Source organism: Salarias fasciatus, chromosome 13 (genome assembly GCF_902148845.1).
Source record: "Salarias fasciatus chromosome 13, fSalaFa1.1, whole genome shotgun sequence".
Lineage (NCBI taxonomy): Eukaryota > Metazoa > Chordata > Actinopteri > Blenniiformes > Blenniidae > Salarias > Salarias fasciatus.
This window is the reverse complement of record NC_043757.1, coordinates 21142656-21281341: the sequence shown is the minus strand read 5'-3', so window position 1 is coordinate 21281341 and position 138686 is coordinate 21142656. Positions and strand designations below refer to the sequence as shown.

At 42.3% G+C, this 138686-nt stretch overlaps 3 protein-coding genes across 3 annotated transcripts in view; 2 read left to right on the top strand and 1 right to left on the bottom strand.

Annotated features, from left to right (window-relative positions):
* The window catches only part of LOC115399361 (deleted in malignant brain tumors 1 protein-like), a 4995-nt gene extending 1008 nt beyond the window's left edge, over nucleotides 1-3987 (top strand). The window contains exons 4-5 of the mRNA XM_030106684.1: nucleotides 1594-1838; nucleotides 3557-3987. Coding sequence (XP_029962544.1) covers nucleotides 1594-1838; nucleotides 3557-3987 — 676 coding nt within the window. The remainder of the gene's footprint in view (nucleotides 1-1593; nucleotides 1839-3556) is intronic.
* Nucleotides 3988-23277: 19290 nt separating this feature from the next.
* Nucleotides 23278-97770, top strand: LOC115399360 (deleted in malignant brain tumors 1 protein-like). The gene is made up of 7 exons (XM_030106683.1): nucleotides 23278-23362; nucleotides 23748-23923; nucleotides 46292-46296; nucleotides 92782-93007; nucleotides 93089-93249; nucleotides 96644-96888; nucleotides 97724-97770. The coding sequence occupies exons 1-7, from the start codon at nucleotides 23278-23280 to the stop codon at nucleotides 97768-97770; spliced, it is 945 nt and encodes a 314-aa protein (XP_029962543.1).
* Nucleotides 97771-134930: 37160 nt separating this feature from the next.
* Nucleotides 134931-138686, bottom strand: part of ikzf5 (IKAROS family zinc finger 5) — a 4255-nt gene continuing 499 nt past the window's right edge. Inside the window, exons 2-4 of the mRNA XM_030106953.1 lie at nucleotides 138552-138686; nucleotides 136775-136948; nucleotides 134931-136695 (exon numbers count right to left, since the gene is read on the bottom strand). The exon at nucleotides 138552-138686 is cut by the window's right edge and continues 32 nt beyond it. Of these exons, the coding sequence (XP_029962813.1) occupies nucleotides 135731-136695; nucleotides 136775-136948; nucleotides 138552-138684 (1272 nt within the window). The 5' untranslated portion in view covers nucleotides 138685-138686 and the 3' untranslated portion in view covers nucleotides 134931-135730. The remainder of the gene's footprint in view (nucleotides 136696-136774; nucleotides 136949-138551) is intronic.

The following is a 138686-nucleotide window of genomic DNA, read 5'->3' as shown; positions in this document are numbered from 1 at the left end:
GATAGCCATCCATCCATCCATTTTGAACTGCTTATCCAGGACTGAGTAATGAGTTGTGAGTTTTGGACTGGCTGCAGGCTAAGCAGGGATGCTCAGACTTCCCTGTACCCTGTGTATATGTGAAAGGCTCAAAGATCGTTGATCAGTGATCAGCATCTTCATTCAGTTTCATCAGTGTCATATTCATATCTGTAAAACCATTAGTGTTTTTTTTTAATTTGCGAATTTATGAATAATAGTCAAAAATTCATTTGTTTGCATGCTCTCAAGAAAAATATCGTTTCCATTTCCTGGTTTAATTCCACTATCAATATTTGATTTGGCATATTTTGTGATAAAATTGGATCAACATTCACAAAGTAATTATTAAATTCATTTACAATTTCCTCTTTTCCATATATTTGATTTCAACTTGCCTTTTTGTAAGAATGTATTTATTATCCCCCTCGTGTTTTTTGCACTGTCTTGATTTTCATCTAATAATTTGGTGTAGTATCCTTTTTATCTTCTGATGATTGGTACAAGTTTATTTTTTATTTCTTTTAGACCAAACCTCAGCTTCTTTTGTTCTCAATTTGAGAAACAATCTATAGAGACATTTTTTTCCAAGAATTTTTCAGACTCTTTGTGATCCGTGGATTGTTGATGGCAATTTTCTCTCCATGATGACTAATTTTGGTTATTTTACAATTATTGTCATTGATGAATGTTGTCACAAAAGTATTGTAGGCATTATTTAAATCATTTGTATACATACACGTCTCAGTTTTGTCTTTTCAGATCTTCTCTGAAGGTCTTACTTGATTTATCCCTAATTGGACAGTCCTCTTGCACAATATTGAAACACAATTTTTCATACATTATGAATAGTGAGACGGTCACTCACATCTGTCATGAAGATACCACCAATTATGCCACCATGTATGTTTGTATATTTATTATCAACTGTAGTAGCACTATGAGTGGTGATCCTGGTTGGTTTGGTTATCATGGGATATAAACCTGCAGTTTCCATTTACTTCTTGAAGTCATTTGTTGTTGCAGTTTCACCTCAATCTATATTGAAGTCAGCACACGGAATTATTGATTTTTTACGTAATATTCCCAAACATTTCAGTGATGCAGTGATCCTGTCTCTAAGCAAGTCGACACCATGAGCCCAGATTAACAGATTAATATATTTTTATCCACTTCATTAAAGATCTCTATTGGAAGCAATTCCATTAAGTCAGTTACAGTTACAGTTTTCTGTTCAGTTGCTTTCCATTTTAGATGTTTATCGACATAAAAGGTGATACCCTCTCCCCTTTTCCTAATCCTGTTTAAGTAAAACACATTGTCGCCATCAATCTGTACTTCATTTGTCTGTATTGGCAGAATAATTGCTGATACTTAACAAAAAAATGGTCTTTACCGAGCTTTTTTTTTTTGACCAATGCTTCATTTTTTAACATAGATATTTCACTTATATAGTTGGTAGTATCTAAAGCTATGACATACAAATCATCCAATTTTGTTGGTTTGGGAACAATCACAAAAGCTGAAAAACATGTGTGCCTTCCAGTAATGTTGAATTTTTATCTGTGTCTGCAGATGCACAGCAGACAACACCTACTACGCTTATTATTCTGGCAGTCGGGACTATGCTCGATTCAGAGTGAAGACCTTCCAGTTTCTGCGGGCATCGGAGTCAGTGTATCTCCAGTGCAAGGTCCTGGTGTGTCAAGCGTCTGACTACAACTCCCGCTGCCGCCGTGGCTGCACCAGGCGTAGAGCCCGAGACCTCGGCTCAGGTCATGACAGCCAGACTCTGGTTCTGGGTCCGATTAAACTCAAAGGTTTGTATGCATTTCAACTATGTTAGGGAAAAATATTGGCTTTTCTCTGTGAATAAACCTCCCTTTCCCATCCAGTTAATGCATTAATTTCACCCATTCTGAATGTCACCCACTCTGAAGCCAATAGCATTACTTGCCAATAATATATTGAAAAGGTTAAATTTGTATATTTTTTGAACGACAATAAGTAATGTGACATACATTCTCAATGAATGCAGATGGCTAACGCATCCTAATTTTCATGAGGGAACTACACAACCTGCAAAAAAAACTTTTATTTGAAAATCATCACAATAATGAATGAAATATCTGATTCCACTATTGGCCAGTTCTAACATCATGGGTTTTACTACAATGAAAAACAATTGTTACATTATTGACCATTACTACATTATTGGTTGTCAATCCTTTTGCAGCAACGAGATCCTATTCATGTCTCCCACTTTCTCTCCACTGCCTGACCAAAGGAAAGAAGCCTTTTCACACATGTATTATTTATTGATCGACCCACTGAAATCAGAGCGTAGTTCGATTTTTGTCTCGAAAAGACCTGGTTTTATTTAAGTTTTAATGAGCAGTGTACATTTTACGCGTATTATATTCAATAATACTGTTTTTCTCAATAAAATCACCAATGTATTGTCATAAATATAAGATATTTGTGAATATATCTTAAAATCTATATCACGGTGTGGGGTGGAAGGACCCAAGCACAGGCAGCACAGGTTGACTTGAAACTCCTTTATTTTCCTAAACCAAGAAGAACACAGGAACGAGCAGAGCTGGCGCAGGCATGGTACATGGACAGAACACGCAAACAGACCCACAAAGAGCTGACGAGAACAAGCAAGGAGACAGGGCTTAAGTAGGGGGGAACACAGGGGCCACACATTAGGGCGATAACGAGGCAGGTGACCAGGCAGGAGAACAAGAGGAGCAGATGGGAACAGGTGAGAGCAAGCACAAAAACAAAACTGGCCCTAAGCGCCCCCATCTTTCTGCAGTGGTACAGGGTATGACGATCAAAAATTAATGAGTGGCAACAATTTTGAGCAGTACTATCCATGTAACAAGTAAAAGTCCAGGCTGAGTATGCATCCGGGTTCAAAGTGTATCTTTGCTGTTTTACATCCAAATGTGATGCCTGAGAGAAAAACAGTATTCTGTCTGACAATAAAACAATTTCTTATGATCTCTTTTCAGAGTCAAAGAAGGAGGAAGAAGGAACTGGCAAGCAGGACCAGGCCTGACAACCTCCTGCACTCATCTTTTCTCTTTTCATCCATTATAAACCATAATCACACTTTATAATTTCTTCTTGATTAAAAGCATCATCAAAAGAAAGTCTGTGTTTATGTACTTTATGTCAAACCCCTCAATAATCAAACCCCTCTCATCAACACAATTTGTGTTTTTGAAGGTAAAAAATGAGAAGACAAAAACACAAGCCACCATTTAGCTGGAAAATAAACCACTATACTTTTAAATTAATTCAAATAATCCATTTCAGAATATAATGATTTTCCCTCCAAGAGGGAAGGAGTGATCCCCAGAAGGCTTCAACATTCACCATTACCTATGAACCTATGACACACTGGGAGAATATAAAGCAGTCAGGATTCCGTGTACCCATTTTTAGTCAGTGTGGTCACAAAGAGTTGATCCTAGTTGCTGTCACCATTCATTTAATATCAATACCACCATTGACAGTGTTACAGCATGGAAAGAGATAAACACATACCCTCATCAGAAGCCATGCTTGAATAAGAAGGTGTGGTTCCTGCTGAAGGCCTGCAACACCACCTTCAGATCTGGTGATGCAGAGGCCTGTAGCACTTCCAGGGCAAACCTGAGGAGGGGCATCATCAATGCTAAGCTCTGCAACAAGCTGGAGGTAGAGGAATGCTTCTGCAACCCTGAACCCAGATGCATGTGGCAGGGCATCCAGGTCATCAGTGACGACAAACCCAGCAACTCCACCCCGTTAAACACAGATGTCTCCTTCCTGAATGAGCTCACTGACTTTTATGCTCACTTTGTTAGAGACAACATGAAGACATCGACCACAACCAGACCCCCTGCTGACTATCAGCCCCTCTCACTCAACTCCACAGATACCGCTCTCATATCTGTGTCCATACTGCTCTGAGCTGGGCCAACGTCTGAGAGGCTGCTGGCCCTGACGTCTTCCCCGGGTGTGTGTTCAGAGCATGTGTGGAGCAGCTCACAAGAGGTTATAGGGACATTTTCAACTTGTCCCTTGCTCAAGGAGCTGTGCCAGAATGCCTCAAATTTATCTCCATTGATCCAATACTGAAACACTCCAGCCCAATGTGCCTGAAAGACGACCGTGCTGTAAGTGTTACCGACACCAGACCGAGGGGAATCTGGACCGGCAGCAAGCGGCACACAGGCTGGAGAGCGCTGTGTAGCCAGTATATGACGATTTTAAGTGTGTTTCCCAGGCCACAGCTCGTTTATTCTGAGCTGCAAACGTAATCAACATTCACATTCATAGTCCAGGCGCTTATAACAACAGAAAAAAAAAAAGACTTCTTCCAATAAAATAACATAAAATCTCAAAATTTCAACAGAAAGTGCAACAACTTCATCAACATATCCTTTAGAAAAGCAAATAAACAGTTGATCTCAAATAAATTAAAATCATTACACCAAATTATTACATTGCTTCACAGAATCATCAAACGAAAACTACCTACAGACCCTCTTTTAGCCTTGCATGTATGGCAGGACACACTTAATGATGGAAGGAAACAAAATGGCGGTGCGCACAAGGAAAACGTGGGGGAAAACACTCAACAAAACCATTCTTCTGACTGAATATGAACATTTATACAGGATATAAAACATATATACAACACCTTGATTAATCTGTCACTTAAAGCTCGGGTAGGCGATGTTGTCCAAAAGCACTTTTTGTCATACTGAGTGAAATGCTCCTTGCCCCCTGGGAGAAGTCAATACATTCTGTGGACGGAAAAAGGTGCGGAAAAAACCTGACAACTGTAGCAGCCAAAGAACTGTAAAAACTCAGACCAATCGTAAGGGGCGGACCGCTCTAAAGAAACCAATCAGATGTCGTGCTCTGCTGTCTGAACAGCCCCGTCTGCTCCGCTCTGTGTGTGTGTGTGTGTGTGTGTGTGTGTGTGTGTGTGTGTGTGTGTGTGTGTGTGTGTGTGTGTGTGTGTGTGAGCGCGCGGCGCAGATCGGCTCACAAGACCGCCTCTCGGTAATTACGTCGTGCAACAAAGTATCATAGTACTGTGTATAAAGCGCTGGTCAATTTACGTTTATGTGCTATGAGAAACAGTGAACCCCGGACATTTCCTTGAATTTAAAAAACCAAGCACTGATTGGAGAAGGAGGAGCTTAGGGGGGATGGCTTGAGGTGTGCGACTTTCAAATATTGCAGGCTCTTCAACATCGTCTACCCTAGCTTTAATACACAAAAATCATAGTTCACACATCCCATTACATCTCGTCTAACATCACAAAGGTGGTCCCCCTCTGGTCTTCCCAAAAAGAACACTTCAAACCTACAGCTATTACAAAACTCAGCCACCGTGCTGACGAGGGCCAGGGGGCGGGCCCACATTACACCGGTTTTACAGTCGCTGCATTGGCTCCCTGTCCGCTTCAGGATCAATTTTAAAGTTCTCTTATCAGTTTTTAAATGTCTTAACAGCCTTGCACCTTCTTATTTAGCTGATCTGTTTTAACCGTATCGACCCTCGTGGGCCCTGAGGTCCTCTGGCAGCGGCCTATTGTGTGTTCCCAAAGCTAGAACCAAAACCCATGGTAAGGCGGCTTTTAGCCACTACGGCCCCCGCCTGTGGAACAGCCTGATGGAGAACCTCAGGACCGCAGAGACTGTTGATAGTTTTAAAGGGAGGTTAAAAACACACCTTTTTAATCTGGCTTTTAATTGACCTTTTATAGTTCTTATCTCCATCATTTTTATTTTTGGTCATTTTAATTTTTAATATACTTATCCTATTTATTCGTTCTACTTTTACCATGTACTTTTAATTTATTTTACTTTTCTATTTTATAATCTTATCTTACTTATTTTTATTAGCTTTGTATCATGTGTTTTTATGTTTTTAGCTGCTGAACTCCAGTGTTTCCTGAGGGGGTTTCCTTCACACCAGGAGTTGGTCCTGGTCTTCCACTGGGGTTACTGCGCTCGAGTCCTCTGGTCCTGGCTGGCCTGGGGGTCTCCATACCTTGGTGTGCGGGGTCCCCTTGGTCTGACGGGGTCGGGGGTCGAGCGCTGGGGCCCCAGTATTAATGACCTTCGCCTTCTCCTGGTGTGGACGGCCCCATTAGTAGTGTTTTCTCATGATGCTTAGTGCCATGCCATGTCTCCTCTGCCTTGCTATGGGCAAAAATTGGGTGTATGTCTGTGTGTGCGTGCATGTGTGCATGCGTGTGTGCATGCGTGTGTGTGTGTGTGTGTGTGTGTGTGTGTGTGTGTGTGTGTGTGTGTGTGTGTGTGTGTGTGTGTGTGTGGTGTATACTTACTGATGGTCCGGTTTTTATTCTTTTGTTTTTATGACTGCTTTTTTACTGTTCAGCACTTGTTGTTTTTATTATCATGAAAAGTGCCATACAAATAAAGTTTGATGTGATTTGATGATCATGTTCTGGGAAGTGAACAAACAGTTTTCAAATGTTCAAACACTGGCTATCAACAAACGACGTCTGACAAGCGTGACAAGTGTACTCTTACGTGAAACAATAAGTACAAAAAAAAAAAAATCCTTCGTGTTCACACCTGATTCAACAGGGCAGGATACACTGGATTTTCTCACCAGCACGAGAAACATACTGAGGAAAAATGTGTTACAATCCTGGATTTATCTTCTGCAAACATTGCTGCATCAATATTTAATGGTAGTAATGACTCAGTCAAGAAAAGGTTCAACTCACACTTGACATTTTGTAACACCGATGAAGACAAACAGGTTTTTCACTTTGCTTCGTTGAGTTTCCTGCAGGGATTTCTTTCTGCTTTGTCCCCACATTATTTTGATTGGGTTTGTGGATGCTTGAACGGTTGGAAAAATTGTGAAAAAAAGTGACAATGTCAGACAGAGTAAATGTGACCAACTTACAGATCATCTCAAAAGTTGGCAGAAGTAGAGTTTTAAAATTATTGAAGATCCCATCCATCCATCCATCCATCAGTTTTCAACCACTCATCCGGGACCGGGTCACGGGAGCAGCAGTCTGAGCAGGGATGCCCAGACTTCCCTGTCCCCAGACACTTCCTCCAGCTCTTCCGGGTGGATCTCAATGCATTCCCAGGCCAGGGGAGAGACAGTCTCTCCAGTGTGTCCCAGGTGTTCCCCAGGCCCTCCTCCCAGCAGGACATGTCCAGAACAACGATTCGTCCAGGAGTCATCCAAAACAGATGCCCAAGCCACCTCAGCTGGCTATTCTCAATGTGACTCCCAGACCCTGGAGCACCCCCCAACATGGATCTATGAGGAACGAAGTGCAGCTGAACGTCTTCTCCAAATCCACAAAAAACATGTGGAAAGTTTTGTCAAACTCCTACGAACCCTCAAGGACAATATGGAGGGTATAACGCTGGTTCAGTGTTTCAGGACGAAAACTGCATTGTTCCTCCTGGATCTGAGGTTCAACTACTGGTCGAATCCTCTCCTGTTCGATGGAATACACTTCATAGAGAGTGGACTTGGTTCTCTCCAGACAGGTCACTGGGGCATCACAAATGTAAAGCATTCTGTGACCTCTTCACTGAACATTCACTGTTACAACTGGGTGTCCAGTACTAACACTAAATCTTAACCCTGACTTTTTTGTAATCTGAGCCGTGAGACCACATAACGCTTAAATATACTGAAGTATTAAATTCAACCATGATTCAAACAAGTTAAAATTCACAGGTCTAACTGTGGGTCTAAAATATCTGTAGTTTTACTCAATCGCTATCTTTTTCATGCAGTGCAATACAAATCCATGACTGAAATGAGATGAGTCAATCTCAGTCCAATGTTGTTTAAAACTGAAAATACTGCCACTGTATCATCTCCACAGTTTTGAACAAGTAAACATATTTCATACACTGATGTGTTGTTGTAGTTTCAATTATTAGGGACACTCAACACCATCACAGTGAATCATGTTGACATTTCAATAAATGTCATGTCCGTCTCAATCACTCCATGCATATCCAGAAAAAACTGGGTTTTAAATTTTGAGACTAAATAACAGTATTACTTATCAAAAACTTTAAACAACGAAAACCAGTTTTCTTTTTAAAAGTGATTTAACAGAATGTGAACATTTGCTATGAACAGCATAATGATATTTCAATTTAAGGATTATGATGACATGATTACATATTGTAAGTGAATGTGAAAATTGCATGTTGCACACTTTAACAGAAACTTCAATGCAGTATTCAATGTGTGCTGAACCAGAGAACGCTATAGTGTATTGTTAAGATCTGTAGCTTATGACAGTATGAAATGTCATTTATTACGGTGACACAAGTGTTCCTTTCTCATGCCCAGTGATTACTTAGAGGTGTATCATTGACATCTGTTGACATGGATGTCTTTACTGATGCCATAACAAGGAGTTAAATTTTGCTGTGCGAGTATAAAAGCTGTGAGGTCCAAGACCTGGAGCAGGTTGGAAGGAGCAGAGACTCATCATGCAGACTCTCCTGTTTCTTTGCAGTGTGCTCATCGCACATGGAGTGCAAGGTATTGTCCCCTCGTTTCTCACTGTTGCCACTGTCTCTTGTTACTGTTGGTTTGCTTGGTTTCCATCCTCAATACCAGTCATATTTTTGGATATTTAGCTGCAACATGAGCCAGGAAGCATTGAATTAGCGTTTAATTCTGGGTTTTCTCCCATCCATATTTAGTCTTTATGAAAAGGTGTTTCACATGTATCCTCCAACCTTCTTTTGTCATGTTTGTCACCATCACGCATGTGGCTGGAGTGTAGTTTTCACTGTGTATGTTTGTTTCAACCAGTGTCTGACTGAAGGAGATTATATAGTGAAAATATAAGATGGTATGCTGTCATGAGGAACAACTTGTAAGTGAAAAAAGTCCAACTTTGCAGTGGGAAAGATATATATGTATACTATCAATTTGGAAACTTCCCAGTGAGAAACTGGGAAGTTTTGGAGAGCTCCAGAGTAAAGTAATGTGATGTCAGTCAACATAAAAGCAAATGAGCGAAATTGCATATTTGGAAGAACAAACCAAGTCGCAGTTAATTTAAATAATAAGCTCCACCTAATAATAATATCTGACCAGCTATAAAAATTAACGGTAAGTATTTCTGTGTATGAAGAAATTCTGAGATTAACATTGACTTGACAAGCACAATTTTAGTGTGAAGTCATTCACAAATTGAAAAAGTAATTATCTTTGTCTTTTCTTTCTTTTCCTGTCAATGGTCCACAGCTTACTTCACAACAGGTATGTGATTTCTTTCACTAACAATATATGAAAAACTAAAACATGTCCATAATACCATGTCACATATTGGGGTGGACTTTGGCAAAAAATCAGGCCTGGCATTTGTGGCCCCTCCAGCCCACAACATGGTCAGTTGACTCCATCAAGCACTGATTTCTGAAACGCAAGGATGAAAACTGGCAGAAAAGTTGGATTTTACTCCATGTTTGTTACTGAAACTGTTATGGGTTGCACTGGCATACTGGAGTGCAGTACTTTGAAAAACGTTTGTAATAATTTATCTCCATTTATAAAAGTGAATGGAAAGGACAGCATCATCAGAAACTGAACTCAACTCAACACGTGTTCGACACGTGCCTACATGCAGAAACAGCATTTTTGTTTTCAACCAGAATGCCTGTAGAATTTCTGTCTCTCTCAGCTAACTTTGCTCATTAGATATTTAGACTACGTGGAAAAAAACATTCTTATGGTCTTACTTTTACTTATAAATGAAATGGAATGAAATTCTAATTAAAATCCTTCTGGAGAAAAATCCCTTACATTATTACCTCCTGCTTCAAGTGAAAGTCCACTTTAGAAAATAGTTTGATCCTGGATTTATAATCCTTTATTATCTGAACCTGAAAAGTGGAGATTACAAACACATTTATCGGGTGGTGTCTCTCTCTGCAGCCGTGAGAGTCTAAAGACTGTCGAGCGCCCTCGACCATGACACAGACAAACTGCCTGCCGGTCTTTTCCATTGTTTCTCCACTTCAACTTAAAGCCCCGGTCACACCGCCCGAACTTTGCCGGAGCGTCCCTGGAGCAGTGAAAAAAATCCATCACCGCTCGTAACCGTTCACCACCGTTCACCACCGTTCACCACCGTTTAACAGAAGTTGGCCTCCGTTAAAGCAACGCCGTAAACGCTCGGCCACCGCTGATGTTACACCCCCTCCAAAGGCTGCAACGATCAGCCAGACCATCATACATTTTTTAGTGTTTTTGTGCAGGAGCACAACAGCAGGTTGTTTTTCTGTAATGTATTAGAAATTAACATAAAAAAACAAAATATTAAGTCAAGAGGATCAGCAAACCTTTTAATGCCTCATGTCTGCTGCATTAATGCCTCAAATCAGGTTGTAAAATTTATTTGACTTTTTTCAGTGGGAATTTGCGCAGCGTCACCTCTCACACTCCGTGCACTCTTTCCTTGATAAACACGCACACACACACACACCAACACACACAAAACAGTTGTATTATTAACCGTCAATAATAATCAAGAACATATTAAAATTTGTAAAATAAGTCTCCCCGGCTGCGCACCAGGACGGACACCTTCCCACACGGTCCGTCCTCACCCTGCTCATTTGATTCTGGGACTGCAGGCTCGACAGGACAAAGGTATTTATTCAGAAAATATGTTCGTTCTCAAATTAATTTTTGGAAACGAAAAACATTTGGTTTGCTGTACTTTGATGGAGGATATAATATTTTACCCAAATCTGTAACTGGCACATCTGGAGACGCTGCAGTGCTCCAACTACCGCGTTCACTGTTGTGTAGAGATTTATTACATTAGTTTATTTATTTTTTTCACACCATTTTATGTTATTATTATTTAGTTGTAAACTGACTGTAGCCTACAGTAATTCTCTATACCTGGAGGTGACGCGTGAGCGCTTCATGCGCCACTGCAGGTTCTGCCTGGACTGTCCGACACGTCTCCGCCATCGGATTCCCCCTCACTGACCTCCTGTATCATTGCTAAAGCTTCTGTTATGCCTCTTTTTATTGTCTTTTTTTTTTTTTTTTTTTTTTTTTTGGGGGGGGGGATTTGGTTGATATTTTTGGCCGATTGTCTGCTGTCAGAGCTAGCCCCCTGTTCAGATGCGCGCATATGAACCACAACAAATCAATAGCAGAAAAAAAGCAAAGCGAAGTGCCTCTTCTTTATCTTTTGGATGTATAAATGCTTTGTAATATTATGTGTGTCATTGTTAGGACCTTATTTGCTTCAGAAACCTTATTTGCTTCAGAAAAAACATACAAGACACATATTTAGGAAAAGTCAAAGAATTAGAGGACAGGGGAATTATTTTAACAGATTTATTTGAATTATAAAAACCCAACCGGTCTCTCAGACCGTCTTGGCTGTTCTGGTGTTAACAACTGTGAAAAAAAATATTGTTTTATATATATTACTTCAACCTTTTTCATTTATTATTCCATTCCACTGTTCCACCAACCCCGTGTCCGCTCGTAAAACGCTTCCCACCGCTCCACCGACGTTTGTGCAACGTTTAATCGCCGCCCGGGCAGCGCAGCGAAGCAGCGGTGGTCCAGCGTCCTAGATTGCGTTGGCCTGGCGAACCCGAGCGTCCACGAACTTGCGTCTAGCGGTGCCAAACTTGGACTGGGCGTTGGTGGAGCGGGGGTGAATGTTTCCGGGGCGGAAAAATCAACGCTCCTCACCGCTCTGAATATTTTGTGCAGCTCAAAACTTTCAGAGCGGTGGGAGGGCCCCTCCGGTAACATCAGCGGTGGCCGAGCGTACACGGCGTTCCTTTAATGGAGGCCAACTTCTGTTAAACGGTGGTGAACGGTTACGAGCGGTGATGGATTTTTTTCACCGCTCCAGGGACGTTCCAGCAAAGTTCGGGCGGTGTGACCGGGCCCTAAGTTTGGAAATTCAGGCGACACATGACAACATTTTTGAAACATTTGAGGCTCTGCTTCATCTGCTTCTGATGACTGCTCCTCACTGTACTGTGGCCATCACAGAGCCGGTTGCTTTTATTGGACTGCAATGTATCATGGGAGGGCCACCAACTGAATAGTTCTGGTTTATTTCGTAATACATTAAACGAAGTGTTGAGGCAGAAGTCATCATTGATCAGCCCTCTCTAGACACTGGCCCACTGGGACAGAACCTGCTATGCCGGATGGCCAGTCCACCCTGTTGTGTCTGTATAATTTCATCGAATGACATTCCTGTGTCTCTCAGCTCAGCCCTCCTGTCGTTACAACTGTGGCTCCAACATGGGAAGCTGCTCCTGCAGAAGCAACTGTCAATACTATGGGAACTGCTGCCATGACTATTCCTGTAAGTAGTCAAAGCTCAGCAGAGGAGCCGCAGCACACTACAACCACAACATCTGCTGAAAATATTAATATTTCTGGTAATTCACTGAATTTCACCAATGTGATATTATCACACAGGCGAGCCCAGTGATGAAGATAATTTAGGGATTTTCACCTGAATTTCACTTTGGAAAATAAAATTTAAAATTCACAGAAGGATTTCCCCTCTCTATTTCAACATCACACAGCAAACAACCTGTGAGGCAAAGGAGTGAAGAAATCAGCCCATCCAACAAATAAAACTTAAAGTACAGAAAGAGTGTAATTGTTGTGAGATTTGGTTTACCTGTCTCCAGCCACACTTTCTTGATTTGGACAAATATTTTCAAAGTTCCAGGAGTAGGAAACATCTTTGCATGCCATTTTCTCTACTAACAGAATTCCATAGAAAATTGAGAGTCTGCAACATCCAGGTAGAGAAACAATACAGGATTGAACCAGAACATTTTGACCACACTCCCTTGTCTTGTTCAAGAGACACAATGTCAACATTTTGACCTCAACGTTGATACTAGCTGCAGGGAAAACTAAGTTCAATCAAGCTGAGACAACTAGAGGACTGGGACAGAGTCTCATTTGCTCTTGTGGGATATTCCTGGTTTGTGGTGGTCAGTATGTATCAAAGCTGGTTAAAGGAAGGAGAAGTGACAGAGCTATGATGGTTGAAGCCCACTGATGTGTGGGCTGTGAACAGGGCCGGCGCGGGCTTCTCAGGCACCCTGGGCAAGCCTGACGCCCCAGGGTAGTGTCGCGGAGAGTCGCGCCGCGAGAGTTGTTGAGCGAGGGGGTGGGGGGATCGCCGAAAGTTGTCGAGGGGCGCGAGCAAGCGATCCAAGCACAAACAGCCGTCACAGCAGCGCAACTTGGGCGGTGCGCCTCACAGCCACATCAAGCGCCCCCCTATGGCTTGGCGCCCTGGGCAAGTGCCCCGGATGCCCAGCCTATTCGCCGGCCCTGACTGTGAAGGCTGGTCTGTGTCAAACAGCTGCAGAAGTAAATGCTGTTTCTCACAGAAAGAATTCAGAATATACAGTATATTCCAGTTTGTTGCACATTGGAAGCAAAGAGGATTCCACACGACATCAAGCAACTGGTCATTAATTTGTTGCAATTTTGACTCTTTCATTGTCCTGAAACAGAAAACTCATCCATCAAAATATGGATAATGAATGAAAAAGGTGCCAGCTCACCAAGGGTCAACAGAGAGAGACAGTTAAACACAGTCATATTCACACCTCGATGCAATTCAGAGTCACCATCAATTAACTGTATTGCATTTTGAAGAAAACCAGAAAAGCCAGAGAAGTCCAGACTGACAGATGCGAAATATTTTACTTCAGTCCAAACATGAAGATGTTTCAGAGTTTTCATTTATCTTTTATGATTTTCTTTTAGCCTACTGCTTCTACTTAACCAGTCCACCCACCACCACAGGTATGGATGTCTCAACAACCAACAGCTTTGTTTACACTGCTGTGTCATGTGTTATATTAAAAACCTGAAATGTCTTTCAGCTCAGCCCTCCTGTCGTTACAACTGTGGCAGACACATGGGAAGCTGTTCCTGCTCAAGCTCCTGTCAATACTATGGAAACTGCTGCCATGACTATTATCGTAAGGAGTCTGACCCGAAGCTCAGCAGAGGAGCCGCAGCACACTACAACCACAGCACCTGCTGAAAATATATACAGCATATACCCGTTTTGCAATTCAGCAAATTGCCCAACTCCAATATTATCACCCAGTAGCGATGAAGACATTTTCATGGATTGTTACTTGAATGTCACTTCAGAAAAAATATGAGAAAATTCACAAAAGGATTTCCCCTCTATTTTGGTGTGAAGGCTGGTCTCTGTCAAACTCCTAAATATTAGGGATGTGCGATACCACTTTTTTTCAGACCGATACCAAGTATGAGTACTTCGTCTTCAGTACTCACCGATACCGATACTCGCATACCAATACTTTATATACATAAAATTTAAAATAATGCAATGACAGATTATTTTTGAAAATGAATTTTATTTCTAATAAAAGGCAGCCCAGCCACTGTTTAAGTCCAAAATAATAGTCTGAAAAATAAAACAAACAACTCTGAGTTTACACTTATTTAAATGAAATTAAGTGCAAGATAAAACAATTTCTCGGAATTTTAAGTTTTTTTTAAATGAACTGAATTACAAGACGTAAACAAACAACTTTAAGTTATACACTTTTTAAAATTAACTTATTTTAACGGTTTTTAAATGAAATTAAGTGCAAGATAAAACAGTTTTCTCTGAGTTTTACACTTTACATAAACTAAGGTTTTTAAATGTACTAATTTTAAAGGTGCTGTAGGCAGGATTTTGCTAGTCAAAGCTAATTTTTCTGTCTTTTCTTTGGATTAAATGTTAGAGTATCCATTGATAATCCTTTAGGAGTGTAGCATAACTGCACTACCGCGAGGGTGCAGCGTTTCCATCTGTCTCTGTTCTGAGCTGAAAATGAATCGCGACAGCTCCAGGTATCTTTGACCAAACAGAAGAGCCCCTGAGGCTCTAACCGTGATTGGTCGAGGGGCGTTTGTCGCACGTTCTTGTGGGAGGGGCTTAACTTGCATAAAGGTGTTATGTCAGAGAAAACAGGACAGGATTGGCTGTGCTGGGTTTCAAATCGCCATCTTAGATGGGTCAAATCGCCATCTTGCTTAGGTAACCCTAACCAAGATGGCGGAGATGCTGAATCCTGCCTGCAGCACCTTTAATGATTTTTTTTTTTATGAACTAAAGTCAAAGACAGAACAACCCGAGTTTAAAGAGTTGCTCGTGTTATTTGTGCTGCTCTCGGATCTCTGCTCTTCAGTTTCTCGGTCTTCTGCAGAATTTGCCGTTGAGTTGCTGCCGGAGTTTTCTTTTTTTCCAGCACAACAGCGTCAGACTCTCGTCCACAAGCTTCGCCCTGAGGTGTTTAAACAAATTACTAGTGGTAAATGAACAACATCACGCACCTCCTTAAGCAATTTTATCATTGCAGACTTTGCATTCTGCAAAGCTCGACTCGTTTTCATTTATATAAAAGAATTTCCACACCAGCGAAGTTTTGGTGAGACGAGCAGCCATTCTGGATTCATCCTGTTGTCTCTGCTCTGGATGTGACTCTTGGAGAAGTCAGCCCGCTGCAGTGTAGCGCCCCGCGCCTGTCAGCGACTCCCAGAGAGGAGCTTCTTCCTCTTTCATGTTTGTCGGCAGCTTGCATCCCATTTGGTTGCACTACCGCCAACTGCTGGTGAGGAGGGCTTACTACGTGTGGGGTTTTCTTGCCGTGAGTATCGGCGGCTGGCATCGGCAGGCTTCCCGAGTACCTGATACTTTGAAATAAGGCCAGTATCAGCTCGATACCGATACCTGGTATTGGTACTCGCACATCCCTACTAAATATACATGTTGCTTGGATAGTTAAAGGAAACCAAGAGAAGTTTGCACAGATAGATAGCATGTATAGCTTCAAACATTAAGATGTGTGTTTTCATTTATTTGTTATCCTTGTCTTTTAGCTTACTGCTTCTACTTAACCAGTCCACCCACCACCACAGGTATGGATGTCTCAACAACCAACAGCTTTGTTTACACTGCTGTGTCATGTGTTATATTAAAAACCTGAAATGTCTTTCAGCTCAGCCCTCCTGTCATTACAACTGTGGCAGACACATGGGAAGCTGTTCCTGCTCAAGCTCCTGTCAATACTATGGAAACTGCTGCCATGACTATTATCGTAAGGAGTCTGACCCGAAGCTCAGCAGAGGAGCCGCAGCACACTACAACCACAGCACCTGCTGAAAATATATACAGCATATACCCGTTTTGCAATTCAGCAAATTGCCCAACTCCAATATTATCACCCAGTAGTGATGAAGACATTTTCATGGATTGTTACTTGAATGTCACTTCAGAAAAAATATGAAAAAATTCACAAAAGGATTTCCCCTCTATTTTGGTGTGAAGGCTGGTCTCTGTCAAACTCCTAAATATACATGTTGCTTGGATAGTTAAAGGAAACCAAGAGAAGTTTACACAGATAGATGGCATATATAGTGTCAAACATTAAGATGTGTGTTTTCATTTATTTGTTATCCTTGTCTTTTAGCTTACTGCTTCTACTTAACCAGTCCACCCACCACAGGTATAGATGTCTCAACAACCAACAGCTTTGTTTACACTGCTGTGTAATGTGTTCGATTAAAAACCTGAAATGTCTTTCAGCTCAGCCCTCCTGTCGCTACAGCTGTGGCTCCAACATGGGAAGCTGCTCCTGCTCGAGCTCCTGTCAATACAATGGAAACTGCTGCCATGACTATTACTGTAAGTAGTCTGGTCCAAAGCTCAGCAGAAGAGCCGCAGCACACAGAATATACAGTGAATCATAGTTTGTTGCACATGGGAAGCAAAGAGGGTCCAAACTGATGTCAAGCAACTGGTTAATAATTTGTTGGAATTTTGACTCTTTCATTATCCTCCTAAAACAGAAAACTCATCCATCAGAATGTGGATAATCCATGAAAAAGGTGGCAGCACACCAAGGGTCAACAGAGAGAGACAGTTACACACAGTCATCTTCACACCTCAATGCTATTCAGAGTCACCAACTAACTAAACATAAATGCTGTTTTGGATGTTGAAGGAAACCAGAAAAGCCAGAGAAGTCCACACTTACAGTTCCGAAAATGTTCTGCTCCGGTCCACACATGAAGATGTTTGAAGATGAGTTTGCATTTGTCTGTTATGCTTCTCTTTTAGCCTACTGCTACTACCACATAACCACTCCAGTACCAGTCCCCACTACAGGTATGGATTTCTCAACAGCCAACAGCTTTGTTGACACTGCTGTGTATTCTGTTCGAATAAAAACTTGAAATGTCTTTCAGCTCAGCCTTCCTGTCGTTACAACTGTGGCTCCAACATGGGAAGCTGCTCCTGCTCGAGCTCCTGTCAATACAATCTAAACTGCTGCCATGACTATTACTGTAAGTAGTCTGACCCGAAGCTTAGCAGAGGAGCCGCAGCACAAAGCATATACCGTATGTCCCAGTTTGTTGCACATTGGAAGCAAAGGGGGTCCCAACTGATATCAAGCAACTGGTCAACAATTTGTTGGAATTTTGACTCTTTCATTATCGTCCTAAAACAGAAAACTCATCCATCAATATATAGATAACTCATGGAAAAGGTGCCAGCAGACCGAGGGTCAACAGAGAGAGACAGTTCCACACAGTCATATTCACACCTCGATGCAATTCAGAGTCACCAACTAACTAAATAGAAATGTTGTTTTGGATGTTGAAGGAAACCAGGAAAAGTGCAAGAAGTCCACAATGACAGTTCCGAAATTTTTCTGCTCCGGTCCACACATGAAGATGTTTGAAGATGAGTTTGCATTTGTCTGTTATGCTTTTCTTTTAGCCTACTGCTACTACCACACAACCACTCCAGCACCAGTCACAGGTAAGGATTTCTCAACAACTTTGTTTACACTGCTGCGTAACCTGTATAATAAAAATTTGAAATGTCTTTAAGCTCAGCCCTCCTGTCGTTACAACTGTGGCTCCAACATGGGAAGCTGCTCCTGCTCGAGCTCCTGTCAATACAATGGAAACTGCTGCCATGATTATTACTGTAAGTAGTCTGGTCCAAAGCTCAGCAGAAGAGCCGCAGCACACAGAATATACAGTGAATCATAGTTTGTTGCACGTGGGAAGCAAAGAGGGTCCCAACTGATGTCAAGCAATTGGTCAATAATTTGTTGGAATTTTGACTCTTTCATTATCCTCCTAAAACAGAAAACTCATCCATCAGAATGTGGATAATCCATGAAAAAGGTGGCAGCACACCAAGGGTCAACAGAGAGAGACAGTTACACACAGTCATCTTCACACCTCAATGCTATTCAGAGTCACAAACTAACTAAACATAAATGCTGTTTTGGATGTTGAAGGAAACCAGAAAAGCCAGAGAAGTCCACACTTACAGTTCCGAAAATGTTCTGCTCCGGTCCACACATGAAGATGTTTGAAGATGAGTTTGCATTTGTCTGTTATGCTTCTCTTTTAGCCTACTGCTACTACCACATAACCACTCCAGCACCAGTCCCCACTACAGGTATGGATTTCTGGACAGCCAACAGCTTTGTTGACACTGCTGTGTATTCTGTTCGAATGAAAACTTGAAATGACTTTCAGCTCAGCCTTCCTGTCGTTACAACTGTGGCTACAACATGGGAAGCTGTTCCTGCTCGAGCTCCTGTCAATACAATGGAAACTGCTGCCATGACTATTACTGTAAGTAGTCTGACCCGAAGCTCAGCAGAGGAGCCGCAGCACACAGTATATACCGTATGTCCCAGTTTGTTGCACACTGGAAGCAAAGAGGGTCCCAACTGATATCAAGCAACTGGTCAATAATTTGTTGGAATTTTGACTCTTTCATTATCGTCCTAAAACAGAAAACTCATCCATCAATTATTGGATAATCTATGGTAAAGGTGCCAGCACACCGAGGGTCAACAGAGAGAGACAGTTACACACAGTCATATTCACACCTCGATGCTATTCAGAGTCACCAACTAACTAAACATGAATGTTGTTTTGGATGTTGAAGGAAACCAGGAAAAGCGCAAGAAGTCCACAATGACAGTTCCGAAAATGTTCTGCTCCGGTCCACACATGAAGATGTTTGAAGATGAGTTTGCATTTGTCTGTTATGCTTTTCTTTTAGCCTACTGCTACTACCACATAACCACTCCACCACCAGTCACCACCACAGGTATGGATTTCTCAACAACTTTGTTTACACTGCTGCGTAATCTGTTAGAATAAAAACTTGAAATGTCTTTCAGCTCAGCCTTCCTGTCGTTACAACTGTGGCTCCAACATGGGAAGCTGCTCCTGCTCGAGCTCCTGTCAATACAATGGAAACTGCTGCCATGACTATTACTGTAAGTAGTCTGACCCGAAGCTCAGCAGAGGAGCCGCAGCACACAGTATATACCGTATATCCCAGTTTGTTGCACATTGGAAGCAAAGAGGGTCCCAACTGATATCAAGCAACTGGTCAATAATTTGTTGGAATTTTGACTCTTTCATTATCATCCTAAAACAGAAAACTCATCCATCAATTATATAGATAATCTATGTAAAAGGTGCCAGCAGCACCGAGGGTCAACAGAGAGAGACAGTTCCACACAGTCATATTCACACCTCGATGCAATTCAGAGTCACCAACTAACTAAACAGAAATGTTGTTTTGGATGTTGAAGGAAACCAGGAAAAGTGCAAGAAGTCCACAATGACAGTTCCGAAATTTTTCTGCTCCGGTCCACACATGAAGATGTTTGAAGATGAGTTTGCATTTGTCTGTTATGCTTTTCTTTTAGCCTACTGCTACTACCACATAACCACTCCAGCACCAGTCACAGGTAAGGATTTCTCAACAACTTTGTTTACACTGCTGCGTAACCTGTATAATAAAAATTTGAAATGTCTTTAAGCTCAGCCCTCCTGTCGTTACAACTGTGGCTCCAACATGGGAAGCTGCTCCTGCTCGAGCTCCTGTCAATACAATGGAAACTGCTGCCATGATTATTACTGTAAGTAGTCTGGTCCAAAGCTCATCAGAGGAGCTGTAGCACACTACAATCACAGCATCTGCTGAAAATATATACAGCATATACCTGTTTTGCAATTCAGCAAATTACCCCACTCTGATATTATCACCCAGTAGTGATGAAGACATTTTCATGAATTTTTACTTGACTGTCACTTCAGAAACAAATATGAGAAAATTCACAAAAGGATTTCCCCTCTCTATTTTGGTGTGAAGGCTGGGGTCTATTTCACCAAGCTGGTTTTAAGAAAACTCTGTGTTCAATAACCCGGAAATGAGGGAAACTCTGAGATTTCCATTACACAAAGGCAGAGAACTCAAACCAGAGACAGAGGAGTAACTCCAGCCTGTTCCACTCGGAGAGGTATCTTAAACTGTTGGTCAGTTACCGCAGTAACACACTCCGTGACTCTAACCTGGTCGGAGAGCAGGTTCTTCTCAGTCAACCCTGAAATTTCTCTCTGGCTCCGCCCCCTTTCAGCCACACGCGCTGATCCATTTCCTCATTCATTAAGTCAGCTGGCGAGTTTTTGTGTAGCTGTCAAAATTTCATGTCCTTTTATCAGTGATCGTGTAGATGAAGGAGCGGCATTACTGCAGCGTGAACTGAATATTCGTCAGGAGATTATTTACAGACCGCGCATGGATGTTTTGGCGTTTCTGGACAGTTATCTTTTTGAATGGTACCGCTTCACGTCTCAATCCATACGCTGCATTTCACAATCTTTTTCGTCCATATTTTGCAACATAACCAAACATAGTTGCGCACTCACATCCCAGCAGATATTGTGTTTTGCGCTGCGGTTCTTCGCAAATGGGAGTTTTTTATATAACACTGGAGATGCAGAGCACTGAGGAGTTTAAATCACCACCATCATTACACCACAGCAAATAAAAGACATGACACACATTTCATTTTGTCTTCTTATTCAAAAAAATAAATAAATAAATAAAGGGTTTAGTTCATGTTCCAATAGTGAACATAATTCACCTGTGATCACGAACCCACCTGCAACTTGTGCTCCAGTATCTCAATTTCTAATTTCATCTCCTTCATCTGGAGGTCCAGATACTGCTGTTCTTTAAGGGGTTTCTCTATCTTGTTAAGTAAGTGGTTTTGTAAATTTCTTTGACTGGTAACTGGGAATACATAGAGGACATTAAATTATACAGCTGCACATGAATTGAATGAAATGAACCTCTGGTGTTTACTGAACATCCATCTCACAGTGTTGATCTGTGATGTGGAAGTTGAGGGACCATCCTGCTGCTGACCAGCCATGATCTGTTAAAAAGGATGACAATGTAGAATATTTCAGTGTCGGCTAAATGTCAAGTTCTATGTTCCACAGGAGTATTCAGAATTTTAATGGGAAGAGAACAATCAGTAACGTACCTCTGTGACTTTCTGGATCCTCTGTGAGGGCAGCAGACACAGTTTCATCCTCGTCATCCTCGATAAATGACATCTTTCAGTATATTTGCGTATATTTTTCCATACTAACATTTGGCAAAAATATTGTGAGTATTTCCTACTGACAGTTTCAAGGTTGGTTGTAGCAATGAAGGGGCTCCAGCAGGCAGATAGAACCTTCACAATCTGGGCCAAAAGAAGAAAAGGACATGAAAGACAAAATAAAACATTTCTATCAATAACATTTTTTAAATATTATACTCAAATATTAAATAATATTAGATTAAATAGGATTAATTCTTTAACATAACATGATATAGATTTGTGACATAAAACAACTGCACAGTCCATCAGTCACTTAGTATTTATGCTACTTTACAATGTAAAACATGCTTAAAATGATGCACCTCAATGAGATAATGCCGAGGTCTTACCTGTTTGAACAATGTTTTAATGTTTCATCTTTAGCTGCTGCCATGTGCACTTCATCCCTGTGGGATTACAACTAAATGAAATACCTTAATTGGTGACCATTCAAACAGTTTCCCTGTAATAATATTTAATATTCACTAATATTCTGATATAAAGGACTACATTCAAACTTACGCATTGACACTGGCAGCAATTCTCTGCCGCGGCATCTCCCTCTCTTTCACTGCTGCAGCTGTGTTGCTTTTTTTTTTTTTTTTCAAAAAATGTGTTCCAGCTTCCATATGTCGCTCTCCGCTTTTCTGTTGCCATGGTGACTCGTCGAATCGGTGCTCCATTAATGCTGACTTTTTGTAGTTGTCGTGCACGTGCTAAACTCCAGGTGAAACTACTTGAATTTGAGTAATCCAACTCAAATCAGCTGTTGTGTAACCGAAAACCCAGCGTTTTCCCTTTCAGAGTAGATCAAACCAGAGTTCAGGATTTCCCTCAGAGTTTTTTCAACCGGCTTGGTGAAATAGACCCCTGGTCTCTGTCAAACTCCTAAATATACATGTTACTTGGATAGTTAAAGGAAACCAAGAGAAGTTCACACAGATAGATGACATGTATTTAGTTTCAAACATTAATATGAGTGTTTTCATTGATCTGTTATGCTTTTCTTTTAGCTTACTGCTACAGTACAACCACTCAACCACCTACAGGTATGGAAGTCTCGACAACCATCACTTTGTTTACACTGCTGTGTATTGTGTTAGATTAAAAATCTGAAATGTCTCTCGTCTGACTACAACGGCGGGTTAGAGTTGGAGCTGTGTGTTTCTCACCCCAACCCTTTCTTTAGTTTGTCTCTTTACATTAACATCTCTTCCATCTCCAGCGGGGCCATGTGGAGGCTCTCTGTTTGGCTCAGGCACCTTCTCCAGCCCAAACCATCCCAACCACTACCATAATAATGCATACTGTACCTGGACGATCAGAGCGGCATACAACCAAAGAGTCTTTCTGGCATTCACATACATGGAGTGAGTAAGGAAATCTGCTACAATCCGCAAAAACCTGTCACTGAAAGGTTGAAAACTTCTGCAATTACAGCACGAAGAGCTGTTTTCAACCTGTGTAAAAACAACACTGACAATAACAGAATCAAAGCCACAATAGAAAGAGTTGTCACTGGTATTAACGAATGCCTTTTAACTGTCTTTTACTAGGCTGGAATATGGGTGTGGCTGTGCGTGTGACTACATTAACGTTTATGATGGGTCGGCCTATTCTTCCAATTTGGTGGGAAAAATTTGCAACAATACTCTGACCTCATTCTACTCAACTTCCACCTACATGACAGTGGTGTTCAGGAGTGACAGCTCTGTGATCGCCCGAGGATTCAAAGCTGAATTCATGAGCTCTTTGAAACCAAGCTCAGGTACATCTGGAGTTAACAGTCTCTCTAATAAGTATTTTAATTCTAAGTATGACGAATGTTTAGCAGAATGTTTCACACAACATATTGAAAACTACAAGTTTTCTGTTCTCCAACTGTAAGATTCTATGTTAGTTTTTTGAGATTTCAAAAAATCTGACTCCAATAGTTAAACCAGACAGTATCAGTCAGACCATTAGAATAGCTGTGTTTTTAAGCTGTAATCGAGTGCCTCCCAATACTTTTTTCACAAAGAGGCAACCAGATTGCTTCTTGAAATTATTGCTGGCTCATTATTTGGTCTTCCAAACCTTTCCAGAAAAGCAAAATATACTATCAGACTGAATCAAGCTGCTGTGGTTATATTGTGAATTTCATTCAATGACAGGTCAAGTGAGCTGCACCTCAGACACAATGAACATTGTGATTGAGAGAAGTTACCTGAACTCTTTGGGCTACAGCAGTCACGACCTGTACCTGAACGACGAGCAATGCAGACCCCAAATCACCTCATACCAGGTGATCTTCAGTTTCCCCATTGGGAGCTGTGGAAATGTCAGACAGGTAAGCAACCTATTATGTTCCATATTGTGACATTTTTCATTTTACATGCAGATGTTTATTCTCCAATGTCTTCCTCACTGAACAGATTAGCAGTGACAGAGTTGTGTACACCAATGGTCTCCGTAGCTCCAACAGCAGCTCTGGAGAGATCACACGTCACGCTGTCTTGAAGCTGAACGTCACCTGCATCATGGATCAGGACTCATTGTCTGAAAATGTGTTTGTGATCCAAAATCCTGGAAACAGCTCTATAATAGGCACAGGCAAATTCAACACAACCATGACATTCTACACATCCAGTAATTTCTACTACCCGGTATGTTTGGGCGGATTCGTCCTCTGCCATTTTATTGTCTTGTCCACACATGACGCTGATGTTTTTCCTTCACTCTTTCAGGTGACTGAATTCCCTTATGAGGTCGAACTCAACGAGTACATCTATGTCAAAGTAGATCTGAAGTCGAGTGACAACAGCTTGGTCATCTTTCTCGATACCTGTGTGGCTTCTCCATCGCCCCATGATTTCCAAACCAGAGCTTACTACTTGGTTCGCAATGGGTGAGAATAATGAGGTTTTAAAGCTCTCCACATCAGTGTTTATGAAGTAACTTGATTGTGTCACTTAAAGATACTCTTTTCATTCATTCATTCATTCATTCATTCATTCATTCACTCACTCATTCATTACTTATTTTACTCTTTTTTAACTTAAATGCATTGTGCAAGCATACAACAAATATTTGAATGAAAGGGGGCAAAAAGAAGTAAAAAGAAACTTATGATGTCCACCCCTTATCAACACAGATTGATTACATAATCAGTACCATTTTCGTTTAAATTGCACAGTTCATGTCAAAGCACAAGACAATGGGCTATATGCACAGCTCCATTACTTCCTGAAGTTCAGACAGCACCTTTATTTCCTGTGTTTTAATGATAGGATCAACTGATTAATCCAGGTGTGTCTGTCCTCAGTAAATGGCCAGACACACCTGGATTAATCAGTTAATCCTATCATGAAAGACAGGAAATAAAGGTGCTGTCTGAAATTCAGGAAGTAATAGAGCTGTGCATATAGCCCATTTACAAAATATATCATGACATTTTTCTGTTACACATTTTTCTGTTGTATGTTTTTCAATAATGAAGCCTTTACACTTTTCTTGAAAATATAAATAGACTTTGAACTTTCATTTTTGCGATCAAGGTTGTTCCATAGGTTGACTCCCTTGATTGAAATACATCATTTCTCTGGTTTTGTTTTGAACCCAGATGTTGAAAAAAAAAAAAAAAAAATTCCAGAAATCATTTCAATTTCATTTTTAAAAAAGCGGAAGAACTTTGGCTATTATCAAGCAATTAGGAACTACTCCAGTGCAGTGTTCACCCGCATAATACTTCAGACTGCTCTGTTTATTCTACACTCCTGCGCGGGGGATACGGCAGCTGCACAGAGACACAAGCTCAAGCCTGAACAAGTGTGCAAAAAGCTCGCTGCGCCTCCCCTGACGCCCTCTGGCACCCCCCAGGGGAGCCTCACACTTTGAAAACCGCTGATTTAAATCATTTGTGTACACTTTGTCCCAGTTTTGTCTTTTCAGGTCTTCTCTGAAGGTATTACTCGATTTATCCCTCATAATAATTGGACAGTCCTCTTGCACAATATTGAAACACAATTTTTCATACATTATAAATACAGTGAGATGGACACTCACATCTGTCATGAAGATACCACCAATTATCTCACCATGTATGTTTGTATATTTATTATCAACTGTCGTGGCACTATGAGTGGTGATCCTGATTGGTTTGGTTATCATAGACCTGCAGTTTCCATTTACTTCTTGGAATTATTCGTTGCTGCAGTTTTACCTCGATCTATATTCAAGTCAACAGACAGAATTAGTGATTGGTTCATATTCCCAAACATTCCAATGATCCTGTCTGAAAACAAGTCGACACCACGAGGCCCAGGCCGTCTACACACACAACAGATTAATTTTTATCCAGTTAATTGAAGAAGGTGGAGGAAATCCAAGTTGACCATACACTACTACGTCAACAACTCAAATTTACAATAATGCAGTTAAACAGGCCCAAACTTCCCACTTCTCTCAACTCATTTCAGATAATAAAGACAACCCCTGGTTCCTCTTCTCCACCTTCAACATTTTAACTGGCACTAATTTTAATAAAGCTTTTAAAGCTCCGACAGACACTCTCTGTGAAGACTTTGCAGACCACTTCAGAACTAAAATCATGGACATCAGGTCCAGTCTTTCACCTCAACAAGTTTTATCGGTGAGCACAGCTGAACCGTTGTGCATGCCTGAGGAAACACTGGACAGTTTGAGGACTCTTGGTCAAGTTTTCTTCCAAGTAAAATCTACAACCTGCCTTCTAGATCCCATCCCCACACCACTCTTAAAATCATTTTATAGATTCCTTGAGGAACAGATTTGAAATATCATGAATTGCTCTCTTCAGACGGGTGTCTTCCCCACTGCCTTTAAATGGCGGTGGTGAAGCCCCTTCTGAAGAAAAGAGCAATTTAAACTCTAATGTTCTTAATAATTACAGAACTGTATCCAACTTACCATTTTTAAGTAAAGTTTTCGAAAGACTGGTTTTTAACCAAGTCAATGACTTTTTAATGACAAATAACATTTTAGAAAGACATCAGTCTGGTTTTAGAGTGAACCACAGAACCGAGACGGCCCTTTCAAAGATTTTAAATGACATCAGATGGAATTTAGACAATAAAAAACTCACAGTGTTGGTTCTACTGGACCTGAGTGCTGCTTTTGATACAGTAGACCACAACATTTTAATGAATAGACTGAGTCACCTGGTGGGCCTCTCTGGTACTGTTCTTAACTGGTTCAGTTCTAATCTCACAGATCGATGTTTTTATGTAAGTTTGGATACTTGTTCCTCAAGAACCCATGAAATTAGGTGTGGGGTTCCCCAAGGTTCAATTTTAGATCCCACACTTTTTAGCCTCTACATGCCTCCACTTGGGGACGTCATCAGGAGACACGGCATCAGTTTCCATAGTTACGCTGATGATACTCAGCTGTACATCGCCTGGTCTCCTGGTGACTCGGGGCCAATAGAAACCCTTTTTAACTGTATTTCAGACATCAAGTCATGGATGGCAGTGAATTTCCTACAGCTCAACCAGGACAACACTGAGGTTTCAGTTATTGGTCCCGAAGGCCAGAGAGAGAAACTTTTACCAAAATTACTAGATTAGAAACCTGCACAATCAATTAAAAACCTGGTCGTGACTTTTGACTCTGAGCTAAATTTTATTCCACACATTAAAAGTATAAGTAAGATTGGATTTATCATTTGCAGAATATATCCAGAGTCTGCCCGTTTCTCTCTCAGGCCAGTACAGAGGTGCTCATGCAGCTTTTATCTCCTGTCGATTAGATTACTGTAACGCCTTGCTCTCTGGTCTTCCCAAAAACAGTATTTCAAATCTACAATTATTACAAAACTCAGCCGCACGCATGCTGATGGGGACCAGGGGGCGGGCCCACATTACACCGGTTTTACAGTCGCTGCATTGGCTCCCTGTCCGCTTCAGGATCGATTTTAAAGTTCTCTTATCAGTTTTTAAATGTCTTAACAGCCTTCCGCCTTCTTATTTAGCTGACCTGTTTCAACCGTATTGACCCTCGTGGGCCCTGAGGTCCTCTGGCAGCGGCCTATTGTGTGTTCCTAAAGCCAGAACCAAGACTCATGACGAGGCGGCCTTTAGCCACTACGGCCCCCGCCTGTGGAACAGCCTGCCAGAGGACCTCAGGACCGCAGAGACTGTTGATATTTTTAAACGGAGGTTAAAAACACATCTATTTAATCAGGCTTTTAAATGACCTTTAATAGTCCTCTTATTTAGATCATTATTTATATAATTTTATTATGTACTTCTAACTTATACTACTTTTTCACTCTATAATCGTGTCTTACTTTATAGCATATCCTCTTAAAGCTAGGGTTGGCGATCTGAATGAGATACATTTTTTTAAATACTGGTTAAAATGATCTTTATGACCCGATGGGAAGCAATTCATAGCGTGTTTTTAAAGTAGTTTGGAAAATATCCACTACCTACAGCAGGAGTAAAACGGGAAAAACAGCAACCAATAGTCTTGCCGGGACACCTTTTTTTTAAACCAATCAAATCCCTTCGCCGTTCGACCTCCCCCCTGCGCGTACATGTCAATGGCGTGCACTGACCCTGGTTCAGTAGAAGGACGGAGCGTCGTTGCAGAATGGCGGGGAAGAATGTTTGGGGGTTTACTTACCGTTGAGTGAGCCATAACATGGCGTAGTACAAATAAAGAAAAACGAAGAAACGAAGCGCTGAGGACAGATTACGCCAGGAACGCACTGGACGCGGAAGCGCTGCATGCACCGCGCGCGCTGCGAACGTCTCCGCGTCTCCGCTCCCAACGGGAGCTCCTCCAATGGGGTGGGAGCTGGGCAGAACTAGGTGGAACCTTGGGGAGATGCTACATTCGTGCTATATGCTAGTTTTCCAAGATCGCCGACCCTAGCTTTAAGTTTTTAGCTGTTTTACTCCAGTGTTTTCTGAGGGGGGTCCTTCACACCGAGAGTTGGTTCCGGTCCTCTGCTGGGGTTACTTTGCTCCGGTCCTCTGGTCCCATCTGGGATGGGGGTCTCCACACCTTAGTGGGCGGATTCCCTTCGTCTGGTGGGGTTGGGGATCAGGCGCTGGAGCCCCAGTATTAATGACCTTTGACTTTTCGTGGTGTGGGCGCCCCCACTGGTGATGTTTCCCATGACGCTCAGTGCCAGGCCATGTCTCCTCTGTTGTGCGTATGTGCGTAACAAAATGGCAGTGTGTGTGTGTGTGTGTGTGTGTGTGTGTGTGTGTGTGTGTGTGTGTGTGTGTGTGTGTGTGTGTGTTGCATATTGATTGATGGTGCGGTTTTTGTTCTTTTTTTGCTTTTATGACTGTTTTTACTGTTCAGCCCTTTGCGTTGTTTTTCTGAATATAAAAAGTGCTTTCACAAATAAAGACTGGTTAAAGATTGATCTCTATTGCAATTCCATTGTATCAATTCCATGGTATCAAAAACTATGACATATACATATGGCATATGAAATATAAATATTTAAATTTTGTTGGTTTGGGAACAATTACAAAAGCTGAAAAACATGTCTGCCTTCCAGTAATGTTGCATTTTTATCTCCGTCTCCAGATGCACAGCAGACAGCACCTACTACGCTTATACCTCTGGCACTCAGAAGTATGCTCGATTCAGAGTGAAGACCTTCCAGTTTCTGCGGGCATCTGAGTCAGTGTATCTCCAGTGCAAGGTCCTGGTGTGTCAAGCGTCTGACTACAACTCCCGCTGCCGCCGTGGCTGCATCACACGTCGAGCCCGAGACCTCGGCTCACGTCATGACAGCCAGACTCTGGTTCTGGGTCCGATTAAACTCAAAGGTTTGTATGCATTTCAGCTATATTGTGGAAAATTATTGGCTTTTCTCTGTGGATAAACCTCCCATTCCTGTCCAGTTAATGCAATAATTTTACCCATTCTGAATGTCACATAACAATAAGTAATGCGACATACATTCTCAATGAATACAGATGGGTATCTCATCCTAATTTTCACAAGGGAGTTCCACAACCTTCCAAAAAAACTTATTTGAAAATCATCAAAATAATGGATCAAATATCTGATTGCACTATTGGCCAGTTCTAACATTACGGGTTTTATTACATTGAAAACATTGAATTTGTAACATCGCTGACCATAATGAGAGCCTATTCATGTCTCCCACTTTCTCTCCACTGCCTCACCAATGGAAAGAAGTCTTTTCACTCAATCAAATGTATTTATTGATCGACCCACTAAAATCAGAGCGAAGTTCGATGGTTGTTTCGAAAAGACCTGGTTTTATTGAAGTGTGAATGAGCGGTGTAAATTGTATATGTAATATATTCAATCTTACTGTTTTTGTCAACAAAATCACTGAAGTATTGCCATAAATATAAGATATTTGTGAATATATTTTAAAATCTAAAATTAATGAGTGGCAACAATTCTGAGCAGTACTTTCCAGGTATATTACAGGTAGAAGTCCAGGCTGAGTATGAATCTGGGTTCAAAGTGTATGTTTGCTGTTTACATCCAATGTGATGCCTGATGGAAAAACAGTATCCTGTCTGACAATAAAACAATTTCTTATGATCTCTTTTCAGAGTCGAAGAAGGAGGAAGAAGGAACTGGCAAGCAGGACCAGGCCTGACAACCTCCTGCACTCATCTTTTCTCTTTTCATCCATTATAAACCATAATCACACTTTATCATTTATTCTTGATTAAAACCTGCTGTACTCATCTTTTCTCTTTTCGTCCATTATAAACCATAATCACACTTTATCATTTATTCTTGATTAAAAGCATCATCAAAAGACAGTCTGTGTTTGTGTGCTTTATGTCAAACCCCTCAATAATCAAACCCCTCTTATCAACACAACTTGTGTTTTTGATGGTCAAAAAGCAGAGGTGGAGCGTGGGTCTCAGTGCAGAGGGGGCGGAGCATTCTCGATGGGCCCTTATATGATAGCAATTTTACCATTCAAACAATCCCTCATCAAACAACACAGCAATGCTCACTTTTATTGAGCCAAGCAAACCTCTATGCCTCAGAAAGCAAAATAAAGTCACAAACCAGTTCACAAACTTGTTCTGAAGAGCAAATACACATACGCACGCACGCACGCACGCACGCACACACACAAACACACAAACAGCACACACACACAAATGCAGCGTGACAGCTGTCAATCTCCGAGCGTCCGCTGTCCATGGTGCTGAAAACTTAGACAAAGAGTCACGGGCTAAATCTGAACCATCTTTGATACAGCTTAAATATAAAATGAACACAGCTGGTCTAAAATTAGACAATCTATTCAGATAGATATAGACACAGCTATCTATATCTTTTGGAATTCATGTATATTAGAAAAAAAAAATAAACTCGGAGGTCTCTTATAGTTGAGAGCAACACAAGGCACATTCAAACAGGCAGGTGTTTAAGACCACAGCATTCCGATAAAGATAATATTTTTGAAGGCTTCACTGACTCACCAGTGGCTCCAATGTTAGGTTGTGGGTAGTACCGCTAGCGGCTAGCATAGTGTTTAGCTGTTTAACTTCCCTCCAAAGAGTTCAGATCAAGTGCAAAGAAAAAACTCGTTCATGCCGCACAGCCAATCAGCGCTGGCTTACAGCTCTGATGCATTCATGGACAGTCGTAATGTAAGAATTGGCAAATGGGAGCCCACAATCATATGCGTATACACTCTGCACATTTTATTATAATAATTTATTTCCGATTAAATGTGAACACATCACATGAAACGGGGCCCTATGACCTTGTGGGCCCTGGGGCGACCACCCCCTTGCCCCCACTCTGGCTCCGCAACAGTCAAAAAGTCAAAGACAATAACACAAGCCACCGTTCAGTTGGAAAACGAAACACTATACTTTTAAATTAGTTCAAACAATCCATTTCGCAATATAATGATTTTCCACCCTAGAAGGAGGAAGTGATCCACAGAAGGTTTCAACATTCACCATTACCAATGAACCTACGACACACTGGGAGAACATAAAGCAGCCAGTACACCGTGAACCCATTTTAGTCAATGTGGTCACAAAGAGTTGATCCTAGTTGCAGTCACCATTATTTTAATATCAAAACCACTACTGACAGTGTTACAGCATGGAAACAGATAAACACATACCCTCATCAGAAGCCATGCATGAATAAGAAGGTGTGGTTCCTGCTGAAGGCCTGCAACACCACCTTCAGATCTGGTGATGCACAGGCCTATAGCACTTCCAGGGCAAACCTGAGGAGGGGCATCATCAATGCTAAGCCTTGCAACAAGCTGGAGGTGGAGGAATGCTTCTGCAACCCTGACCCCAGATGCATGTGGCAGGGCATCCAGGTCATCAGTGACGACAAACCTAGCATCTCCACCCCGTTAAACACAGATGTCTCCTTCCTGAATGAGCTCACTGACTTTTATGCTCATTTTGATAGAGAAAACAAGGAGATATTGACCACAACCAGACCCCCTGCTGACCACCAGCCCCTCTCACTCACCTCCACAGATGTCTGTACCAATCTAAACTAGGTCAGAGCCAGAAAGTGTCGTGGAATTTTATTTAAAAAAGTGTCCTAGGCCAGTCAAGATGCAAAAAACCCCACAAACATATATTCCAGAAAAAATGTAAAATCCTCAATTATATCCACTCTTGGTTCTTGAAGTCTTCAATCGTAGTTCTCCTCGAAAAAATCAGGCAGAGTCAGAGTCAGAATGCAAAAGGAGGACTTTATTCCCAAAAAACCCTCCTGGCAGCCAGGTTGACCAAAAGAACTGACGCGCCGATTGCTCCCCGCTCCATCTATTTATACTATTTCTTGGGAGTTCGTCAACTCTCCATGGACTCTTCGTCAAGACACAATTGTTCCCCCCTCCCTACAAAGGTCATGGTCCGTGACCCCTTGGGAGGCCCTCTCAGCCTCCATCAATTCTCCATCAAGTCTCCATCAAGTCTTCCCAAATGCCAGGTGTTGTGCAACAGATCATAGTGTCACATTTCTTGTCCAATGAGCCTCATTTGCACCAGAGGGAGACAGAGAGACAATTGACCTAAAGTCTTGACTTTAGAAAAACAAACTGTCCAGCTGCCAAGAGGCTGCCGTAAAAATGAAAAATGGCAGACTGGCGAACAGAAAAAGGATACATGTCTTTTCTACGCCTGTGTCTACTAGCATACTATAACTAACAGAGACATGCATTATATGAACAATAGTAAATAACATAATATAATAAGCATGATGTAAAGAATATTATAAAATTATTCTACATTTCCCCCCTGTGAGACTAACAAGTCTCATACTACACCACTACAACTAATCAACAACTTATTCATAGCAAACATAAGCATTTGTCTGTAAGCGTATAACGGCAGTATTTGACTGCGGCACATCTTGCACCTTTTCAAAAAGGTTATGTAGTTTCAGCACACACGTATGAATATACTAAATCATCTACATAAAATGATTAATAACATGATACACATTCCCATAAATGATCAATACTAAGATTATATGACTAACTTCATACAGAGATTATAATACTAACGTTTAACCATCCTCTATCAATCAATCTCCTGAGTGAACTTTCCCAACAGAGGGATACAAGCAGCAGTACACTACTCAGCGAAGCTTGGGGTATTATTGGGTGCAGCGGGAACCGCTTCCTGCTGCCAGCGGAAATGCTGAAGAGCAAATCATCTTTTGCGAGTGGCGAGTATTGATGCACACAGTTACGTGGTGTATCTTCCAACACCTGACCATCTTTCATCATCTCTCGTACATCATTCAAAGGCATGGTGGCAAGGTCCTTCCAAGTATAAACACAAACTTTCAGAAACCAGGATCCTACACGAGCATTAGTGTCGCTGTCGCTGACGTCGCTGCCGTCGCTGCCGTCAGATGATATTGGGTCATAGGTTGGGGAGAGAGGTGTCTCCCTGGCTTCTCAGGGGTTCGGGGACCCGTGTGTATTGTCGGCGATCCTTGCTCCTGCGATGGAGCACATCCCTGCATCGTCATAAAGGGAGGGGAGGTGAGGAGAGGGTCTCAGGAACTGGTGACATAGGTTGGGAGGGCATGCTGGTAGTAGGTCCTCGGAGGCTGATAGCGGCATGGAGGTGGAGCCCAGTACACGCCGGTGGACTCTCGTGGACGAAGTCTGCTGGGTTCTGGTTGTAGATCCCCAATCGTCAGTTGCCATGGGGCAGGCTCCAGCTGGAAGACACTGTCCGACGTCCTCTCCCCTGTTTGGTCTCGAGTCATCGATGGTATGTTGTCCAACAGGAGTGCATTCCCGTCAATACTGCTCTCCACCATGATTTTCCCTATAAAGACAAATAACCCATTAAGCATTCTTCTATGGTATCCACCATAGGCACATTGTTACCTTTTTCATTTTTTTTTCCATAAACATTTTCTTCTTTGTTTCCCATACTACCCCTATCTGGAGTTCTCCAGAAGTAGCTAGCACTCCACCTACTGTGGGGTGAGGTAGCATAGCAACTTTATGGTCGCAACAACCTATTGGTTGTATTAAACTTTCTCATAACCTATATCTTAATGGTCCTTCACCTGACTCTAAATCTCCAGAGCCTACTTGTTTCTAACTTAGTTGAATCCTCACTGAATCACTCCTTTGCCTACTTGGTAACAAACCTCTACTCCTAGTTTCTTTGCTGCTTTGTTTGGAGATCAGTCTTTAAGATCTTATTTCTGTCTCGCTGCGCCTAATCTGCAGGGGAGGCGTCATCTTTTCCCTTCCTGTGGCTGCCTCTTCCCTGCGTGGAGGCATTACCTTCCCCTTCCAGCTCAGGTGGTGTCTGCTGATGCTTTGAGGGCGGTCTGTCAGCCCTGCAGCAGCAGTTTCAATAGAAACAAACAGTCTTACCCTCGATGTCCTGTGCAGTGCAACTTGCTCAGGACAACTTTGAATGGACCTCCTCGTCTCAGTTGGTTCCATTCCCTCTGAAACCTTTTATGTATACCCCCTCTCCAGATCGCACTCATTCTAGAGATGGTGTGATTTCAGCCTTTCCATCTTCTTTAGCCCCTTTTACCTGTTGAAAAATCACCTTACAAATACAGGACAATTGTTGAACATAACTTCTCCAGCTGTTCACAAGATAGACCTTCATAAAGTCCCTTCAAAAAAGGTATAGGCATGGGTCTCCCTATACATATTTCATGCAGTGTCAGATGGGTTAGTCTGTTAGTTTAGTTAGTTTGACAACACTTAGCAAAACATTCTTAGACATCTTAGTTTGTTCTCTCTGTTCGCTATGAACTTAATTCCCTTAGATTTCAAAATTCCATTTGCTCATTCAACTGTTCCCTGCAACTGTTGGTTATATACATCCAAACTTCTGCTGGATCCCAAGTATTTCATAATACGTTTTATTACCTCCACCACAAAGTGGGATCCATTGTCTGAACTACATGTGTCAAGAAACTAAACCTTGGGAAAATCTCTCTACACAAAACTTTGCTACAGATCCACTGTCTGGTGCTCAGGTTGGTACTGCTTCCACCCATCTGCTGAAACGACATATTACCACAAGAATATATCGCATGTATCCAATTCTTTGAGTCATATCTACAAAATCTATCATCAGATGACGAAATGGACCGTCTGGTGGAGGAATATGCGCAATAGGTGCCGAAAAAGATTTCCTTGTATTATACTGAGCACATACTTCACATTCATGCAGCACTCGATCGACTGTGGGTGCCAGAAATGGTGACCACCAAACATCTCTTAAGCGTCTTAACACTTCCCCCCTTGCGCAATGGTCCTGACCATGCGCATTCCTAATAGCACAACGTAGCAGAGACAGTGGCAAGACAAAATGTCCAGTACAACTCCTCCACAAACCCCGCTGCGGCCCATCCAGGGTGTTCATGGCCGCACCCCGTTTAAGCCACACCGTTTTTTCCTGTGGGACTGCCTTTTCCTGTGCTGCTATAAGAGAAGACAGAGTAGTCAAGGGTTCACAATCAGCTGCAAACAGTATGGGGCACATACTTACCCCAGCTGCCTTTTTTCCTCTTCATCAGCTAACTGATTACCTTTAGCTATTAAGTTGTTTGGCTTTTGATGGGCAGGGCATTCAATCACTGTAACTGCCATTGAAAGTAACATTACTTGTAAGAGTTTGGCAATTTCATCTGCATGGGTGTCCTAAAAGCCTTTATTTCTGCCAATTGGGCAGAGCGTAGTTTTCTCAATTTAGTACTTTATAATTCCCAAAAAGGTGCCATCTGGCTTTAGTTCAATTATGGCAAAACCCACATGGTTGTCCATGGCATCCTTAAAACAAGATCCATCCATAATTAAAGTCACATCAGCTGTTATTGGTTGGTTATATAAATCATCACATTCCCACATAAAGTTGTCTGTTTCTTGTTTACAGTCATATTGGATACCCTCATCAGGAGTTACCATTTTAGTGGCAGCATTCACCGCGGCGCACCGCTGGATTGTGAGCTCAGGAGCATCAAGAATAACTTCATTCCCTAGAACTGGTGTCGACTGCAGGTCCTTTTTCACGTTTAATTGGTCTGCAGCTTTTTCAGTGCACGTAATGGAGTGTTTTTTTCTTTCTTTTCTTTTTCCAGCATAGTCAGTTATCCATGGATGGTTATATCCAGTCATCTCCAGAAAGGAAAGCATTTGTCCTACTGTTTGTGGCTGCGGAGCTCGAGTTACCACCTCTATCTGATGGAACTATGTTCCTCTTTCCTGTGTCATCTACATACTGCATTACTCTGCTTGCAACATCTATATGCTGTAAGTCTTAGGCGAGTATTCTATTTAATACTGATGGACTTTCTACATAACCTTGTGGAAGTCTGGTATACGTATATTGTTGCTTCCTATATGTAAAAGCTAAAAGATACTGTGACTCCTTATCTATCGGCACACTGAAAAATGCAGAACAAAGGTCTATTACCGTATACCATTTAGTATCTGGTGGAACATTTGATAACAACGTATGTGGATCAGGGACGACAGTAGTCTCAGCATCGACAATGGCATTGACAGCTCTTAAATCATGAACCAACCTATCATCTGTAGAATTGTTTTTTTTTTCTTGATTGGAAGATTAGTGTGTTATATTAACTTTTTGTTTTAACTAGCACTCCCATTTCTACTAATCCTATTCATGGTTGGTTCAATGCCTTTGATTGCATGTTGCTTCAATGGGTACCAATTTCTGTATGGCAGTCAATGGGTTTTACTGATTTGACCCTGTCCCCATCAGCCTTATGTCTTGACCATACTTCCAGTGACACTTGTTGGAGAATTAGCTCTTCGTCTTCTTCGAGAGTTGACTGAAGTTCTCCATCTGTCAGATCCAGTAGATCAGGGTTGTTGGTTTTTTTCCCCATCTGGTTGTTGGCACATCATAGTGCTTGATTCTTCCATTTTCTTGTTGGAGAAATCCACATACCCCATCTGGTATGCACATTAAGTTGGCTTGTAGTTGGCATAAAATTGTTGGCTCCATCTATCTTGAAAGATCATGGGGTTTTTATGCCATCGGTGTTCAGTCAGGTCTACAGCGTCAGGCATAGCTGTAGAGGCCTATACAAGATCCACAGATCCTCCTGCAGCCACTGCAAATGAACTCATTGCAGCGTGGTTGGAATGTCATCTGTCTCCACTGTCTGCAGAGTCTCTTCTTCTCCAGCAGGCGTCTCTCCTCTGCCTGGCAGCTGGCTGTGTAGCCCCCCTTCTTATCCCTCTTCTTGGAATTTGATAGGTGGGTGGAGCCATTAGGAGCTGTGGGCCTGGTGGGTGTCAGCTGTCTCCGCCCCCTGTCCAGCCAAATCCATTGCAGCATTCTTTGCTCTTGATTTACTGTCACAACTTGCTTGCTCTATTCTCCAAGTTCCATTGCTGTCCATTTGTTTGTCAGTTCTTTACTCAGATCTTCTTCTCTTCTGTTGCTGAAATCTTCATCTTCATAATGCTTGATCTTTGATGCCATTTCATCACAACATTTCTCATCAAAGACTCCTAGTGGCCATTTTGCCCCTTTGGGAGTTCAGTTGTTCTATTTTCTTATACATTTTAGAATTTCTTTTTCAAATTTTGGGTGCTGTCATATTAGTACCTGTTCCTCCCGTTGTCTCTTGATCCATTTTAAATCCCTTGACTCTTTCCACACAGCTTCTGTATCTGTGGGGATAGTTTATATTAGTACAATACATTATTTATTTATTTATTTTTTTAGAACTGCTGTTCTCAATACTAGTTCTCTAATTTAATCATTAGGAATGCTGCGGTTCTTGGTTTTGTACCAAACCCTTCTGTACGCCATACATAGATCAATTCACCTATAAACTACAGTCTGTCGTTGCTTAATTAATTAATTTCTTACAACTGGCCACCTACTTGCAGAACAGATCTCTATGTCTGTCTGCCTGCATAAATAAGCACTCTGCTAAGGAAATCCCCACCCTGCGAGTAGCTGTCCAATCACTGGCTCTCTCACACCCCCCTCCTGCCTATGTGTGAAATCTGAGCCAGAGGAGCAAGAGGAGCGCTCACCTACAGATTGCAAATAACCCGTTTCAGAAAGCCATGGTGAGTGGAGGAGTGGAGGAGAACGAGAAGGAAAAGTTTGTCGAGGCATTTTTAATTTTAAATCTGTGTATTTTCTTATGTAGTTACATTCAACTTCAAAAAAAAAAGAAAATACATTTTAAAGTCTTTTCTCTTTTTTTTTTCAGGATGCAAAAATACATACTGAAATAAAACCGTAAGCTCAAACTGAGATACGAACCGATCCGTGGAAAACCTGTTACCCTTTCATGGAATGACTGATATCCAACCATGGATTTTACTGTCACTCCGTGCCGTAATAGATTACTTAGCAGCAAAGTGGCCCCCCTTGATGGTGCTTCACTTCAGCTGCACTGATAACGCGTCCAGCCCAACTGCATTCCAGCAGCTCCTGATCCCCGTGTTCAGAGCACGTCTGGGAATTCCCCAGCACTTGTTAGAATAACACATCTGGTCAAATGCCACAGTTTTCTGAATGATTTCCTGCCGATTTTGCCACAATTCAACTTCAGTTTTCGTTTTTATGTCTACATTGTATCCAATAATAAGTTATTTCATGCATCTCAATATCTCTCCTAAGTTCTCAGGAGAGTAATAAATACTCCTTATCACTGCTGCCTCTACTCACTAGCAGTCACTCCCCCAGGTTGACTCTATTCTCAGCGTACTCTTTCACGCAGCCCTGTACTATACGATTTTAAATTCGATCCATTATTTTCTGCCATCATCCCAAATAGAATTTCCTATCTATAATTATCCATACCCGTCTCATAAAAAACTTTAACGTCACAAAAGCTGCAGCATTTAAATAAAATACTCTTTAATCGTCTCGTTTCAAGGCAAACCTGCTCTAACTTTTCCACCTTCTCAATTTAGTCAGTCTTTCTTTTCTGTCTATTTACACTATTTATATCCATCCATCCATCCATCCATTTTCTACCGCTTATCCGGGGCCGGGTCGCGGGGGCAGCAGTCTCAGCAGGGATGCCCAGACTTCCCTGTCCCCAGACACTTCCTCCAGCTCCTCTGGGAGGATCCCGAGGCGTTCCCAGGCCAGCCGAGAGACATAGTCTCTCCAGCGTGTCCTGGGTCTTCCCCGGGGTCTCCTCCCAGTGGGACATGCCCGGAACACCTCCCTAGGGAGGCGTCCAGGAGGCATCCTAAACAGATGTCCGAGCCACCTCAGCTGGTTCCTCTCGATGTGGAGGAGTAGCGGCTCTACTCCGAGCTCCTCCCTGGTGACTGAGCTCCTCACCCTATCTCTAAGGGAGCGCCCAGCCACCCTACGGAGGAAGCTCATTTCGGCCGCTTGTATCCGGGATCTTGTCCTTTCGGTCATGACCCAAAGCTCATGACCATAGGTGAGGGTGGGAACGTAGATTGACCGGTAAATCGAGAGCTTCGCCTTTCGGCTCAGCTCCTTCTTCACCACGACGGACCGATACAACGACCGCATCACTGCAGCCGCTGCACCGATCCGCCTGTCAATCTCACGCTCCATCCGTCCCCCACTCGTGAACAAGACCCCAAGATACTTGAACTCCTCCACTTGGGCTAGGGTCTCTCCACCAACCTGGAGGGGGCAAGCCACCTTCCTCCGGTCGAGGACCATGGCCTCGGATTTGGAGGTGCTAATCCTCATCCCTGCCGCTTCACACTCGGCTGCGAACCGCCCCAGTGCATGCTGTAGGTCCGGGTTCGATGAAGCCAACAGGACAACATCATCTGCAAAAAGCAGAGATGAAATCCTGTGGTTCCCGAACCGGAACCCCTCCGGCCCCTGGCTGCACCTAGAAATTCTGTCCATGAAGATTATGAACAGAACCGGTGACAAAGGGCAGCCCTGCCGGAGTCCAACATGCACCGGGAACAGGTCCGACTTACTGCCGGCAATGCGGACCAGACTCCTACTCCGGTCATACAAAGACCGGACGGCCCTTAACAAGGGGCCCCGGACTCCGTATTCCCGGAGCACCCCCCACAAGACACCACGAGGGACACGGTCGAATGCCTTCTCCAAATCCACAAAACACATGTGGACTGGTTGGGCAAACTCCCACGAACCCTCGAGCACCCTATGGAGGGTATAGAGCTGGTCCACTGTTCCACGGCCAGGACGAAAACCGCATTGTTCCTCCTGGATCCGAGGTTCGACTATCGGTCGGATCCTCCTCTCCAGTACCCTGGAATAGACTTTCCCGGGGAGGCTGAGGAGTGTAATCCCCCTATAGTTGGAGCACACCCTCCGGTCCCCCTTTTTAAACAGGGGGACCACCACCCCGGTCTGCCAATCCAGAGGCACCGTCCCCGACAGCCACGCGATGTTGCAGAGACGTGTCAACCAAGACAGTCCCTGCACATCCAGAGACTTAAGGTACTCAGGCCGAATCTCGTCCACCCCCGGTGCCTTGCCACCGAGGAGCTTGCCAACCACCTCAGTGACTTCAGATTGGGTGATGGACGAGTCCACCTCTGAGACCTCAGCCTCTGCTTCCTCCACGGAAGACGTGGCGACGGGATTGAGGAGGTCCTCGAAGTATTCCTTCCACCGTCCAACAATATCCCCAGTTGAGGTCAGCAGCTCCCCACCTCCACTGTAAACAGTGTTGGCGGAGACCTGCTTTCCCCTCCTGAGGCGCCGGACGGTTTGCCAGAATTTCTTCGAGGCCGACCGATAGTCCTCCTCCATGGCCTCCCCGAACTCCTCCCAGACCCGAGTTTTTGCCTCCACAACTGCTCGGGCTGCAGTTCGCTTGGCCTGCCGGTACCCGTCAGCTGCTTCGGGAGTCCCATGAGCCAGCAAGGCTCGATAGGACTCCTTCTTCAGCTTGACGGCAGCCCTTACTTCCGGTGTCCACCACCGGGTTCGGGGGTTGCCGCCACGACAGGCACCGGAGACCTTACGACCACAGCTCCGAGCAGCTGCTTCGACAATGGAGGTGGAGAACATGGTCCACTCGGACTCAATGTCCCCAGCCTCCCTCGGGACATGAGAGAAGCTCTCCCGGAGGTGGGAGTTGAAAGCCATGCTGACAGAGGGTTCCGCCAGACGTTCCCAGCAGACCCTCACAACACGTTGGGTCTGCCAAGTCTGTCCGGTTTCCTCCTCCGCCAGCGAATCCAACTCACCACCAGGTGGTGATCGGTCGACAGCTCTGCCCCTCTCTTCACCCGAGTGTCCAAAACACGCGGCCGGAGGTCAGATGACACGACAACAAAGTCGATCATCGACCTCCGACCTAGGGTGTCCTGGTGCCAAGTGCACTTATGGACACCCCTGTGCTCGAACATGGTGTTCGTTATGGACAAACTGTGACTAGCACAGAAGTCCAATAACAGAACACCACTCGGGTTCAGATCGGGGAGGCCGTGCGATCCAATCACCCCCTTCCAGGTCTCACTGTCGCTGCCCACGTGGGCGTTGAAGTCCCCCAGTAGAACAATGGAGTCCCCAGTCGGAGCACTGTCCAGCACCCCTCCCAGGGACTCCAAGAAGGCCGGGTACTCTGCACTGCTGTTCGGCCCGTAAGCCGAGACAACAGTGAGGCACCTATCCCCGACCCGAAGGCGCAGGGATGCAACCCTCTCGTTCACTGGGGTGAACTCCAACACATGGCGGCTGAGCTGTGGGGCTACAAGCAAACCCACACCAGCCCGCCGCCTCTCACTGCGGGCAACGCCAGAGAAGTGGAGAGTCCAGCCCTTCTCGAGAGGTTGGGTTCCAGAGCCCAGGCTATGTGTGGAGGTGAGCCCGACTATATCTAGCCGGTACCTCTCAACCTCCCTCACAAGCTCGGGCTCCTTCCCCGCCAACGAGGTGACATTCCATGTCCCTAGAGCCAGTCTCTGTGTCCGGGGATCGGGTCGCCGGGCACCCTGCCGTCGGCTGCCACCCAATCCACACTGCACCCGGCCCCTACGGTTCCCTCGGTGGGTGGTGAGCCCACCGGAGGTCAGGCCCACGTCGTCCCTTCGGGCTGAGCCCGGCCGGGCCCCGTGGGCAAAGACCCGGCCACCAGGCGCTCGCTTACGAGCCCCAACCCCAGGCCTGGCTCCAGGGTGGGGCCCCGGCTGCGCCATACCGGGCGACGTAACGACCTTTGTTCTTTTTCTTCTCATAGGGGGTTTTGAACTGCTCTCAGTCTGGCCCGTCACCCAGGACCTGTTTGCCATGGGAGACCCTACTAGGGGGCATAAAGCCCCCCGGCAACATAGCTCCTGGGATCATGCGGGCTCTCAAACTCCCCCACCACGTTAAGGTGGCAGTTCTAGGGGGAGACATTTTGCTAAAATACCCTATGATTACATGCGCATTTTATTTACATATGTACTTTTCTTGGCCAAAGTTTCTGCTCATTTTACCATCTGCTCTCCTTCAAACTCTCACAGTCTCATACGCACAGTCACCCCTTCTCCTTTCCTCACATCTTTCTAACACTCACTTGCTCTTTTTACACACTCTTACTTAGACATAGACACAATTACCTCCTCCGCGTCAGAAGGTTTTTTGTTTTACAACCACCCTTTCAGCCCCAAAATTCGCTTTGACGGTCCAGCTCACAGCTGAGCCGACAAATTGACCTTTGGCGGTAACCGCAGTTGGGACAGATCCGTCCGTGCTTGACCCTCTCCTGGAGTCTCTTGTGTACACTTTCTCTCCTCTCCTGGGAGAAGGCTTACTGGTTTACAACCTACCCTTCAGACCCAGAGTTCACTTTGACAGCCCAGTCTCTCAGCTGAGTCAACAAATTAACCTCTCATAGGTTGGACCGGCCGTCCGTAAGGGACCCTCTCCTGGGGTCTCCTGTTTTATACCCTCTCCCCTCTCGGAAGGATTTATTTATGGCAGAGATTACCCATTCAGCCCTAAGGTTAAATTACATAGAAACAACACACTCGCATCCAGAATAGTATAGAGCGCTATTTGCTTAGAAAACTTCGGCAACCATTTACACATAAAAACTATGAGTAATCGTTACCTTAATTATTTCCAAATAAACCCTCACTTAACTGCAAAATTCTCTTTTAATACAGATCAGTTGGAATTTAAGCTACTTAAATTTCAGACTTATCTAAACTTTTCTTTAATTTAATTGGGTAAATAATGTGTGTTAAACATAGCGTTTTGTATTTAATATTCAAACAAACAAATTTGCATGCATTTTACTCCATGTAAAATTTAGAACCTTATCTTAAGTATTGATTTACAGTTGTTCCTGTCTAACAAACCCTGAGCGGTATCCGCATCTCACTGGCGCCTACTCCTGTCTTAGGAGAATTATCCTCAAGCGGCTCCCACTCTTATACTTATCCGACCCTTCTCTAGCCGCGGTGTCGCTTCCCCCTCAGAAGTTAAGACACATAGCAGCCTGAAGACAGTCCGCGCATGCAAGCGGCCCCTTTTTACCCTTAGCAAGCAGACTCTTTCTGCACCATGGTCGTTACTCTTATGCAATTTGGTCGTTTTTTTGCATTCTGACTCCGAACTCCCCCTCTGAATTTCTTTTAAATCAAATTTTCTTTTTATCTTTAAAAATCACTTTTTAACTTTAACTAGGTTCTTTTGGATTAATTTAATCCGGTTTTAGATTTCACCTGGGCAGAGACCAGACATAAGCACACAAAAAAATTAGACGCAGAATAAACGAATCTGCTTACCTCCAATTGTTGTGGCCACAGTGTGCTGAATCAGTCCTCCTCCACAGATAAAAATCAATCTCCGGTTACTCCTCCTGGCTGGAGCTCGCCAATAATATGTCGTGGAATTTTATTTAAAAAAGTGTCCTAGGCCAGTCAAGATGCAAAAAACCCCACAAACATATATTCCAGAAAAAACGTAAAATCCTCAATTATATCCACTCTTGGTTCTTGAAGTCTTCAATCGTAGTTCTCCTCGAAAAAATCAGGCAGAGTCAGAGTCAGAATGCAAAAGGAGGACTTTATTCCCAAAAAACCCTCCTGGCAGCCAGGTTGACCAAAAGAACTGACGCGCCGATCGCTCACCGCTCCATCTATTTATACTATTTCTTGGGAGTTCGTCAACTCTCCATGGACTCTTCGTCAAGACACAATTGTTCCCCCCTCCCTACAAAGGTCATGGTCCGTGACCCCTTGGGAGGCCCTCTCAGCCTCCATCAAGTCTCCATCAAGTCTCCATCAAGTCTTCCCAAATGCCAGGTGTTGTGCAACAGATCATAGTGTCACATTTCTTGTCCAATGAGCCTCATTTGCACCAGAGGGAGACAGAGAGACAATTGACCTAAAGTCTTGACTTTAGAAAAACAAACTGTCCAGCTGCCAAGAGGCTGCCGTAAAAATGAAAAATGGCAGGCTGGCGAACAGAAAAAGGATACATGTCTTTTCTACGCCTGTGTCTACTAGCCTACTATAACTAACAGAGACATGCATTATATGAACAATAGTAAATAACATAATATAATAAGCATGATGTAAAGAATATTATAAAATTATTCTACAAAAGGCTGCTGGACCGGACGGCATCCCTGGGCCTGTGCTCAGACCATGTGTGGAGCAGCTCACCAGAGGTTTTAGGTACATTTTCAACTTGTCCCTTGCTCAAGGAGCTGTGCCAGCATGTCTCAAATCCACCTCCATTGATCCAGTACCAAAACAATCCAGCCCAATGTCCCTGAATGAGCACTCACACCCGTTGTTATGAAGTGCTTTGAGCAGCTGGTCCTGGCACATCTGAACAACTGTCTCCCACTCACCCTGGAGCCATACCAGTTTGCTTACCGCATCAACAGTAGAGAGGTTGCAGTTTTCACCCACCTTGACAGTAACAACATGAATGCTGTTTGATGATTTCATTTCAGCATTCAACACACTCATCCCCTCCAAGTTAAACACCGAACTTGGAGACTGGGGCATTAACACCTCCCTCTGTCACTGGATAATGGACTTTAGCCCCCACCACCATCACACTCAGTACAGGCGTCTTCACCCACGACTGCAGACCTGTACATGGATCCAACTCCATCATGAACTCAACTCAGCTTTATTTCTATAGCACTTTAAGAGAGACAGTTTTTCGACTTGTTACAGCGATTCTTTCGTCCCAAAGTCCAGCAAAAACAACTAATAATCGCCCTTTGAGGAGGAGGTCCCACCTAGCAGATACCAATAAGCACCCACGGAGATCATTTTGGTTTGTTGAATAAATCTGGAACTTTGAGTTTAAGACATATCTCCGCGAGTGCTTATTGGTATCTGCGAGTCAGGACCTCCTCCTGAAAGGGCGATTATTATTTATTTTTGCTGGACTTTGGGACGAAAGAATTGCCATAACAGGTCCAGTGCTTTTGAATAAACAAGTCGTTGTCCTACAGCCAGCCACCTTTCATTTGTAAATGCAGGCGCTATGCAATGCATCATGCAGGAAACGTGTCCCACACAAAGGGGGAAGTCTGGCGCTCACACCAATGTTCAACTGATGCCTACACAAGTCTCTTTGTGTGATAGTTTGTGTCATTCCGACACAAAACACCATTTCCAGAAGAGAAAACTTTGTTGTGGATGTAAAGTATCATTTTACACGAGAATTGGGGGAGTTGGCACATTTTGTTAGTGTGTGTATTTCATCGTTAGAAAAATGAAAGATATTTCTTACAGTGCATTTGTGGGTTCTGCCTTGCAAAAGTATTCATCATCTTTGAATTCACTGACCTTTTTCTTAAATATCACACTTTAAACATAAAGTTATAAAATTGGCATGTCTTGTGAGGAACCGACATCAAATGGAACACAACTGTGAAGTGAAATGAAATGTATATAATGTTTTACCGTAGGGTTACGTTTATGAGTTTATGAACACCAATAAACCATATGAACAGCTGAACATGTACTACTAGTAATCGTTTGATGATACAGTACCAGTTGCTATTGCTGTTGACGCACACTAGATGGTGGGCAAACAACATTTACAACAAAATACATGTTTTTGCAAATGAAAATGATTGATAAACGAACAATGCTGATCAGAAATGAACAAAGCCGCATAAGCATAATGCAGTACAAGTATTATGTTGTGGCTGTGATGCAATACAACAAGTATTATGTTGTGGTTCCAGATTCGTTCCTGTCCTGGAGCCACAACGAGTGATCGAGTTCGTCATGCAGTTTCAGTCTTCCTAGGTTTCCACTGATTGGGTAAAAATAAATTAATTGTACTGGCTGACCAAACTTCAGGGGTGGAGAACATTACAATAAAATTATAATGCAGGCGACTGGTTTGAAAGCCGCCTGGTCACATGTTCTGGACTGCGGTAAAGCCATCCCTCTGTGAAAAAACTAAGTGCCGCGGTGCGCGCCTATACTAGGCATTACGGTAACTGCGAGAACAAACGCATGTCACTGTATAAAGGACTAATAAACAAAGAAATCCCTCTGATATCCACAAACCATTTCACCTCAGGCTGACAGTAGGCCATCCCAGGATGTCACTCAACAAATTTCAGAGCAATCTGATGTGGCATTTCAAAATAAGAGCCCGTCAAAAATAGCTCTTCTGGGATCATATTTCCACTAATTTCAAAAAAATCATATAAAAAAATCCCTCTGATATCCACAAACCATTTCACCTCAGGCTGACAGTACACCATCCCAGGATGTCACTCAGCTAATCTCAGAGCAATCTGATGTGATATTTCAAAATAAGAGCCCTTCAAAAATAGCTCTTCTGGGATTACACTTACCCTCATTTTGAAAAATTTTGAAAAAAAAAATCCCTGAGATATCCACAAACCATTTCACTTTCAGCTGATGGTAGACCAGCCCACGATGTCACTCGCAAATTTTAAGAACAATCTGATGTGGCATTTCAAAATAAGAGCTCCATAAATAACACAACTTTTGATGTATTGTCAACACAACTTCAATTTTTGACATGTGTCAAGCATAAAACCGATTTTACATTGCAGTACCACATCCTTTGGAGGTCCTTCAGGCACGTCAAGCAGCAGGAGAGATAGGATGGATGGATGGAGTACCACCACAAAATCTTTTGTACTGCAGCGAACACTGAGTGTAAAACATGTAAAACAGTAACTTTATCTTAAACACAAAAGATTACAAAAGTAATCATAAAAACTGTAGCGGAACCATCTGTCACAGGTGTCACATTAGATCTGTATGGCAGAAGAAAAAAAAAATGTATAAAAGGGAAATGGTTCTGTGAACAGTGCACAGAGGGCAACTGCAAAAAGCCAGGACACAGCAATGGAATTGCCTCTTGTGCTCTTCAATTAGGATGCATTGTTGCAGTCACCTGGCAACACTAGGTGGGCTCTTATTTTGAAATGCCACATCAGATTACTAAATTTGTTGAGTGACATCCTGGGAAGGTCTACTGTCAGCCTGAGGTGAAATGGATTGTGGATATCAGAGGGATTTCTTTATCTATTAGTCCTTTACATTTATACTTGTTCCAGTAGCCTATTTGTAACCTTGATTCCACAACAACTGACGCAAACCTTGTTGACCCAGGCGACGTACGAACCGGTATGACTTTTCCATTTACGGTTTAGCTGATGCTGAGGTGTGGACATGTATGTGTTAAGGGCCTTGTCCACGGGCCCAACTGGATTACTATATGCTCTGACTGGGATTCAAACCCCCAACCTCCTGTTCCAAAGACCGTGTCCCTAAACACTAGACTATCCAGCCACATACATACATACACACACATTATACATACATACATACATACATACATACATACATACATACATACATACATACATACATACATACATACATACATACATACATACATACATACATACATACATACATACATACATACCACAAGTGGTATTTGTATCATCCTCAAGTCTAGTTCCTCTTGGCCTGGGAGTTTTGGGGGCTCTGCTTTGTATATTAGCTGTTTCTAGGACTGCACTCTTCTGGATTTATTCCTGATCGTTGGTGACAACATTGTTGAATGTAGTTCCTGAGATCTGCTGAATCGACTTCCGAGTTAGAGAGTCCCTGCCTTGTCAGCAGCTGTTCGTCAGTCTGGATGCTGGATGCCTTAAAACATATTTAGTGTCACAATTCTGCAAAAATTTCATGAATCAAAGCCTCAGCATGTTCTGGGAAATGAACAAACACTTTTCAAATGTTCAAACACTGACAAGTGCACTATTACATGAAACAATGAATATAAATAAAGTCCTTTGTGTTCACACCTGATTCAACAGGGCGGAGTACATTAGATTTTCTCACCAGAAAAAGAAACATACTTATTAGAAATGTTTTACAATCTTGTTTTATCTTCTACAAACATCGCTACATCAATGTTTAACAGTAGCAATGACTCAGACGAGAAAAGTTTGAACTTCACATTTGACATTTCGTAACACTGATGAAGACAAACAGTTGTTTGACTTTGTTTTAATTAATTTATTGCTGCTCTGTCTCCTTGTTATTTTGATGGGGTTTTCAGTTTGCTTAGGTGCTCAGATGATTGCAGGAACTAAACATAATAAAAATATAACAATGATAAAGTAAATGCGACAAACTTGAATTACAGATGGTGTCACAGGCATGCACAAGTAGAGTTTTCAGAGCACAGCCGTTTGCAGGGATGCCAAGTGCACAGAGGCAGTGGCAGTGCCCGACTTCAAGCCCAGGAGAGGCTGCCCCCAAGATAAACAGGATATCTCACAAATTCATCATTATGGTTAATATCAAGAATTTTATTTGACCTGTAACAAAACATTGACTGAACCCTGAAAAAATATATTCCCACACACTGTGTTTTCCTGCTATGCATGTTAACATGTTCAGCCCATCGGATGGAACCCTCATGCAGTAGATTATGTTGGCAACAGATCATTATTTCATATTTATTCTGCTAGTGTGAACTCAATTTTGAGCCAGTGAAGCATTTTTTCACCTCCAGTGGTTAATAATGACTTCAGCACTGCAACAGTGACCAGGCCCAACCTTTGTCACTGTTTATTGAACAAAATAAAAAGATATTGATAATTAAAAAAAAAAAAAAAGATCAATTGCACTCAAGCATTGCACTTTCTTTCCTGCCCTCCTCACTCTTCATCTTTCAAAAGTTGCAGAGATGTTCTTGAGCTGAATATCAGCTCAGTCTGCCTGAGCTGATTTATTTTTAATGTCTGCTTTTCCTAAGTCAGGGATACAAGGAGGTGAAGGAAGGTCCCAGTTGACTTTAGAGGGTGGACTTTGTTCTCTTCAAATAGCTTGCTGGGGCATCACAGATGGAAAGCATTCTGTGACCTCTTCACTGAACCTGTACTATTCTCACAGCCATAGGTGAGGGTTTGATGACTGACCAGTAAAACAAGAGTGTCCAATACCAGTCCTCACCCTGACTTGTTTGTAGTCTGAGCCTTGAAACCACATCAATCTTAAAAACATTTAAAAGTCTGGTATTTTGAGCAAAATACTGCAGATCCTAAAAAAAATGTGTACTCATGGTTTCAGGCCCCAATAAAATGACTAATAAAAGACCACATTCATTCAGCTAGTCACAAAAAGGACGAGCCCATTGAGTGACGTCTTGCTGTGATCATGGTGTACTCTGCTTGATTCAATGAATCTTTGTGGAATCATGATTCAAACAGGTGAAAATTCACAGGCCTAACCACGGGTCTGAAATATCTGTAGCTTTACTTATTCTCTGCAGGCTGCATTTCACAATCTTTTTCACGCAGTGCAATACAAATCCATTACTTGACTTTCAATCCAGAGACACCCAACACTATCACAGTGAATCATGTTGATATTTCAATAAACGGCATGTCATCTCAATCACTCCATGCAAATTCTGAAAAAACTGGGTTTTAAATTTAGAGAGCAAAGAACAGCATTACTCATCAAAAACTTCAAACAACGAAAAACAGTTTTCTTTTTAAATATGATTTAACAGAATGTGAACATTTGCTGGAAACAGCATAATGATATTTCAATTTATGGATTATGATATAATTACATAAATGAATGTGCAATAATTATATGTTACACTTTATCAGAAACTTCAATGTTTGCTGAACCAGATAACATTATGGTGTATTGGTAATATCTGCAGCTCAAGACAGTATGACATGTCATTTATTACAGTGACACAAGTGTTTCTTTCTCATGCCCAGTTATTGACACTGGCGTCTTTACTGGTGCCATAACAAGAGGTCAGATGTTGCTGTGTGAGTATAAAAGCTGTGAGGTCCAAGACCTGGAGCAGGTTGGAAGGAGCAGAGACTCATCATGCAGACTCTCCTGTTTCTCAGTGTGCTGATCGCACATGGAGTGCAAGGTAACGTCCTCTCTTTGCTCACTGTTGTCACTGTCTCTTCTTACTTTCGGCTTGCTTGGTTTCCGTCCTGAATACTGGTCATATGTATATTTGAGGGGGGCTGGGGTTCAGTGCGGAGAGCAGTCGTCTCACAATCGGGAGGTTGTTGGTTTGATTCCTGTCTCCCTCTGTCTGCATGCCGAAGTGTACTTGGGCAAGACACTGAACCCCAAATTGCCCCCAGTGTATGGACTGAGCGCCTTGCATGGCAGCCGCCTCCACTGGTGTGTGAATGTGTGTGTGAATAGGTGAATGTGATAATGCAGTGTAAAGCGCTTTGGGCTCTGTCAATGCAGTGTAAAAGCGCTATGTAAGTGTAGTCCATTTACCATTTCTGTGATAAGCTGCAACATTAGCCAGGAAGAATTGAATTATTCTGTATTTAATTGTGTTTTTTTTTCCACCAAATTCAGTCTTTGCACCACCTTTTTTGTCATGTTTGTCACCATCATCCGTATGTCTGGCGTGTAATTTTTACTGTGTTTGTTTGTTTGAACCAGTGTCTGTCTGAAGGCGATTGTATCATGAAATAAGAGTTGGTGATGTAGTCATGATGAATAATTTGGAAGTGAAAAAAGTTAAACTTTGCAGAGGGAAACATCAAAAAAACAATAGGACTTCCTCTCTCTATTTTGGTGTGAGGGCTGGTCTCTGTCAAACTGCTGAACATTCATGTTGCTTAGATTGTTGAATGAAATCAAGACAGACAGATGGTGCATTGATATTTAGTTTCAAACATGAAGATGTGTGTTTTCATTTATCTGTTATGCTTTTCTTTTAGTTTACTGCTACGACGCAGCCACTCAACTGCCCACAGGTATGGATGTCTCAACAACCAACAGCTTTGTTTACACTGCTGTGTAATGTGCCAGATGAAAAACCTGAAATGTCTCTCAGCTCAGCTCTCGTCTGACTACAACGGCGGGTTAGAGTTGAAGCTGTGTGTTTCTCACCCCAACCCTTTCTTTAGTTTGTCTCTTTACATTAACATCTCTTCCAGCTCCAGTGGTGCCATGTGGAGGCTCTCTGTTTGGCTCAGGCACCTTCTCCAGCCCAAACTACCCCAACGACTACTATAATAATGCGTACTGCACCTGGACGCTCAGAGCGGCATACAACCAAAGAGTCTCTCTGGCATTCACAGACATGGAGTGAGTAAAGAAATCTGATGCAGCCAGTCACTGAAAAATTGAAAACTTCTGTAATTACATTGCTGAGAGCTGTTTTCAACCTGTGTAAAAATAACACTGACAACAACAGAATCAAAGCCACAGTAGAAAGAGTTGTCACTGGTATTAACAAATGGCTTTTAACTGTCTTTCAATAGGCTGGAAAACAACTGCGCGTATGACTACATTAACGTTTACGATGGGCCTTCCTCTTCTTCCAATTTGCTGGGAAACATTTGCCATAGTGGTACTCTGACCTCATTCTACTCAACTTCCACCTACATGACAGTGGTGTTCAGGAGTGACGACTCTGTGATCCGTCGAGGATTCAGAGCTGAATTCATGAGCTCTTTGCAACCAAGCTCAGGTACATCTGGAGTTAACAGTCGGTCGAACAAGAATTTTAATTTTAAGTATTGTGAATGTTTAGCAACATGTTCCATACCACATATAAAACACTAAAAGTTTAACTATTTTTAAAAGTAATATGTCAGTCAACATAAAAGCAAATGTGTGAATTGTATATTTGAAAGTACAAACCATGTCGCAGTTAGTATGAATAAAAAGCTCCACCTAATTAGTACAATCTGACCAGCTATATAAATTAACGGTAAGTATTTCTGTGTATGAAGAAATTCTAAAATTAACATTGACTTGACAAGCATAACTTTAGTGTGAAGTCATTCACAAATTGAAAAAAATAATCTTTGTCTTTTCTTTGTTTTCCTGTCAATGGTCCACAGAAAGCCCTACAACAGGTATGTGATTTCCGTCACTAACAATATGTGAAAAACTAAAACATGTCCATAATACCATGTCACATATTGGGGTGGAGGATGGCAAAAAAATTTGAGGTCAAAATTCATTCTTAACTCTCACATACACCTGTGAAACCATGCATATACTACTATAATCTCTAGCACATACACATCAAATCAGCTCTCACTTACACACAAAAGCAACTTCTTGCATATAAACTAGTATAAATTCACACACATATACTACTAAAATCCCACACACATACAAGCAAGACATCCTATACTCATTTAAATGAGTGATAAAATGTTGTATACTAGAGGCTATACATATACATGTGTGAACTCACAGTAGTATGAATGAGTGGTTATACATGTGAATGCGTGAGGGCATGGCAGTATAAATAAGAGGTTATACAAGTGTATGTGTGAACTCAAACTAGTATGAATGAGAGGTTGAACTTGTCGATGTGTGAGCTGACGCTAGTATGAATGAAAACAATTCTAACTCTCACATACATAGGGATGGGAATTGTTAAGAATTTAGCGATTCCGATTCCATTATCGATACTGCTTATCGATACGATTCCTTATCAATTCTCTTATCGATTCTCATTGGGTGAGAAATGAAACAATACAAATGGGGTGTTTGCATTAACTCTTTAAAATCTTCATCCTGAACAGAAGAAAAAAATATCCATGTCATGAAAAATTGCAAGCTGCATGTAGCCCCAGTTTCATCTTTTCATGTGAAATACAGCCAAACTCTGGAGCTTCTTCCTGACGCCAGGTTGGAAAGCTCAAAACCAAATTACACCGGGCTCACACTGGATGCCTGTGCGTGTCTGGTCCAGCTCTGCAGCTCTGTCACTCACACAGCCTCAGTGTGTCTGCTGTCAGCTGATGGAGGTTGCCAGATCTGCCCCAAATATAATATTAAAACCGTCCAACAATAGAAAGCAATCTAAACCTCAATCTCTGTAGAAAATGCATGTTAAAACCGTATAAACCGGATTTTTACATTTATAAAAGCACGTCACAAACACATAACCATTTTATCAACCCTCCTCGGGTTCAAAAGAAGCTTGATTGTGCAGAAACCTGTCCAACCTGGCAACACAGCTGCTCCGTCATGGAGCTTTGTTTTGTGCAATTTTGGTGTCGTTTGACTTTCCTACAGTGAGTAAGTACAACAGCGTTCATTCTTCTAATGCAGATAATGATTAGATCGCGTTGTTTGTTATATATTCTACCAGAAGAATTACAAAAAACAATGTGAAGGCAAAAATGCGACACAGATTTTATTTTGAAATCACAGATTTTGGAAAACGTAACTAGTTTCCATCTGGCACCCGACTTGTTTCTGTTTAGATTGAAGCAGCGGGCTCCGGAGTGAGGGCAATTAGGGTCCTTGCTGAAAGTTTTCGGTCCGCGGCTCTGTAGCGGCAGCAGAATGGACCGCAGCTGTGCTGTGTGAGTCCATGCATGATACGTTGTCGCGCACACAGTGGAATCGATAGCGGAATCGTTAAGGAGACAGCCAAACGATTCCTTGGAATCGAGACATGACGAACCGGTTCCACAAAAGAATCGGTTCTCGATTCCCATCCCTACACATACACCTCTAAAATCATACATATACTACTATAATCATTTGCACATACACCCATAAGTAACATCTTGCATATAAACTAGTATAAATTCACACGCACACACATACTACTAAAACCTCGCACACATACAAACAGGACATCTCATGCACATTTGAATGAGCGATTAAGTGTTGTATGTGAGAGGTTATACATGTGTATGTGTGAACTCACAGTAGTATGAATGAGAGGTTGAACAAGTCAATCCGTGAGCTGACACTGGATTGAATGAGAGCGCACACGATGTGTGTGTGAGAGGTATTGATATTGTCACGGAAGAGGCGGGGCTAAAACCCTGTAGAGAGCGCATGCGCAGATCCGGTTGGATATACGTCCAGCAGGTGGCAGTCTGATCTATGGTTTCCTGCAGGAAAGAGTGAGGCGAACTCACTCTCCAATGTGTCATTGTGACAAGGGACAGAATTTTGCTCTGTTACAGCAGAGGCCACACTGCTACTTAAAAAGGTCTGGTGGAAACCCTGATTTTGACATCACCGGACGTCAACTTTGCAGTGGGAAAGATAGATATGGTATCGATTTGGAAGTTTTGGAGAGCTCCAGAGTAAAATAATGTGATATTAGTCACCATAAAAATTATCTTTGTCTTTTCTTTGTTTTCTTGTCAAGGGTCCACAGCTACCAGTACATCAGGTATGTGATTTCCTTCACTAACAATACGTGAAAAACTAAAACATGTCCATAACACCATGTCACATTTTGGGGTGGACTATGGCAAAAAATCATCCCTGGCATTTGTGGCCCACGCCAGCCCACAACATGATCAGTTGACTCCATCAAGCACTGATTTCTGAAACGCAAGGATTAAAACTGGCAGAAAAGTTGGATTTTACTCCATGTTTGTAACTGAGGCTGTTATGGGTTGCAGTGGCATACTGGAGTGCAGTACTTTGACAAGCGTTTATAATATTTTGTCTCCATTTATGAAAGTGAATGGATTGGACAAAGGCATCAAAAACACACAGCTCAATGTAATTTGTAAAAATAGAGATTAAAGCATAGGAGTTGTATTTGACTGCATTAGATTGCACAGGTCTACCTGATGCCATGGAGAGTGCCTTCATTTCTATTTTTACAAATCTTGCACATTTTTACTTTTTGTTGGCATCGTCAGTTTAATCATTACACTTTAATGTGTATTGTTGATGTCATAATTTTGTCATAATGTCACGATATAGAGCTGTGTGTTCCTGATACCTTTGTCCAATCCCTCCACTTTCATAAATGGAGACAAAATATTACAAATGCTTTTCAATATGTTGCCCTCCAGTATGTCACTGTCTCTTGGGACTTTTGGTTTGCTTGGTTTCCATCCTAAATACCAGTCATACTGTTGTATTTATAGCTGCAGCATGAGCCAGGAAGCAATGAACTATTCAGTGTTTAATTCTGTTTTATTTTTCCCTTCATATTTAGTCTTTATGAAAAGGTGTTTTTCATACCGTATATTCTCCGCCCTTTTTTTGTCATATTTGTCACCATCATGCATGTGGCTGGAGTGTAGTTTTTACTGTGTATGTTTTTTTCAACCAGTGTCTGACTGAAGGAGATTATATAGTGAAAAGAGAATATGTTATGCAGTCATGATAAGTTTAAGTAAGTGAAAAAAGTCCAACTTTGCAGTGGGAAAGATATATATGTATACTATCAATTTGGAAACTTCCCAGTGAGAAACGGAAGTTTTGGAGAGCTCGAGAGTAAAGTAATGTGATCTCAGTCAACATAAAAGCAAATGTGCGAATTGTATATTTGAAAAAACAAACCATGCCGCAGTTAGTGTGAATAAAAAGCTCCACCTCATGAGTAGAATCTGGCCAGCTATATAAATTAACGGTAAGTATTTATGTGGATGAAGAAATTCTAAGATTAACATTGACTTGACAAGCATAATTTTAGTGTGAAGTCATTCACAAATTGAAAAAAAAAAGTAATATTTGTCTTTTCTTTTTTTTCCTGTCAATGGTCCACAGCTACCAGTACATCAGGTATGTGATTTCCTTCACTAACAATATGTGAAAAACTAAAACATGTCCATAACACCATGTCACATTTTTGGGGTGGATTATGGCAAAAAAATCATCTCTGGCATTTGTGGCCCACGCCAGCCCACAACATGATCAGTTGACTCCATCAAGCACTGATTTCTGAATCAAAAGGATTAAAACTGGCAGAAAAGTTGGATTTTACTCCATGTTTGTAACTGAGGCTGTTATGGGTTGCAGTGGCATCCTGGAGTGCAGTACTTTGACAAGCGTTTGTAATATTTTGTCTCCATTTATGAAAGTGAATGGATTGGACAAAGGCATCAAAAACACACAGCTCAATGTAATTTGTAAAAATAGAGATTAAAGCATAGGAGTTGTATTTGACTGCATTAGATTGCACAGGTCTACCTGATGCCATGGTCAGTGAATACATTTCTGTTTTTACAAATCTTGCACATTTTTACTTTTTGCTGGCATCGTCAGTTAAATCATTAAAATTTAAAGTGTATTGTTGATGTCATAATTTTGTCATAATGTCTATCTTGAGCTGTGTGTTTCTGATACCTTTGTCCAATCCATTCACTTTCATAAATGGAGACAAAATATTACAAATGCTTTTCAATATGTTGCCCTCCAGTATGTCACTGTCTCTTGGGACTTTTGGTTTGCTTGGTTTCCATCCTAAATACCAGTCATACTTTTGTATTTATAGCTGCAACATGAGCCAGGAAGCAATGAACTATTCAGTGTTTAATTCTGTTTTATTTTTCCCTTCATATTTAGTCTTTATGAAAAGGTGTTTTTCATACCGTATATTCTCCGCCCTTTTTTTGTCATATTTGTCACCATCACGCATGTGGCTGGAGTGTAGTTTTCACTGTGTATGTTTGTTTCAACCAGTGTGTGACTGAAGGAGATTATATAGTGAAAAGAGAATATGTTATGCAGTCATGATAAGTTTAAGTAAGTGAAAAAAGTCCAACTTTGCAGTGGGAAAGATATATATGTATACTATCAATTTGGAAACTTCCCAGTGAGAAACAGGGAAGTTTTGGAGAGCTCGAGAGTAAAGTAATGTGATCTCAGTCAACATAAAAGCAAATGTGCGAATTGTATATTTGAAAAAACAAACCATGCCGCAGTTAGTGTGAATGAAAAGCTCCACCTCATGAGTAGAATCTGGCCAGCTATATAAATTAACGGTAAGTATTTATGTGGATGAAGAAATTCTAAGATTAACATTGACTTGACAAGCATAATTTTAGTGTGAAGTCATTCACAAATTGAAAAAAAAATAATCTTTGTCTTTTCCTTGTTTTCCTGTCAAGTGCCAGCAGATGGTACTACATCAGGTATGTGATTTCCTTCACTAACAAAATGTGAAAAACTAAAACATGTCCATAACACCATGTCACATTTTGGGGTGGATTATGGCAAAAAAATCATCCCTGGCATTTGTGGCCCACGCCAGCCCACAACATGATCAGTTGACTCCATCAAGCACTGATTTCTGAATCAAAAGGATTAAAACTGGCAGAAAAGTTGGATTTTACTCCATGTTTGTAACTGAGGCTGTTATGGGTTGCAGTGGCATCCTGGAGTGCAGTACTTTGACAAGCGTTTATAATATTTTGTCTTCATTTATGAAAGTGAATGGATTGGACAAAGGCATCAAAAACACACAGCTCAATGTAATTTGTAAAAATACAGATTAAAGCATAGGAGTTGTATTTGATTGCATTAGATTGCACAGGTCTACCTGATGCCATGGTCAGTGAATACATTTCTGTTTTTACAAATCTTGCACATTTTTACTTTTTGCTGGCATCGTCAGTTAAATCATTCAAATTTAAATTGTATTGTTGATGTCATAATTTTGTCATAATGTCTTTATCTTGAGCTGTGTGTTTCTGATACCTTTGTCCAATCCATCCACTTTCATAAATGGAGACAAAATATTACAAATGCTTTTCAATATGTTGCCCTCCAGTATGTCACTGTCTCTTGGGACTTTTGGTTTGCTTGGTTTCCATCCTAAATACCAGTCATACTTTTGTATTTATAGCTGCAGCATGAGCCAGGAAGCAATGAACTATTCAGTGTTTAATTCTGTTTTTCTTCCCTTCATATTTAGTCTTTATGAAAAGGTGTTTTTCGGACCGTATATTCTCCGCCCTTTTTTTTTGTCATATTTGTCACCATCACGCATGTGGCTGGAGTGTAGTTTTTACTGTGTATGTTTGTTTCAACCAGTGTCTGACTGAAGGAGATTATATAGTGAAAAGAGAATATGTTATGCAGTCATGATAAGTTTAAGTAAGTGAAAAAAGTCCAACGTTGCAGTGGGAAAGATATATATGTATACTATCAATTTGGAAACTTCCCAGTGAGAAACAGGGAAGTTTTGGAGAGCTCGAGAGTAAAGTAATGTGATCTCAGTCAACATAAAAGCAAATGTGCGAATTGTATATTTGAAAAAACAAACCATGCCGCAGTTAGTGTGAATGAAAAGCTCCACCTCATGAGTAGAATCTCGCCAGCTATATAAATTAACGGTAAGTATTTCTGTTAATGAAGAAATTCTAAGATTAACATTGACTTGACAAGTGTAACTTTAGTGTGAAGTCGTTCACAAATTGAAAAAAAAAAGTAATATTTGTCTTTTCTTTTTTTTCCTGTCAATGGTCCACAGTTACCAGTACACCAGGTATGTGATTTCCTTCACTAACAATATGTGAAAAACTAAAACATGTCCATAACACCATGTCACATTTTGGGGTGGACTATGGCAAAAAATCAGCCCTGGCATTTGTGGCCCACGCCAGCCCACAACATGATCAGTTGACTCCATCAAGCACTGATTTCTGAAACGCAAGGATTAAAACTGGCAGAAAAGTTGGATTTTCCTCCATGTTTGTAACTGAGGCTGTTATGGGTTGCAGTGGCATACTGGAGTGCAGTACTTTGACAAGCGTTTATAATATTTTGTCTCCATTTATGAAAGTGAATGGATTGGACAAAGGCATCAAAAACACACAGCTCAATGTAATTTGTAAAAATAGAGATTAAAGCATAGGAGTTGTATTTGACTGCATTAGATTGCACAGGTCTACCTGATGCCATGGAGAGTGCCTTCATTTCTATTTTTACAAATCTTGCACATTTTTACTTTTTTGTTGGCATTGTCAGTTTAATCATTCCACTTTAATGTGTATTGTTGATGTCATAATTTTGTCATAATGTCACGATATAGAGCTGTGTGTTTCTGATACCTTTGTCCAATCCATCCACTTTCATAAATGGAGACAAAATATGACAAATGCTTTTCAATATGTTGCCCTCCAGTATGTCACTGTCTCTTGGGACTTTTGGTTTGCTTGGTTTCCATCCTAAATACCAGTCATACTTTTGGATTTATAGCTGTAACATGAGCCAGGAAGCAATGAACTATTCAGTGTTTAATTTTTTTTTTCCCTTCATATTTAGTATTTATGAAAAGGTGTTTTACATGTATTTTAACGACCCTTTTTTGTCATGTTTGTCACCATCACGCATGTGGCTGGAGTGTAATTTTCACTGTGTATGTTTGTTTCAACCAGTATGTGAGTGAAGGAGATTATATAGTGAAAAGAGAATATTTTATGCAGTCATGATGAATAACTTGTAAGTGAAAAAAGTACTTTGCTGTGGGAAAGATATGTATGTATGCTTTCAATTTGGAAGTTTTGGAGAGCTCCAGAGTGAAGTAATGTGATGTCAGTCAACAGAAAAACAAATGTTCGAACTGTATTTTCGAAAGAACAAACCATGTCACAGTTAGTATGAATAAAAAGCTCCACCGAATTAGTACAATCTATATATACATCTATATAAATTAAGTATAGTAAGTATTTCTGTGTATGGAGAAATTCTGAGATTAACATTAACTTGACAAGTATAATGTTTGAGTGAAGTCATTCACAAATTAAAAAAAAAATTATCTTTGTCTTTTCTTTGTTTTCTTGTCAAGGGTCCACAGCTACCAGTACATCAGGTATGTGATTTCCTTCACTAACAATACGTGAAAAACTAAAACATGTCTATAACACCATGTCACATTTTGGGGTGGACTATGGCAAAAAATCATCCCTGGCATTTGTGGCCCACGCCAGCCCACAACATGATCAGTTGACTCCATCAAGCACTGATTTCTGAAACGTAAGGATTAAAACTGGCAGAAAGGTTGGATTTTACTCCATGTTTGTAACTGAGGCTGTTATGGGTTGCAGTGGTATACTGGAGTGCAGTACTTTGAAAAGCGTTTGTAATATTTTATCTCCATTCATGAAAGTGAATGGATTGGACAAAGGCATCAGAAACACACAGCTCAATATCATGACATTATCATCATCATTATTATCATTATACATAAAATGTAAAATTTAATTTGTCCCAATTCATATATATTCGTCGTCAGATGAGCACAGATGCAGCCAAACTTTATATGCTTGCAATGATATTTTCACACTTTACGTATTGCATCACAGCTTGGTCTTTTTCATCCAATGGAGCAGTAAAACCATTGCAAAGCCTATACAAACAGGCTCTGAAAATATTAGACAAAAAACCATTCTCGTACCATTATTGTAATATTGTAAAGAAATACAAGGTATTGACTTTTGAGAATTTCATTTTCTTTTCTAATGTCAGTTTAATGTATAAGGTTCTCAACAATGTGGCGCCGCCGCCTATGAAGGAGTTTGTACAGACGCACGATGAAGTTTGTGTGAGAACAACTAGGGCCTCCAACAAAGGAGACTGCTATGTGCCTGATAGAAAATCTAAATTTGGACGAGAATGCTTCTCCATTAAGGCAGCAAATTTATGGAATTCTCGACCAACTAACATCAGAGAGTGTGAAACTCTCCAACAATTTAAATACAACTTTAAAAAAATGGCTTAAAGACAACCAAATTTGTAATCATTAATTAATTGAAAACTAAACAACACTGAAACATAAAACCATGCATGCATGTGCTCTGTAAATAACTTTAGCTTTAATGAGGTCTGGAAATAGTGATAGATAGACATTGGGGTCTACTTGGGTGTTGGCGCGTCTCCATTGTATTTTATGTGTGTTGTGTGAATATTTATTGTTATATATTTTGTTTATTTGTAACTAGCTCACTGTAAACCTGCTGCAAACCTTGCCTCCGCCTCCAGGGACTACAGATGGAAATGAGCTAATAGCTAAATCTGGTTGGTGCAACACATTTGTTATGCTATGTCCCTGTTAAAAAAAAAAAATACAAAAAAAATAAAAATAAAAATCACATCAATAATAAACATTAAAGTGGAATGATTAAACTGACAATGCATGTCAACTTAAAAAAATGTGCAAGATTTGTAAAAACAGAAATTAAGGCATAGGAGTTGTATTTGATTGCATTAGATTGCACAGGTGTACCTAATGCAGCGGCCAGTGAGTGTATCTATACATAAAATAATCATGAATTCATATATCTACAATAAAATATTTGGGACTGACAGCATCAGCTTGCAAAAGAGATAGGACTGGCAACGATGTGTTAAAGTCCGAGTTAAGCAGAAATAAATTTGTGTTATGATTTTGTCACACTGCATAAACATGTGTCATTAACCACTGAGCCAAATTTGAATGATTAAAAAAATTGCCAAGTATATAAAATAAGGTCTCAAAATCATGTAAAAACCAGCACTTCTCTCTGCTGTGAAACGCTGGGGGCGTGTCAGCTAGAAGCGCTGGAGTGACGCCCACAGCGGGAGGGGAGCCGCCTCCAGCTGGGTCCGAGATGGACCCAGCCCTACCAATTTGAGCAATCAGAGCCAAAACTGAATCTGAGTCAGATGCACAGAGTGCTCAGCCTCGTTCCTCACAGTCTCCATCAGAATGGTCATTTATTTGTTTTAATTAAACAGTCGGATTCCCCCGGTCCGCACCAGTTCGAAGCCAGCTGCTAGGCGCCAGCCGAGTCGACCCGCGGCTCCGGGTGGGGGAGCCGTGGGTCCGCGGCGGGGGAGATCCGCGGGAAGGGCCCGGCGCGCGTCCAGAGTCGCCGCCGCCGACCCGACCCCCTCCGAAACCGACCCGCCTTCCGCGGCGGCGTCGGACACCGCGCCGCGGAGGAACCCCCGCGACCCCCGGGGAGAAGGTCTCCCTGACCCGGCCGCGCCGACACCCCCTGGGGACGAGGCCAACCCGCGAGGCGGGCCGCGCGGGTGTATTTAGCTCACGGTATCGTTACCCTGCACACTGTGGCACGCAGGGAAGATGCACTAGTGACATGGAGGTGACATGCCTGGTTAGCTGGCTGGCTGACTGGTTAGCTAGCTGCAAAATGTCGTACGAGATGCTATCCGAGACTCGAAAGCTCGCTGGAAAACCACCGATGCTAATACGCTAGATGTTTTTATATCGCTCAGTATCCGGGGGGCGGGTTTATGCCAATGAGGGCCGCGTTACGTAACGCGGCCCTCATTTCTGACCCGCCCATTCAATCCTGAACACAGAAGCGGTGAAAAAAAGTCTGTGAAGTCTACCTCCAAAATTAAATCATAAATGGAGGAATGGCTTTTATATGTTGTAAAGAAACACATTTATGACTTATTTAAGGTGTTTAGAAGAAAATGGCTGATTTTGGTTAACTCGGACTTTAAAGCTCGAGTTTTGAAAGAGAGAGTTTTTTTTTTAATCCAACGTCTCCAGGTTCCGCCCTCCCTCTGCTTTCATGAGCGTGCTTCAACCAATCAGCGCTTCAAAACAAATACGCTGGCTAGCTTTAGCTCTTTAGCTTGAGCTTCTCTACACGCAAAGACACGCAAAAACGTCTTTTTCTGTGAGAAACTCACCAAGCGCAGACCCTTCAGACTCTTGCTCTTGCTTGATTGTTGCTTTCAGACGATGGTCAAAGTTTATCTCTGTAATCAGAGTGATAAAAAGCAGCAACGCTGATTGCCGAGGGCCTGCAGGAGGGGGTTTCAGGGGAGCCATCTTCACCGTGTCATGTCAACGTGGGAAACAGAGCATTTTCATGGGTGCGGGAGGGGCTGCCTCTCTGAGCAGCAGAAACACGAGGAAAGCTCAAACACACAGGCACGAAGGAAAAAAACGCTTTGGGGGTGTTTTTGGTGAGTACATAACTATATAACAAGGTTAAAACATACAAAAAGTGAATTTTACATGATACAGCCCGTTTAAGTTTGGAAATTCAGGCGAAACATGACAACATTTTTGAAACATTTGAGCCTCTGCCTCATCTCCTTCTGATGACTGCTCCTCAGTGTACTGTGCCGATCACAGAGCTGGTTGCTTTTACTGGACTGCAATGCATCATGCTGTGGCCGCCAACTGAATTGTTCTGATTTATTTCGTAATACATTAAACGAAGTGTTGAGGCAGAGTCATCATTGATCAGCCCTCTCGAGACACTGGCCCACTGGGACAGAACCCGCTATGCCAGATGGCCAGTCCACCCCTGTCTTGTGTGTATGATTTCAACGAATGACTTTCCTGTGTATCCCAGTTGGGCCCTCCTGTCGTGACAACTGTGGCAGAAACATGGGAAGCTGCTGGTGCGACACTGCATGTAAAAACGCTGGAGACTGTTGCCATGATTACAGCGGTGAGTACATCAACAGCAATAACACAGTTGCCATCTCACTCACAAAAGGAGTCAGGGACACACAGACATGATGCATTATTTTATATCACGTAGTTTTGAAAACCTAGTTTTATCTTTTTTTTTTTCTGTCAAATGGCTCAGTTAATGTGGAAGAATATGAAGACTTCATAGGTTTTCTGCACAGTTCTCATTAATTGTTCTGGCCAAAACATTTTTTGATTAATTTGTTGTTTTGCATTGGGATACTGTACAGTTGTGACTCTCTTTCTCGAAGTGTTGTGTTGTTTTGAGATGCACATGAGACCTATATTGAACAAATGACTTGCAAAATTTGTCATTGCCCAATCAGAGAACACCACTCTGGTTCAGATCGGGGAGGTGGTGTGTCTCCATCACCCCCCTCCGGGTCTCACTGTCACTGCCCACGTGGGTGTTGAAGTCCTCCACTAGAACGATGGAGTCCCCAGGTGGGGCACTGTCCAGCACCGCTCTCAGGGACTCCAAGAAGGGATACAGTCAAGTCGGCCTAAATCCAAGTCGGTTCCGAGTCTTCCGACCAAAATATTTTGATCTCAATATTGGTACTATAGAAAATCTCAGGTTGAATCAAGCTGAGATGGATAGAGGACTGGGTCAGAGTATCTTCAACTCTTGTTGGATTTTCCTGCTTTGTGGTGGTCAGTATCTATCAAAGCTGGTTAAAGAAAAGAGAAGTGACAGAGCTATGCTGGCTAAAGCCCACTGATGTGTGGGCTGTGAAGGCTGGTCTGTGTCAAACTGCTGCAGAGGTAAATACTGTTTCTCACAGAAAAATGTACAGTACAGTGTATCCCAGTTTGACGCACATTGGAAGCAAAGAGGGTCCCACACGATATCAAGCAACTGAACATTGATTTGTTGGAATTTTGACTCTTTCATTGTCCTCCTAAAACAGAAAACTCATCCTTCAATATATAGATAATCCATGGAAAAGGTGCCAGCACACCAAGGGTCAACACAGAGACCCAGTTACACACAGTCATCTTCACGCCTCAATGCAATTCAGAGTCACCAACTAATATAAAACCAGAAAATAGAACAAAAAGACAACAGGGTTGTGTGGTGTTGGCCAATGGCAGGCGAGAGCAGGAAGATGTAACTTTATGTGACTTTATGGAACATAAATGCATCTCCTGGTCGTAACATCCCCTTCTTCAAAGAAATATTTTGCCTCAGTGGTCCTGAAACATCAGGAAACTGCTTGCAGGGCACTTTAACCTACTCCTTAATCACAACTTGGACACAACGAACAAATGGAGGGGAAGGACTTCCATAGAAAGATGAGTTAAGAAAATCCTGCAAGAACTGGGATTTATGGATTTATACAGGAATCTGTTTATTTTGGGAATATGACTGTCTATGTTGAATGACACAAAATTAATTTTTAAAGAGTCTTTATTTCTATTTCCCTCAATAAGTAAAGAGCCTGATTCTAACTGTTGTTTTAAATAAACATCACTCTTAAGGTGCTAGTTCAACACATATTGACATCTATGGACCATGTGTAACAAATACCAGCATGAACAAGCTCTGTGACTGTAGCAACAAACTTCAGTGTTTTATCATGTCACAATTCATGTACTGTCTCTTGTCGTTTAGTAATGCAAAGTAAAGTTATTGATCAGACAATCTTAAATCACCACATTTGTCTCTTTGTCAAACAGATTATTGCCCCAGGACAACTACTACATGGTGGCCCCCACATATTCAAACTACAGGTACACGAATTTGAGACTGACTCATCTTGAAGTAATTCATCATTGTTGGTAAGAATTATGTCAACATCAACATGTGTCTTTCAGCTCAGCCCTCCTGTCGTTACAACTGTGGCTACAACGTGGGAAGCTGCTCCTGCAGAAGCAACTGTCAATACGATGGGAACTGCTGCCATGACTATTCCTGTAAGTAGTCAAAGCTCAGCAGAGGAGCCGCAGCACACTACAACCACAACATTTGCTGAAAATTGCAATATATCTGGTAATTCACTGAATTTCACTTCTCTGATATGATCACCCAGGCGAGCCCAGTGATGGAGACAATTTAGGAATTTTCACATGAATGTGGCTTTGGAAAATAAACTTGAAAATTCACAAAAGGATTTCCCTTCTCTATTTCAACATCACAGAGCAAACAACCTGTGAGGCAAAGAAGTGAAGAAATAAGTCCACCCAACAAATAAAACATAAAGTACAGAAAGAGTGTAATTGTTGTGAGATTTGGGTTACCGTCTCCAGCCACACTGTCTTGATTTAGGCAAATATTTTCAAAGTTCCAGGAGTAGGAAACATCTTTGCATGCCATTTTCTCTACTAACAGAATTCCATAGAAAACTGAGGCTCTGCAACATCCAGATGGAGAAACAATACAGGATTGAACCAGAACATTTTGACCACACTCACTTGTCTTGTTCAAGAGACACTATGTCAACATTTTGACCTCAGCGTTGATACTAGCTGCAGGGAAAACTTTAAGTTCAATCAAGCTGAGACAACTAGAGGACTGGGACAGAGTCTCATTTGCTCTTGTGGGATATTCCTGGTTTGTGGTGGTCAGTATGTATCAAAGCTGGTTAAAGGAAGGAGAAGTGACAGAGCTATGATGGCTAAAGCCCACTGATGTGTGGGCTGTGAAGGCTGGTCTGTGTCAAACTGCTGCAGAAGTAAATGCTATTTCTCACTCAAAGAATTCAGAATATACAGTTTATTCCAGTTTGTTGTTGTCGTGGATTTTTATTTAAAAAGTATCCTTGGCCAGTCACGGTGCAAAAAAACCCACAAACACGTTTTCCGGAAAAATCTCAAAATCTTCAAGTATATCCACTCTTGGTCCTTGAAGTCTTCAATCGTAGTTCTCCTCGGAACAATCAGGCAGAGTCAAAGTCAGAATGCAAAAAGAGGACTTTATTTCCAAAAATTCCCGGCAGTCAGGTAGACCAAAAAGAACTGACGCGCGGACCGCTCTCCGCTCCATCTATTTATACTATTTTCTGGGAGTTCGTTGCTTCTCAAATGACTCTTCGTCAAGACACAATTGCTCTAAACCATTTGTAACCCTCCATTGAGGCACAATTGTGAACGAGTCGTTTGCTTCTCAATTGCCTCTCTTCCCCCCTCCCTACAAAGGTCAATGTCCGTGACCACCCTTTCTGCCTCCATCAAGTCTCCATCCATCCTCTCCAAATGCCAGGTGTTGTGCAACAACTCACATAGTGTCACATTCCTTGTCCAATGAGCCTCATTTGCGCAAGAGGGAGACAGAGAGGCAATTGACCTGTCGTCTTAGCTTTAGAAAAAAGCAAACTGTCCAGCTGCCAAGACGCTGCCGTAAAAATGAAAAATGACAGGCAGGCAAACCTGAAAGAATACATTGTTTTTTCCACACATGAGTACACACACTACCAGAAGCATGCATAATATGGATAATACGAAATAACATGAGATAATGAATACTAGATAAACATAATATGAATAATATAATTATTCAACATTGCACATTGGAAGCAAAGAGGGTTCCGCACGATATCAAGCAACTGGTCATTAATTTGTTGCAATTTTGACTCTTTCATTGTCCTGAAAGAGAAAACTCATCCATCAAAATATGGATAATGACTGAAAAAGGTGCCAGCACACCAAGGGTCAACAGAGGGAGACAGTTACACACAGTCATATTCACACCTCGATGCTATTCAGAGTCACCAACTAACTAAACATAAATGTTGTTTTGGATGTTGAAGGAAACCAGAAAAGCCAGAGAAGTCCACACTGACAGTTCCGAAAATTTTCTGCTCCGGTCCACACATGAAGATGTTTCAGAGTTTTCATTTGTCTGCTTTTCTTTTAGCCTACTGCTACTACCACACAACCACTCCAGCACCAGTCACCACCACAGGTATGGATTTCTCAACAGCCAACAGCTTTGTTTACACTGCTGTGTATTCTGTTCGAATGAAAACTTGAGATGTCTTTCAGCTCAGCCTTCCTGTCGTTACAACTGTGGCTCCAACATGGGAAGCTGCTCCTGCTCGAGCTCCTGTCAATACAATGGAAACTGCTGCCATGACTATTACTGTAAGTAGTCTGACCCGAAGCTCAGCAGAGGAGCCGCAGCACACTACAACCACAGCACCTGCTGAAAATATATACAGCATATACCTGTTTTGCAATTCAGCAAATTACCCCACTCCGATATTATCACCCAGTAGTGATGAAGACATTTTCATGGATTTTTACTTGAATGTCTCTTCAGAAAAAATATGAGAAAATTCACAAAAGGATTTCCCCTCTCTATTTTGGTGTGAAGGCTGGTCTCTGTCAAACTCCTAAATATACATGTTGCGAGGATGGTTAAAGGAAACCAAGAGAAGTTCACACAGAAAGATGGCATGTATAGTTTCAAAAACTAAGATGTATGTTTTCATTTATTCATTATGCTTTTCTTTTAGCTTACTGCTACGTGACAGCCATTCAACCCACCACAGGTATGGATGTCTCAACAACCAACAGCTTTGTTTACACTGTTGTGTATTGTATTAGATTAAAAACCTGAAATGTCTCTCAGATCAGTTCTCGTTTGACTACAACGGCGGGTTAGAATTGAAGCTGTGTGTTTCTCACCCCAACCCTTTCTTTAGTTTGTCTCTTTACATTAACATCTCTTCCATCTCCAGTGGTGCTATGTGGAAGCGCTCTGTTTGGCTCAGGCAACTTCTCCAGCCCAAACTACCCCAACCACTACCATGATCATGCATACTGTACCTGGACGATCAGAGCGGCAAACAACCAAAGAGTCTCTCTGGCATTCACAGACATGGAGTGAGTAAAGAAATCTGCCACAGCCTGTCACTGAAAAATTGAGAACTTCTGTAATTACAGTGCTGAGAGCTGTTTTCAATCTGTGTAAAAATAACACCGACAACAGAATCAAAGCCACAATAGAAAGAGTTGTCACTGGTATTAACGAATGGCTTTTAACTGTCTTTTATCAGGCTGGAAAACTGCTGCATCTGTGACTACATTGACGTTTACGATGGGCCTTCCTCTTCTTCCAATTTGCTGGGGAAAATTTGCCATGATAGTACTCTGACCTCATTCCACTCAACTTCCACCTACATGACAGTGGTGTTCAGGAGTGACTACTCTGTGACTGCCCGAGGATTCAAAGCTGAATTCATAAGCGCTTTGCAACCAAGCTCAGGTACATCTGGAGTTAACAGTCGGTCTATCAAGTATTTTAATTTTAAGTATAGTAAATGTTTAGCAAAATGTTTCATACCACATATAAAACACTGAAAGTTTAACTATTTTTGAGTAAAGTAATGTGATGTCAGTCAACATAAAAGCAAATGTTCGAACTGTACATTTGAAAGTACAAACCATGTCGTAGTTAATATGAATAAAAAAACTCCACCTAATTAGTACAATCTGACCAGCTATATAAATTAATGGTAAGTATTTCTGTGTATGAAGAAATTCTAAGATTAACATTGACTTGACAAGCATAACTTTAGTGTGAAGTCATTCACAAATTGCAAAAAAAATGATCTTTGTCTTTTCTTTGTTTTCCTGCTAATGGTCCACAGAAAGCCCTACAACAGGTATGTGATTTCCTTCACTAACAATGTGTGAACAACACCGCCTGCTGTGTCTCTGCAGTCTGTTGGAGGAGGTTGCCAGATATGTCGCTCTTCCCCGTAAACAATATGACACCCATTTAAGTCAATAGAAAGCAGCCCAAACCGCCATCTCGGTTGAAAATGCAAGTTAAAACCATATTTTTATAATAACAAACATGTCATAAACACATAATCATTTCATCAACCCATCCGACGTGTTCAACAAAGAAGCTTGATTTGGCAGAAACCTGCCCAATCTGGCAACACAGAGCTGCTCCGATCACAGAGCTGTTTTGAGCCATTTTGGAGTCATTTGACTTTCCCGCAGTGACGAAGTACAAAACCGTTGATTCTTCTACAGTGTATAATGACTACATGACGTCGTTTGTTCTGTATTCTACCAGAAGAAGTAAAAAAATTGAATATTAAGGCAAAAACACGATACAGATTTTATTTTGAAGTCACTTATTCTGGAACACTTATCGCGTTTCCTTCCGGCACCCGACTTGCTTCTGTCTGAATTGACGCGGTCGGGCTGCGGCGTGCGGAAAAATAGGATCCTTACGGAAAGAGACCGGAGCTCCGCAAGGGCTCCGGAGCCGGTGTTGTGCCGACAAGTGACTGCCTGCCAAAAAATGACTGCCCTCGACGGGAACACGCATCGATGTGTTTCTGTCTCTGCTCGCATACGCTGAGCGGATGTTTAATAAGGTATTCTTTATGAATATTTCTAAGAGTATCTCTTTTTACATATTACACACACAAAACATTTTTTTCAACAGACATCCCTCAGTGACAGGGTGCACTCACCTTTCGGCAGCTGCTTGCATAAAAGTGACTGCCCCCTGTAACTGAGTGATGTGAGGGATGACACTGACCAAAATCACTGTATGCAACTGCCTGACCTCTGCTTTCAGCCCTTCAAATTCTGTGAATATCACCCTCACCAGCCTTGAAGTGGTCAGTGTCACTCCTCACATCACTAAGCTGCCGAAAGGTGACTGCGCCCTGTAACTGAGGGAAGTCTGTTGATGAAATGGTATGTGTGTGTCATTTGTAAAAAAAATACTCTTAGAAATATTCATAAAGAAGACTTTAATACTTTATGAAACATTCGCACATGTGAGCAGTGGAGAAATACAGAAACACGTCGATGTGCGTTCCTGTAGGGGGCATCATTTTTCGGGGGGCAGTCATTTTTCGGCACGACACCAGATCGCAGTCGGTGAGCACCACAGCATTGATTTGAATGACTACGGATTAGCTGCGGTGTCCGGACCGCAGCCGTTCCACAGCCGGCCCGCATCCAGTGTGCATCGGGGTATAACATGTCCATAATACCATGTCACATTTTGGGGTGGACTATGTCAAAAAATCATCCCTGGCATTTGTGGCCCACGCCAGCCCACAACATGATCAGTTGACTCCATCAAGCACTGATTTCTGAAACGCAAGGATTAAAACTGGCTGAAAAGTTATATTTTCCTCGATGTTTGTAACTGAGGCTGTTATGGGTTGCAGTGGCATACTGGAGTGCAGTACTTTGAAAAGCTTTTGTAATATTTTGTCTCCATTCATGAAAGTGAATGGATTGGACAAAGGCATCAGAAACACACAGCTCAATGTAATTTGTAAAAATAGAAATTAAGGCATAGGAATTGTATTTGATTGATTGCATTAGCTATCACAGGTGTACCTGATACAATGGCCAGTGCCTTTATTTCTATTTTTACAAATCTTAAACATTGTTACTTTTTTTTTTTTTGGCATTTTCTGTTAAATCATTCAACTTTAAAGTGTATTTTTGATGTCATAATGTCATGATATTGAGCTATGTGTTTCTGATACCTTTGTCCAATCCATCCACTTTCATAAATTTAGACAAAATGCTACAAATGCTTTTCAATATGTTGACCTCCAGTGTGTCACTGTCTCTTGGTACTTTTGGTTTTCTTGGTTTCCATCCTAAATACCAGTCATATTTTTGGAATTATAGCTGCAACATGAGTCAGGAAGCATTGAACTATTCGGTGTTTAATTCTGGGTTTTTATCTCTTCAGATTTAGTCTTTATGAAAAGGTGTCTTACATATATTCTCCGACCTTTTTTTGTCATGTTTGTCACCATCACGCATGTGGCTGGAGTGTAATTTTCACTGTGTATGTTTGTTTCAACCAGTATGTGAGTGAAGGAGATTATATAGTGAAAAGATAATATGTTATATAGTCATGATGAAGAACTTGTATGTGAAAAAAGTCCAACTTTGCAATGGGAAAGATATATATGTATGCTATCCATTTGGTAACTTCCCAGTGAGAAACTGGGAAGTTTTGGAGAGCACCAGAGTAAAGTAATGTGATGTCAGTCAACATAAAAGCAAATGTGTGAATTATATATTTGAAAGAACAATCATGTCACAGTTAATATGAATAAAAAGCTCCACCGAATTAGTAATATCTGACCAGCTATATAAATTAACGATAAGTATTTCTGTGTATGAAGACATTCTAAGATTAACATTGACTTGACAAGCACAATTTTGGAGTGAAGTTCACAAATTGAAATTGAAACATTTCATTTCATTGAAAAAAATAATCTTTGTCTTTTCTTTTTTTTTTCCTGTCAATGGTCCACAACTGGCGTCACAACAGGTATGGGATTTCTTTCACTAACTATGTGAAAAACTGAAACACATATTGGGGTGGACTATGGCAAAAAACCAGCCGTGGCATTTGTGAAAAAAACGTTCTTGTGGTCTTACTTTTACCTATAAATGGAATGAAATGAAATTCATATGAAAATCCTTCTGGAGAAAAATCCCCTCACATTATTACCTCCTACTTAAGTGAAAGTCCAGTTTAGAAAATAGTTTGATCCTGAATTGATAATCATTTATTATCTGAACCCGAAAAGTGGAGATTACAAACACACTTATCGGGTGGTGTCTTTCTCTGCAGCTGTGAGAGTCTCATGACTGTCGAGTGCCCTCGACCATGACACAGACAAACTGCCTGCCTGTCTTTTCCACTGTTTCTGCAGTTTGACCTAAGTTTGGAAATTCAGGCGACACATGATAACATTTTTGAAACATTTGAGGCTCTGCTTCATCTGCTTCTGATGACTGCTCCTCACTGTACTGTGGCGATCACACAGCTGGTTGCTTGTACTCAGGGTGCAAACTACGGGGGGTGGGGGCCAGGGGGGTCTCAGCCCCCCTTGATGAGACATGAGCCCCCCGAAAACATGATTTATGAAAATTTTTGGGGGGGTCCTAAATATTGTAAAAAATGATGTTTCCCCCGTGTATTTACTTAATTTTCTTCTTATTATTTTTGTATGATCATAATCATGGATCATATGCAGAATTAGGCCATTTTAATGTATGATTTGAGCATCACTATTTCACTTTAATAAAGATGTCCTCACCATTGAAGCGTGGGGGCGCTATGCCATAAGCGTCGCTTTAAGCAGTCCTACTCGCTACGAGGCACTCACCCCCCCCCCCACAAGACACCGACACACACACAGAAGTGAGCCCCCAACAGCCGCGGTATAGTTAGCACACTGCTTGCACTGGACTGCAATGTGTCATGCGGGGGCCACCAACTGAATAGTTCTGGTTTACTTTGGAATTAACTAAACAAAATGTGGAGGCAGAGTCATCATTGATCACCCCCCTCTGGACACTGGTCCACCGGGCAAGCCTTTAAAATAATGTCAACATCAACATGTGTCTCTCAGCTCAGCCTTCCTGTCGTTACAACTGTGGCTACAACGTGGGAAGCTGCTCCTGCAGAAGTGACTGTCAATTCTATGGGAACTGCTGCCACGACTATTCCTGTAAGTAGTCAAAGCTCAGCAGAGGAGCCGCAGCACACTACAACCACAGCATCTGCTGAAAATATATACAGCATATACCTGTTTTGCAATTCAGCAAATTACCCCACTCCGATATTATCACCCAGTCGTGATGAAGACATTTTCATGGATTTTTACTTGAATGTCTCTTCAGAAAAAATATGAGAAAATTCACAAAAGGATTTCCCCTCTCTATTTTGATGTAAAGGCTGGTCTCTGTCAACCTCCTAAATATACATGTTGCGAGGATAGTTAAAGGAAACCAAGAGAAGTTCACACAAAAAGATGGCATATATAGTTTCAAAAACTAAGATGTATGTTTTCATTTATTCATTATGCTTTTCTTTTAGCTTACTGCTACGTGACTGCCATTCCACCCACCACAGGTATGGAAGTCTCAACAACCAACAGCTTTGTTTACACTGTTGTGTATTGTATTAGATTAAAAACCTGAAATGTCTCTCAGCTCAGCTCTCGTCTGACTACAACGGCGGGTTAGAGTTGAAGCTGTGTGTTTCTCACCCCAACCCTTTCTTTAGTCTGTCTCTTTACATTAACATCTCTTCCAGCTCCAGTGGTGCTATGTGGAAGCGCTCTGTTTGGCTCAGGCAACTTCTCCAGCCCAAACTACCCCAACCACTACCATGATCATGCATACTGTACCTGGACGATCAGAGCGGCAAACAACCAAAGAGTCTCTCTGGCATTCACAGACATGGAGTGAGTAAAGAAATCTGCTACAGCCTGTCACTGAAAAATTGAAAACTTCTGTAATTACATTGCTGAGAGCTGTTTTCAACCTGTGTAAAAATAACACTGACAACAACAGAATCAAAGCCACAGCAGAAAGAGTTGTCACTGGTATTAACAAATGGCTTTTAACTGTCTTTTATCAGGCTGGAAAACTGCTGCGGATGTGACTACATTAACGTTTACGATGGGCCTTCCTCTTCTTACAATTGGCTGGGACAAATTTGCCATGATAGTACTCTGACCTCATTCCACTCAACTTCCACCTACATGACAGTGGTGTTCAGGAGTGACAGCTCTGTGACCGCCCGAGGATTCAAAGCTGAATTCATGAGCTCTTTGCAACCAAGCTCAGGTACAGCTGGACTTAACAATCCGTCTAACAAGTATTTTACTTTTAAGTATAGTAAATGTTTAGCAAAATGTTTCATACCACATATAAAACACTAAAAGTTTAACTATTTTTGAGTAAAGTAATGTGATGTCAGTCAACATAAAAGCAAATGTTCGAACTGTACATTTGAAAGTACAAACCAGGTCATCGTTAATATGAATAAAAAGCTCCATCTAATTAGTAAAATCTGAACAGCTATATAAATTAACGGTAAGTATTTCTGTGTATGAAGAAATTCTAAGATTAACATTGACTTGACAAGCATAACTTTAGTGTGAAGTCATTCACAAATTGGAAAAAAAAATGATCTTTGTCTTTTCTTTGTTTTCCTGCTAATGGTCCACAGAAAGCCCTACAACAGGTATGTGATTTCCTTCACTAACAATGTGTGAACAACACCGCCTGCTGTGTCTCTGCAGTCCGCTGGAGGAGGTTGCCAGATATGTCGCTCTTCCCCGTAAAAAATATGACACCCATTTAAGTCAATAGAAAGCAGCCCAAACCGCCATCTCGGTTGAAAATGCAAGTTAAAACCGTATTTTTATAATAACAAACATGTTATAAACACATAATCATTTCATCAACCCATCCGACGTGTTCAACAAAGAAGCTTGATTTGGCAGAAACCCGCCCAATCTGGCAACACAGAGCTGCTCCGATCACAGAGCTGTTTTGAGCCATTTTGGAGTCATTTGACTTTCCCGCAGTGACGAAGTACAAAACCGTTCATTCTTCTACAGTGTATAATGACTACATGACGTTGTTTGTTCTGTATTCTACCAGAAGAAGTAAAAAAATTGAATATTAAGGCAAAAACACGATACAGATTTTATTTTGAAGTCACTTATTCTGGAACACTTATCGCGTTTCCTTCCGGCACCCGACTTGCTTCTGTCTGAATTGACGCGGTCGGGCTGCGGCATGCGGAAAAATAGGATCCTTACGGAAAGAGACCGGAGCTCCGCAAGGGCTCCGGAGCCGGTGTCGTGCCGACAAGTGACTGCCTGCCAAAAAATGACTGCCCTCGACGGGAACACGCATCGATGTGTTTCTGTCTCTGCTCGCATACGCTGTGTGGATGTTTCATAAGGTATTCTTTATGAATATTTCTAAGAGTATCTCTTTTTACATATTACACACACAAAACATTTTTTTCAACAGACATCCCTCAGTGACAGGGTGCACTCACCTTTTGGCAGCTGCTTGCATAAAAGTGACTGCCCCCTGTAACTGAGTGATGTGAGGGGTGACACTGACCAAAATCACTGTATGCAACTGCCTGATCTCTGCTTTCAGTCCTTCAAATTCTGTGAATATCACCCTCGCCAACCTTGAAGTGGTCAGTGTCACTCCTCACATCACTCAGCTGCCGAAAGGTGACTGCGCCCTGTAACTGAGTCTGTTGATGAAATGGTTTGTGTGTGTAATTTGTAAAAAAAATACTCTTAGAAATATTCATAAAGAAGACTTTAATACTTTATGAAACATTCGCACATGTGAGCAGTGGAGAAATACAGAAACACGTCGATGTGCATTCCTGTAGGGGGCATCATTTTTCGGGGGAGGGCAGTCATTTTTCAGCAGGCAGTCACTTTTCGGCACGACACCGGATCGCAGCCGGTGAGCACCACAGCATTGATTTTAATGACTATGGATTAGCTGCGGTGTCCAGACCGCAGCTGGCCCGCATCCAGTGTGCATCGGGGGTATAACATGTCCATAATACCATGTCACATTTTGGGGTGGACTATGTCAAAAAATCAGGCCTGGCATTTGTGGCCCCTCCAGCCCACAACATGGTCAGTTGACTCCATCAAGCACTGATTTCTGAAACGCAAGGATTAAAACTGGCTGAAAAGTTATATTTTCCTCGATGTTTGTAACTGAGGCTGTTATGGGTTACAGTGGCATACTGGAGTGCAGTACTTTGAAAAGCTTTTGTAATATTTTGTCTCCATTTATGAAAGTGAATGGATTGGACAAAGGCATCAGAAACACACAGCTCAATGTAATTTGTAAAAATAGAAATTAAGGCATCGGAATTGTATTTGATTGATTGCATTAGCTATCACAGGTGTACCTGATACAATGGCCAGTGCCTTTATTTCTATTTTTACAAATCTTAAACATTGTTACTTTTTTTTTTGGCATTTTCAGTTAAATCATTCCACTTTAAAGTGTATTTTTGATGTCATAATGTCATGATATTGAGCTATGTGTTTCTGATACCTTTGTCCAATCCATCCACTTTCATAAATGGAGACAAAATATTACAAATGCTTTTCAATATGTTGCCCTCCAGTGTGTCACTGTCTCTTGGTACTTTTGGTTTTCTTGGTTTCCATCCTAAATACCAGTCATATTTTTGGAATTATAGCAGCAACATGAGTCAGGAAGCATTGAACTATTCGGTGTTTAATTCTGGGTTTTTATCTCTTCAGATTTAGTCTTTATGAAAAGGTGTTTTACATATATTCTCCGACCTTTTTTTGTCATGTTTGTCACCATCACGCATGTGGCTGGAGTGTAATTTTCACTGTGTATGTTTGTTTCAACCAGTATGTGAGTGAAGGAGATTATATAGTGAAAAGATAATATGTTATGTAGTCATGATGAAGAACTTGTATGTGAAAAAAGTCCAACTTTGCAATGGGAGAGATATATGACTACTATCCATTTGGTAACTTCCCAGTGAGAAACTGGGAAGTTTTGGAGAGCTCCAGAGTAAAGTAATGTGATGTCAGTCAACATAAAAGCAAATGTGTGAATTATATATTTGAAAGAACAAATCATGTTGGTATGAATAAAAAGCTCCACCGAATTAGTAATATCTGACCAGCTATATAAATTAACGGTCAGTATTTCTGTGTATGAAGAAATTCTAAGATTAACATTGACTTGACAAGCACAATTTTAGAGTGAAGTTCACAAATTGAAATTGAAACATTTCATTTCATTGAAAAAAATGATCTTTGTCTTTTCTTTTTTTTTCCTGTCAATGGTCCACAGCTGGCGTCACAACAGGTATGGGATTTCTTTCGCTAACTATGTGAAAAACTGAAACACATATTGGGGTGGACTATGGCAAAAAATCAGCCGTGGCATTTGTGAAAAAAACGTTCTTGTGGTCTTACTTTTACCTATAAATGGAATGAAATGAAATTCATATGAAAATCCTTGTGGATAAAAATCCCTGAAATTATTACCTCCTACTTCAAGCGAAAGTCCAGTTTAGAAAATAGTTTGATCCTGGACTTATAATCCTTTATTATCTGAACCCGAAAAGTGGAGATTACAAACACACTTATCGGGTGGTGTCTTTCTCTGCAGCTGTGAGAGTCTAACGACTGTCGAGTGCCCTCGACCATGACACAGACAAACTGCCTGCCTGTCTTTTCCACTGTTTCTGTAGTTTGACTCAAGTTTGGAAATTCAGGCGACACATGATAACATTTTTGAAACATTTGAGGCTCTGCTTCATCTACTTCTGATGACTGCTCCTCACTGTACTGTGGCGATCACACAGCTGGTTGCTTGTACTCAGGGTGCAAACTACGGGGGGTGGGGGCCAGGGGGGTCTCAGCCCCCCTTGATGAGACATGAGCCCCCCGAAAACATGATTTATGAAAATTTTTGGGGGGGCCCTAAATATTGTAAAAAATGATGTTTCCCCCGTGTATTTACTTAATTTTCTTATTATTTTTGTATGATCATAATCATGGATCATATGCAGAATTAGGCCATTTTAATGTATGATTTGAGCATCACTATTTCACTTTAATAAAGATGTCCTCACCATTGAAGCGTGGGGGCGCTATGCCATAAGCGTCGCTTTAAGCAGTCCTACTCGCGACGAGGCACTCACCCCCCCCCCCCCCCCCCCCCCCCCCCCACAAGACACCGACACACACACAGAAGTGAGCCCCCAACAGCCGCGGTATAGTTAGCACACTGCTTGCACTGGACTGCAATGTGTCATGCGGGGGCCACCAACTGAATAGTTCTGGTTTACTTTGGAATTAACTAAACAAAATGTGGAGGCAGAGTCATCATTGATCAGCCCCCTCTGGACACTGGTCCACCGGGCAAGCCTTTAAAATAATGTCAACATCAACATGTGTCTCTCAGCTCAGCCTTCCTGTCGTTACAACTGTGGCTACAACGTGGGAAGCTGCTCCTGCAGAAGTGACTGTCAATTCTATGGGAACTGCTGCCACGACTATTCCTGTAAGTAGTCAAAGCTCAGCAGAGAAGACACAGCACACTACAACCACAGCACTTGCTGAAAATATATACAGCATATACCTGTTTTGCAATTCAGCAAATTACCCCACTCCGATATTATCACCCAGTCGTGATGAAGACATTTTCATGGATTTTTACTTGAATGTCTCTTCAGAAAAAATATGAGAGAATTCACAAAAGGATTTCCCCTCTCTATTTTGATGTAAAGGCTGGTCTCTGTCAACCTCCTAAATATACATGTTGCGAGGATAGTTAAAGGAAACCAAGAGAAGTTCACACAAAAAGATGGCATATATAGTTTCAAAAACTAAGATGTATGTTTTCATTTATTCATTATGCTTTTCTTTTAGCTTACTGCTACGTGACTGCCATTCCACCCACCACAGGTATGGAAGTCTCAACAACCAACAGCTTTGTTTACACTGTTGTGTATTGTATTAGATTAAAAACCTGAAATGTCTCTCACCTCAGCTCTCGTCTGACTACAACGGCGGGTTAGAGTTGAAGCTGTGTGTTTCTCACCCCAACCCTTTCTTTAGTCTGTCTCTTTACATTAACATCTCTTCCAGCTCCAGTGGTGCTATGTGGAAGCGCTCTGTTTGGCTCAGGCAACTTCTCCAGCCCAAACTACCCCAACCACTACTATAATAATGCGTACTGTACCTGGACGATCAGAGCGGCATTCGACCAAAGAGTCTCTCTGGCATTCACAGACATGGAGTGAGTAAAGAAATCTGCAACAGCCTGTCACTGAAAAATTGAAAACTTCTGTAATTACAGTGCTGAGAGCTGTTTTCAACCTGTGTAAAAATAACACTGACAACAACAGAATCAAAGCCACAGCAGAAAGAGTTGTCACTGGTATTAACAAATGGCTTTTAACTGTCTTTTAATAGGCTGGAAAACTGCTGCGGATGTGACTACATTGACGTTTACGATGGGCCTTCCTCTTCTTACAATTTGCTGGGGAAAATTTGCCATGATAGTACTCTGACCTCATTCCACTCAACTTCCACCTACATGACAGTGGTGTTCAGGAGTGACATATCTGTGACCGCCCGAGGATTCAAAGCTGAATTCATGAGCTCTTTGCAACCAAGCTCAGGTACAGCTGGACTTAACAATCCGTCTAACAAGTATTTTACTTTTAAGTATAGTAAATGTTTAGCAAAATGTTTCATCCCACATATAAAACACTAAAAGTTTAACTATTTTTGAGTAAAGTAATGTGATGTCAGTCAACATAAAAGCAAATGTTCGAACTGTACATTTGAAAGTACAAGCTAGGTCATAGTTAATATGAATAAAAAACTCCACCTAATTAGTAAAATCTGAACAGCTATATAAATTAACGGTAAGTATTTCTGTGTATGAAGAAATTCTAAGATTAACATTGACTTGACAAGCATAACTTTAGTGTGAAGTCATTCACAAATTGGAAAAAAAAATGATCTTTGTCTTTTCTTTGTTTTCCTGCTAATGGTCCACAGAAAGCCCAACAACAGGTATGTGATTTCCTTCACTAACAATGTGTGAACAACACCGCCTGCTGTGTCTCTGCAGTCCGCTGGAGGAGGTTGCCAGATATGTCGCTCTTCCCCGTAAAAAATATGACACCCATTTAAGTCAATAGAAAGCAGCCCAAACCGCCATCTCGGTTGAAAATGCAAGTTAAAACCGTATTTTTATAATAACAAACATGTTATAAACACATAATCATTTCATCAACCCATCCGACGTGTTCAACAAAGAAGCTTGATTTGGCAGAAACCCGCCCAATCTGGCAACACAGAGCTGCTCCGATCACAGAGCTGTTTTGAGCCATTTTGGAGTCATTTGACTTTCCCGCAGTGACGAAGTACAAAACCGTTCATTCTTCTACAGTGTATAATGACTACATGACGTTGTTTGTTCTGTATTCTACCAGAAGAAGTAAAAAAATTGAATATTAAGGCAAAAACACGATACAGATTTTATTTTGAAGTCACTTATTCTGGAACACTTATCGCGTTTCCTTCCGGCACCCGACTTGCTTCTGTCTGCAATGACGCGGTCGGGCTGCGGCATGCGGAAAAATAGGATCCTTACGGAAAGAGACCGGAGCTCCGCAAGGGCTCCGGAGCCGGTGTCGTGCCGACAAGTGACTGCCTGCCAAAAAATGACTGCCCTCGACGGGAACACGCATCGATGTGTTTCTGTCTCTGCTCGCGTACGCTGTGTGGATGTTTCATAAGGTATTCTTTATGAATATTTCTAAGAGTATCTCTTTTTACATATTACACACACAAAACATTTTTTTCAACAGACATCCCTCAGTGACAGGGTGCACTCACCTTTCGGCAGCTGCTTGCATAAAAGTGACTGCCCCCTGTAACTGAGTGATGTGAGGGGTGACACTGACCAAAATCACTGTATGCAACTGCCTGATCTCTGCTTTCAGTCCTTCAAATTCTGTGAATATCACCCTCGCCAACCTTGAAGTGGTCAGTGTCACTCCTCACATCACTCAGCTGCCGAAAGGTGACTGCGCCCTGTAACTGAGTCTGTTGATGAAATGGTTTGTGTGTGTAATTTGTAAAAAAAATACTCTTAGAAATATTCATAAAGAAGACTTTAATACTTTATGAAACATTCGCACATGTGAGCAGTGGAGAAATAAAGAAACACGTCGATGTGCATTCCTGTGGGGGGCATCATTTTTCGGGGGAGGGCAGTCATTTTTCAGCAGGCAGTCACTTTTCGGCACGACACCGGATCGCAGCCGGTGAGCACCACAGCATTGATTTTAATGACTATGGATTAGCTGCGGTGTCCAGACCGCAGCCGGCCCGCATCCAGTGTGAATCGGGGGTATAACATGTCCATAATACCATGTCACATTTTGGGGTGGACTATGTCAAAAAATCAGGCCTGGCATTTGTGGCCCACGCCAGCCCACAACATGATCAGTTGACTCCATCAAGCACTGATTTCTGAAACGCAAGGATTAAAACTGGCTGAAAAGTTATATTTTCCTCGATGTTTGTAACTGAGGCTGTTATGGGTTACAGTGGCATACTGGAGTGCAGTACTTTGAAAAGCTTTTGTAATATTTTGTCTCCATTTATGAAAGTGAATGGATTGGACAAAGGCATCAGAAACACACAGCTCAATGTAATTTGTAAAAATAGAAATTAAGGCATCGGAATTGTATTTGATTGATTGCATTAGCTATCACAGGTGTACCTGATACAATGGCCAGTGCCTTTATTTCTATTTTTACAAATCTTAAACATTGTTACTTTTTTTTTTTGGCATTTTCAGTTAAATCATTCAACTTTAAAGTGTATTTTTGATGTCATAGTGTCATGATATTGAGCTATGTGTTTCTGATACCTTTGTCCAAACCATTCACTTTCATAAATGGAGACAAAATACTACAAATGCTTTTCAATATGTTGCCCTCCAGTGTGTCACTGTCTCTTGGTACTTTTGGTTTTCTTGGTTTCCATCCTAAATACCAGTCATATTTTTGGAATTATAGCTGCAACATGAGTCAGGAAGCATTGAACTATTCGGTGTTTAATTCTGGGTTTTTATCTCTTCAGATGTAGTCTTTATGAAAAGGTGTTTTACATATATTCTCCGACCTTTTTTTGTCATGGTTGTCACCATCACGCATGTGGCTGGAGTGTAATTTTCACTGTGTATGTTTGTTTCAACCAGTATGTGAGTGAAGGAGATTACATAGTGAAAAGAGAATGTGTTATGCAGTCATGATGAAGAACTTGTAAGTGAAAAAAGTCCAACTTTGCAGTGGGAGAGATATATATGTATACTATCCATTTGGTAACTTCCCAGTGAGAAACTGGGAAGTTTTGGAGAGCTCCAGAGTAAAGTAATGTGATGTCAGTCAACATAAAAGCAAATGTGTGAATTATATATTTGAAAGAACAATCATGTCACAGTTAATATGAATAAAAAGCTCCACCGAATTAGTAATATCTGACCAGCTATATAAATTAACGGTAAGTATTTCTGTGTATGAAGACATTCTAAGATTAACATTGACTTGGCAAGCACAATTTTAGAGTGAAGTTCACAAATTGAAATTGAAACATTTCATTTCATTGAAAAAAATAATCTTTGTCTTTTCTTTTTTTTTTCCTGTCAATGGTCCACAGCTGACGTCACAACAGGTATGGGATTTCTTTCGCTAACTATGTGAAAAACTGAAACACATATTGGGGTGGACTATGGCAAAAAATCAGCTCTGGCATTTGTGAAAAAAACGTTCTTGTGGTCTTACTTTTACCTATAAATGGAATGAAATGAAATTCATATGAAAATCCTTGTGGAGAAAAATCCCCTCACATTATTACCTCCTACTTCAAGTGAAAGTCCAGTTTAGAAAATAGTTTGATCTGGACTTATAATCCTTTATTATCTGAACCCGAAAAGTGGAGATTACAAACACACTTATCGGGTGGTGTCTTTTTCTGCAGCTGTGAGAGTCTAACGACTGTCGAGTGCCCTCGACCATGACACAGACAAACTGCCTGCCTGTCTTTTCCACTGTTTCTGTAGTTTGACTCAAGTTTGGAAATTCAGGCGACACATGATAACATTTTTGAAACATTTGAGGCTCTGCTTCATCTGCTTCTGATGACTGCTCCTCACTGTACTGTGGCGATCACACAGCTGGTTGCTTGTACTCAGGGTGCAAACTAAGGGGGGTGGGGGCCCGGGGGGTCTCAGCCCCCCTTGATGAGACATGAGCCCCCCGAAAACATGATTTATGAAGTTTTTGGGGGGGCCCTAAATATTGTAAAAAATGATGTTTCCCCCGTGTATTTACTTAATTTTCTTATTATTATTTTTGTATGATCATAATCATGGATCATATGCAGAATTAGGCCATTTTAATGTATGATTTGCGCATCACTATTTCACTTTAATAAAGATGTCGGCCTGCATGCAGTACTTGTCCTCACCATTGAAGCGTGGGGGCGCTATGCCATAAGCGTTGCTTTAAGCAGTCCTACTCGCTACGAGGTCTTCGGCGCCCCCCCCCCCCCCCCAAAAAAAGACACCGACACACACACACACACACACACACACACACACACACACACACACACACACACACAGACGTGAGCCCCCCAACAGCCGCGGTATAGTGAGCACACTGCTTGTACTGGACTGCAATTTGTCATGCGGGGGCCACCAACTGATTTACTTCTGGTTTACTTTGGAATTAACTAAACAAAATGTGGAGGCAGAGTCATAATTGATCACCCCCCTCTGGACACTGGTCCACCGGGCAAGCCTTTAAAATAATGTCAACATCAACATGTGTCTCTCAGCTCAGCCTTCCTGTCGTTACAACTGTGGCTACAACGTGGGAAGCTGCTCCTGCAGAAGTGACTGTCAATTCTATGGGAACTGCTGCCACGACTATTCCTGTAAGTAGTCAAAGCTCAGCAGAGGAGCCACAGCACACTACAACCACAGCACTTGCTGAAAATATCAATATTTCTGGTAATTCACTGAATTTCACCACTGATATTATCACACAGCCGAGCCAAGTGATGAAGACAATTTAGGGATTTTCACCTGAATTTCACTTTGGAAAATAAACTTTAAAATTCAAAGAAGGATTTCCGTTCTCTATTTCACATCCCACAGCACCTGTGAGGCAAAGGAGTGAAGAAATCAGTCCATCCAACAAATAAAACATAAAGTACAGAAAGAGTGTAATTGTTGTGAGATTTGGTTTACCTGTCTCCAGCCACACTTTCTTGATTTAGGCCAATATTTTCAAAGTTCCAGGAGTAGGAAACATCTTTGCATGCTATTTTCTCTACTAACAGAATTCCATAGAAACTTGAGAGTTTGCAACATCCAGATGGAGAAACAATACAGGATTGAACCAGAACATTTTGACCACACTCCCTTGTCTTGTCCAAGAGCCACAATGTCAACATTTTGACCGCAACGTTGATAGTAGCTGCAGGGAAAACTAAGTTCAATCAAGCTGAGACAACTAGAGGACTGGGACAGAGTCTCATTTGCTCTTGTGGGATATTCCTGGTTTGTGGTGGTCAGTATCTATCAAAGCTGGTTAAAGGAAGGAGAAGTGACAGAGCTATTATGGCTAAAGCCCACTGATGTGTGGGCTGTGAAGGCTGGTCTGTGTCAAACTGCTGCAGAAGTAAATGCTGTTTCTCACAGAAAGCATTCAGAATATACAGTATATTCCAGTTTGTTGCACATTGGAAGCAAAGACGGTCCCACACGACATCAAGCAACTGGTCAATAATTTGTTGCAATTTTGACTCTTTCATTGTCCTGAAACAGAAAACTCATCCATCAAAATATGGATCATCCATGAAAAAGGTGCCAGCACACCGAGGGTTAACAGAGAGAGACAGTTACACACAGTCATATTCACACCTCGATGCAATTCAGAGTCACCAACTAACTAAACATAAATGTTGTTTTGGATGTTGAAGAAAAGCAGAAAAGCCAGAGAAGTCCACACTTACAGTTCCGAAATTTTTCTGCTCCGGTCCACACATGAAGATGTTTGAAGATGAGTTTTCATTTGTCTGTTATGCTTTTCTTTTAGCCTACTGCTACTACCACACAACCGCTCCACCATCAGTCACCACCACAGGTATGGATTTCTCAACAGCCAACAGCTTTGTTTACACTGCTGTGTATTCTGTTCGAATGAAAACTTGAAATGTCTTTCAGCTCAGCCCTCCTGTCGTTACAACTGTGGCTCCAACATGGGAAGCTGCTCCTGCAGGAGCTCCTGTCAATACAATGGAAACTGCTGCCATGATTATTACTGTAAGTAGTCTGACCCGAAGCTCAGCAGAGGAGCCGCAGCACACAGTATATACCGTATATCCCAGTTTGCTGCACATTGGAAGCAAAGAGGGTCCCAACTGATATCAAGCAACTGGTCAATAATTTGTTGGAATTTTGACTCTTTCATTATTGTCCTAAAACAGAAAACTCATCCATCCATTGGATCATCTATGGTAAAGGTGCCAGCACACCGAGGGTTAACAGAGGGAGACAGTTACACACAGTCATCACACCTCGATGCAATTCAGTGTCACCAACTAACTAAACAGAAATGTTGTTTTGGATGTTGAAGGAAACCAGGAAAAGCGCAAGAAGTCCACAATGACAGTTCCGAAATTTTTCTGCTCCGGTCCACACATGAAGATGTTTGAAGATGAGTTTTCATTTGTCTGTTATGCTTTTCTTTTAGCCTACTGCTACTACCACATAACCACTCCAGCACCAGTCACAGGTAAGGATTTCTCAACAGCCAACAGCTTTGTTTACACTGCTGTGTATTCTGTTCGAATGAAAACTTGAAATGTCTTTCAGCTCAGCCTTCCTGTCGTTACAACTGTGGCTCCAACATGGGAAGCTGCTCCTGCTCGAGCTCCTGTCAATACAATGGAAACTGCTGCCATGACTATTACTGTAAGTAGTCAAAGCTCAGCAGAGGAGCCGCAGCACACTACAACCACAACATCTGCTGACAATTGAAATATATTTGTTAATTCACTGAATTTCACCTCTGCGACATTATCACACAGGCAAGCCCAGTGATGGAGACAATTTAGGAATTTTCACATGAATGTGACTTTCGAAAATAAATGTGAAAATTCATAAAAGTAGTTTCCTTCTCTATTTCAACATCGTGCAGCAAACAAACTGTGAGGCAAAGGAGTGAAGAAATAAGTCCATCCAACAAAATAAAATAATATAAAGTACAGAAAGAGTACAATTGTGAGCTTTGGTTTACCTGTCTCCAGCCACACGTTCTTGATTTAGACAAATATTTTCAAAGTTCCAGGAGTAGGAAACATCTTTGCATGCTATTTTCTCGACTAACAGAATTCCATAGAAAATTGAGAGTCTGCAACATCCAGGTGGAGAAACAATACAGGATTGAACCAGAAGATTTTGACCACACTCACTTGTCTTGTTCAAGAGACACAATGTCAACATTTTGACCTCAACGTTGATACTAGCCGCAGGGAAAACTTTAAGTTCAATCAAGCTGAGACGACGAGAGGACTGGGACAGAGACTCATTTGCTCTTGTGGGATATTCCTGGTTTGTGGTGGTCAATATGTATCAAAGCTGGTTAAAGGAAGGAGAAGTGACAGAGCTATGATGGCTAAAGCCCACTGATGTGTGGGCTGTGAAGGCTGGTCTGTGTCAAACTGCTGCAGAAGTAAATGCTGTTTCTCACAGAAAGAATTCAGAATATACAGTATATTCCAGTTTGTTGCACATTGGCAGCAAAGACGGTCCCACACGACATCAAGCAACTGGTCAATAATTTGTTGCAATTTTGACTTTTTCATTGTCCTGAAACAGAAAACTCATCCATCAAAATATGGATCATCCATGAAAAAGGTGCCAGCACACCAAGGGTTAACAGAGAAAGACAGTTCCACACAGTCATATTCACACCTCGATGCAATTCAGTGTCACCAACTAACTAAACATAAATGTTGTTTTGGATGTTGAAGGAAACCAGAAAATCCAGAGAAGTCCACACTTACAGTTCCGAAAATTTTCTGCTCCGGTCCACACATGAAGATGTTTGAAGATGAGTTTTCATTTGTCTGTTATGCTTTTCTTTTAGCCTACTGCTACTACCACACAACCACTCAAGCACCGCCCACCACCACAGGTATGGATTTCTCAACAGCCAACAGCTTTGTTTACACTGCTGTGTATTCTGTTCGAATGAAAACTTGAAATGTCTTTCAGCTCAGCCCTCCTGTCGTTACAACTGTGGCTCCAACATGGGAAGCTGCTCCTGCTCGAGCTCCTGTCAATACTATGGGAACTGCTGCCATGATTATTACTGTAAGTAGTCAAAGCTCAGCAGAGGAGCCGCAGCACACTACAACCACAACATCTGCTGACAATTGAAATATATTTGTTAATTCACTGAATTTCACCTCTCTGACTATTACTGTAAGTAGTCTGACCCGAAGCTCAGCAGAGGAGCCGCAGCACACAGTATATACCGTATATCCCAGTTTGTTGGACATTGGAAGCAAAGAGGGTCCCAACTGATATCAAGCAACTGGTCAATAATTTGTTGGAATTTTGACTCTTTCATTATCGTCCTAAAACAGAAAACTCATCCATCAATTATTGGATAATCTATGGTAAAGGTGCCAGCACACCGAGGGTTAACAGAGGGAGACAGTTACACACAGTCATCACACCTCGATGCAATTCAGAGTCACCAACTAACTAAACATGAATGTTGTTTTGGATGTTGAAGGAAACCAGGAAAAGTGCAAGAAGTCCACACTTACAGTTCCGAAATTTTTCTGCTCCGGTCCACACATGAAGATGTTTGAAGATGAGTTTTCATTTGTCTGTTATGCTTTTCTTTTAGCCTACTGCTACTACCACATAACCACTCCACCACCAGTCACCACCACAGGTACGGATTTCTCAACAGCCAACAGCTTTGTTGACACTGCTGTGTATTCTGTTCGAATAAAAACTTGAAATGTCTTCCAGCTCAGCCTTCCTGTCGTTACAACTGTGGCTCCAACATGGGAAGCTGCTCCTGCTCGAGCTCCTGTCAATACAATGGAAACTGCTGCCATGACTATCACTGTAAGTAGTCTGACCCGAAGCTCAGCAGAGGAGCCGCAGCACACAGTATATACCGTATATCCCAGTTTGTTGGACATTGGAAGCAAAGAGGGTCCCAACTGATATCAAGCAACTGGTCAATAATTTGTTGGAATTTTGACTCTTTCATTATCGTCCTAAAACAGAAAACTCATCCATCAATATATAGATAACTCATGGAAAAGGTGCCAGCAGACCGAGGGTCAACAGAGAGAGACAGTTCCACACAGTCATATTCACACCTCGATGCAATTCAGAGTCACCAACTAACTAAACATAAATGTTGTTTTGGATGTTGAAGGAAACCAGGAAAAGTGCAAGAAGTCCACAATGACAGTTCCGAAATTTTTCTGCTCCGGTCCACACATGAAGATGTTTGAAGATGAGTTTGCATTTGTCTGTTGTGCTTTTCTTTTAGCCTACTGCTACTACCACATAACCACTCCAGCACCAGTCACAGGTAAGGATTTCTCAACAACTTTGTTTACACTGCTGCGTAACCTGTATAATAAAAATTTGAAATGTCTTTCAGCTCAGCCCTCCTGTCGTTACAACTGTGGCTCCAACATGGGAAGCTGCTCCTGCTCGAGCTCCTGTCAATACAATGGAAACTGCTGCCATGACTATCACTGTAAGTAGTCTGGTCCAAAGCTCATCAGAGGAGCTGTAGCACACTACAATCACAGCATCTGCTGAAAATATATACAGCATATACCTGTTTTGCAATTCAGCAAATTACCCTACTCTGATATTATCACCCTGTAGTGATGAAGACATTTTCATGGATTTTTACTTGACTGTCACTTCAGAAACAAATATGAGAAAATTCACAAAAGGATTTCCCCTCTCTATTTTGGTGTGAAGGCTGGGGTCTATTTCACCAAGCTGGTTTTAAGAAAACTCTGTGTTCAATAACCCGGAAATGAGGGAAACTCTGAGATTTCCATTACACAAAGGCAGAGAACTCAAACCAGAGACAGAGGAGTAACTCCAGCCTGTTCCACTCGGAGAGGTATCTTAAACTGTTGGTCAGTTACCGCAGTAACACACTCCGTGACTCTAACCTGGTCGGGAGCAGGTTTTTCTCAGTCAACCCTGAAATTTCTCTCTGGCTCCGCCCCCTTTCAGCCACACACGCTGATCCATTTCATCATTCATTCAGTCAGCTGGCGAGTTTTTGTGTAGCTGTCAAAATTTCATGTCCTTTTATCAGTGATCGTGTAGATGAAGGAGCGGCATTACTGCAGCGTGAACTGAATATTCGTCGGGAGATTATTTACAGACCGCGCATGGATGTTTTGGCGTTTCCGGACAGTTATCTTTTTGAATGGTACCGCTTCACGTCTCAATCCATATGCTGCATTTCACAATCTTTTCCGTCCATATTTTGCAACATAACCAAACGTAGTCGCGCACTCACATCCCAGCAGATATTGTGTGTTGCGCTGCGGTTCTTCGCAAATGGGAGTTTTTTATATAACACTGGAGATGCAGAGCACTGAGGAGTTTAAATCACCACCATCATTACCCCACAGCAAATAAAAGATGTTCCAATAGTGAACATAATTCACCTGTGATCACGAACCCACCTGCAACTTGTGCTCCAGTATCTCAATTTCCAATTTCATCTCCTTCATCTGGAGGTCCAGATACTGCTGTTCTTTAAGGGGTTTCTCTATCTTGTTAAGTAAGTGGTTTTTGTAAATTTCTTTGACTGGTAACTGGGAATACATATAGGACATTAAATTATACAGCTGCACATGAATTGAATGAAATGAACCTCTGGTGTTTACTGAACATCCATCTCACAGTGTTGATCTGTGATGTGGAAGTTGAGGGACCATCCTGCTGCTGACCAGCCATGATCTGTTAAAAAGGATGACAATGTTGAATATTTCAGTGTCGGCTAAATGTCAAGCTCTATGTTCCACAGGAGTATTCAGAATTTTAATGGGAAGAGAACAATCAGTAACGTACCTCTATGACTTTCTGGATCCTCTGTGAGGGCAGCAGACACAGTTTCATCATCCTCGATAAATGACATCTTTCAGTATATTTGCGTATATTTTTCCAAACTAACATTTGGCAAAAATATTGTGAGTATTTCCTACTGACAGTTTCAAGGTTGGTTGTAGCATGAAGGGGCTCCAGCAGGCAGATAGAACCTTCACAATCTGGGCCAAAAGAAGAAAAGGACATGAAAGACAAAATAAACATTTCTATCAATAACATTTTTTAAATATTATACTCAAATATTAAATAATATTAGATTAAATAGGATTAATTCTTTCACATAACATGATATAGATTTGTGACATAAAACAACTGCACAGTCCATCAGCCACTTAGTATTTATGCTACTTTACAATGTAAAACATGCTTAAAATGATGCACCTCAGTGAGATAATGCCGAGGTCTTACCTGTTTGAACAATGTTTTAATGTTTCATCTTTAGCTGCTGCCATGTGCACTTCATCCCCGTGGGATTACAACTAAATGAAATACCTGAATTGGTGACCATTCAAACAGTTTCCCTGTAATAATATTTAATATTCACTAATATTCTGATATAAAGGACTACATTTAAACTTACGCATTGACACTGGCAGCAATTCTCTGCCGCGGCATCTCCCTCTCTTTCGCTGCTGCAGCTGTGTTGCTTTTTTTTTTTTTCTTCAAAAAATGTGTTCCAGCTTCCATATGTCGCTCTCCACTTTTCTGTTGCCATGGTGACTCGTCGAATCGGTGCTCCATTAATGCTGGCTTTTTGTAGTTGTCGTGCATGTGCTAAACTCCAGGTGAAACTACTTGAATTTGAGTAATCCAAATCAAATCAGCTGTTGTGTAACCGAAAACCCAGCGTTTTCCCTTTCAGAGTTGATCAAACCAGAGTTCAGGATTTCCCTCAGAGTTTTTTCAACCAGCTTGGTGAAATAGACCCCTGGTCTCTGTCAAACTCCTAAATATACATGTTACTTGGATAGTTAAAGGAAACCAAGAGAAGTTCACACAGATAGATGACATGTATTTAGTTTCAAACATTAATATGAGTGTTTTCATTTATCTGTTATGCTTTTCTTTTAGCTTACTGCTACAGTACAACCACTCAACCACCCACAGGTATGGAAATCTCAACAACCATCACTTTGTTTACACTGCTGTGTATTGTGTTAGATTAAAAATCTGAAATGTCTCTCGTCTGACTACAACGGCGGGTTAGAGTTGGAGCTGTGTGTTTCTCACCCCAACCCTTTCTTTAGTTTGTCTCTTTACATTAACATCTCTTCCATCTCCAGTGGGGCCATGTGGAGGCTCTCTGTTTGGCTCAGGCACCTTCTCCAGCCCAAACCACCCCAACCACTACCATAATAATGCGTACTGCACCTGGACGCTCAGAGCGGCATACAACCAAAGAGTCTTTCTGGCATTCACATACATGGAGTGAGTAAAGAAATGCTACAATCCGCAAAAACCTGTCACTGAAAGGTTGAAAACTTCTGCAATTACAGCACGAAGAGCTGTTTTCAACCTGTATAAAAACAACACTGACAACAACAGAATCAAAGCCACAATAGAAAGAGTTGTCACTGGTATTAACAAATGCCTTTTAACTCTCTTTTACCAGGCTGGACAACGGGTGTGGCTGTGAATGTGACTACATTAACGTTTATGATGGGTCGGCCTATTCTTCCAATTTGGTGGGAAAAATTTGCAACAATACTCTGACCTCATTCTACTCAACTTCCACCTACATGACAGTGGTGTTCAGGAGTGACAGCTCTGTGATCGCCCGAGGATTCAAAGCTGAATTCATGAGCTCTTTGAAACCAAGCTCAGGTACATCTGGAGTCAACAATCTCTAATAAGTATTTTAATTCTAAGTATGACGAATATTTAGCAGAATGTTTCACACAACATATTGAAAACTACAAGTTTTCTGTTCTCCAACTGTAAGATTCTATGTTAGTTTTTTGAGATTTCAAAAAATCTGACTCCAATAGTTAAACCAGACAGTATCAGTCAGACTATAAGAATAGCTGTGTTTTTAAGCTGTAATCGAGTGACTCCCAATACTTTTTTCACAAAGAGGCAACCAGATTGCTTCTTGAAATTATTGCTGGCTCATTATTTGGTCTTCCAAACCTTTCCAGAAAAGCAAAATATATTATCAGACTGAATCAAGCTGCTGTGGTTATATTGTGAATTTCATTCAATGACAGGTAAAGTGAGCTGCACCTCAGACACAATGAACATTGTGATTGAGAGAAGTTACCTGAACTCTATGGGCTACAGCAGTCACGACCTGTACCTGAACGACGAGCAATGCAGACCCCAAATCACCTCATACCAGGTGATCTTCAGTTTCCCCATTGGGAGCTGTGGAAATGTCAGACAGGTAAACAACTTATTATGTTCCATATTGTGACATTTTTCATTTTACATGCAGATGTTTATTCTCCAATGTCTTTCTCACTGAACAGATTAGCAATGACAGAGTTGTGTACACCAATGGTCTCCGTAGCTCCAACAGCAGCTCTGGAGAGATCACACGTCACGCTGTCTTGAAGCTGAACGTCACCTGCATCATGGATCAGGACTCATTGTCTGAAAATGTGTTTGTGATCCAAAATCCTGGAAACAGCTCTATAATAGGCACAGGCAAATTCAACACAACCATGACATTCTACACATCCAGTAGTTTCTCCTACCCGGTATGTTTGGGCGGATTCGTTCTCTGGCATTTTATTGTCTTGTCCACACATGACGCTGATGTTTTTCCTTCACTCTTTCAGGTGACTGAATTTCCTTATGAGGTCGAACTCAACGAGTACATTTATGTCAAAGTAGATCTGAAGTCGAGTGACAACAGCTTGGTCATCTTTCTCGATACCTGTGTGGCTTCTCCATCGCCCCATGATTTCCAAACCAGAGCTTACTACTTGGTTCGCAATGGGTGAGAATAATGAGGTTTTAAAGCTCTCCACATCAATGTTTATGAAGTAACTTGATTGTGTCACTTAAAGATACTTTTTTCTTCCATTCATTCATTCATTCATTCATTCATTCATTCATTCATTCATTCACTCACTCATTCATTACTTATTTTACTCTTTTTTAACTTAAATGCATTATGCAAGCATACAACAAATATTTGAATGAAAGGGGGCAAAAAGAAGTAAAAAGAAACTTATGATGTCCACCCCTGATCCACCCCTGATGTCCACCCCCAAGCCTGCACAAGTGTGCAAAAAGCTCGCTGCGCCTCCCCTGACGCCCTCTGGCACCCCCAAGGGGAGCCTCACACTTTGAAAACCGCTGATTTAAATCATTTGTGTACACTTTGTCCCAGTTTTGTCTTTTCAGATCTTCTCTGAAGGTATTACTCGATTTATCCCTCATAATAATTGGACAGTCCTCTTGCACAATATTGAAACACAATTTTTCATACATTATTAATACAGTGAGATGGACACTCACATCTGTCATGAAGATACCACCAATTATGTCACCATGTATGTTTGTATATTTATTATCAACTGTAGTAGCACTATGAGTGGTGATCCTGATTGGTTTGGTTATCATAGACCTGCAGTTTCCATTTACTTCTTGGAATCATACGTTGCTGCAGTTTTCCCTCGATCTATATTCAAGTCAACAGACAGAATTAGTGATTGGTTCATATTCCCAAACATTTCAATGATCCTGTCTGTAAACAAGTCAACACCATTAGGTCCACGCCGTCTATACACACAACAGATTAATTTTTATCCAGTTCATTAAAGAAGGTGGAGGAAATCCAAGTTGACCATACACTACTACGTCAACAACTCAAATTTACAATAATGCAGTTAAACAGGCCCAAACTTCCCACTTCTCTCAACTCATTTCAGATAATAAAGACAACCCCTGGTTCCTCTTCTCCACCTTCAACATTTTAACTGGCAGTAATTTTAATAAAGCTTTTAAGGTGCCGACAGACACTCTCTGTGAAGACTTTGCAGACCACATCAGAACTAAAATCATGGACATCAGGTCCAGTCTTTCACCTCAACAAGTTTTATCGGTAAGCACAGCTGAACCGTTGTGCATGCCTGAGGAAACACTGGACAGTTTGAGGACTCTTGGTCAAGTTTTCTCCAAGTAAAATCTACAACCTGCCTTCTCGATCCCATCCCCACACCACTCTTAAAATCATTTTATAGATTCCTTGAGGAACAGATTTGAAATATCATGAATTGCTCTCTTCAAACGAGTGTCTTCCCCACTGCCTTTAAATGGCGGTGGTGAAGCCCCTCCTGAGGAAGAGCAATTTAAACTCTAATGTTCTTAATAATTACAGAACTGTATCCAACTTACCATTTTTAAGTAAAGTTTTCAAAAGACTGGTTTTTAACCAAGTCAATGACTTTTTAATGACAAATAACATTTTAGAAACACATCAGTTTGGTTTTAGAGTGAACTACAGAACCGAGACGGCCCTTTCAAAGATTTTAAATGACATCAGGTGGAATTTGGACAATAAAAAACTCACAGTGTTGGTTCTACTGGACCTGAGTGCTGCTTTTGATACAGTAGACCACAACATTTTAATGAATAGACTGAGTCACCTGGTGGGCCTCTCTGGTACTGTTCTTAACTGGTTCAGTTCTAATCTCACAGATCGATGTTTTTATGTAAGTTTGGATACTTGTTCCTCAGGAACCCATGAAATTAGGTGTGGGGTTCCCCAAGGTTCAATTTTAGGTCCCATACTTTTTAGCCTCGACATGCTTCCACTTGGGGACGTCATCAGGAGACACGGCATCAGTTTCCATAGTTACGCTGATGATACTCAGCTGTACATCGCCGTGTCTCCTGGTGACTCAGGGCCAATAGAAACCCTTTTTAACTGTATTTCAGACATCAAGTCATGGATGGCAGTGAATTTCCTACAGCTCAACCAGGACAAAACTGAGGTTTCAGTTATCGGTCCCGAAGGCCAGAGAGAGAAACTTTTACCAAAATTACTAGATTTTAAACCAGCACAATTGATTAAAAACCTGGTCGTGACTTTTGACTCTGAGGTAAATTTTATTCCACACATTAAAAACATAAGCCAGAGTCCGCCCGTTTCTCTCTCAGGCCCGTACAGAAGTGCTAATGCAGCTTTTATCTCCTGTCGATTAGATTACTGTAATGCCTTGCTCTCTGGGCTTCCCAAAAACAATATTTCAAATCTACAATTATTACAAAACTCAGCCGCACGCGTGCTGACGGGGACCAGGGGGCGGGCCCACATTACACCGGTTTTACAGTCGCTGCATTGGCTCTCTGTCCACTTCAGGATTTATTTTAAAGTTCTCTTATTAGTTTCTAAATGTCTCAACAGCCTTGCACCTTCTTATTTAGCTGATCTGTTTTAACCGTATCGACCCTCGTGGGCCCTGAGGTCCTCTGGCAGCGGCCTATTGTATGTTCCTTAAGCCAGAACCAAGACTCATGGTGAGGCGGCTTTTAGCCACGATGGCCCCCGCCTGTGGAACAGCCTGCCAGAGGACCTCAGGACCGCAGAGACTGTTGATATTTTTAAACGGAGGTTAAAAACACATCTATTTAATCAGGCTTTTAACCAACCCTTAATAGTCCTCTTATTTCCATCATTATTTATGTAATTTTATTCTATTTCATTATGTACTTCTAACTTATGTTACTTTTTCACTTTATAATCTTATCTTACTTTGGATCATATCCTCTTAAGTTTTTAGCTGTTTTACTCCAGTGTTTTCTGAGGGGGGTCCTTCACACCGAGAGTTGGTTCCGGTCCTCTGCTGGAGTTACTGTGCTTGGGTCCTCTGGTCCCGTCTGGGATGGGGGTCTCCACACCTTGGTGCTGGAGCCCCAGTATTATTGACCTTTGACTTCTCCTGGTGTGGACGGCCCCACTGGTGGTGTTTCCCATGATGCTCAGTGCCAGGCTATGTCTCCTCTGTTGTGTGTGTGTGTGTGTGTGTGTGTGTGTGTGCGTGTGTGTGTGCGTGTGCGTGTGCGTGTGCATGTGCGTGTGCGTGTGCGTGTGTGTGTGTTGCATACTGATTGATGGTGCAGTTTTTGTTCTTTTTTTTTTTTTTTTGCTTTTATGACTGTTTTTACTGTTAAGCCCTTTGCGTTGTTTTTCTGAATATGAAAAGTGCTTTCACAAATAAAGACTGATTAAAGATTGATCTCTATTGCAATTCCATTGTATCAATTCCATGGTATCAAAAAATATGACATACAAATTTTCCAGTTTTGTTGGTTTGGGACCAATTACAAAAGCTGAAAAACATGTCTGCCTTCCAGTAATGTTGCATTTTTATCTCCGTCTCCAGATGCACAGCAGACAGCACCTACTACGCTTATACCTCTGGCACTCAGAAGTATGCTCGATTCAGAGTGAAGACCTTCCAGTTTCTGCGGGCATCTGAGTCAGTGTATCTCCAGTGCAAGGTCCTGGTGTGTCAAGCGTCTGACTACAACTCCCGCTGCCGCCGTGGCTGCATCACACGTCGAGCCCGAGACCTCGGCTCACGTCATGACAGCCAGACTCTGGTTCTGGGTCCGATTAAACTCAAAGGTTTGTATGCATTTCAACTATATTATGGAAAAATAATGACTTTTCTCTGTGGATAAACCTCCCTTTTCTGTCCAGTTAATGCAATAATTTTACCCATTCTGAATGTCACCCATTCTGAAGCCAATAGCATAACTTGCCAATAATGTAATGAAAGAGTAAAAAAAAAAATATTTTTTACAATAAGTAATGCGACATACATTCTCAATGAATGCAGATGGCTAACGCATCCTAATTTTCACAAGGGAATTACACAACCTGCCAAAAAACTTTTATTTGAAAATCATCAAAATAATGAATCAAATATCTGATTCCACTATTGGCCAGTTCTAACATTACGGGTTTTATTACATTGAAAACATTGAATTTGTTACATCGCTGACCATCATGAGAGCCTATTCATGTCTCCCACTTTCTCTCCACTGCCTCACCAATGGAAAGAAGTCTTTTCACTCAATCAAATGTATTTATTGATCGACTCACTGAAATCAGAGCGACGTTCAATGGTTGTTTCGAAAAGACCTGGTTTTATTGAAGTGTGAATGAGTGATGTAAATTTTAAGTGTATTATATTCAATCTTACTGTTTTTGTCAATAAAATCACTGAAGTATTGCCATAAATATGAGATATTTGTGAATATATTTTGAAATCTAAAATTAATGAATGGCAACAATTCTGAGCAGTACTACTCAGGTATATTACAGGTAGAAGTCCAGGCTAAGTATGCATCCGGGTTCAAAGTGTATGTTTGCTGTTTAGCTCCATCCAAATGTGATGCCTGACAGAAAATCAGTATTCTGTCTGACAATAAAACAATTTCTTCTGATCTCTTTTCAGAGTCGAAGAAGGAGGAAGAAGGAACTGGCAAGCAGGACCAGGCCTGACAACCTCCTGCACTCATCTTTTCTCTTTTCATACCTTATAAACCATAATCACACTTTTATCATTTATTCTTGATTAAAACCTGCTGTACTCATCTTTTCTCTTCTCATCCATTATAAACCATAATCACACTTTACCATTTATTCTTGATTAAAAGCATCATCAAAAGACAGTCTGTGTTTGTGTGCTTTATGTCAAACCCCTCAATAATCAAACCCCTCTTATCACCACAACTTGTGTTTTTGATGGTCAAAAAGTCAAAGACAATAACACAAGCCACCGTTCAGTTAGAAAAAAAAACACTTTGCTGTAAAATAAGTTCAAATAATCCATTTCACAATATAATGATTTTCCACCCTAGAAGGAAGGCGTGATCCCCAGAAGGTTTCAACATTCACCATTACCTATGAACCTACGACACACTGGGAGAACATAAGGCAGTCAGTACTCCGTGTACCCATTTTTAGTCATTGTGGTCACAAAGAGTTGATCCTAGTTCCAGTCACCATAATTTTAAGATCAAAACCACCACTGACAGTGTTACAACATGAAAAAAGATAAACACATACCCTCATCAGAAGCCATGCATGAATAAGGAGGTGTGGTTCCTGCTGAAGGCCTGCAACACCGCCTTCAGATCTGGTGATGCACAGGCCTGTAGCACATGCAGGGCAAACCTGAGGAGAGGCATCATCAATGCTAAGCACAGCAACAAGCTGGAGGTAGAGGAATGCTTCTGCAACCCTGACCCTAGATGCATGTGGCAGGGCATCCAGGTCATCAGTAACGACAAACCCAGCATCTCCACCCCGTTAAACACAGATGTCTCCTTCCTGAATGAGCTCACTGACTTTTATGCTCACTTTTGATAGAGACAACAAGGAGACATCGACCACAATCAGACCCCCTGCTGACCACCAGCCCCTCTCACTCACCTCCACAGATGTCTGTACCAATCTAAACTAGGTCAAAGCGAGAAAGGCTGCTGGACCCGACGGCATCCCTGGGCGTGTGCTCAGAGCATGTGTGGAGCAGCTCACCAGAGGTTTTAGGGACATTTTCAACTTGTCCCTTGCTCAAGGAGCTGTGCCAGCATGTCTCAAATCCACCTCCATTGATCCAGTCCCAAAACAATCCAGCCCAATGTGCCTGAATGAGCACTCACACCCGTTGTTCTGAAATGCTTTGAGCAGCTGGTCCTGGCACATCTGGAGAACTGTCTCCCACTCACCCTGGAGCCATACCAGTTTGCTTACCGCATCAACAGGAGTAGAGAGGTTGCAGTTTTCACACACCTTGACAGTAACAACACATATGCACGAATGCTGTTTGTTGATTTCATTTCAGCATTCAGCATAGTCATCCCCTCCAAGTTAATCACCGAACTTGGAGACCGGGGCATTAACACCTCCCTCTGTCACTGGATAATGGACTTTATCCCCCACATCCGTCACAATCAATACCGGCGTACAACAGGGGTGCGTGCTGAGAACATTCCTCTAATCCCTCTTCACCCACGACTGCAGACCTGTACATGGATCCAACTCCATCATGAACTCAACTCAACTCAATTTTATTTATATAGCACCTTTAAAAAAACTACAGGTGGCACAAAGTCACAAGTGCAAGTGCAATAATGAAATACAGTAAGAGCAAAGAAAACAAATGCAAACAACAAAAATGAGACATTCAAATCAACTTTAAAAAACCAAGGCCAGAGTCTCAGGCTGACTTCAAAGCCATTAAATAAAAATGTGTTTTATGATCTTTCTTAAATATGGACAGTGAGGAGGCCTGTCTGATGGCAGTGACAGCTCATCCCATAACTTGGGGGCCACAACAGAAAAAGCTGTCCCCTCTGAGCTTACGTTTGGACCTCGGCACCACTCGGAGCAGCTGATCAGCTGTCCTGAGCCAGAGCCACCGAGCAGTAGTGTACAGGTGAAGCAGCTCAGAGAGGTAAGGTTGGCGGAGACCATTCAGGGATTTAAAAACAAATAAAATAACCTTAAAATGGACTCCAGAGTGCACAGGTAGCCAGTGGAGGGAGGCCAGGATGGGAGTGATGTGCTTCCTCTTACGTACTCCAGTTAGTAGCCGTGCTGCAGCATTTTGGACCAACGAGGAGACGTGCAAGGGATGACTGCCTGACTCCAACATAAAATGCATTACAGTAATCCAGCCGAGATGCAATAAAGGCATGGATTACTGTCTCAAAGCGCTCACGTGCAAAAATAGATTTCACTTTGGCCAACTTCCTGAGGTGGAAGAAGCTGGACTCAACCACAGCACTTATCTGAGAATCTAGTTTATAATCATTGTCCATTTTAAAACCCAGGTGTGTAACAGTCACCTTTCCATGTGGAGTCACGGGTCCCAAGTCAGCAGGTGGAGGTTCACAGGAGTCACTGGTGCTAAACACAATCACTTCTGTGTTTCTCTCATTACACTTTAAAAAGTTTAGGGCCATTCAGGCTTTAAAGCTCCCATATTATGCTATTTTTCAGTCACATCATATTGGTCTCAGAAGCCAAAAAACATAGTATTTAAGTTTGTTCGCCCTAAATTCATCCTTTGTTCGGAGTTTCAGCGGTTTAAAAAGTCGGTCTGAGGAGCCCTCCTCAGAACAGGCTGTTTCAGAGCCTGCTTTCCGATATGCACTTGAACGCATCTGGCCACGCCCACTCTCACACACAGGGTTTGTGGACAGGCTCGGGACACATATTATTGTTACAAAACCATTGTGAAGTGAATTTTGCATAATATGGGAGCTTTAATGTCCTCAAGGCACCGTAAGAGAGGCGTTAATGAGAAGGCTTCTTTCTTTTTTAATGGGACGTAGATCTGGCTATCATCCGCATAACAGTGAAAGCAGATTCTGTGGCTTCTCAGAATGGACCCCAGTGGTAATAAGAGAGAGAAAAGCAGTGGCCCTAAGATTGAACCCTGTGGAGCGCCATAAGACAGAGGAGTAGAGGAGGATTCAGAGCAGGCAAGATAATCACACTGTCTGTCTGTCAGGTAGGACCTGAACCACTGCAGTACAGGACCACTGACGCCAACCAGGTGCTGCAGTCGGGATACTAGGATGTTGTGGTCCAGGTTGTCAAATGCTGCAGTCAGATCCAGCAGAACAAGGACCACACCAGAGTCATTTACAAGGAGGATGTCATTAAAAACCCTGAGTAAAGCTGACTCGGTTCTGTACAGGGGTTTAAAACTCAACTGAAAGACCTCTCAGATGTCATGATTGTCCAGGTGGTTTTTCAGCTGCAGATAGACAACCTTCTCCAGGATTTTTAAAATAAAGGGCAGCTTGGAAATGGGCCTAAAATTAACCAGGACAGCCTGATCCAGGCCAGGTTTCTTTAGAAGGGGTTGTGCCACTGCATGTTTAAAATGTACAGGGACAACACCAGAGGACAGACTGCTGTTAATGATAGCAAGGACAAGCTGACCAATGTTGGGAAAAATGTCTTTAAAGAGATGTGGGGGAACAGCATCTCGAGGGGAAACTGAGGGCTTAATGTGGGCAACCACATCCTGTGAGGATGATAACGTCACTGGCTCGAACTCCAGACCAGAGCAGGTTGCGAAGGACTCTGAACCACGAATCGGAAGGAAGGTGACACGAGTCACGGACTGGATTTTTTTTTTCTTTTTTTATCGGAGCGAGTCGTTGCTCTTAAACTAGTTATATTTGTCTACAAATACACAGCTGTGCATTAAATAACAAATTCTGTTTGATTTTCAAAATGAACATGAATAAATTAATTTATCATTTATTTTTTTAATCGTGTGGATTCATACAGCTGGAACAATTTTGTTCCTCTTCTGTTATAAATCAATCAATAAATCAATCACTCTTTCTGAATGCATTTATATTATATTATATTATATTATATTATATTATATTATATTATAACATTATGATCATACATTTTCAAATGTTTGAATTCTATTCAAGCAGATAATGAAGCATTGACGTAACAAAAAATAAGAAAAAGATTATAAATCAGGAAATTTCTAATATATGTATATATATATATGTGTGTGTGTGTGTGTGTGTGTGTGTGTATATATATATATATACACACACACACACACACACACGCTCAGTCTTGTATTTCTATCCTTGTGGGGACCGTCCATTGACTCCCATTCATGTCTAGCCCCTAACCCTGACCCTTACCCTAACCCTAACCCACACCACAACAAAGCCTAACCCTAAAGAAATGTTTTTGCACTTTTACTTTTTTCAGTAACAACAACATGGTCAAGAAAACACTGTTTCTCCTACTTAGGACCGGAAAAAGGTCCCCACAAGGCACGTCGTTCCACGTTTTGCTATCCTTGTGGGGACATTTGGCCCCGACAAGGATAGAAATACAAGAACGCTCACGCACACACACACACACACACACACACACACACACACACACACACACACACACACACACACACACACACATATACACATCTATATATAGACAGATAGATAGATAGATAGATAGATAGATAGATAGATAGATAGATTGAAAATGAATTGTAAATTGTAACTCCAAAAGCAACACAGAACCAACAAGCACATAGAGAGGCATGTGCATGTGTACAGAAGAAAGGGAACTCTGTCATGAAAAATGGACTTTTATGAGCTTTTATCATTGTTAGTGTGTGATTATCTCAGGAAAACTTATTTTCAGTTCTTATTTCTCTTCATTCAAACAAATTTGAGCAAAATTTGTGAATATTCAGTCCAAGCTCTAGCTCCCTTCACATAAGCTCTTCGCAGATCTGCGGCATCAACCATGAAGCACCAAATACGCGTAGTAGCATTGTAGTGTACTTTAAGATGAAGGACAGCCTCTTACCGTAGACGTGTATGTAATAGATCCACATAACTGAAAATTCAAAACAACTATTTCAATGCAAGTAATGGATAAGAAATAGTTTTGATGAAAAATATAGATGAATATTTTGAAAAACATTCCTAAACTTGGTGCAACACATCACACTACAAAAGGATTTTCCATTGTGATAATTCATTAAACTCTTCATTAATCAAAGCCTCATCATGTTCTGGGAAATGAACAAACAGTTTTCAAATGTTCAAACACTGACTATCATCAAACAACGCCTGAACAAGTGTGACAAGTGTACTCTTACGTGAAACAATAAATACAAAAAAAAAATCCTTAGTGTTAACACCTGATTCAACAGGGCAGGATATACTGTATTTTCTCACCAGCAACAGAAACATACTTAGAATAAATGTTTTACAATCCTGGATTTATCTTCTGCAAACATTGCTGCATCAATATTTAATGGTAGTAATGACTCAGTCAAGAAAAGGTTAAACTTCACACTTGGCATTTTGTAACACCGATGAAGACACAAAGTTTTTTCACTTTGTTTCAATGAATTTCCTTCAGACACTTCTTTTTGCTTTGTCAACATGTTACTCTGATTTATTTTTTGTGGATGCTTGAATGCTTGGAAATGTGAAAAACAATGTGACAATGTCAGATAGAGTAAATGTGACAAACTTACAGATCATCTCTAAAGCTGGCAGAAGTAGAGTTTTAAAATTGTTGAAGATCCTATCCACCCATCAATTTTCTACCACTCATTCGGGACAGGGTCACGGGAGCAGCAGTCTGAGCAGGGATGCTCAGACTTTCCTGTCCCCAGACACTTCCTCCAGCTCTTCCGGCTGGATCCCGAAGTGTTCCCAGGCCAGGTGACAGACAGAGTCTCTCCAGTGTGTCCCAGGTGTTCCCCAGGGCTTCCTCCCGGTAGGAAATATCCAGAACACCACAAGGAGGTGAGGTGTCCAGGAGTCATCCTAAACAGATGCCCAAGCCACCTCAGCTGGCTATTCTCAATGTGACTCCCAGACCCTGGACCACCCCCCATGTGGCTCTATGAGGAACGCAGTGCAGCTGAACTTCTTCTCCAAATCCACAAAAAACATGGAAAGTTTAGACAAACTCCGACGAACCCTCAAGGACAATATGGAGGGTATAAAGCTGGTTCAGTGAACTCAGATCCATGACCAGGACGAAAAGTGCATTGTTCCTCCTGGATCTGAGGTTCGACTACTGGTTGAATCCTCTCCTGTTCTGTGGAATACACTTTCCCGGAGCGGCTGAAGAGTCTGATCCATCGGGCTCATCGGATGCCACCACAGCAGGCCCTGGAGACCTTACAACCACAGCTCTGAGCAGCTGCTTTAACAATGGAGGTGGAAAACATGGTCCACTTTAACTCAATGCCCCCAACTTCCTTCAGGATCTGAGAGAAGTTCTCCCAAAGGACGGAGTTGAAACCACGCTGACAGAAAGTTTCACCAGACATTCCCAACAGACCCATCTGGGCCAGCCAGAATCAGCTCAGTCTTCCTGAACTCCACTCTATTTTTATCATCTGCTGTCCCAAAATCAGGGATGCAAAGAGGTGGAGGGGGTCCCAGTTGATGTTAGAGGGTGGACTTGGTTCTCTCCAGATAGATCACTGGAGCATCACAGATGTAAAGAATTCTGTGACCTCTTTACTGAACCTTCACTACTCCAACTGGGTGTCCACTACTAACACTAAATCTTAACCCTGACTTATTTGTAATCTGAGCCGTGAAACCAGGTAACCCTTGAATATATTGAAGTATTAAGTCCAACCATGATTCAAACAAATTAAAATTCACAGGACTAACTGCAGGTCTGAAATATCTGTAGCCTTACTCAATCTCTATAGGTTGCATTTCACAAGCAATATTTTTCATACAGTGCAATACAAATCCATTACTTAAATGCTGTGTTTAAAACTGTTTATGTCTGGTTCGATATAATAACATAAGATTAGTGTAGGGCTGGGTACCGTTTAACAGTACCTCAGTGGTACCGACCGAAAAACTTTGGTATATACCAGTACCGAACAAGAGACGTAAGTACGGTATCAGTTTCGGTTCTTAAAGTGGCTGCGCGGTCAATAAAATGCGCAGAAACGATTGTTCAGTTCTTCTCTTTTACTGAAAAAACGGTGCAGCGCATTATTGCCTCCACCAGGAGGTTATGTAATCATGTCGGTTTGTTGGTTTGTTGGTTGGTTGGTTTGTTGGTTGGTTGGTTGGTTGGTTGGTTTGATAGCAAGATCCCGGAAAAAGTAATTGACAGATTGCAATGAAACTTTGTGGAAAGGTGGGTCTTGGGCTAACTTAGAATTGATTACATTTTGGTGATGATCCGGATCACTGTCTGGATCCAGGAATTTTTTAAAGGATTCTTTATCATTGAGACATAGGGAATCTTTCACATGGTTGGGCAGGCCCGCCGACAGGAGGCGACAAACGCCTGGTTTACACAGGAAGCGCCGCGCACCGACTGTCAGATCGGCGCCCCTGTTAACCTATCTGACAGTTCATACAGGAGACGCGGGGGACCGCGGCATCTGTAGCGGCTCGCGCCGTGGACCGCGGCCACTCTGCTCCTCTCTATTTTCTCCACGAGCTGCGCGCCGTGCACTGCCAGTTGTAAAGCTGGACAGAGCAGATCGCACCACACAGGAAGCCGGGAACGGAAAATACGAGAGAATCCGGTAAATTTTCAAATTAAAATGAAGTAAAATAACATAAATTATGTTGCTTTTCGATTTTCCTTTTCAGATAAACACAAACACAGGGCGACAGGGCGACAGAGAGAGGCATCGCACGCTGCAGCGCTCTGCTCCGATCACACCCCCGATCACAATGTTGTGTGATTATATATGGTGTTCTTATGGTTGTTGGTGACTGATTTGAGCTGTGGCGGAGGTATTATAAGAATGGGGCATCAAAACAAAAATGAGATGTCTTGTTACGGATGGTCCACAAAACATGATAGCATGTGGGAATGCATTGCAAGTGAGACACAGTGTGTGTATTGCTCATGCACTGAATTTTGCAGTAGTAAATGAAGCTATTGAGCAAACACCAGGGCTGGATGACATCAGGGGAAAGGAAAGGAAGATTGTGGCATATTTCAGGAGTAGCACTTTGGCCAAGGAGCGATTAGTTGTCTTTCAGCAGAAAAATGGCAAAACCAGTTCTGAAGCTGGAACAAGAAGTTGAGACACACTGGAATAGCACATTTGACATGATGTCCAGGCACCATGAGCAGCGGGAACCAGTTGACACCTCACTGGTGTCACTGCACACTGATGTCGCTTCATTGTCATCTACAGACTACCACACCATGGCAGAATGTCTGTCAATACTGTCACCACTCAAAGATGCAACAGAGGAACTCTTCAGAAAAACATGTGTCTGGATCCAAAGTCATTCCTCTCATACGTATGCTGAGGCATACATTGGCAACAAAGCAGCGGGGAGTGACTGATGAGAAGGCTGCACAGCTCTGCAGCGCACTACTGCGACTGATGAGTGAGAGGCTGAGTCATTATGAAATGACCAGTCAGAACTCTGGCCACTCTTCTGGATCCCAGATTCAAAACAGTGGGGTTTTGCAGTTCCACAAATGCACAGAATGTTGTGAAGAGATTAACTGCAGAGTGTGCCTCAACGGTGAGAGGAAACACACCGCCTGAACCGGCAGCACCAGAGCCTGCTGAAGGTACAGCTCCAGAATCGTCAAGGTATGACTTTAGATAATAATGCATTGGTATTATAGCGCTTTTCTGGACACTCAAAGACACTTTACATTGCATTATTCATTCATTCCATACTGGGTGGTGGTAAGCTACTACTGTAGCCACAGCTGCCCTGGGGCAGACTGACGGAAGCAAGGCTGCCAATCTGCGCCATCGGCCCCTCCAACCACCACCAACCATTCACTCTCACAACTTTCATACTTAGGCAAGGTGGGTGAAGTGTCTTGCCCAAGGACACAATGACAATTTTACGCCTGCGGGAGCGGGGATCGAACCGCCAACATTCCAGTTATAAGACAATCCGCTCTACCAACTGAGCTACTGTCGCCCTAAGATCTGTATGGTAACATTGTACAGTATTGCACCTATTTCATGTATTTTATTTTGTCATTGTTTCAGGGACTGACCTGTGGGAACTTTTGGATCACCAAGTGTCAGAGTCCAGAAAAGTGAAGATTGCCACTGCCACTGCAACAGCAGAGTTTCAACGGTACCTCAGCGAACCAAATGTTCCACGCACAGAGGATCCCCTGCAGTTTTGGGCACAGCAAAAACATATGTACCTGAGTTTGTATGTGCTGGCCCATAAATACCTCTGCATCCCTGCTTCTTCAGTGCCCTGTGAGAGTCTTCTCCAAAGCTGGAGAAGTTTTGAACAAACAAACAAAAAAAAAGCCTCAAAAAGGCTCAAGCCTAGCGCTGTGGAAAAAATTCTGTTCTTGAATAAAAATCTAATGTAAACACACCAAGCACTCACACCATATGCACAATATTCACAATGATCAGTCCACAAGCACCACCACTGTAGCCTCGTAAACCAGCCCCGCCCACTCCACATCCACATTTGGATTTAGTGGCTGGGGTGGATCTGGGGACAAGTCAATGCAAACTCCGTGCAGGGGGCGTTGGTTACTCCTTTGACTGACAACGCACTTCAGCCAATCAGCGCTTCAAAACAAATATGTCATCAAAATGCGTTAGCTTCTTTAAGAGTTAGCTTTAGCTCTTTAGCTCTAGCTTCTCTACAAGCAAAGACATGCGAAAACGTCTTTTTGTGTTAGAAATTCACCAGGCGCAGACTCTGGCTGTTGCTTGATTGTTGTAATACTTGGTATTTTGGCTATACCTTTACTTATTGCAGCTTTCAGATGATGATTAAAGTCTGTGATCTTCACTACACTCAGTGAAGGCGTTACTTCCGGTTTCGCCGCCGGAATTCGCCAAAAAAAAATTTGAAAACAAAAAGTGGCAACACTGACTGGCTTGGCTGTTTCATGGCCGAGCCGCATTATTTTTCTATTGGCTTGTCCCCAGACCCACCCCAACTACCAAATCCAAATGTGGATGTGGAGTGGGCGGGGCTGGTTTATGAGGATACCACCACTGTCCACAAGCGCCACTACTGTCCACAAGTACCACCACTGACTGCAAGCACTTACAATACATTGTCCCAGAGTTGCCACTGTCAATTCACTTCCACTATCTCTCATGATACCTCAAATGATAAGTCAGCTTGCTGCTCAGCTAGCTGACTTGCTATGTGAAACACAGCAAATGTACTGGTCACTTCAAACACATTCAGTCATGCATTTGAATACTCTGCTTTATTCATCCCCATCTTTATTCAAGCTAGCCTATGAACAATAGAAATGCTGACATCAAAATCTTAGCTGTACTAGGTTTTAGTGATGTGGACAAATAATTCAATAATTCAAAAAATGTAATTATTCGCTCATGCATCACATACATTCATTCAGCTCTGACACATGAGACGCTCTTCTTGACTTTCACCACCAGGGGTCCATGTTGTTCTGTGATTTGAAAAGCTTCGAGTAATGAACCTTTTTTCGATACAATTGTGTATCAGTACGATTACAATACAATTGTGTTGCTTCAGAAAGCTTCGGATTGCCATCACTACTATCCACGCATACTGTATTTGGCGCTTCATGGTTGGTGCCACAGATCTGCATCGGCATCGTGTGAAGTGAGCTAGAGCTCAGACTGAATATTCAAGTAGTTTACTCAAATATGCATGAATGAAGAGAAATAACAACTGAAAAGAAATGTTCATGAGGTAATCACACGCCAATAACAAGCTCATAAAAGTACATTTTTCATGATAGGGTTCCTTTTCTTCTGCACACATGAACATGGCAATGTCGGAGACTTCTGCCTCTCTATTACCCCTTTTCGACCAAACTGGCTCCCTGGCCAAATTGGGGCCTTGGCCACGAGCGTTCAAGTCCTGGACCTCCGAAAAATCAGCTTTTCTTTTCCACCTGCCGGCAGCCATGAAAGTGGAGATGGAGCCACGTCACTGCGTCATTGCATAACGTCAGTACATCACTGTGGATGCAGCCGCTCACACACAAACCAAAACAACAATGGAGGACTCCCATAAAGTGTTTCTGGCTGTCTATTTTTCATGGCGAGCTATCAAACCATCATCAAGCTGTTAGCAACTGCCCACCCTTGTCTCCCCAGTGACGGCATTTCAGAAAGAAGGTAAATATCAAATGTTTTATTGCTTCACAGTGAACACACTACCGTTAGCCTAGCTAACAGACAGTGTCAGTCAGACTATAAGAATAGCTGTGTTTTTAACCTATATCGAGTGGCTTGACAAAATTAGTGATTTGTTAATATCATGATTTGCACCCCCAGAAGGAGGGAGTGATCCCCAGAAGGTTTCAACATTCACCATTACCTATGAACCTACGACACACTGGGAGAACATAAAGCAGCCAGTACTCCGTGTACCCATTTTTAGTCAATGTGGTCACAAAGAGTTGATCCTAGTTGCAGTCACCTTTATTTTAAGATCAAAACCACCACTGACAGTGTTACAACATGAAAACAGATAAACACGTACCCTCATCAGAAGCCATGCATGAATAAGGAGGTGCGGCTCCTGCTGAAGGCCTGCAACACCGCCTTCAGATGGTGATGCACAGGCCTATAGCACTTCCAGGACAAACCTGAGGAGAGGCATCATCAATGCTAAGCTCTGCAACAAGCTGAAGGTAGAGGAATGCTTCTCCAACCCTGACCCCAGATGCATGTGGCAGGGCATCCAGGTCATCAGTGACGACAAACCCAGCATCTCCACCCCGTTAAATACAGATGTCTCCTTCCTGAATGAGCTCACTGACTTTTAAGCTTATTTTGATAGAGACAACAAGGAGACATCGACCACAACCAGACCCCCTGCTGACCACCACCCCCTTTCACTCACCTCCACAGATGTCTGTACCAATCTAAACTAGGTCAAAGCGAGAAAGGCTGCTGGACCCGACGGCATCCCTGGGCGTGTGCTCAGAGCATGTGTGGAGCAGCTCACGAGATTTTTTTAGGGACATTTTCAACTTGTCCCTTGCTCAAGGAGCTGTGCCAGCATGTCTCAAATCCACCTCCATTGTTTCAGTACCAAAACACTCCAGCCTAATGTGCGTGAATGACTACCGCCCTGTTAGCACTCACACCCAGTGTTCTGAAATGCTTTGAACAGCTGGTCCTGGCACATCTGAAGAACTGTCTCCCACTCACCCTGGAGCTGGGCCAGTTTGCTTACCGCACCAACAGGAGTAGAGAGGTTGCAGTTTTCACTGTGCTGCACTCTGTTCTCACACACCTGGACCATAACAACACAAACACATGAATGCTGTTTGTTGATTTCATTTCAGCATTCAACAGTCATCCCCTTCAAGTTAAACACTAAACTTGGAGACCGGGGCATTAACACCGCCCTCTGTCACTGGATAATGAACTTCATCCTCCACCACCATAATACTCAATACAGGTGTGTGTTGAGTTCATTCCTCTACTCCCTCTTCACCCATAACTGCAGACCTGTACATGGATCCAACTCCATCATCAAGTTTGCGGACGGCGATCGACCTCAGCACCTGGTTGCATGGTGTGCTGAAAACAACCTGCTCCTTATCACCAGCAAGACGAATGAGCTTATTGTGGACTTCAGGAGAGGAAGAGGAAGCACGTACAACCCCATCCATATCAACGGCATGCCCGTTGAACATGTGTCCAGTTTTAAGCTCCTGGGGACCAACATCACAGAGGACCTCTCATAGTCCACCAACACCTCCAGCCTGGTAGAGAAGGCTTACCAACACCTCTTTCTCAGAAGGACGCTGAAGAGACACCACTTGTTGCCAGCTGTATGGGTGAGTTTTGACCGCTGTGCGATTGAGTGCATCCTCACCCGCTGTGTCACAGTCTGGTATGGTAACTGCTCAATCACAGACAGTGGGTGGTGAAAACCACTCAGCACATCATAATGTCCCCACTTCCCACTCTTGAGGACATACAGAATACAAAAAAGGTATTTATGAGCTTGTCTAACTTTGTCAATGATAGGGATAGGGCGTGGGTCAAAAATCTTCGGAGTATTCCTTTAAAACTACAGGCCATGAGAAAAGTCACCTCACCATTGTGCTGGCTGCTAAAGCAGACGGCACAAAGCTCAAGCTGTATATTGTCTTCAAAGGGGCCGTTCATGAAGTAAAGGCAATGAGAGAGCAAATATCGGGAGCAGTGGTTGCCACATTTAAAAACGGAAGGATGAATGATGATCTCACTGCAGACTGGCTCAAGTCAGTAGTGGGAAAATTCAGTTTCAAGCCGCGTCTCCTTGTGTGGGACGCTTACAGGTGCCACATCAGCGCTGCCAACAAAGCTGCACTGAAAGGCTACACTGTGACAACTGCAGTGGTCCCAGGAAGCTGCACTAAATATGTCCAAGCACCCGATGTGATTTGGAACCCGCCATTCAAGGCGAGTCTACATGAGTCCTATGATCAGTGGATGGCTGGGGACATAGAAAAGCAATACACATGCGGAGGTAACCCAAAGGACCCCCGCCACCTCCTTGTGGAATGGGTGCTCACTGCCTGGGACAAGCTGGACAAGGATCTGATCATTAAGTCCTTCAAAGTTTGTGGACAGACTGTGAACCCTGACGGGAGTGAGGACAACCGCATCCTCTGCTTCAGAGAGGGTGAGCCGTGTGCAGCGGGATGCCAGGAGCTGGCCCAACTCCTACAGCGCGAGGAGGAGAACAGGTGTGCAGCCGAGGAGGAGGAAGATGAAGACGAGCTTCTTAACAACAAGCTTGTTCTTGAGGAAGAGGATGATGCTGCTAATGGGGAGGACGGCGAATTTAAGGAAAAGTGATCTGTATCTTTTATTTTTTTTTCAATCAAGGTAATGTGATTTCACTTTACAAACTGTTTGATGTAGCGGTATCGACAATATCTTTTTTTCTTTGTGTGATTCATAATTCATGGAGCACCTCTCTCTCTCTCTCTTTCTCGCTCTCTCGTGCGCATGCGTGAGCGTCTGGTGAGTGGAGTGTGTCGGTGAGTGAATGAGCGTTTCCTCTGAAAACTTTGGTTTTTGACCTTTTTTTCTCACGGATGTTTTTTCTCACAACTTTGTTTCACTTGTCACAACTGTTGTAAAGCACTGGGGGGTTCACGTGAGGTGGAGGGGGGTCATGGTGTGAGCGGGTGCAGCAGCAGCCGGTGTTTGGCTGGGTGCCATGGCCAGCGATGGTGGGGCTGGCGGGTTTGAGCGTCTCTCCCGGAGGCATGGAGTGAAAGTCCCGGTCGGAGCGGACTTCTCCGTGGAGGAGTGCGCTCTGGCGGTAGGATAGGTTGTTGGATGTGAAGCAGTGAGGGCAGCGTCACGCATGAACAGTGCGGTGGTTCTGTTTCTCGAATCGATTGATAAAGCGAACAGCGTGGTGGAGCGAGGCGTGGTGCTGTGGGGCACTCATGTCCGAGTTTTTCCTTTAATAAATCCTGCGCAAAAAGTGATTGTTTCAAACGTACCGCCATTTCTCAGTAACGAGGCTCTGCTGAGGGAGCTGTCACGGTATGGTCAGACTGCGTCCGGTATGAAAAGGATCTCTTCAGGCTGTAAATCCCCTCAACTGAAGCATGTGGTGTCATTCAGGAGACAAGTGTACATGATCCTGAGAGATGGGGATGAGAAGCTTAACATCGTGCTGAAGTTAAATATTGAGGGTTTCTATTACACTGTGTTTGCCACCTCGGATGTTATGAAGTGTTTTGGTTGTGGGGAAGAAGGTCACCTGGTGCGCAGCTGCCCTGCTAAAGCTAACAAACCAGAAAATGAGAATGTTCAGGCTGAAGGAGAGGAAAACAGTGAAGACCATGCAAGGGCGGAGCAGGAGCAGGAAGGGCCGGGGGCCCAGGACCCGGAGGGGCCAGCCACCCAGGACCTGGAGGGGCCAGCCACCCAGGACCCAGAGGGGCCAGCCACCCAGGACCCGGAGGGGCCAGTCACCCAGGAGCCGGGTGGCAAGCCCGCCTCAACCTCTTCTGAGGTTCCCACGGAACCCAGTCAGACCAGTACAGTCAGTCAGTGTGCTGAAGATGGTAACCGGGCGCAGGAGGGGATAGATGTGGATGTTCTTTCTGAAGGTGAACAAAAAGTAATGGATGATGAATCTGTTTTTAAAGTACCAAAAGCAAAACGAAAAACCAAAAAAGAAGGAAAAGGAATGAGACCAAAGAAAATGGCAGCACTGGAAAAAGCAGATGTGAATAAAAACAAAGATTCAGATGAATTATCTACATCAGACAGTGAGCAGGAGTCTTCAGATTCAACCCTCCCTGATGGTCAGAAGGAGAATGGTTATAGTCTGGAGCTGATACGAAGATTCCTGCAGGCAACTAAAGGAAAAAGGGAAGTAAAAGTGGAAGATTTCTTTCCAAACCAGTTATTGTTTGTTGCATCAGCCAAGTGGCTGATAAGAAACAGAGGTCCTGAGGGGCTGGAGAGAACAGAGGTTTACCGCCTTCAGAAACTGGTTCAAAAGGTGAAATTACAACTTACTGATGGTTAAAAGTAAATCAAAACAGATAAAAATGTGTTTCACACATTTTTATTTGAGCAGTGCGGCGCGTGGGGAACGGTGCAGCACGGTGCTTACATGCAGTGTAGGACCGGGTGGTGGGGAGGCGCGGAGCGGCGTGCGGAGCCTGCATGCTGCGTCGGGAGCTGTGAGTGGGGCGCTGGATGGGCCCTCCCCCCAACCCTGGGCCCGGGACAACGGACCCATTTGTCCCCCCCTGTCGGCGGGCCTGGTAATACTGATAATGTTGTTGACTGGAAGAGGGAGTGGGGTGGGGATATAATTTTCAGTCATAAGACCACAGTCAGTGCAGGTATTGCAATTCTCTTTTCAGAGTCTTTTCTGCCATCATCCTATGAGGTTGAGGAAGTTGTAGATGGAAGATTATTGAAAGTCACAGCAAAATATGAGGAATGTACCCTGACTCTTTTAAATGTGTATGCACCAGTTAACCCTGGTGAGCGGTGTGTTTTTTTAGAGGATCTAGCTGATGCACTTTCAACTTGTGTTTCAACGGACTTTCTGATCTGTGCGGGTGACTTTAATTGCACTGTTACTGATTTGGACAGAAACCATCTGGAACCGAATGCGCAGTCAAGGAGGAAGCTGAAACGGATCATTGAGACATATGAGCTGACTGATGTGTGGAGCTCTAAGCATGGCGACAGCATGCAGTACTCCTGGGCACACATAAAGGACAATCAGGTCTCTCTGGCCAGGTTGGACAGACTTTATTGTTATAAACATCAGGCACAGATTTTTAATTCCTGCACTTTAAGTCCAGTGGGGTTCTCGGATCACTGTCTGCTGATGGGAAATGTTTTTATTACAGGGGTAAAAGCCAAGAGTGCTTATTGGAATTTTAATACTGTTTCAATCAATGACGGCCATTTTAAAAAGATGTTTTGACTTCTTTTGGAAGCAGTGGAGGTCCAGAAAACCTCAGTTTTCCTCCTTGCTGCAATGGTGGGATATTGGAAAATTACAAATCCAGCAGTTTTGTAATCAATATAATTTCAATGTCACTAGAGAGATCATACAATCAGTCAGAGATCTAGAGATTGAGATAGTGGAGCTTGAAGAACTATGTGGTTCCACAGGAGATTCAGGCCATTTTCAGGCCTACAAAGCAAAAAAGTCAGCTTTAGCAGATCTGCTGGGGCTTAGAGCACAGGGGGCGCTAGTTCGATCACGCTTCCAAAATATGGCTGATATGGATGCTCCATCGAAGTTCTTTTCTCTCGAGAAGAAGAACGGTCAGAAGTGACTGATTCACTGCCTGAGATCAGCTGATGGGAGGGATCTGACAGAGCCAGAGGAGATCAGGAGGAGAGCTGTGGACTTCTTCTCGTCGCTGTACATCAGTGAACACAGGGAGGATCAGCTGATATCCAACTCCTTCCTAGGCAACCTGCCACAGGTGTCAGCACAGGACAATGCAGACCGAGAGCGGCCACTGACACTACAGGAGCTACAAACGGTGCTTAACGAGATGGAGAATGGCAAGTCTCTGGGCCTGGATGGTCTACCTGCTGACTTTTACAAAGCATTCTGGTCTACAGTTGGGGAGGATCTGCTGGATGTCTTCAGGGACAGCTTGGCTGGTGGGAGGTTACCCCTCAGCTGTCGGAGAGCGGTCCTCACCCTCCTACCAAAAAAAGGTGACCTGTTGGAGATCAAGAACTGGAGGCCTGTGAGTCTGTTGTGTGCTGACTACAAGATCCTGTCCAAAGTGCTGTCCAATCGGCTGAGAAAGGTGATGGAGCATGTGATTCATGTCGATCAGTCATATTGTATCCCCGGCAGATCAATAAGGGATAATATACCCCTAATTCGAGATTATTTGGACGTCTCTAGTTCACTGGGTTTAAAATTTGGTCTGATTTCAGTGGACCAAGAAAAGACTTTTGACAGGGTGGAGCACCAGTACCTTTGGGATACCCTACAGGCATTTGGTCTCTCCCCCAGTTTTGTAGCCATAATTAAGACTCTCTACTCTGACATTGAAAGTATATTGAAAGTCAGTGGTGGTTTATGTGCTCCTTTCTCTGTTGGGAGGGGCATTAGACAGGGGTGTGCAATGTCTGGCATGCTGTATTCTTTATCCACTGGACCAATGCTGGTTAAGATCAGGAATGAGTTGAAAGGGGTCAAACTGAGACAGGATGCTTCGCCACTTCACCTTTCTGCTTATGCGGATGACATCATGGTGGCCATCACTGACACTGAGGACATCCAGAGGCTGCTGAACATTGCATCTTCCTTTGGAAGGATCTCCTCTTCCAAAATAAACTGGGATAAGAGCACAGCTCTGCTAGTTGGAGAGTGGGGCAGATCTGAGCCAGGTTTACCGGGTGGAGTCTGTTGGAAAAGAAATGGGATTAAATATCTTGGCGTGCATCTCGGTAATCAGGGGGAACTCATGAAAAACTGGGAGGGAATTTCAGAAAAAATGGAAGGCAGGCTAAAGAAATGGCACTGGCTGTTACCCCGGATGTCACACTAATCATCAACAATTTGGTAGCCTCCATGCTCTGGCATCGGCTGGCTGTTCTAGAACCTCCACAAGACTTGTTGAGGAGTGTTCAGAGCTACATCGTTGATTTCTTTTGGGATAATCTTCACTGGATCCCTCAAAATGTTTTGTTTTTGCCGAAAGAAAAAGGGGGACAGGGGCTGGTTTATCTGCTCAGCAGGAAAGTTGCTTTTAGGTTACAGTTTTTACAAAGTTACCTTTATGGCTCTGATTTTTTTTACCGTGGAGGCCAGTTGCAGACTTTATTTTTGGTCAGGTTGGGAAATTGAGATTTGGTAAAACACTGTTTTGCTTTGACGGGACCAACCTACATGTGAACTCTTTGCCAACTTTCTATGCCAGTGTGGTCAGAGTGTGGAGGCTGATGGAGGTGAGCAGACTGGACTCCACTACATCTCTGCATTGGTTACTTAAAGAGCCCATACTCCAAGGAGCACGTCTGGGAACAGCATGGAAAGACGCCTCTTTAATGTCTTCAGTTTTTTTTTTTAGAAACAAGTAACAACAGTTCAACATCTGCTGCAGCTGGCTGGAGAGAACCTGGACAACGCTGATGCCCTGGCAGAGAGGCTGGAGGTCCGGTCTGTCCGGACGGTTGGTGCCATCCTGGAGAAGTTCAGGAGGGCGTTTTCCAAGGAGGACAGGGCGCTGCTGCAACAATGGTTTAACGGTCAAGTAACACCCGACGCTTCTGATCCCTTTCCTAGGGTGGCGATCAAACCAAATCTTTCGGACTGTGTCACGATGGACCCTCTGCTCAGCGGCTGTGTGTGGATGCCTCTGGGCTCTGCTAATGGGAAAGGTTTTTACCAGGGGTGTGTGAAGGCCTTAAACAGAGAAAAACTCAACGGAAGGGCAGACACACCATGGTGAGCCATTCTGAAAGTCAAACCTGACCTTAAACCAGCTTGGAATGTCTTTTATAAACTACCATTGACAAAAAATGTTGGCGATTTGCACTGGCGTGTTTTACATGGGATTTTAGCAGTCAATGCTTTTGTGTCGGTGATCAATCCTTCGGTTCAAGACGGTTGTCCTTTCTGCTCTGCGAGACAAACTGTTTTTCACTGTTTTGCCAATTGTTCCAGGTTAACTCCACTGTTCAAAGCACTCAGCACTTTAGTGAGCATGTTCAAAGAGCACTTTACCGAACTGATGTTCATTTTTGGTTTCTCTTATAGCAGGAATAAGAAGAGAAAGGGGAGGTTGCTGAACTTCATTTTTGGACAGGCAAACATGGCCATTTACCTGAGCAGGAAGGAGAAGACCAGGGGAGAAGGAAGATGTGACGCTCTACTGTTATTTAAGAGGCTTGTGAGGGCTCATATACAGTTCCAGTACAGGTACTACTTTAGGATGGAGGACTTAGAGACTTTTAAACATATTTGGGATTATGACGGTGTTCTGTTCTCTATTGGAGATACAAACATAATTTTTGCAGATGTTTTGCTGTAACTTGTGACAGAGGATGGTTGGCTTTTTATTTTTTAATTGTATTTATTTAATCTCTTTTCAGTCTGTGTTTTTTACATGATAACGACTTGACACAACCTTACCTTGCTTAAATAAAGGATTGTTGAAAAGTCAAAGTCTCTCTCTCTCTCTTTCTCTCCCCCCGCCTCTCTTTCTCCCTCTCCCCCTCTCTATCGTGTCCCACTTTCTCTCTGTAGCTCTGTCGTATTTTGAAGTTTTTGCACAAGTTAAATTGCACTTTGTTCTTGTACAGTAAGCTGCATTTTATATTTCCTATATATTTTATTATTTTATTTTGTGTGACCATATGTACTGTAACTGCACTACTGGCACTACTGTTTATTACTGTTTTAGTGCTGTTTGATATTTGTTTTCAATAAATGAGCTCAGTACATTTTACTGGGTTCACACTGACACAAAAGCTCTTTCTGTTGTTTTTGAAAATTTTAAAATATAAGCCTCTCTCTTATACATAGATAGATAGATAGATAGATAGATAGATAGATAGATAGATAGACAGACAGACAGACAGACAGATAGATAGACAGACAGACAGACAGACAGACAGACAGACAGACAGAACTTTATTCATCCCTTTGGTATGTACCTGAGGGAAATTGTAAATCTAAAAGCAACACAGAATCAACAAACACATAGAGAGACAGAAGTCTCCAGCAGTGCCATGTTCATGTGTGCAGAAGAAGAGGAACCCTATCATGAAAAATTATGAGCTTTCAACATTGTTAATTGTGATTGCCTCATGAAAACTTCTTTTCAGTTGTTACTATTCTTCATTCATGCATATTTGAGTCAAGTACATGAATATTCAGTCCAAGCTCTAGCTCCCTTCACACGTCTACGCAGATCTGTGGCACCAACCATGAAGCGCCAAATACGCCTGGGTAGCATCGTACTGTACTTTAAGTTGAAGGAGAGCCTCTTATCATAGACCTCCATGTACTAGAGCCACATAACTGAAAATTCAAATGAACTATTTCGATGTAACTAATGGATGAGAAATAGTTTTGAAGAAAATTATGGGTGAATATTTTGAAAAACATTCCTAAACTTGGTGTAAGACATCACATTACTAAAGTATTTCCCATTGTGATAATTCATGAAACTTTTCATTAATGAAAGCCTCATCATGTTCTGGGAAATGAACAAACAGTTTTCAAATGTTCAAACACTGGCTATCAATAAAAGTGTACTCTTGCATGAAACAATAACCCCCCCCAAAGAAAATCCTTAGTGTTAACACCTGATTCAACAGGGCGGGATACACCAGATTTTCTCACCAGCAAGAGAAACATACTCAGAATAAATGTTTTACAATCCTGGATTTATCTTCTGCAAACATTGTTGCATCAATATTTAATGGTAGTAATGACTCAGTCAAGAAAAGGTTAAACTTCACACTTGATATTATGTAACACCGATGAAGATGCAAACAGCTGTTTCAAGTGCTTAATCTGTAAATCATAAGGTACCCGAATGCATGGTGCACATGACAGCGTGGGAATGTCAAGACAGATATAGGTCCCTCAACGAATACAGAAAACAGTGCTGAAAACGACGCGAAAATGCCCAAGTACCATGCTGTGGGACTTACAAGCCTAAATTTCAAATGGCAACCATGGTATAAATGTTCTAACAATTATTTACAATTACTATTATTATTATCATCATCATTATTATATAGGGCTGTCAAAAATAACACGTACAAATTTGTAAACTGTGATTAATCTGATTAAAAATTTTAATCATTTGACAGCCCTAATTATTATTATTATTATAGGGCAGGTGTTGCTCCTCTGCGGTGCAGAGGGCAAACATGATGGTGTGAGCGAACCAGCTTTGTCTCAATCTGTGATGAATAAAAGAAATCGCACACACGATGAAGCTGGGTTTAATTCACACGAGGAATTAGTTCTTCCAACAACATATATCAGCAACAACAATGATCCAGATAACCTGCTAAATGGCCTTAAAGAGTCCAAAAGTCCATGTGACCATAGCTTACAAAGCTAAACTAGACATCAACACATCAAATTTTCAATTCCACAACATATCAGATAACATCATGAACTTCTATACATTTTCTTTTAAACCACAATCATTTAATCATCAACTATTAATTACTCTTTTAAACACAGATTGTATAATGATTTTAACTTGTATAGTATTTATATTATTAACAAATCAATGCAATCACTTTTAAAACAAATCACTATGCTTTACTGTGATGAACTGAGCATGTGATGCAGCAACAGCATTCAATGCCAAAATGGCTGTTCTGTATTTAATACAGTTTCAATAGCAGTACTGGTATTTGGCCGTAAACCAGAAAATATGCACATTCAGAGACATACAAAGCCAGTAACATGCGTATTGTATGAAAACCCTTCATAAAATATCCTTAAATAATGTTCTCATGTGGTTCTTGGGACCAAAACTGGTCTGGATTAACTTATCTCCATGTTGCTGATCCCTCATGCTTTACCACAGTTAGCTTAGCAGGTTAGCTTCCAACACAGTTCACGTCACTCAAAACACTGACACAACTTCGTTTTACTCTCCCTACTGAACACAATATTATCTCGAACATGTTACAAACCAGATAATATGCTTGATATTTGATATGAGTGAACTTTGAGTGTTTACCAACCTGGGATGAAGAAAAGAGATCGCACACACGATGAAGCTAGGTTTAATTCACATGAGGAATTAGTTCTTCCTCTGTGGTGCGTCCTCCTATCCATATCATTGCGCAATATGCGCCATCTACTGGGTAGCATGGGGACTGGATCTCACTCAACAGAGCTCAACTTTGAACCACTGAGTACATGAAATTAAACAAAAAAGTTTTATGGGGTGTTTGCTTTAAATACACCTTTTTAGAGAACTATTTCCATCTTTGAACAAACTGACTTAGTCTATTTTAACAACTATTTTCAAGCCTCTACACAGGGGTAGGCAACTTGATTTGGCATAAGGCCAATTTTTGTTTGAGTTTTTTGCAACTGTCAGTTACAGCTCCTTCACTCCTGAGAGCAGCACAATGATCACTGAGCAAGATGAAGATAAAACAACAAGCAGAACAGTAAACAGTCACGCTAAATCCAGAAATTAAACCTACCAGAACAATGTTTTCCTCATTCTCTCCAAGCCGCCGCTACGCTGCTCAGATACTTCCTCTCAGAACTGGACTGTCCGTCAATAACAACCTTTCCCTTTCCGTCCCAGACGCTCAGCATTTAAATCTTCTTTCCACCGTCTCAGAAGTTGAGATCGCGTCCCGTCGACTGATGTTGGAGCTCGAAGGAATTGTTCAAAGCCAGCCATTTTGTCAGTGGCTACCATAGCTAACAGCTGACTGAGACACCAGTGGTGTCCATCAGCAGGCTACTTTTACAAAGTGTCCCTGAAAGCAGCAGGAGCTGCACGGCAGGTTGTTCACTGATGCAGAGTGTTTCAGAGGTACTGAAGGAGGTTTAGGAGGAGCTGGATGCTAACAGGTTAATGGACGGTGTTACTGCCTCCGTGAAGCAGGTGCCTCAGTTTCTCAAAATCATCCGGCAGGTCAGATATTATTGTTGGCGGGCCAAAAGTGGCCCACGGGCCGCCAGTTGCCAACTGCTGTTACAAGGGCTATATGTTACACAGAACAGACACTGTTGAAAGAATGCCCACTTCACCAGAGGTGGGACTCACAGGATATGGCCCGCAAGTACCATGAACAACAACACACTAACAGGTTTAACTAGTAAAACTTTTTTTTTTTTTTTTTCAATTCTGATCTTCAGAGCTTACAATGGATCACAGATCTGGTACCTCCGGATCTGCCCATGTAAGTCCCGGAACACAGACAGATCAAAATCAAGAGGTGCCGGATCCTGTTCCGGCAGGATCCGACACAAATTAACCCCTGGTTGTTTCACTTTGTTTCATTGAATTTCCTTCAGAGATTTCTTTCAGCTTTGTCAACATGTTATTTTGATTGGCTTTGTGGATGCTTGAATGGATGGAAAAATGTGGGAAAAAAACATTGTGACAATGTCGGACAGAGTAAATGTGACAAACTTAGAGATCATCTCAAAAGCTGGCAGAAGTAGAGTTTTAAAATTGTTGTAGATACCATCCATCCATCCATCCATCCATTCGTCAATTTTCTACCGCTCATCCGGGACCGGGTCACGGGAGCAGCAGTCTGAGCAGGGATGCCCAGACTTTCCTGTCCCAGAACCCTTCCTCCAGCTCTTCCGGGTGGATCCCGAAACGTTCCCAGGCCAGGCTACAGACATAGTCTCTCCAGCGTGTCCCAGGTGTTCCCCGGGGCCTCCTCCTGTCAGGACATATCCGGAAAACCTCCGCAAAGATTCGTCCAGGAGTCATCCTAAACAGATGTCCAAGCCACCTCAGCTGGCTATTCTCAATGTGACTCCAAAACCCTGGACCACCCCCCACATGGATCTATGAGGGACGCAGTGCAGTTGAAAGCCTTCTCCAAATCCACAAAACACATGTGGAAATTTGGGGAAACTTCCACAAACCCTCAAGCACCATATGGAGGGTATAACGCTGATTCAGTGTTCCATGACCAGGACGAAAACTGCATTGTTCCTCCTGGATCTGAGGTTTGATTACTGGTCGAATCCTCTCCTGCACTGTGAAATACATTTTCCCGGAGAGACTGAAGAGCGTGATCCACCGGGTTCGTCGGATGCCACCACAGCAGGCCCTGGAGACCTTATAACCACAGCTCGGAGCAGTTGCTTTGACAATGGAGGTGGACAGCATGGTCCATATTTGAGTCCACTCAGACTCAATGTCCCCAGCTTCCTTTGGAATCTGAGAGAAGCTGTCCCAAAGGAGGGAGTTGAAACCACGCTGACAGAAAGTTTCACCAGGCGTTCCCAACAGATCCTTACAATACGTTTGGGCCAGTCAGTATCAGCTCAGTCTGCCTGAACTCCACTCTATTTTTTTATTATCTGCTGTCCCTAAATCAAAGATACAAGGAGGTGGAGGGGGTCCCAGTTGACTTTAGAGGGTGGACTTGGTTCTCTCCAGATCGATCACTGGGACATCGCAGATGTAAAGCATTCTCTGACCTCTTCACTGAATCGTCACTATTACAAGTGAGTATCCAGTACTAACCCTAAATCCTAACTCTGACTTACTTGTAATTTGAGCTGTGAAACCACATAACACGTAAATCCATTACTTAACTGAGATGAGTTTTTCTCAATCCAGTCCAATATTGTGTTTAAAACTGTAAAGGTCCAGTGCTGCTCCAATGGTTCTCCTCACATCTGACTGGTAGGAACTTCTGTGTTTCAGCCAACCACATTATGTCAGAGCAAACCAACCTGCAGTGTGGTGTGCCTCAGGGCTCAGTTCTGGGACCCCTCCTGTTCTTACTGTATGTGCTTCCTCTGGGTCAGATAATCCAGCAGTTCAGTGATGTCTCCTACCACCTATTTGCAGACGACCTTCAGCTGTACTGTTCTTTCAAGCCCTCTGAAACCCACAAACTGAGCTCCTTAATAAACTGCTTATCACTAATCAAGCAGTGGTTACGTGACAACAGCCTCCAACTAAATTCAGAAAAAACAGAGACCCTCATCATTGCCCCGACCAGTGCCATTCCCACTATTAAGCGGCACCTTCGTGATCTGAGCCCCTCAACCAAAACCGAACTGAGGAACCTTGGGGTGATCTTTGACAGCGCCATGTCACTAGACCACCACTCAAAGCAGCTGATTAGAAACGGTTTCTTCCAGCTGCGCAATATCGCTAAGCTCAGAACGAACTAAGAACGAACTTGAAATGATCATTCATGCATTTATATCCTCTTGGCTGGACTATTATAACAGCCTGTTCACTTGCCTTAACAAGAAAGAGCTAGATCGTCTCCAGTATGTCCAAAACTCAGCTGCGAGGCTGCTGACCAGCACCAACAGGAGGTCCCACATCACACCTGTATTAAAATCTCTCTACTGGCTCCCTGTTGCATTCGGTGTCCAGTTTAAAATCCTGGTGCTGACCTTCCGAGCCCTACATGGCTAGGCCCCCATGTATATCAGAGACTTAATCACACCCGACAGCTCGGCCCGAAGCCTGAGGTCATCGGGTCAGAACCTTCTGAGAGTCCCGTGGACTCGTTTTAAAACTGGGGGTGACCGCTCGTTTACATCAATTGTACCTCGCCTCTGGAATGAGCTTCCTCTGGACCTGTGCTCCCTGGACTCGGTGGATGCTTTCAAGAAACTCTTAAAAACATATCTGTTTAAGAAGGCATTCTAGACCCCCAGTCAGTGTTGTCTGGGCAGTAACATACACTGGCTGTATGATTTCTTATCTCCTTGTTTTTATGTACTGTGCAATGTCTTTGATCTCTTTGTGATTTTTACACTGTAAAGCACTTTGTGACGGATGGTCTGTGAAAAGCGCTATATAAATAAATTTTATTTACTTACTGACTTACTGAAATGCTGCCACTGTGCCATCCCCACAGTTTTGAACAAGTAAACATTCATACACTGATGTGTTGTTGTGGTTTTAATTATCAGAGACACCCAACACTATATAATGAATATAATGATATTTCAATGAATGTCATGTCCATCTCAGTCACTCAATGCAAAGTCATAAAACACTGGATTTTCAATTTTGAGAATAAATACGGCAATAGTATTACTTTTAAAAAACTTAAAACAATGAAAAACAGTTCTCCTTTTTTCCTTTTTAAATATGATTTAACAGAATGTGAACATTTGCTACGAACAGCATAATGATATTCCAAATGAAGCATTACGATGACATGAGTACATAAATGAATGTGCAACAATTGTATGTTGCACACTTCAACAGAAACTTCAATACAGTATTCAATGTTTGCTGAACCAGATAACATTATGGTGTATTGTTAATATCTGCAGCTCATGACAGTATGGCATGCCATTTATTACAGTGACACAAGTGTTCCTTTCTCATGCCCAGTGATTATTAAATGTATCATTATTGTCTGTTGACATTGGCGTATTTACTGGTGCCATAACAAGGGGTCAGATGTTGCTGTGTAGGTATAAAAGCTGTGAGGTCTAAGACCTGGAGCAGGTTGGAAGGAGCAGAGACTCATCATGCAGACTCTCCTGTTTCTCAGTGTGCTCATCGCACATGGAGTGCAAGGTATTGTCCACTCTTTGCTCGCTGTTGTCAATGTCTTTTCTTACTTTTGGCTTGCTTGGTTTCTGTCCTAAATAACGGTCATATGTATATTTGTGTGATTAGCTGCAACATGAGCCAGGAAGCATTAAACTATTCAGTATTTAATTCTGTTGTTTTTTTTCCACCATATTCAGTCTTTCCACCACTTTTTTTTGTCGTATTTGTCACCATCATCCATGTGGCTGGAGTGTAATTTTTACTGTATATGTTTGTTTGAACCAGTGTCTGTCTGAAGGAGATTGTGTCATGAAATAAGAATTAGTTATGCAGTCATGATGAATAACTTGGAAGTGAAAAAAGTCCAACTTTGCAGAGGGAAAGATTAAAAAAAAAAAACAATAGGATTTCCCATCTCTATTTTGGTGTGAGGGCTGGTCTCTGTCAAACTGCTCAACATTCATGTTGCTTAGATTGTTGAATGAAACCAAGACAGACAGATGGTGCATTGATATTTAGTTTCAAACCTGAAGATGTGTGTTCTCATTTATCTGTTATGCTTTTCTTTTAGTTTACTGCTACTACTCAACCATTCAACCACCCACAGGTATGGATGTCTCAACAACCAACAGCTTTGTTTACACTGCTGTGTATTCTGTTAGAATAAAAACTTGACATTCTGTCAGCTCATCCTTGCCTGGCTACAACGGCGGGTTAGGCCTCATTCCCACATACGTGGTCACTGCACGGGCACGGGGCGGACGCATAGACGGCGCGGGCGCTGGAGCGGCGTGTTCAGGCGTCCCTTTCTCACCAGTGTGGTCTGTGTGAGCGGGTTGTCCGCGGCAATGGGCTAATAGTGTAATATGTTTGAAGTAATTCCAGAGGTGTTTCGGGAGTGAAAGGATGTTTATTCCCAAGAGCAGGAATCCAAAAACATGCATCAGCATCGGCAGTCAAAAACACACAATGCAATGCGACTTCCTAAACTCTGGCTAAGACTGCATAGACCTATAGATATAGGTATCTAGACATGTGCGCTCCTCTCAACTGCGCCAAATAGTAAATTCAAACGGAACATATATCTGCATATATGACAACTAGGCCCTGTCTTCTTTGTTTTCAATGGGACCCCGCTCCAAGCCGTGCGGAAAAATAGACAGACCAGAACACTGGCAAAAGCCTCTTGTGTAGACCAGTTTGTGGGCAGACATGAGCTCAATGCATGCATAGAAAGCCTAGTTGACACGAGATGTGTGTTTATGCCATTGGTTTCAATGGGACACCGTGCACAGCCCGCTCAAGTCCGCACAGAAAAATAGACTTGATTTCAATGTAGAAATCGCCTCGCGGATTTGAACGGGCCACGCGCGGGGCCTGCGTGTAGCCCGCTTGTGGCCCGCGTGTGGCGTGTGAAAGGACTGATCTGTTTGTGTCACGGGGCGTGTAACGGAGGCTCAGGCGCAGATAAGCAACCAACACCAGAAGTCTGGATTTAACAGGTTTATTAATTAGACAGGTCCGGGAGCCCAGTCCAAGGGCGCAGAGATGTGGTGTAGCTCCAGCCAGAAGCGAAGGACAGGTCTGCGGCGGGTGCTGCTTTCTCAGCAGCCGTGGACAGGTCCGAGACTCTGGCTGCCTGGCGGGATTCAGGCCAGGAGACGAGTCCGGACGGGGTTCTGAGCTCCAGAGCTGCCAGGTGAGCAGGTGGCGGGCGAGGAAATCACAGATGTGGATTCAAGGAGTGCAACGATCCAGCATCGGAGAGTGGGCTGCAGCCAGCTTGAGTAGGGAGCTCCACAGGTGTAACAGGTGAGGCCACTCTCCGGACAGGTGACTCCAATAAACTGATAAGCCACCCACACACAGCCTGCACCTCTCACCTACAGGAAAAGGGAGAGGAAGAGCAGACCCACTCCCTAGTAGCAGAGGAGTGGGCATGACAGTTTGCATGCAGTTCTGACTTTTCCGCGCAGGCACCGTGCAAACCCGGACAGATCCGCGCCCGCACAGCCGCGTATATGTGAATGAGGCCTGAGAGTTGGAGCTGTGTGTTTCTCACCCCAACCCTTTCTTTAGTTTGTCTCTTTACTTTAACATCTCTTCCATCTCCAGCGGGGCCATGTGGAGGCTCTCTGTTTGGCTCAGGCACCTTCTCCAGTCCAAACCATCCCAACCACTACCACAATAATGCGTACTGTACCTGGACGCTCACAGCGGCATACAACCAAAGAGTCTTTTTGGCATTCACATACATGGAGTGAGTAGAGAAATGTTGCAATCTGCAACAGTCTGTCACTAAAAAGTTAAAAACTTTTGCAATTACAGTACTGAGCTGTTTTCAACCTGTGTAAAAATAACACTGACAACAACAGAATCAAAGCCACAATAGAAAGAGTTGTAACTGGTATTAACAAATGGCTTTTATTTGTCTTTTAATAGGCTGGACAACGGGTGTGGCTGCGCGTGTGACTACATTGATGTTTACAACGGGCCGGTCCATTCTTACTATTTGTTGGGAAAAATTTGCAACGATACTCTGACCTCATTCTACTCAACTTCCACCTACATGACAGTGGTGTTCAGGAGTGACAGCTCTGTGATCGCCCGAGGATTCAAAGCTGAATTCATGAGCGCTTTGAAACCAAGCTCAGGTACATCTGGAGTTAACAATCGCTCTAACAAGTATTTTAATTTCAAGTATAGTGAATGTTTAGTGAAATGTTTCATACGACATGTAGAACACTAAAAGTTAAACTATTTTTCCCTTCTGTGTTTTTTTTTCTCCAATTGTAAGTTTCTATGTTAAAGAGTTTTTCAAAATATCAAAATCTGACTCTCATAGTAAAACCAGACAGTATCAGTCAGACCATTAGAATAGCTGTGTTTTTAACCTGTCATTGAGTGACTCCCAATACTTTTTTCACAAAGAGGCAACCAGATTGCTTCTAGAAATGATTGCTGGCTCATTATTTGATCTTCCAAACCTTTCCAGAAAAGCCAAATGTACTATCAGACTGAATCAAGCTGCTGTGGTTATATTGTGAATTTCATCCAATGACAGGTAAAGTGAGCTGCACCTCAGACACAATGAACATTGTGATTGAGAGAAGTTACCTGAACTCTTTGGGCTACAGCAGTCACGATCTGTACCTGAACGACGAGCAATGCAGACCCCAAATTACCTCATACCAGGTGATCTTCAGTTTCCCCATTGAGAGCTGTGGAAATGTCAGACAGGTAAACAACTTATTATGTTCCATATTGTGACATTTTTCATTTTACATGCAGATGTTTATTCTCCAATGTCTTTCTCACTGAACAGATTAGCAGTGACAGAGTTGTGTACACCAATGGTCTCCGTAGCTCCAACAGCAGCTCTGGAGAGATCACACGTCACGCTGTCATGAAGCTGAACGTCACCTGCATCATGGATCAGGACTCATTGTCTGAAAATGTGTTTGTGATCCAAAATCCTGGAAACAGCTCTATAATAGGCACAGGCAAATTCAACACAACCATGACATTCTACACATCCAGTAGTTTCTCCTACCCGGTATGTTTGGGCGGATTCGTCCTCTGCCATTTTATTCTCTTGTCCACACATGACGCTGATGTTTTTCCTTCACTCTTTCAGGTGACTGAATTTCCTTATGAGGTCGAACTCAACAAGTACATCTATGTTCAAATAGATCTGAAGTCGAGTGACAACAGCTTGGTCATCTTTCTCGATACCTGTGTGGCTTCTCCATCGCCCCATGATTTCCAAACCAGAGCTTACTACTTGGTTCGCAATGGGTGAGAATAATGAGGTTTTAAAGCTCTCCACATCAATGTTTATGAAGTAACTCTTGAGTGTGACTTAAAAACTCTATTTTCTTCCATTTAAACATTCATTCATTCATTCATTCTTTCATTCATTCATCATTCTTTATTTCAATCTTTATTAACTTAAATGTATTATGCAAGTATTAAAAAATATTTGAATGAAAGGGGGCAGACAGAAATAAAAAGAAAATTATGATGTCCGCCCCTTATCAACACAGATCAATCACACAATCAATAACATAGACCCTCCAGGAATCTGTGATTCCGTGATCACGGAATTTTTCGAGGAAATGACATCTGTCCGCGGATTCACGGATATTCCGCGGATTTTAATGCCCGGTGCAGAAAACTCACATTTTACATGTAAATTTGGTGTATGCAGCAATGCCAGGCCGGATAAAGAAGCAGACAGTGAATCCACATGGATCAAGTTTTCAAGTTATGAACCAGTGCCAGGTTGATGTCAGTGCACCAGTTCGTCAGCCTCTGGACCTCCTCTCTGTCGGCTGCCTCATCTCCCTATGAGATCAGTCCCACCACTGTGGTGTTGTCTGGAAACTTGATGATGATCTTGCTTTCGTGGGCCGAACTGTAGTCGTAGGTGTAGAGGCAGTACAGGAGGGGGGGCTCAGCACTTCCTTGATCCCGCTGCACATGAGCGGGGGAGGACCAGAGTGTCCAGTTTTATGGCCAGTATGTCCGGAATGATTGTGTTGAAGGCCGAGCTGTAGTCCATAAAGAGCATCCTGGCATAGCTGTGCCATTGTTCCAGGTGGCTCAGCACCGCATGCAGGGCTATGGTGATGGTGTCCTCTGTGGATCCGTTCACCCGGTATGCGAACTGTTGGGGATCGAATGCAGGGGAAGACAGTACTTTATGTGGTGATGAACCAGTCTCTCGAAGTACTTCATGATGATGGCTGTGAGGGCAACGGGGCGATAGTCACTGAGGCTGGATGCAGGTGACTGTTTCGGGATGGGGATGATTGTGGCGGATTTCAGGCAGGTGGGGATGACTGCTTGGGCCAGGGAGAGGTTGAAAATTCTGCAGAAGACTGCGGACAGCTGGTGTGCACATGCTCGGAGCACCTTTCCGGGTACACCGTCAGGGCCCGGGGCCTTCCTGGAGTTCACTGCTCGGAGCACACGCCTCACGTCGTGCTCTCCTGCAGTTAGCGGGGGATGGTGGGGCTCGGTGGGGGTGGGGCCGGGGCTGGAGCAGATGTCTGTCGCTGTGGTGTTTCAAAGCGGGCAAAGAAACTGGAGCTCCCCTGCCAGTGACACGCTCAGGTCTCCTGACATCACACCACATCCTTTGAAGTTTGTGATGTTCTGCAGTCCCTGCCTCACCTCTCGTGGTCTGTTGCTGGTGAGGTGGGACGCTGTCCTCCTGTTGTAGGCCGCTTTGGCTGTTTTCATTCCCCTTTTAGTTTTGCTATCAAGGCTGTTCCATAGGTTGACTCCCTCGATTGAGATACATCATTTCTCTTGTTTTGTTTTAAACCCAGATGTTGAAAAAAATTTGAGTTCCTCTTTATCCGTGATGATATGGCAAGTAGTGATACGGGTCTGTAATTCAAGAAATTTCATTTTTTGAAAAGTAGAAGAACTTTGGCTATTTTCAAGAAATCAGGAACTATTCCGGAAGTGAAACACAAGTTACAGATATATGTAAAGGGCTCAATGATAATGTCTTTAATTAGTTTTATAAGTGTCATATTCATATCTGTAAAAGCAATTGTTACGGTCTGTAGTGAGGCTCAGACGCAGACAGCAAGATGGAGGCAGGTCTGAAGAGTGCAGGAACAGTTTATTCTGGGGGGGGGGTCAGGAAGCGGCGAGTCCAGGCGGCTGGTCCGAGGGGGCACTGTCCGAATAGTCGGTGGTGAGCTTCGGTCTTGGCGTCCTGGCTCTGCGTCCCGAGACAGTCTTGGGCAGGTGGGCGGCTGGAGAGGCTGAGTGCTGCGGCAGGCTGATCGGAACTCCAACTGCAAACAAAGGAAGACTTGGTCAGCTTGAGAAGCTATGAAGCTGAATGTGCTACACACGTGACACACGGGCGTAGATGTTACGATCCAGCGCTGACTCTCAGCCTGGGCGTCGCTTAAATAGTGTCAGTGCCCCAAGCAGCTGAAAGTCATCCCGCTGACGAGCTGAACCTCTGCTGCAGCAAGCCTCCTCTCCAGCTCCACCCACCTGAAAAACACACACAAGAACCTGCACAGCGCCACTAGGAGGCCGCTGCTGTGCGGGTCCTGACAGCAATACATTTTTTTTATTCGCAAATTCATGAACAATAGTCAAAAATTCACTTGCTTGCACGCGCTCAAGAAAAATACAGTTTACATTACTTGGTGTAATTCCACTATCAATATTTTGATTTGGTATATTTTGTGATAAGGTTGGACCAATATTCACACAGTAATTATTAAATTCATTCACAATATCCTCTTTCTCCTAAATGTCCACGTTATTCTTAATGAAATAGTTTGGTATATTTGATGTCCTCTTGTCTTTTTGGAAGACTGTATTACCCCCCCCCCCCCCCCCCCCCCCCCAGTGTTTTTTGGATAGTTTTCTTTCATCTAATAAGATGCAAGTTTACTTTTTATATTTTTCATACAAACTCTCAACTTATTTTGCTCTCAATTTCAGAAACAATCTATTAAGATATTTTTTTCCAAGCATTTTTCTGACTCTTTGTCATCCGTGGATTGTTGGCGGCAATTTTTCCTCCATAAGGACAAATTTTGGTTATTTTACAATTTTTGTCATATAAGTTGATGAACGTTGTCACAAATGTATTATAAGCATTATTTTATAAGCATTATTTTAATCATTTGTGTACACTTTGTCTCAGTTTTGTCTTTTCAGATCTTCCTCTTGCACAATACTGAAACACAATTTTTTGTAGATTATAAATACAGTGAGACGGTCACTCACATCTGTCATGAAGATACCACCAATTATCTCACCATGTTTGTTTGTATGTTTATTATCAGTTGTAGTAGCACTTTGAGTGCTGATCCTGATTGGTTTGGTTATCATGGGATATGTAGCGCCGCTACAGGATATAAACCTGCAGTTTCCATTTACTTCTTGAAGTCATTTGTTGCTGTAGTATTACCTTGATCTATATTCAAGTCAACACACAGAATTAGTGATTTGTTCATATTCCCAAACATTTCAGTGATCCTGTCTGTAAACAAGTTGACACCATGAGGCCCAGGCCGTCTATACACACAACAGATTAATATATGTATTTTTATCCACTTCATTAAAGATTTCTATTCTTAACAAATTCCATTTAGTCATTTCCAGTTGCAGTTTTATGTTCAATTACTTAGCATTTTAGATGTTTATCCCCCTTCCCTTTTCCTAATCCTGTCTATGTAAAACACAGTGTAGCCATCAATCTGTACTTCATGTGTCATTTGCAGAATAATTGCTTATACTTAACAAAAAAATCCTTCCTGATCATGTTTTATTTTTTACCTATGCTAATGTTTTTAACAGATATTTCATTTTATATAGCTGGTGGTGTCTAAAAATATCAAATATAAAAATATTTCAATTTTGTTGGTTTGGGACCAATTACAAAAGCTGAAAAACATGTCTGCCTTCCAGTAATGTTGCATTTTATTTCTCTCTCTAGATGTCAAGTAGACAACACCTACTACGCTTATAATTCTGGCTATTGGGACATTGCGAGATTCAGAGTGATGACCTTCCAGTTTCTGCGGGCATCGGAGTCAGTGTATCTCCAGTGCAAGGTCCTGGTGTGTCAAGCGTCTGACAACAACTCCCGCTGCCGCCGTGGCTGCATCACACGTCGAGCCCGAGACCTCGGCTCACGTCATGACGGCCAGACTCTGGTTCTGGGTCCGATTAAACTCAAAGGTTTGTGTGCTTTTCTGCTCTGTTAAGGAAAATTTTTGGCTTTTCTCTGTGAAAAAAACCTTTCCCTTTCTTGTCCAGTTAATGCAATAATTTTACCCATTCTGAATGTCATAAAGCCAGAGTAAAAAATTTTTTTTAACAATAAGTAACAGGACACGCATTCTCAATTAATGCAGATGGCTATCTCATTTTAATTTTCATGAGGGAATTACACAGAACCTGCAAGAAAGCTTTTTTTTTTTTTTTTTAAATCATCACAGTAATGAATCAGATATCTGACTCCACTATTGGCCAGTTCTAATTTCATGGGTTTTACTCCATTGAAAAACGTTGAATTTGTTACATTATTGACCATTACTACATTGTTGGTTGTCAATCCTTTTGTAGCAACAAGAGCCTATTCATGTCTCCCACTTTCTCTCCACTGCTTCACCAATGGAAAGAAGCCTTTTCACACAATCAAATGTGTTATTATTGATCAACCCACTGAAATCAGAGCGTAGTTCAATGTTTTTAGAAAGGACCTGGTTTTACTGAAGTTTTAATGAGCAGTGTGCATTTTATGTGTATTATATTCAATCTTACCGTTTTTCTCAATAAAACCATGTAAGTAGTCTCCTAAAAATAAGACACTTGTTAATGTATTTTAAAATCTAAAATTTATGAGTGGCAACAATTCTGAGCAGCACTGTCCATGTTTCAGGTAAAAGTCCAGGCTGAGTATGCATCCGGGTTCCAAGTGTATCTTTACTGTTTACATCCAAATGTGATGCCTGATGGAAAAATAATTTCCTGTCTGACAATAAAACAATTTCTTATGATCTCTTTTCAGAGTCGAAGAAGGAGGAAGAAGGAACTGGCAAGCAGGGCCAGGCCTGACAACCTCCTGCACTCATCTTTTCTCTTTTCATCCATTAAAAACCATAATCACACTTTATCATTTCTTCTTGATTAAAACCTGCTATACTCATCTTTTCTCTTTTTATGCATTATAAACCATAATCACACTTTATCATTTATTCTTGATTAAAAGCATCACCAAAAGACAGTCTGTGTTTGTGTGCTTTATGTCAAACCTCTCTTATCAACACAATTTGTGTTTTTGACGGTCAAAACATCAAAGAAAATAACACAAGCCACATTTCAGTTGGAAAAAAAACACTTTACTTATAAATTAGTTCAAATAATCCATTTCACAATATAATGATTTGCCACCCAGAGGGAGGGAGTGATCCCCAGAAGGCTTCAACATTCACCATTACCTATGAACCTACGACACACTGGGAGAACATAAGGCAGTCAGTACTCTGTGTACCCATTTTTAGTCAGTATGGTGACAAAGAGGTGGTCCTAGTAACAGTCACTATATTCTCCACATGTTGATAAGCAACAGACAACAGTATCCAAGACACAGGACAACCTTGCTAAAGTAGCAGTTTAACTGCAACACAGTTGTTTTTTGTTTTTTTTGTTTTTCCTCCACACTGAACATCTATCCAACCATTCAGAATACAATACTCGGTAAATATCCAGAAGAGCACTGGGATCTGTACGATTAACGGGCTAATCTGAGCATGTGCTATTAAAAAGGCAACAAAATGTGGCGACCTCGATGCTACGTGGCAACATCTGTGAAGAGGCTCAGACGAGACACAAGACCCGGTCAATCCGTTCTGTTAGAAAGATGCAGAATCACCCGAGTGACTCTTTAACAACATCATAAGGACCAGAATGAAACGAGATGGAGTGAAAAGAAGCAGTGAATAATCTCTTTAACAAAGTGAGCAGTCGTGGTCGTGGCCGAGGAATGAAGGGCACTGAAGGGAGGAGCTTCAAAACCACACCACTTCAACATCTTGCCGACTCGGTCCAAGTTTGGCCGTTTTAGTGTGGATGCCGTCTGTTATAGAGCTGCATCAAGCGTTTTTAGACTGGACTAACTTCTCAGGACCTTTGAGCAACGGTTCCCCTTTCAGCAAACAATGTTTGGACGGGGACACTGAGGAACTTTTCAGGCGCTCAAACTTTATCGGGAGCAACCTTTTTAGTCCTTTCTCCAATTATGGAGGTACTTTTTCTCCTCACAAATGAGAATGACTTGAATCAAGAATGTGTAAATGCAATGCTCAAATATCTTAATAAGAAAAAAATCTTTTCAAGCTGACAAAATGTACACAACCACCTTTCTTAGTAACTCGGCGGGGTACATGTTCAAACACAATGAGGTTTTCGTTTTCAGCTGCTCCCTCGATACACATTTAAACAAAAAGTAACACAGCCAAGTCCGAAATATCACTTTGGCCACTTGAAATGCACACAAATGCATTGTCAAGAGGGAAAACTCCCTTGCCGCCAAACCAAATCTCGGCCTTTCCTCACCCAGGTACATTCAGCCCGACTTCAGTCCAACAAAGAGAAAACATAAGAGCCGTCTTCGCTTGGTGAGCTCCGTCTCATGTTGTCTAATTTTGGCAGAATCTTTGCTGGTCTTGACTCAAACATCAAAAGGCCCGATAGTATTTTAGTTCAGGCAGGGGAGATGCTCAGAGAATAGCAGTTCCTCATTAAGGAGTGTGAAGAACCGTCCGGTTCTAAAACACCCCATTAATGTTTCTTAGCAGCTTTCACCAAGCACCACTTTGGCAAAGGAAAAAAAAAGCTACCATAAAAAAATAAGATAAATACATATCAAAATGGCCAAACTTTTCTTTTTCTGTAAGGTTCTGGGTCTCTAATATAATTACCTTCAAAGTAACAGTCCTTTCTACTCTGGACACACAGGAAAGTGACTATCAGGCACTGCAAAGAAAGAGTAATAATGCACCAAGCACTGAAAGAACTTCAACAAGGCTCAAGTAAAGATCACTCAAGGCCAAGAGTTGCCCTCCTGAGTTAGTATCGACGTAGCAGTGAGTAGATGTGGCTCCAGGAGTGTTGAGAATTTACTTGTGAATTCGTCACATTTTGTCTAAATGGAGATGCTGCTGAGAGGAAATTCAAAATGCGAGAGCACCTTTTCATATTATCAACAGAGATGTGCAGTTCTGCAGAAGATCTGAACACCAGTTTGTTTCGTCCTTTCTCCAATTTAATGAACTGCTTCACACATTTAGAAAGTCATCAAATTTACTCCTTCATCTTAAAATGCAGGGAATAAATTTGCTTTTAAGCCAAAGCCAAGCCGCTGCAGATCTCCAGTAAAATTGCAAAACTGAATCCTCATCATCCGAATTCATCAGGTAGTAGGGAGAAAACAGCGTGTGAATGGGATTACCTTCATCATCACAAGTAAATCCCCAACTGCTCAAAAACACTGATCACTCCTTTATAATACACTGGAATGGGCACCTTAGATTATACAAAATTAAAGCGTTTTAAAGTTGGAATTTTCCCGTGTAAGCACAACTACACTCGGCTACATGAAGGCCAGGAGGCCAATAAATAAAATTACTATGGAATTAATAAAACAAAGCTGTTTATTTGAAGTTCTCTGTGAGTTTTCTTCACATATCCGTCACTTGTGTTGCCCGCGGGCGAAGTGGCAAGCGAAGTCGTACTTGCTCTTGCACTTGTGGCCACAGATGTTGCACTGGAAGGGGTTCTCGTAGCCGTGGCAGCCCATGTGGATGGTGTACAGGATGTTGTCGGGGAAGTAGATGTCACAGTGCTGGCAGTGGTGGAGCATGTGGGGGTCCTGGAGCGGGGCGGACATGCCGGGGGCCGGCGTGCTGGGCTGGCTGTTGGAGATGCTGGGGGTGCTGGTGCGTCCGCTGTGGTCACTGCAGGGTCCCCTGCCGGGGCTGCAGCTGCTGTGGGGAGGGGCCCGGGGCTCCGGGGTGATCGGGGAGGAGGAAGAAGCGTGAGCTAGGTTTGCCGTGACGGCGACAGGGGCGGTGGCAGGGTGCGGCTGCTGGATGAGGAAGGGCTTCTCATCCACGATGGACTCCGCTCCCGGAGACAAAGGGGGCTGAGTCTGAGGCTGGGACTCTGAGGGGAGGCTGGCCAACTGGCCCGCCAGGGTGGACAGCTGGTTCAGCGGGTTATCCATCACCAGGTCGTGGTGATGATGGTTCTGACTTGCGGAGAGCCCGTCCTCCACGGCTCGACCCTGATTATCAAAGGCCTCCTGCCGCAGGTGGGGCAGCTCGTGGGAAAAATCGTTCACGTTGTCTGCCTTGTGCACAACCATGGAGGGCGGGCTGAAGTTGATGAGGAGCCGGCGGCCGTAGCCCAGCGAGCTGGCTTTCTTTTGTAGAACGCTCAGCATCTTCTTGTGGGAGAGCGAGCGAGCCCCTTTCATCGGCAAGAGTTTGTGGCGCCTGCGCCGATGGTGTGACAGGTTGCTGCGATCGCTGCAGCGGAAGGAGCACAGCTCACACTTGTACGGCTTCTCGCCGGTGTGCGATCGCATGTGGGCCTCCAGGTGGCGCTCATAGGCCGAGGCGAACGGGCAGAGGTGGCAGCGGTGAGGCTTCTCTCCTGTTTGAACAGTCAAAACACGAAAGAATGACTAAATCTGGTCTGGATAACTTCTTGAGGACTAAGTATTAATACTCACCGGTGTGAATCCGGATGTGTTCAATGAGCCGCGCCGTCCCTCTGGTGGCGTAGTTGCAGTAGCGGCATTTCAGCTTGCCGTCGTAAGTCCTCTCAAAACCATCCACCAAGATCCCTGAGCTGTCCTCCAACGACATGTCCACTGAGGGGTGATCCAGTCCATTCTGACTGCAATCTGCAGGCAGAATTTAAAACACGGTTATAGATAGATATTGTCTCTGGTTGTACTTTGCCATCTTGGGAAACAATTATGTCTGCAGGAATGTCTAATGAGGATATGTTGTACTTTTGTTGAAATTGCTGAATTTTACTGTCCATGTAAAACAAGAAAGGCTAAATATGTTTCTAAAACCAAACAGTCAATGACTGAACAAAACTATTCAGTGCAGACTCTTGAAAGGGTGACGAGGGTAACTGTGAGAACAATTTTAGAACTGCAAATTAGAAAAGGAACACATAAAGTTGGCATTTACTCAGATTTAAAGTACTTCCCAAAAAGCAGTGGCCCGACTTTGAACAGAATTCTAACAAAAGTAATTTGTAAATAAACAAGCGATCAGGACGTTTCTATTCAGTCAATTCTTTCCTCAACCAAGAAGAAACTAGAAGAAGAAACCAGAAAACGGATTGTGGTTTTTTTTCCAAATGTTGGTTATGATTAGAAAATAAACCTTATTCGTGACATGATGAGGCGATCTCGGAGCAGCAGCAGTCCAGCTCTGGTGAATACAAGCACAGTGGACTGCAGACTAAATGCCCTGTGTGAGCCACAAGCTTGAGCTGTAAAATAACTGCTCCCAGTGCATAACGACATTTAAAGTTATTCAAAACAAGAAGAAATTGCAATTAGTTTTACTACATACACCTGGAACTCCTACATTTGCCCACATCACAGTACACTGGACTGATTCAGCCACTGTTCAGTTTAATCAAAGTGTTGAATTTTTCCTTTTTTTTTTTTTTTTTTACAGCAGAGCATGTGAATGTGGCCATTTGTGCCTTTACCCCAGAAAAAGTACAACACAAGCATTAAAAAACTTGAAACTGTATAATGATCCAAGACAGTCAACATGACTAAATATCCCTCCCTTTTTTTATATAAATTTCAATTACCAAATGAATCTAAATGTTTGTTTAAATGCAGTTTGTTAAACATGATCATGGACCCAGTAGACCTGCATGTGGCTGTTGGTATCTGTGAAACAGTGGAAGATCTCCACATCAACACAAGTATCCCTGTGGAGGTTACAGTGACTCACTGGTGTCTCATCTTCACCTGCCAGTGTGAACAAGTGAAGTAATTGGTGTGAAAGAGATTTCAGGGGTAGAAAACACAAAAGTCTCAATGTTAAGAGAAAACAAATAATAATTCTGTCATATTAGGTTCACTAGAAATCTTTAATTATATCAGCCTGAATGAATATTCAGAATATCATCAGTTTTTGTAAAACAGTACAGTTTCTTCCACTAAGCAATCTGGGCTATGAGATGTAGTGTTTCCAATCATTAGATGTTACAAAATTTGGGAAACAAATCCATGATTCCAGCCAACTGATTATATTACACAGTATAGACTATATGTCCATTTGTAATTTTCACTTTGAGGTTATTTTCTTGAGTGCTTTGATACTTTGTTGTGCGCTTTATCAACACAGCAAATGTAAGACCTGTAAGAGCGGATACAGGACTTCAGTGGACATTAGGGTGTCCTGAGAGAAGAAAACTAGAACAGTCTTACACAATGACACTGCCCATCCCTGTGATCAACGTGTGGTTACCTGCTGGCAGCTCGTCTGCCTCCTTCACGCCGCTGACGGAGCCTGATATCATGTTCACATGTTGAGTCTGTTGGCTCAGATACTCCTGAAAATCTTTCACAAAGTCCAGCGTGTCGGGCTTTTCCTCCCCCATTG

Coding starts and splice junctions, on each gene's coding strand:
- LOC115399360 (XM_030106683.1), top strand. CDS start 23,278: ATGACAGTGGTGTTCAGGAGTGACAGCTCTGTGATCGCCCGAGGATTC. Junction 23,363..23,747: donor CTCTTTGAAACCAAGCTCAG/GTACATCTGGAG, acceptor ATTCAATGACAG/GTCAAGTGAGCTGCACCTCA. Junction 93,250..96,643: donor TACTACTTGGTTCGCAATGG/GTGAGAATAATG, acceptor CTCCGTCTCCAG/ATGCACAGCAGACAGCACCT.